At 41.3% G+C, this 121,896-nt stretch overlaps 1 protein-coding gene across 4 annotated transcripts; it reads right to left on the reverse strand.

The window, feature by feature from the left end:
• Positions 1-26,401: 26,401 nt before the first annotated feature.
• CDK15 (cyclin dependent kinase 15) lies at positions 26,402-120,556 on the reverse strand. Of its 4 annotated transcripts, none has more exons than XR_015143901.1 (14): positions 120,344-120,556; positions 119,480-119,629; positions 119,184-119,278; positions 110,476-110,555; positions 101,933-102,027; positions 100,737-100,799; positions 95,012-95,135; positions 93,134-93,254; positions 77,608-77,701; positions 66,243-66,306; positions 45,269-45,317; positions 41,252-41,391; positions 27,626-30,163; positions 26,402-27,246 (listed from the first exon to the last, which is right to left on the reverse strand). XR_015143901.1 is itself a non-coding variant. In XM_086345863.1 (14 exons), the coding sequence occupies exons 1-13, from the start codon at positions 120,464-120,466 to the stop codon at positions 30,054-30,056; spliced, it is 1,308 nt and encodes a 435-aa protein (XP_086201989.1). In that variant the 5' UTR covers positions 120,467-120,556; the 3' UTR covers positions 26,402-27,246; positions 30,022-30,053. The 4 variants fall into 4 exon arrangements, 3 of the variants coding, with proteins under 3 accessions (XP_086201989.1, XP_086201992.1, XP_086201993.1); XM_086345863.1 differs by having other exon boundaries at positions 30,022-30,163; XM_086345866.1 differs by lacking the exons at positions 26,402-27,246; positions 27,626-30,163; positions 41,252-41,391; ... (1 more) ...; positions 66,243-66,306; positions 77,608-77,701 and adding an exon at positions 91,342-91,568.
• Positions 120,557-121,896: the final 1,340 nt, after the last annotated feature.

The following is a 121,896-nucleotide window of genomic DNA, read 5'->3' on the forward strand; positions in this document are numbered from 1 at the left end:
CCCCACCCTCCCCAACCATCTGAAGGAGGGGAGCACTAATCTGTGGTTCTAAGAGATAGAAAAACACCAACTGCTAGCAAGATAATCCAATTTCTTTTTTCCCTCGCTCTGAAGGGGACTGCCCCAGCCCTCCTGCTCCAACTTCACGCTGAGTTTCAGTCTGGCTAGAACTCTTTACCCCTGCAGCAGAATTCATATCAAAGCCTCAGCCCCCCAGGGTTCATTAGGAGGCATTTATTTCTGCATATTCTTGGAGAGCAGGAGGCAGGATAACTTATTCGCAATGCAAATTGCTTGGCTGTAATTTCAACTCTCCCTCCCTTCTCACAGGGAGATTTTGCAGGTCATTAAAAATATATGATTGCTTCCAAAATATCAGGGAGAGCCGCTCTGCTGGGCTGGATCAGGTGCTGGTGCTGGAAGGCCCCTGAATGATGTGGCGTGGATGCCAGGCCCTCGCTCCTGTTCCAGCCTCTAGGCCCCAGATCACAGCTATGGTGGCCCAGGTGGGATGCAGACCCACTCTGTCTTCATTTCTGTCTTGCCTTTTTAACTGCTGTGGGGCGTCCCAGCTCTCAGTTTCCTTCTTTATAAAAAGAGGAATAAATAAGCACCTGGACCCAGAGCACATGGTTCGGAGTAGCTCTTTGGGCTAGGCCCTTCCCTACCCCATCGCTGTTAGGCTCAATGACCCCTTTGTTCATTCCATTGCCTTCCCCAATGTGGGCTCCTGGGACCCAGGAAAGGAACTGTTGCTTGGATCTTCCGGTCATGATGAGGGTTTCACTTGGTGTTTACAAAGTTGCTGTGGGAATTCAAAAGCCCCACAAGTTGAAGGCCTTTGCCTTCAACCTAATTGATCCCATAGACTCTGGTCAGTTACAGAGGAAGGGAGATCTAAGAGATATGAGCATTGCTCAAAGCCATTGTTTCTGTATAAAAGCAAGAGGTTTTAGCCAGGCAGGCAGAAAGCCACTCCTGCACGAGTCTGAGGCACTGACCTGCGATCTCCTGGTAGGATGGAGATCTCTTTAGTCCTAGTCCCCCTGAGTCTCATTTGCTCTAGCCTTGAACTGCAGGTCTAAGAGATGCCCTGCTTGGGACTTCCTGGTCCAGTAGGTAAAAATTTGCCTTGCAATGCAAGGGTCACTGGTTAAATCCTTGGTCTGGCAACTAAGATCCCAAATGCCTTAGAGCAACTGAGCCCGTGAGCCACAACTAGAGAGTCTGCGGGCCACGCATGAAGATCCCGCATGCCGCAACTAAGACTCGAGACAGCCAAACAAATAATAAATATTTTTAAATGTCCTGCTTGTGCATGTGTGCTAAGTCACTTCAGTTGTGTCCTGCTCTTTGTGATCCTATGGACCATAGCCTGCCAGTCTCCTCTGTCCATGGAATTATCCAGGCAAGAATACTGGAGTGGGTTGCCATGTCTTCCTCCAGGGGATCTTTCCAGCCCAGGGATCGAACCTGCTTCTCTTAATATCTCTGGTCTCTTATGTCTCCTGCATTAGCAGGCGGATTCTTTATCCCTAGTGCCACTTGGGAAACCCCACCCTGCTTAAATAATGATAAAGTTAGTTCATGGATCTGGACTCACAGAATGGAGGCTGACCCAAGGCCCAGCTCAAGCCAGGAGTTTCAACCCTAAATCAACCTGCACTTAACAGGAAACACCTTTCCATCAAGGCAAGCTATCACCAATCACAACCCCCAGTTTAGCTTCAGCTGGCTCACCTTACCCTGGAAAATCAGGCCTGAGCCTTATAAGGAAATGCCCCAACCTCCCAGCCAGTCATGCCCTATTTCCAAGTCGCTCCTTTGTTGCCTCTAATAGACTAAAGCCTCACTCTTGACCAAAATCCCTTGAGAAGAGCCCTGTATTCCTCCAAGGCATGGGTTGTTTTCCCTTGAATAAAGGACATCAAACTCATTACTAACTTGTTTTAGTTTTGTCATTTGACAATAATATGCACATAATCCTTGAGAAGCACAGCTATATAATTGTTGGAGGAAAGTCATGTATTTCGAAAGTTTTAAATTATCTTTTAAATTCAGATTTAAAAGATATCTGGGAAAAACAGTTTGGCAATTTCTCAAAATGTCAAACAGAGTTGATTTGACCCAGTATTTCCACTCCTACATCTATAACTTAAGGAAATGAAAACACAGGGCCCCCTGAAAACTTGCCCGTGAATGTTCATGGCGGCATTACTCATAATTGCCAAAAAAGGGAAAACAATCCAAATGTCCACCAAAGAATGAATGGATAAATAAAACATGAGTCTCTCTCCTCTCTAGACTCTCACATACACACCTGCCTGCATTCAGCATTTAATTTCAACCATTTGATGAAAAAATCAGTCTTCTCCACATAAAGGGTTTGGAGCCAGGTTCTCTCCAGGAGCCTGAGAGGAGAGGCCACCTTCCCTCCTCTAAAGTCCTCCCTCCTCCACATACATCTTCTGCTTTAGCATCTTCACCTTTTTGCATTTCTGGAAGCCTTCCATGCCTTTGTGCATCCTCATCATGGAATGCTTTCTCCTGCATTTCTGCCCATGGACCACCTACTGGTCTTCCAGAGCCTTTCCCTGGAACCACTTGGTTACTGCCTCCCCCTGGGTTGGGAAGCAGCACAGGCCCCATGGGACTGAGCTCTTCAGGTGCAGAGACTGTGGCTCACTCCCCTGAATCCTGGTGGGATACAGGACATATGATGGGTCTCTAGTGATGATGGGAAGAAAAGGGAAAGAAGAGGTAGAGGGACAGAAGGAGAAGGAAGATCATTTTTGTATTATATCTGTTTTTATATAATGATATTTAAAAGGAAAAGGAATTAGTTACAAAAGGTCTCTGATTTCTTCCATGTAATTTTTTGTTGGTATCTAATTTAATTCATTAATAAAGTGGAAAAGGAGAAAGATATATTTTACATCCTAATGAAGTGAACAGATTTGAGGATTTTAAAAACAGTTATCTTTTATAGATAATATTCATTTCTTCCCTATAAAAAATCATTTTTTCTCCCTTAGAATCACCTTGATCCTTACTGAATAAGGGCTGAATATGGAGCTTCTTTCTCTTTGTTCAAGTGGAAAGCGCACACACAATTGTTGCCTTTCAAATCAGAAGTGGCTTAACTTCTTTGTTTTGGTCCAAACCCATCCCCCTCAACACTCCCTGTGTACAAATGCATCAAATTTGTGGACTTCAAAGGGCGTTCCACGTGAGTGCTGGAGATATGGGGGTTCAGGAGGTGGGAATGGCCCTTTTTTATTAGTTAGCATTTACTAAGCCTTTATAATCATTAACTAGTTTGAGTTTTAGAGTAATTCTTTTTTAAATTTTATTGTAATTGATTTACTATGTTGTGTTAATTTCTGCTGTACAGCAGTGACTCACTTATACACATATATATCCTTTTTCATATTGATGGAATAATTCTTGCAGACATTGATGAGAACTGTCTGAACATAGCAGGGTGGAAACTGATCTGCTGACTGGTAGATGTGGTCCTGTCCCTATGCAGGTCCCTTTATGAGACACGTTTCAGAACTGGGGGCTGTATGGCTCAGAGGAAAAAAATGTTGAAATGATTTCTTGCCCTGACTCTGTCATTAACCAGCTGTGTGACCTTGGCTGCAGCCTCAGCTGTACTATGGCTGGCTTCAATCAGGGAAAGCAAATAGGTAGCACATGTGCCATGACTGGTGCCCTCCTGTCACCAGGGCAGACATCGTTAATCAATCCCAGCCTTTCTCCTGAGCCTGGACAGGCTTCATAATCCCATGTGCCTACAATTGAGCTGATTGTTGCAGCTTATTTACCATGCCTGGCCTAAATGATCTCTTGCCTGTCCCTTCCAAGGCTAAGGTTCAATGATGTTAAGTATTACAGCTATTCCTTTTGTTGTGGCAACCACCACCAACAGACTCTACAAAATTGTGCTATTCCATTCCAAGGATCACAAAGAATTTCCCTCCTGAAAATACTCCTGAGAAACAGGAAAATAAGCATTCCATCCTAACCGTCCCAGAGGTTGAGTCTGCATGAAGCCAAGGAGGGTGGCCTGGATACTCTAAAATAAGTTCCAAGCAGGGCTGAAAGCAAAGGCAGCCACAGCAAATACTTCTTCCTTCAGCATTGAAGGCTGGGAGCCAGTCCTTCTATCCAAAGGGAATTCCTATAGGAGTTAATGAGAATTTGGCATTAAAATGAATAGGTTGTTCTCATTCACTGCTGGTGGAAATGTAAAATGGTGCTACTGCTTTGGAAAACAGTCTGGCAGTTCCTCAAAATGTTAAAGACAGAGTTACCACGTGACCCAGCAATTCTACTCCTAGGTATATACCCAAGAAAAATAGACACATACATCCATATAAAAACTTGTACACGAATGTTCATAGTAGCACTGTTGATAATACTTAAAAAGTAGAAGCAATCAAAATGTCCATCAACTGATGAATACATAAATACAAAATGTGCTATATCCATAGATGGAATATTATTCAACTACAAAAAGGAATTAAGTATATACATGCAAGAACCTTGAAAACCTCATACGAAGTGAAAGAAGCTAGTCACAAAACACCACAAACTGTGTGATTTCATGTATATGAAATATCCAGGATAGATCTACAAAGAAAGATTAGTGGTTGCCTACGGTTGAGGGGGCTGGAGGGTTTGGGGGTGATGGTTAAGGGCTACAAGGTTTTGGGGTGATGAAAATGTTCTAAAATGGACTGTGGTGTTGGTTGCCCAACACTGTCAATGTGCCAAAAGCCATTGAATTGTATGCTTTAAAGGAGTGGATTGTATGATACGTGGATTATATCCAAAAAAGCTGTTAAAAAGCAAAGCTGTCATATTAAAAACTTTAAAAATAAAATTAGCAGTTTCCAGTTTTGAGGAAATCTTCATGTGACAAGTTAAAGGTTGTGTTTGTACGTTGATGTGTTTATGTGTCCTAACAGTGATAATAGAATGAAGTGAAGTGAAAGTCGCTCACTTGTGTCTGACTCTTTGCGACCCCATGGACTATATAGTCCATGGAATTCTCCTGGTCAGAATACTGGAGAGAACCCCTTTCCCTTCTCCAGGGGTTCTTTCCAACCCAGGGACTGAACCCAGGTCTCCCACATTGCAGGTGGATTCTTCACCAGCTGAGCCACAAGGGAAGCCCAAGAATACTGGAGTGGGTAGCCTATCCCTTCTCCAGGGGATCTTCCTGACCCAGGAATGGAATTGGGGTCATCTGCATTGCAGGAGGATTCTTTACCAATTGAGGCACCAGGGAAGCCCAATAATAGAATAGCGTCCTACAAAATGTCCTATGATCTTCCAGTAATTAACATGGCTAGATACTATTCTGATTTTTTAAGGCTTGACTAATGGGTCCCAATCCATACCCTATGCCTTTCATTTACTGACAAGAAACGAGAAATATATATATATTTAACCCCCAACATCATGCCTGTCTCCTCCTTATAAGACTTTAACCCCTCTCCTTGGCTTGTAAGATAAAGTCAGAACATATGCAGCTCTCAACAAGCTGCCCTTCTTCAACAAAGTAGGGTATCTCCTGCAGAGAAAGCAATGGCACTCCACTCCAATACTCTTGCCTGGAAAATCTCATGGACGGAGGAGCCTGGTGGGCTGCAGTCCATGGGGTCTTTAAGAGTCGGACACAACTGAGCAACTTCACTCTCACTTTTCACTTTCATGCATTGGAGAAGGAAATGGCAACCCACTCCAGTGTTCTTGCCTGGAAAATCTCAGGGATGGGGGAGCCTGGTGGGCTGCTGTCTATGGGGTCGCACAGAGTCGGACATGACTGAAGAGACTTAGAAGCAGCAGCAGCAGGGCATCTCCTGATGCCTTCTCTAACACCCTCTGTTCTCTTGTCATTCAGAATGGCGCACCCTTGCTCTGCAGTCCACCTGAGCAATTCTACACTTTCGTGCCTTCAGAGATGAGATTCCCCCTGTCCTTTACACCTTGCTCCATCCACCCTGTTGTTCTTTATCTGGTAAAATGCAACTCACTTCTTAGGAAACGAAGTCTTCTCTGGATCTCCAGACAACCGACTTGTGCCCATAACTCTGTACAGATCTCATCGCTGACACATGCTTTATGGACTTGTCTGCCTCCTCCCCATCAAGGGCAGGGGTGATGTTGTGGAGACTTATGAAATCCCAGGGCTTAGCAGCATGCCTGACACAGAGTGGGCCTTCAGAGCACGGGCAGACTGATAACACTTGATGGCCCTGAGCTCGTGACAGTGAAAGTGCATTATCTGAGTAGATAATGTGCTGGGGTTTTTCTTTTGGAATGGAGGAGAGGCAACCTAATTCAAGCATAAACAGAACCTTTGAGAGTTTGTTTTTGTTCCAGTGATCTCTGATAACTTTTTTCTGCAAAAATCCAGTTGTGTGAAATTATAGATACATTACCCACCCTGATAGCTCAATTGGTAAAGTATCCACCTGCAATGCAGGAGACCCCAGTTGATTCCTGGGTCAGGAAGATCCCCTGGAGAAGGGATAGGCTACCCACTCCAGTATTCTTGGGCTTCCCTTGTAGCTCAGCTGGTAAAGAATCTGCCTGCAATGTGGGAGACCTGGGTTTGATTTCTGGGTTGGGAAGATCTCCTGGAGAAGGGAAAGGCTACCCACTCCAGTATTCTGGCCTGGAGAATTCCATGGACTGTATAGTCCATGGGGTCCCAAAGAGTTGAACACCACTAAGTGATTGCCGGGAGAAATATCAATAACCTCAGATATGCAGATGACACTACCCTTATGGCAGAAAGTGAAGAGGAACTCAAAAGCCTCTTGATGAAAGTGAAAGTGGAGAGTGAAAAAGTTGGCTTAAAGCTCAACATTCAGAAAACTAAGATCATGGCATCCGGTCCCATCACGTCATGGGAAAAAGATGGGGAAACAGTGGAAACAGTGTCAGACTTTATTTTTCTGGGCTCCAAAATCACTGCAGATGGTGACTGCAGCCATGAAATTAAAAGGCAGTTACTCCTTGGAAGGAAAGTTATGACCACCCTAGATAGCATATTCAAAAGCAGAGACATTACTTTGCCAACAAAGGTCCATCTAGTCAAGGCTATGGTTTTTCCTGTGGTCATGTATGCATGTGAGAGTTGGACTGTGAAGAAGGCTGAGCGCCGAAGAATTGATGCTTTCAAACTGTGGTGTTGGAGAAGACTCTTGAGAGTCCCTTGGACTGCAAGGAGATCCAACCAGTCCATTCTGAAGGAGATCAGCCCTGGGATTTCTTTGGAAGGAATAATGCTAAAGCTGAAACTCCAGTACTTTGGCCACCTCATGTGAAGAATTGACTCATTGGAAAAGACTCTGATGCTGGGAGGGATTGGGGACAAGAGGAGAAGGGGATGACAGAGGATGAGATGGCTGGATGGCATCACTGACTCGATGGATGTGAGTCTGAGTGAACTCCAGGAGTTGGTGATGGACAAGGAGGCCTGGCGTGCTGCAATTCATGGGGTTGCAAAGAGTCGGACACAACTGAGCGACTGATCTGATCTGATCTGATCTGAAGCGACTTTCACTTTCACACACCTAGTTAAGGATGTCTCCTTCTTTTGACATGGTTTGTGGAAGGTGGAGAAGACAGTCCAGCTTCTCTGGGCCTAATTCTGACCAGTGAGGAGGAAGTGGTTGGAGAAGTAATGGAAACTTGAGAGAAAACCCCCGTAAGGACGTTGACTCACCACCACAGTGGGCAGTGTAAATGTTCTGCCACATCTGTGCTGTGTGGCACCCCTGGCAGCTAACCCCAGGGCATGTATACTTGTAAGTCTTGTGTGTACTGCTGTGCTAATTGCATACGTGTGAAATCACTCGAGGGTTTTATACACACACATGTATATGTATTATATATATATATATATATATATACACACACACAATATCTATATAGCCCTTGTGTGATTTTAAATTCATCTCCAGGCAACAACACTGGAATGGGTAGCCATTCCCTTCTCTAGGGGATATTCCCAACCCAGGGATTGAACATGGGTTTCCTGCATTGCAGGCAGATTTTTTTTTTTTTTTTTTTACCATCTAAGCCACCAGGGAAACCCAATAAATATTTATATTTATTAACATGTATATGGAGAAGGCAATGGCACCCCACTCCAGTACTCTTGCCTGAAAAGTCCCATGGACGGAGGAGCCTGGTAGGCTGCAGTTAATGGGGTCGCTAAGAGTCGGACACGACTGAGCGACTTCACTCTCACTTTTCACTTTCATGCATTGGAGAAGGAAATGGCAACCCACTCCAGTGTTCTTACCTGGAGAATCCCAGGGACAGGGGAGCCTGGTGGGCTGCCGTCTATGGGGTCGCAGAGTTGGACACGACTGAAGCAACTTAGCAGCAGCAGCAGCAACAGGTATATAATCATATAGTAATGTTCAGTTCAGTTCAGTTGCTCAGTCATGTCTGACTCTTTGTGACCCCATCAATCACAGCACGCCAGGCCTCCCTGTCCATCACCAACTCCCGGAGTTCACTCAGACTTACATTATTGTACACTTAAATTTTTTCCCCAGCAGTTTATAGGGGTATAGTTGCTTTACAGTGTTGTGTTAGTTTCTGTGGTACAACAAAGTGAATCAGTTACACAGATACATGTATCTACTTTTTTTTCAGTTTCTTTCCCCATATCGGTCATTTCAGAGCATTTTTATAGAGTTGCTTGTGCTATACAGTAGGTTTTATTAGTTATCTGTTTTGTATATAGGAGTGTGTACATGTCTATCCCAGTCTCCCAATTTATCCTCCCCATCTCCTCTCCTCTCTCCATAACCATAAGTTTGTTTTTTAATCTGTGACTCTATTTCTTCCCAGCAGTTTAAAGAGCCTTTCTCTGTGTTGCTACTCCCTTCCCACTCTGCTCTCCAATCTGGGGACAACTGATCTAACTAAGCACAATTCTAGGAAGCAGAGTTCCTTCTCCCAACTTGAGGATGAGAAGAATAAGTCTCAGTGAGTTGAAGGAATCGCCCAAGCCTCACAGCTGGGGAATGACAGACCCATTCCCCCAACCCCTCCTAGATAAAGTCTCCTGCTCACTCTGCTCACCCTGGCTGCAGGGAAGCGTGCTGGGACAGGGGCAAGAGGTGAGTGAGAAGAGCCTGAGAAATCGGAAGGGCATCTACAAGTTGTCCAGAGCCAGAAATGCCATGTAAATCGTTTAGGAACAAATAGGAAGTGATCCTCATCCCCCTTTTAAAATATTAGAACAGGCAAGAATAAGTTTTTTTCATGAAGCCTCTCCACTTCATACAATTCCAGGGTTTGAAACCTTATACACAGCCAGCAAGGTCTGATGGAAAAGCCGCCTTCTGTGGTGTATATACAGAATAAGTGATGGCCCCATAAAACATGGATTTCTTTAATCTGTTGAGGGAGCAGCCCGACAAGACACTGTGAGGGCACAGCTGTGTTTACTCCAGGGTCACCTAGTGTTATTTATAATAAATGCTTTCGCTTTTGCTCTCTGGTGACCACCTTCCCCTTCCCAGGATATGAAGTATGTTACTGCAGAACCAGACACTGTTAATGGGCCCACATGGCTATGAACACACCAGCCGGTCCAAACTTTATAGCATCCATCACGGGACACCGGGCTCCTTATTAAAGAGCGAGCTTTTACAGCATTTTCCAGAGCACCATATTTTCTAGACCCAACCCGCAGGGAGACCGCTACAGGGAGTGGTATTGCATTATAGGCCGTTAGATGGGGTCTGGGCCTCGGCAGTCAGGCAAGAAAATCATCGAATGGTATTTATGATGTGCGGTCCCGTGTTGACGTGGTGCTAAGGGCCATATGAGGAAAGGTAGACCGTCTCGAGGCTTTTCCCTTAGGAGCTTCCATTTGGAAAGTGAACACTGAAGCATACGTAAAAATTATGACCCAATTCACCATGTACAGTGTGGAGCAAAAATGTAATTAACTTTGATTTATTGCGTGTAGTACAAACTTCGATCTACTCAACCTTTCTGGGCCACCAGAAGTTCTTTTTTGTTTCAGTCATTTAATACCTTATAGATTGGTCTTGGGCCCCCTTTCCTATTTAGGAAGCAGAGTTTACCAATTATAATCTTATCTTTCTTTGATGGCCAAGGATCTTGCGGTGTCAGACTGATGTTTGTACATGTTCTTTTGCTCCCTGAACTCCGTGGTGGACTGGGGATTAAGGCGACTGGCTTTGATGTCAAAACCTGGCTCTGTTGCTTATGGCTCTGTTGCTTAACTCAAACAAGCTGGGTGGCCTGGGGCAAGCTGTGTCACCAGGCTGAGCTTCTGAGCCTTAGTGTTCTCATCTGTGAAATGGAACTGATAGTAGTTCCTTGGCTAGGATTAGAGATGATGAGTGTAGATCCTTAATCATAGTACCTGATGCCTTTGTTGTTCATTCACTAAGCTGTGTCCAATTCTTTCTGACCCCATGGACTCCAGCATGCCAGGCTCCCCTGTCCTTCACTGTCTCCCGGAGGTTGCTCAAATTCATGTTCATTGAGTCGGTGCTGCTATGTGACCATCTCATCCTCTGCTGCCCTCTTCTCTTTTTGCCTTCAATCTGCTACATAAGAAGCACCAAACAAATCAGACTTCTTATCTATTGTGTCAAGATAGGATGGAATGCAAATAGAGCTCAGATAGATCTCTCCTACCCTAGAAATATTGACTGCTGGTAGTGAATACTATAATGCTTGCCCAGATCCCCTCCTCAGGGATTGGCCACCTGTCCTTCGCAGCTGGGAACATCAGCTGCTGACCATTCACAGTTGTGTTCCTGGCTGGATACGGCCCATAGCCATCAGGCACTGTCTGGCCCAAGGTTATACTCCCTCCCAGGCTGGAGGACCTAGAGACAAAAATTCAGTCCCATTGCCTCAGTTTGGTACAATTTTGAAGGACTGCCCCAGCTCCTGAGTTGCCTGTTGGATCAGCTAAGGCCTCAGAAGCAGGTCAGTGTCTCCTTCTGCTGTGAGTTTACCCCTTACAGGTGTACTTGCTGAGCGCTCTCCCCAGGAAACCTGTGGCCCCCAACTTTTCCAGTTGAGAGCCTATCTCAATCTAAGATCTTGCTTGAAAGTACATTGTTGATTTAAATTTTTCTTGAGATTTGTATGTTTCTCTTAAAAGTGGTAAGCAGAAAAAAATATTAGTAAATTGTATTTTCTGGTTATTTAGGTCTCAGTTATCTGCATTTGTTTCCTATTGCTACTGTAACAAATCATATCACCATCAATTTAGTGGCTTAAGACAGCACACATTTATTATTTTAAATTCTATAGTCTGTAAGTCTGAAGTGGGTCTCACCAGGCTAAAATCAAGGTCTCAGCAGGACTCTGTTCCTTTTCAGAGGCTCTAGGGGAGAATCTATCTCCTTGATCTTTCCAGTTTCTAGAAGCTGCCCAGGTTCCTTGGCTCTTGGCCTTCTTCCTCCATTTTCAGGGCCAGCAGTAATGGATCTACTTAAATTTGACATCACTCTGACCTCCTCTTCTGCCTGTCTTACACTTTTAAGGACCTTGGGATAACATTTAGGCCTACCTGGTTAATCCAGGGTTATCTCCCTGTTTTAAAGTCAACTGATTAGCAACCTTAATTCCATCCGAAACTTTAATTCCTCTTTGTCATGTAATGTAACATATTCACAGGTTCCTGGATTAGGATGTGGACATCTTTAGAGGGTCATTATTCTGTCTACCACACCAATCAAAGTTTTATTGTTTAACTTGATAAGACAAATGGGAAGCAGAGCAAAGTGAGCCAAGATGGACTTACTTGGGCAATTACAATGTGTATACATTTTGTTGTCTGGGATGTTTCAAGGTTACGAACATCTGGGAAGCACAGTCTGGTGAGAGGGGGAGCTTTGGGAGGAAGTGGGCAGTAGCATAGGCAAAACTAAAAGTGACAAAAGCTTGAAGGTACCCAACTTATGCAATGCAAAAAACTAGAAGGTTGTGCTTTGAATATATTTGAAAGGAGAGTCTAATGTAAATGCTAAGCCCAGTTATGTCTTTGGGCTATGTTAGCTATCCTGACTTATCAAGAGTTGGAGGCTGAGAGAAGCTATGGAAGGATGGTACCCTTTGTCTGACATGAAACTGATTGTCACATGGGCCAGCCACATGAAGAAATCTTGTCTAAATTTAACCAGCACTGTTTGGGATCAGATGCAACACCAGATTTCTAGCAATTGGGAGGCACTTAAATTCAGGGTAGCTCCATCAGTGAGAGAATTGCTGACTTCCAATACTCTTATTTGTGTCTTTAGAGCCCAAGACTCTCTAGTTACTATTAGTAACTGCCATCTCTGGCTTATTGTTGTTCAGTCGCTTAGTCATGTCCTACTCTTTGTGACCCCATGGACGGCAGCATGCCAGGCTTCCCTGTCCTTCACCATCTCCTGGAGTTTGCTCAAACTCATATCCATTGAGTCGGTGATGCCATCCAACTATCTCATCCTCTGTCATCCCCTTCTCCTCCTGCCTTCAACCTTCAACCACCTTCAACAGCATCAGGGTCTTTTCTAATGAGTTGGCTCTTGGCATCAGGTGGCCAAAGTATTGGAGCTTCAGCTTCAGCATCAGTCCTTCCAATGAATATTCAGGCTTGATTTCCTTTAGGATTTACTGATTTGATCTTCTTGCAGTCCAAGGACTCTCAAGAGTCTTCTCCAGCACCACAGTTAAGAAACATGCATTCTTCGGCTCTCAGCTTTCTTTATGGTCCACCTCTCACATCCATACATGACTACTGGAAAAACCATAGCTTTGACTAGACAAACCTTGGTTGGCAAATTAATGTCTCTGCTTTTAAAATATGCTATCTAGGTTTGTCATAGCTTTTCTTCCAAGAAGCAAGCATCTTTTAATTTCATGGCTGCAGTCACCATCTGCAGTGATTTTGGAGCCCAAGAAAATAAAATCTGTCACTGTTTCCATTGTTTCCCCGTCTATTAGGGCTCAGCATTGCAGGACAGAGAGCGGGTTCAAGGTGTGTATGAGGATGGTGTCCCTTTCCTTAATGAACCCTTTTGTTCACATTTATAATCCACTAAATAAGAGCTTAAAAGTCCAGGCAAGATGAAGTTGAAAAAGGCTGGATGATCTGATCAGGTTCCTCTGCCTTAGCGGAGCTGAATGTCTGGGGCTTCCAGGCAAGTTACTTGTGAATATATATAAGGAAATCTAAGATATGTTTTAAATAAACATACCAGAGCATATGCATCCCACATGACTCTTTCCTTTAACACAGTCCCCTTGGAAGATGAATCACTTATTCCAAAGATACTGTTAAATACAATCTGGATCATTTCTTTTTAGACACTTAAGTGCATACTTTGGAGTATCTTGATGGAGGCAAATGCTTATCCTTTAAAGGTAGATTTGATTTTTACCAACAGTCAAAACTCATTTGTATCAAAGTCTGGGAAATCAGGTGACTAATCAAATGAAGTTATACCATTTTAGATTAAAGATGAGTCTGATATAATTGAATGAGACTAGTTTTCTCCTGAGGATTGTAGATGGCTCTGAGTAAGAACAATGGCCTCATTGAGGGGGTTATTTGACACTTTTCAAAGTGATTTCATTAAGACTTTGTGCACAGTTGAGAGTAGTAACTTCTAGAATTTGTCTTAAAGTTTATTACTTCAAAGAGACATTGCATCCTAGTGAGTAAAAGCACAGATTCTAAAGTCAATCCTGGAACCAAAGTTCAGCTCCATACTTTTTCAGCTGTATGACCTCAAGCAAGTCACTTATCCTCTCTGAGCTTCATTTTCTTCATCTGAATAGGAGGCTACCCTCAAGATACACACACCTTCCAGGGAGAGAGCAGTATCGCTGCTCCGAAAGCCTCTGGTGATAGCCTAAGTATGGAAAACAGCCTCACTGATAGTGGGAAATTCTCCTGAAAGTGGGCAAAGTGTTTCCATCAGATTGTGGCCAAATTCCAGTGGAGGCGGAGGAGGTGACAGACAGAACCACTTAGTGTTCCTTCTCGGCCCACAAGTTGACACTCTGATCGAGCACTTTTCCTAACACATGTTCCTGGAGAGCAGTTTGTTATCTGGGGTGGAGGGGGCTGCTGGCTGCCCACCCCCATTCCTGCCTGGAACTGCCCCCCACCTCCTCATGTAGTCCCTTCTCACACGGTGACATAAGAAAAACCCCGAGTGGCCAGAGGAAACGTAGCATCGGTTGCAGCTTATTGTCCCGCTGGTCTTCATTTGTTCATTCATTCATTCATCTTATGCAAGAGAGAAGTCAGCAAACAATCTTGCAGCTAAGAGGCCTATTATGGACTGAACTGTGTCTCCCCCAAATTCACATGTTGAAGTCCTATTCTCAATATGTCAGAAAGTAAGTGTATTCGGAGATAAGACCTTTGAAGAGGTAATTAAGGTAAAGTGAAGTCATGTAGGTAGGTCCTAATCCACCGTAACTGGTGTCCTTATAAGCAAAAGGAATTAGGACACAGATAAAAGGCTGAGGATACAGTGAGAAGATATCTTCTGGAAGCCAAGGAGTGGCCTCAGAAGAAACAAACCTTGCAGATGCCTTGATCTTGGGTTACTAGCCTCTAGAACTGTTGAGAAAATAAATTCCTATGTTTATGCTACCCAGCCTGTGATATTTTGTTAGGGCATCCTAAGCAAACGAATACAAGGCCTAAGCTTCATTTTCAGGCCTGAACATAAGGGTTGGGGAGGGTGTGGAGGCCTCCCAGAAGAGTCCTGCACAGAGATGCTTCCAGGAGATCTGGGTGCCAAGACCGAGTGGTGCTGGGTATTTGATACAAAGGGCCTCCTGGGTTTTCCATCTGCACATCTGTGACCAATGCCCTGGCTGTTCTGTCTGTACCTGCTGAGCAGCCTTCTTGACTTCCAAGCCAGTCCAAGGCGGCTCACCCAGGTAACTCCACACTAGACTGCCCTGAAAACTGAAAGTGGCTTTCAAGACCTCTTGGGAGTGACTCAGACCAGGACACTCTACTGAAGTGATTAGTTTTTTTTACAAAAAGAGGCTTATTTACATGATCCTATCTGCTAATTGCTTTTATCCATTCTTTGTTGTTGCTTGAATAAGAACCTGTTAAATGACCCAATGGAGAAGGCAATGGCACCCCACTCCAGTACTCGTGCCTGGAAAATCCCATGGACGGAGGAGCCTGGTGGGCTGCAGTCCATGGGGTCGCTAAGTTGGGCATGACTGAGTGACTTGACTTTCACTTTCACTTTCATGCATTGGAGAAGGAAATGGCAACCCACTCCCATGTTCTTGCCTGGAGAATCCCAGGGACAGAGGAGCCTGGTGGGCTGCCATCTATGGGGTCGCACAGAGTTGGACACGACTGAAGTGACTTAGCAGGAAATGACCCAAACTGGACTTCCTGCCTGCCTTTTGAAAGGTCAGAGTCACAAACTTAAATGCATATTGAGTAAATGTGTTTTATTTTCCAGGAAAGCAACTATATGATCTGGAACTGACCATACTCAGAGGTGCCACCCATGATTTTTCTTCTGAAATTCTTCTCCATCTGTCAGTTTCTCACCTCATGGAAAATCAGGTGCTGTCCTAGTCCTAGTGCTCACTCAACAAGTCACCGTGAGCCTCAACTGTTATGAATACAGACGTATTGCTACAGGGTCAGCACCAATTTGTAACCCAGGAAGTCTTTGTTAAATATTGAAATGAAAATGGCTTCCCTGTGGTGGTATTTCCATTTCCTCATCTGTAAATAAGGAGCTTTAAAGTGATTTCTAAGATACCTTCCCTCTGCCAAGATTGTGATTCTGTTCTATAAGATGGGCGAATGTGTGAGTCTTTCTCTGCCCTCACACAGCAAGCCATCATTCTAACCCAAATACCATTTATTGCATTCATTAGCTTAATAAATGCTGCTGAGTGAGGGACTGAATTAATTAATGAATGCCTACGGAGTTCCCAGCCCCAGGGAACACACAGATAAATAAGACAGTTTCTGCCTGTCAGGAGCTCATGCTCTGAAGGGGGAGACAGATGTGTAAACAGATGTGCTGCTCAGTTCGACTTTCTTTTCAGTTAGTTTTACTTATTATGATAATAAACGCTTTAATTTATTTCATGCCTTCTCTGCATCAAGCAGTCTGATGGATGTTGTACAATGAGTCCTCATACTCACTTTCAAAGTATTATTATTAAAGGTTAGAAAACAAAGGTCAAGAACCTGTGTCTGGTTAACTCCTCATCCACAGATGTGAGAAGAGCTATATGAGCTTTACTGATTCTGGAAAGAAGAGCCAAATGACACCATAACTCCATCTCAGTGAAAGGCAGCAAATGTGGTTGATTTTATTTTCAATTCATTCGCTTAATCAACGTTTATTGTGCATCTTTTCAGTGTCTAAAATTTTAAAACTAAGTAATCTTCTCTCCTGCTCCTGGTGCAGATGGTTTTAGCAAAGGAGAAAAAGAAATGTCAGCTAGTGATTACACCAAAATGGAACAGAGTGCTCTGGGATCCCAGAGGAGAGAGCAGCAACTAACTCTGGGCTGGAGTAGTCAGGGAAGTTGACCTTTGAGCTGAGTTTTGAAGGATAAATAGGAAGAATTCATTAGGCAGAAGAAAGAGGTGGGATGCTTCAAGCAGAGGAAACAGAAAGAACAAAGCCTAGTGATTTGAACAGAACATGGCATTTGGGGAACGATGAGCATGTTTGGTTGAGCATGGAGGGAGTGAATGAGCCATGAGGATGGAGGAGCCAGATGGATAGGTTGGAAGGGGTGGTGTTGAAGGGTCCCGTTCAGAATTTATCTTTTGACTGATGGAGTCTTTTCCCGGGGGGATGGTGACATCATCTGATTTGCTTCAGTGCAGAGCAGTGTTTATCAGTCCTGGCTGCACATCAGAATAGCATGGGGAGCTTTAAAAAAAAAATCCTGATGCCAAATGCTGCACATCAGTTCAATTAAGCAAGAATTCCCAGAAGTAGGATTCAGGTATTCGGTAGTTTTAAAAAGCTCTCCAGGCGATTCCAATGTGCAACCAAGGCTGAAAACTACTGGTGTGGAGAATTACTCCAAAGAAGAAAGAAGGCCAGTTAGGGGACTACTGGAGGCCTGGAGAACTGCTCCAGGGCAGTGGTTTTCCAACTTCAGTGCATCAGGATCACCTGGAAGCCTTGTGAATTTGCTAAGCCCCAGCCCCAAGCTTCAGGAGGTCTAGGGTGAGACCAGAGAACTTACATTTCTAGCCATTTCCCAGGTGGTGCCAATGCTGCTGGTGCAGGGACCTCACTTTGAGAACCACAGGTCTGTGGCCAGGCTGTGGGATGGAGAGGAGAAAAAGGACTGGGAGGTATTTTGGAGGCAGGGAGAGGGGGATCTGGCAACCATCTGATGGTAAGGCACTGATACTAACCAAAATGGGAGTGGAGAAAGCCTTTTTGTTCTGTTTATGATATGGGAGAGAAGATGATTGAACGTGTAGGACTAGACTTATTTGTTGGGAAGATCTAGGTGAAGGCAACTAGGCAGCAGCTGGGAATACTTCTCTAGCTATCTGGAAGAAGTGAGGCAAATTCTGGGACAAATCAGGACCTCAGATTTAACCTAATTCAAGATAGTTATGAACTGTTGACTCTGTATTGCTTGAGAGTATATACTGCTTCTACTGGAGCCACTTTTTTCTGGTTATGTTTAATTAATAAAAGACTGTGGTGATGTCTTTGGAACCACTCTATAAAAACAAAGATCCCACATTACGCAAAACCCATTAAACCTGGTAGTTAAATATGCCTAAGTCAAAAGTTAAAACCACCTCCCTCAATTTTTTTGCATTTATCTTCACACATGAATGTGAAAAGCAAAAACAAACAAACAAACAAACAAAATCCTTTATTTCTCTATTATATTGGTAATTTTATGTTTTCCTCTCATTTGCAAGCAGAATCCAGGACCCTTGGCTGAGCCTCAGTTCTTCAGTGGGTTGGATTTACTGGAGTGGGTTGCCATGCCCTTCTCCAGGGGATCTTCTTGACCCAGGAATCAAACACATGTCTCTTATGTCTCCTGCATTGACAGGCATGAGCTTTACCACTAGTACCACCTGGGAAGCCCAGCAATGGCTAAGGATGCTTTTCAACTCCAGTGTTCCTCCAGTTTTCCTTTGAGTCAGTGTCAATTTTACCAGAAGGATCTCCAGGAGCTGGTAACACTGGTAAAGTTTCTGGGGTTTTTTTTGCCCATATGACTTTAACTTTTTCAGAGTACATTTCTATCAAAAAATAGTAAGGCCCTATTGTCAGAGCTCTGTCCTTAAAGGTATTTCCAAACTTGTTTCTTATTCCTTACTTGACAAGTGCTGTCACAGAGCTCCATCACTCCTGGCCTAACAGCTACCAATAAACAGAAAATTATTTCCAACCAGCTAACATGCTGTTTACTTTCCAGAGAAATTGCACTTTCCAATCTGACAGTTGATCAAGGGGTATCCCGCTGCTGTCAGCAGGGAGAATGTTTAAACACAGAGATGGGAGTTTAAACATTTTCTCATTATCACAGAATAAGGGGGGAAAAAACACAAATAAATAAATAAGTAAAAATGGCAACCAGACTCTCTAACCCCCTGCTGGGAGCGTAATGAAGCTGCATCATGTGACCAAAAGGAGCGTACTTTTATCTCTGGCCCCAGTACCGTTACTCAAGTGACACCTGTCACATGACCCAACTTCCGTCTTTTATCTGCCTTCCCCAGCCACCCTTGTGGGGAATTGTCTTTTCCAGAGATGCGTGGCCGTGGTGGCCATTGTAGTGGGTTCTGTCAGTGCCATCAGCCTGGCCTTTTGCATTTCCTGCCTTGAATCCCCTAGATGTCTCCTCAAACCTTATTTAAATATGATAAATCACAAAAAACCTCCAAATCTAAAAGACAAAAAAAAAAAAAAAAAAATCTCAGGGAGGGCAAAACACATCAGTCCTGTTATTATATTTCATACAAGTTATCAGGACTTGGAATTTGGAGAGAAACAAATTGTAGAACACTAATCTTCATTTCTGAATGTTTATTAGAGCAGGGGGTTAACAAAACCCAAGTGCACTTTGTTTATGGGCTTCCCTGGTGGTTCAGATGGTAAAGAATCTGCCTGCAACGTGGGAGACCTGGGTTCGATCCCTGGGTTGGGAAGATCCCCTGGAGAAGGGAATGGCAACCCACTCCAATATTCTTGCCTGGAAAATTCCATAGAGGAACCTGGCGGGCTGCAGTCCATGGGGTCGCAAAGAGTTGGACATGACTGAGCAACTCACACACACACACTTCTTAGAATGCCTGCGGCTTTAACTAGCAAGGCTCCCACAGAGAACCACAGTCACAAACCAGCGCTGGGTGTTGTGGCTTTTCCTCCCCCAACTTCACTCTAAATCCCAATTTAACTCTTTTACTTGATTTCTTTTTAAACAATATTTATTTGTTATTTATGTGTTTGACTGCACTTGCTCTTCACTGTAGCATGTAGGGTCTTTTAGTTGCTGCATGTAGGACCTAGTTCCCTGATCAGGGATTGAACCCGGCCCTTCTGCATTAGAAGCTCAGAGTCTTAGCCACTGGACCTTCAGGGAAGAGGAATGAGAAACCTCTTTTACTTGGTTTCTTATTGTCCTTCTGGCCTCCTGCATCACCTTGCTAGCTAGAACCCTATGGTTTTGAAACTTTCCTTCAACCATTTCCCTGGTCCTTTTATCTTCCACTTTCTTATGACCATAATTGGAACCAACCTGACATCCATCACAACCACCATCCCTGAACAGCACCACCACCACAAGTTAGCTGATTTTCATAGTGTTTACTGTCTGCCAGGCACTGTTTAAAATACTTTAAATGTATCAACTCATTGGATCCTCCCGAGCAACGCTGTGACATAAACATTATTATTATCCCAATTTTACAAAGGAGGAAATGAGAGCACAGAGAAGTGTAGGAACTTGTCCAAAGTCACACAGCCAGATCCAAAAGCAGTCTGGCTCTTACTCCTGCTCCACATGGAGTAGTCTTCAGTCTTTTCTCAGTCTTCACCCATGCACTTTTCTTTTTTCCCTGTCATAGTGGATACATGTCTCTTATCCTCTTCCAGGCAAATGTAAGTTCTTAATCTCATTTCCTTCAATCTCTGATTCTTCACTGATTCATTCATTATATATTCCACAAATATTTATTAAACACAGATTATGTGTCATGCACAATTCTAGATGCTTGTGATACATCAGTGAACAAAACATTAAAATCCTTGCTCCTGCAGGACTCATTTTCTAGTACGGGGAGAAAGAACCCTTGAACAACCTGAGTTCGAACATGGGTCCACTTATATGCAGATTGGTTTTTTTTTTCAGTAGTCCATAGTATAGTGCTATAAGATCTGTGGTTTGTTGAATCTGTGGATATGGAGGAACCACCAACATAGAGGACTGACTATAGTTTTATTCAAATTTTTGACTGTGGGGGGGCGGTTGATGCCCCTAACCCCTGAGTTTTTCAAGGGTCACTTGTAAACAATAAATATAAAACATCAATATGCAATATATAAGGAAAAAACCCAGAGTCAATGGGCTAAAGAAGGGTGGGGTCACAATTAAACAAGTGGCAGAGGAGTTCATTCATGCAAAAGATATTTATCAAGGACCTACTATGTACAAGAGACTATTCAAGGTGATCAAAATACATCAGTGAATAAAACAAAGTCTCCTATCCTCATGAAGCTTACATTTTAGCAATGGTCAGAAAAACAATGAACACCATAAATAAGTAAACCATAAATTATAGAGTATGAAATCCTGTGATAACTTGCTTTAGAAAAACCGGACAGGGTCAGAGGGATTTGTGAGCAGACGGCTTGGGTGTTGAACAGGGTGGCCGGGGTAGGCTTCACTAATAGATGGCATTGGGGCAAAGGCTTGAAATTGGTAAGAGCACTGACTGCGTGGGTAATTGCGGGAAAGAGTTCCAGACAGAGGAGCCAGGCAGAAGCCTAAGGAGGGAGCACATCTGTGTATTTAGACTAGCTGCTGGTTCTCCCAACTTTTTTCTTTTTCCTTCACTTCATAAAGTGCAGAGATCTCTCCTGTGCTTAGAAAAAAGAAGGACCCTCTCAGTGCTTTCGTATTCTACCTAGTACTCCATCTTATTTATCTTTTCATGACAGTTTCTGAAAGATATGTCCTGCTGCTACTTTCTTATCACTCCTTCTTTAATCCATTGCATTTTTCTGCGACCACAATTCCATGGAAACTGCCCCCCAACCCTTTGAGGTAACCCTGACCAGTAGCCATAAAATCCATGGACTGCCTTGGATTACACCCTCCTGATATTTTCTCTGTAGGCCCCGCAGTCTACAGAGAAACTGTAGACTGAAACAGTCTTCTTGACTCTTGTCACTCAGAACGATTCTAGTTGCCTGCCCTGCCCCTCCAGTTTCTAGCCATTAATATCCTGTCTCTTTTGCAGATTCTTCCTTCTCCCACCCTTGTGTTTCTTCTCTTTGTGTATGTTCTTTGGGGTACTCATATCTTTGGGACTTCGGGGACGTGCATGTAGGTGACAACCACATGTAGCTACTCTTCATTTCCTTAGTCCCAGGTCAGCAGTTCCAATTATCTGATGCACACCTACAACTCAAGATGTCCAGAAATGAGCTCATAGCCTCTTCTGCTGAACTAATTGCTTGACTTAAGATGATATAACAAGTCATCCAGGCTCCCAGACTGGAAGCCTTGTGATCATTCTTCCTCTGCTGCCTGTACCACTAGACGCCACAGACAATTAGATGTTGTGGCAGTTCCTTTGGTTGACTGTCCAATAGCCATTCTCCCCTCCTCTCCAGCTAAAAGAAAACTGATTATTCAGGAACTTGCCTCTCAGGAAAGGTGATTCGCTGCTTCAGATGAGTAGCAAATCCTGACTATCTTAAAGCTGTCATCTAATTTCTGTTGCTAGCAGTTTAGGAGTGGATATGTGACAGTTTGATCAGTAAGATATGAAGAGGGTTCTGCTTTCTTTGAAAAAGCAGCAGACAGGAAGAGACACCCTCTCTTCAACTGGGCATTGTCAAACCTACATATGATCCCTGGGAACCGTGGCAGCATCTTGTAACCATGATAGGAACCAGCCTGAGAATTAAGGCAACAAAGGACATGAAGATGAATTAAAGAAAGATGGAAGGAAACTGGATTGTTGATAATGTCGTTGACCCATCAATTAATCAATCACTGAACCATATACTTTTGGACTTCTTATGTGAACCAATATTCTCATGGATTAAGCCATTGGATGGGGTTTTTCTATTCCTTACAGCCAAAACCATCTGTCCTTTCTTGTTTTCACCCTTACTCCCAATCGCCTGCCTGGACAACTTTTATTTGAAGACAAAGATTAATTGTCATCTCCTTTATGACAGGGAAGACTGAAATGTCATTAGATCTTGTATTGATTTCCAGCTAATGTCCCATTCGACTACAAGATCCTTGGGGGAACCTTAATTTTTATATTTCTACTGTCCAGATGTTTGTGGAATAAATCAATGAATAGATGGTTCAGTTTTATATTTTGGTTCAGTTTGGGGCTCCCACAAGATTTTCTTGTAATACCCAATGAAAATTCTTTCAAAAGAAACAATTGTTTACAAGGATGCTAATAAACTTGAATGAATTCATTATCTAGTATGTCAGATCATTTACCAGGTGCCCATGAACCTACTTAGGGATGGAGAGGAGTTAGAAGGAGAAAATGTGAATAGGTTTAGAGAAGAGAACTAAAATAAAACTACTCTTGGGAATTTATTTATGAAGGGCATTGAGAGTAACAAAAAGGTGTTAGTCAACATAACCTTCAGGAAAGTCTAAGCACTTTGGTTCTAAGAAATGTAACTTTTCAGAGTCATTTATTTTCTTCCAGAGGTAACCTCTATTGGATGTTCCCAGGTATCTTGTTATAAAAAAGGCAAAAATTTTTGAGAATAACTCCAAGGTGGTATTAAGCACAAGCTGGAATCAAGATTGCCGGGAGAAATATCAATAACCTCAGATATGCAGCTGACACCACCCTTATGGCAGAAAGTGAACAGGAACTAAAGAGCCTCTTGATGAAAGTGAAAGAGGAGAGTGAAAAAGTTGGCTTAAAGCTCAACATTCAGAAAACTAAGATCATGGCATCCAGTCCCATCTGTTCATGGCAAATAGATGGGGAAACAGTGGAAATGGTGTCAGACTTTATTTTTCTGGGCTCCAAAATCACTGCAGATGGTGATTGCAGCCATGAAAGTAAAAGACGGTGACTCCTTGGAAGGAACATTATGACCAACCTAGACAGCAGATTGAAAAGCAGGGACATTACTTTGTCAACAAAGCTCTGTCTAGTCAAGGCTATGGTTTTTTCAGTGGTCATGTATGGATGTGAGAGTTGGACTGTGAAGAAAGCTGAGCACCGAAGAATTGATGCTTTTGAACTATGGTGTTGGAGAAGACTCTTGAGAGTCCCTTGGACAGCAAGGAGATCCACCCAGTCCATCCTAAACGAAATCAGTCCTGAATATTCATTGGAAGGACTGATGCTGAAGCAGAAACTCTAATACTTTGGCCACCTGATGCGAAGAGCTGACTCATTTGAAAAGACCCTGATGCTGGGAAAGATTGAGGGCAGGAAGAGAAGGGGATGACAGAGGATGAGATGGTTGGATGGCATCACCGACTCAACGGACATGGGTTTGGGTGGACTTTGGGAGTTGGTGATGGACAGGGAGGCCTGGCGTGCTGTGGTTCATGGGGTCGCAAAGAGTCTGACACAACTGAGCAACTGAACTGAAAAATACCAAGAAAAGTTAGAAGACAACATTACCGACTCTCATGAAAATCCTACCACTCTATGTCCCACATCATGCAACGAAGACCCTATGTGCCACACTAAAACCTGAAGCAGCCAAATTAATATTTTTTTTAAAGTGTGATGAATAGAGTTAAATTAAACAATAATTTAGATGTGATCTGACTAATTCCCTTCTCTGGGACACCATCCTATTCCTTTATTTATATCACCTACAAAAGTGAAAGTGAAAGTGAAGTCGCTCAGTCGTGTCCAACTCTTTATGATCCCATGGACTGTAGCCTACCAGGATCCTCCGTCCATGGGATTTTCCAAGCAAGAGTACTGGAGTGGGTTGCCATTTCCTTCTCCAATCACCTACAAGCATTAGCATTATTTTTGTGGTCAGTCAAACCTACTATTGGGGCTTCCCAGGTGGCGCAGTTGTAAAGAATCCACTGCAATGCAGGAGACAGAGGAGACACGGGTTTGATTCCTGGGTTGGGAAGATCCTCAGGAGTAGGAGTGTCAACTCACTCCTGTATTCTTGCCTGGAAAATCCCATGGACAGAGGAGCCTGGTGGGTTACAGTCCATGCAGTCACAAAGAATCAGACACAACTGAGTTCACAAACACACAAACATACTATTAATTCATATTATACTTTAAATATAAATATCCACTAAGCCAATATCCACCATCCAATATCCACTAAGTCACAACTTTATTTAACTTGTTGACATTTTAAACCTAAAGTTTAAAAATTAAACCATGAAATTTGGTAGAAATGTATTGGCTTGCTGTTCATCAGGTTTTTTTATTTTATTAAAAAAATTTTTTTTAATACTTTTCAGAGCAACTTTAGGCTCGGAGGAATATTCAACAGAAGTTACAGATTTCCTGTATACACCCTGCCCCCACACATGCACAGCCTCCCCCATTATCAACATCCCCCACAGAATGCTACATATGTCACACTGTATGAACCTACACACTCATCATTGTCATCTAAAGTCCGTTTCAATTAGATTCAGTCTTGGTGATAGTCTATGGGTTTGGACAAATTTATAACGAATGACATGTATCCACCATTATGGTGTCATATGTAGTTACCCGGTCCTAAAAATCCTCTGTGCTCTGCCTATTCATCACTCCCTTCCTCCTAACCCCGGGCAACCACCAATCTTTTTCCTGTCTCTATAGTTTTGCCTTTTTCAGATTGTCATTTGTACTCATGTACGATGTAGCCTTTTCAGATTGGCTTCTTTCACTTAGTAATATTCATTTAAGCTTCTTCCATGTCTTTTCATGACTTGACAGCTCCATTTCTTTTTCCTGTTGAATAATACTCTATTTTTTGAATGTACCACAGTCTGTTTTATTCATATGTTGTGACTGAACGGCATATGGCCTTAAAGGCCATATAGAGGTCTTTGGTTTCTAGGCTACTACATTTCCTGAGTAGATGATCCTCAACCGGAACAACATCTTGGTTGTTTCGAAGGTTTGGTGATTAGGAATAAAGCTGCTATAAACATCTGTGTGCAGGTTTTTTGTGGACATAATTTTTCAACTGCTTTGGGTAAATAGCAAGGAGCATGATTGCTGGATCTTAGAGAGTGTTTCTTAGTTTTGTAAGAAACTGCTAAACAGCCTTTTAAAGTGGCCTCTACCATTTTGCATTCCCACCAATAATTAGAGTTCCTGTTGCTCCACACAGCATTGGTGCTGTCAGTGTTCTGGAATTTGATCATTCTAAACCCAGGACGAATGTGTAGTGTACACATCAGCTTTTGGCAATATCTCAGTCTTTTGAATCATGATCCAATGCTAAACATCAGCTGCTTCTTCGAGAGTTGTGTGTTCTACAGATTTGATAGATACATGATGACTGGAAGGATCATAGACCTTGGAGACAGCCAGGCCTAAGATCTGTACCTTAACTCTGGTGTGCTACTATGGAGGAGTTAGTTAACTTCTCTGAGCCTCAGTTTCCTTCTTCTGTAAAATGGAAGTAATAAATGAATGGCCACAGTACTTACTTTAATGAGTTGTATGAATAAATTGCATGCCCTCTCTGATTTTATTCAAGTGATTAATAAAAACATTTGACCAGAATAGAACTCAGGGCTGAACCTCATACCACACCACTGCCAGCCTTTCTCCAGCAAGGCCACTGTTCTTTGAGCACACACACCCCATCATCCAGCCCACACAGTTCCCTCTTTCAGGTATATCTGAACAGGCTTTGCCAAATGCCTCACTAAAATTGAATACTCAGTAAGGAAGATTTCTCTGGACTATCTGTATATAGTTTCATCTCAGACTTTGAGTACATAGGTACTATTTTTAAATTCTCTCTTAATTAGTTCCGCCTTGTTCTTCTAAAGGCCATATAGAAGTCTTTGGTTTCTAGGCTACTACATTTCCTGGGTAGATGATCCTCAGATGAAGTAATTTGAGTTTCCCAGCTTCTTTCAGAAGGACCCATTGTAGAAAATGAAACACGTGTTAGCTGAGACAGATCTCTCATTTTATTTGAGGCTTATGGGTGTGCACACATGCATGTGTGTCTGATGATGCAATAGGACTTGAATTACTACTTTGGAACTCTTGGCCTTTATTCGGTATCTCTGCCATCAAATCAGAGCTGAGATTCCTCATCACTTTTGCTATCATCACAGACAATAGAGTTCAGCAGAAGAGGACAGCCTGAAATTTAATTCTAACCAGCATCTCAATCCAAACTCCTACTGAAGTCTGGCTGGGATGGAGTGGTAATGTGTTTTGATAATCCAGTTAGCAAAGGAAGAGGCGCCCCCTAGGAAATCATAACAAAGAGTCTTCAGCAAGTACTTTTGTTGACAACTTTATCCAAGAAACCACCTTCCCTGGAGGCTTTTTTAAACTTTAGCCTAATCCTCTCCTTGGCCACAGAAGTCCTTTTGTTGGGGAAAATTGTAAGTGAACACAGGAGTGACAGGCCTCTGTTAAGCCTGAGCTCTGTCTCCAAAGTCTTTCAATTGTTGTCCCCATCTGTCCTGTGCTCCTTCTGGCCCAGGGATCTCTCTATCAAATAATGAAATGGATGAAATTATCCAGAAGTTCTCTTCTCAGATGATTTCTGTCTATGTCTCATTTTTGAGCCAATCCCTGTTAAATTCTAGGCAAATGACAATAGCGATAACTGTTCACTGCTTTTTCTTCAAGTATTATGCGCTGTTGCCTAGGACGTTGTATTTAAAATGTTCCACATCACAGGTGATGGCATAAAACCCTTGGTCCAGTGTGGAGTTAGATTTGTAGCTTCTTAGTAAGCTGAAGCAAATTAAAACTGAAGCAACAGTAAAATAGCCCTGGAAGTGAATGAAGAATAAAAAAATGAAAATCATGAGTAACATCTTACAGATTGAGTGGGGAAATTCTGTGCAATATTGTTGCAAAGTTATTGATGGAATTACATAGATATTGACAGAAAGCTTGATAACAGATATGAACAGAGGTAGCATCTTACCCTGGTAATAAGAACTAAGAAAGCTTTCCCTGAGAAAGCTTTAAAAATAATCAAAATTTATCTCCAAATGTACAAACTATAGTTACACCTCACCACACCCTAACTGTTCAAAACGCACAAAGCTTTGAAACTATTTGTAAAGTGCTTGGCACATGTTATGTTCCCAGCAGAGTTTAGTCCCATTTCTCTATTGTAGATGTTAGTGTACATTTTCTCCATACCTGAAACTGACATTTTGAGGATCTTTTCAGAGTCTTAATTTTCAGGCATTGCTGCTAGTTATAAGTCCTAATATCCCAATTTACATTTTGAATCTCCTGAAAAGTGAATATTTTAACATAAATTTAATTTAGTGGAAAAGATTTACAGGCCCCAAGTGTCCATGTGATAACCACTTTTAGTCCCTCACTCTGGCACTTCCAGATTTTGATCATCCCAAGCCATTTATTAAACAGTTTAATTGCTCCAGCCTTTCCTTATTGTGGTTCATCTCCTACGGGTTTATCTCCTTGCATTAGTACCAGAGGCCTAGGGACATCAGATTACTCCAATGCATACTCAGCCTGCCTTCTCCCTTCTTCAATTGCTAGCACAGGCATCACATTTGTCATGCTGCTTTTAATTGATTTTCTATTGTGACCAATTTACACCTACAGGTAACAATTCTTTGACTGTAGTTCAGAGAGGCGGGTAATCTCCCTACCTTCTGGTTGCTTAGTAAAACAGAATAACAACTCAATAGAAATAATTATTAATTCTTATGCAGTACTACCATCCAAGACCATTTCCATCAATGTCTTTGATAATTTTATCAAGGGCAAATCTTTCATGCTATAGAATGTAGCTAAAGTACATCCTACTTTCATAACTAGTGGGTTTAAAAATGGCATAATTACATAGTAAAATCTCTGCTCTAGAAATATTTTACTATCAAAATACCATATTATTATTGTATTGCCCATTGTAATTCCAGTTGTATATTGTCAAAATATAAACTTCAGAATTATACCTGAGGAAGAACTATAATTCTAAACTTCCCTGATCTCCCCAAATTTCTAAACACAATGATCTTAGAAAATCCGAAAGGCAGACATTCTTGATGTGTATATGTCTTTAACAGAGAAACTGGCAAAGAACTGAATCCTGCTATGTGAATGACGATGGGGCGAGGGTGCTGCAGGAAGCATGCCAGTCATTGCCATCTAGACCCCAAAAGTTCTGTCGGGAAGCATGACAAGCTGTAGTTGCCTGAGGTATGATCAAACCTTAGGCTTGTTTGTGGTCTGGGATATAGCCAGAGTCACCTACAGGGATGGCTGGCTCTGTGCATGGGTCTCACCTTGACTCCTCTGTCTGGATATAGCCAGAGTCACCTACAGGGATGGCTGGCTCTGTGCATGGGTCTCACCTTGACTCCTCTGTCTGGATTACTGTCCCCTCTACTCACTGTGGAAGTGCTCTTATGAGATCTACGAATGTCTGGACTGTGGTGGATTTAGGAGTTGTCCCTCCTGGCTTCCTGTGCCTGCCAGCAGAACTCTAGGGTATGGAAGCTTTGGGAAAAACCTCGACAGCACCCTTCTCCCTCAGGATTGCCTTGGAAGCCTGGGCTGCCCTAGGCTGATGGAGGAGACTCCTGAGAGCAGCTGAGTCTGTGACATTTGTGGATGGCTCCTGTCTCCCAGGACCATGAGGTCCTGGTGGTTCCCCGAGCGCACCCTGGAGAGGACACTCTGTAACCAGTGGTGCAAAAGCCTGTAGTGGTGATGACTGGGTTTTCACAATCCTCCAAAACCACCTCCTAGGTGGGGCTAGACTCTGAATCAGGTCTTCTCTGGCACTTGGGGGCAAGCCAGGTGGTAATTTGCACTGCTATGGTGACCAACCATCCTGGTTTATCCAGGACTGTGTCAATTTTAGCACTGAACATCCCACATCCTGGGGCACCCCTTGGTCTCGAGCAAATGGGGAAAGCTGGTCACCCTGACATCTGATTTTTGTCTTGTCAGCTGACAGTGAGAATTACATAGTTCAGGGAACTTAACATGCCAATGGCCCTGGAGGAGGAAATGGCAACCCACTCCAGTATTCTTGCCTGGAGACTCTCATGGACAGAGGAGCCTGGTGGGCTACAGTCCATAGGGTCGCAAAGAGTGGGATACGACTGAGTGACTTCACTTTCACTTTTCACTTTCACGCATTGGAGAAGGAAATGGCAACCCACTCCAGTGTTCTTGCCTGGAGAATCCCAGGGACAGAGGAGCCTGGTGGGCTGCCGTCTATGGGGTCACATAGAGTCGGACACGACTGAAGCGACTTAGCAGCAGCAGCAGCAGCAACATGCCAATGGAGTCCTGTATTCCGGTGCACCAACTCAAGGCCTTACAATGACATGTACGGGTCATCTTAGGAGTCTTGTCCCTCCCCTAGGAGGGGGAGCTGATGCACGCTGATGCCACCTCCTCTCACAGCCTGTGGAGCTTAGGCCTCTGTGCCCAGAGTGAGAATGAAGAGCCAGGCACAGGACAGAGATCTCTGAACCCAGGAACCAGGTCTTCACTGGAGAGTGAATAACTTTCAGTTCCATCCTAGGCCCCACACTGTTGGAACCACTTACCTGGAAGATCTTGGTAATCTCACCCTTTCTTTTTACCAGCATTTGCTAAACCCAGCTGGGTGGTGACCTTTCCCGTAGGAGGCCAAAAGGTCACACATTTCTGGCTTCAGCCTCACTCCTGAAACTGTAAACAATGATTCCTCTGTAGGGAACAAAAGAGAAAAGCACCAACGTATTATTTCCTGGGAATCTTTCACGGTGTGTTTTTTTATGTCTGTTGTAATATTTGTCACCCAAAGAGATGTCAAAATGTGAGCCGGATTTATCCACCAATAACTTATACTGACTCACGGATAACTCACTTTACTGAATAGCTGTTAAGGGCCTTCTGTTCGATTCAATTCATTTCAATGCATATTTACCAAATGAACACTTGGGTAAGGCACTAGGCTTGGTGTTGAAGGTGGTAAAACTAGGAGTGGAACTGGGAGGCACACACACACTAACAACAAGGGCCAAAATCAAGCCAAGGAGTCCCAGCGACAACAGGCAGTGAGCCTGGTGCTAGGTCAGATACATTTTGGAAAGTTTCAAATTTCTGTTACATTAGATTGCTTTGGCAATCTATTTAAGTAGACTCTAAACTGCAACTTTTGTAAATTAAAAAATGGGGAGGGGGGCAGAATATATGTATATTATATATTTGGTTAGCTCAGAATGCTGGCAGTTTGCATTTTTATAAATGAGTTAAATGGGTAATATTTGTTTGTTTGTTAAGTGGATATTATTCCTGGGTGCTTATTATGCTAAAGATATGGGCCAAGTTCCCTAAAAGTTAACATTTTAAGGGGCTCACCTGCAAAATGGGGATAATAAAACTTCTGGGCAGATTGCTATAAGTTTAAAGAACATAATACATGCCAAACATCTTTGGTTGTTCTGATACTATATATGTGTGTGTGTGTGTGTGTGTGTGTATGCTAAGTCACTTCAGTCATGTCCAACTCTTTGTGACCCTAAGTAATGCAGCCCACCAGGGTCCTCCATCCACGGGATTCTCCAAACATGAATACTGGAGTGGGTTGCCATGCCCTCCCCCAGGGAGTCTTCCTAACCCAGGGATTGAACCCATGTCTCCTGCGTCTTTCTGCATTGGCAGGTGGGTTCTTTACCACTAGGCCCACTTGGGAAGCCCATTTATGTATATAATTAATTAAGTTAAATTCCCTTATTATAGTTTTTATTGGGGTTTCCAGAGTAGTGAAATAAGATACACATGCTATGCCTTGCTGCTTGTGGCATCTTAGCTCCCTGACCAGGGATGAAACCTGGGCTCCTGCAGTGGAAGCATGGAGTCTTAATCACTGGGCCACCAAGTAAGTCCCACACCATGTATTCTTAATAACTAGTAGCCACTGTTATTAACTAGTTATTAACTAGTTAACTAGCCACTGTTATTAGCTAGTAGCATCAGCACAGATACCATCTGAGAAAAATATCCAGGGACAACAGCCACAGTGTCACGAAAGCACGTCGATAAAACCTGCTCAGGACATCTTTCTACCTGGGCATCACTTTTTCAAGGCTCACAAGCTGCACAAAGCAGTTGCTCTAAATACTGCACAATTTCACAAAAAGAGAAGCTCCAGCTTTGGTGCACCACAAGCATAAAATGCATCAATATTGTTTGCTCGAAGCTCCTCACACCAAAAGGGGAGAAATAAACTTGCAATGCCTGCTCTGCCTTGGCTGCCTGGGGTAAACCCTGACTCCTTGGGTTTGGAATTACATATTTGCCAGACTGGAAAGGGGAGGCATCAAGTCTTGTTGATATGCATAATGTATTTTCCCAGGCACATTATAATGTGCAATTTTGTATTCTACTTTCTTTTTCGCTCCTGTTGTAGCATAAACAGTTCAAATAAGCAGTGCATATTAAACTTTACAGATAACTCTCAAATAGGCTCAAGTCCAAACCATTTTGGGAGCTTCCCTCAGGGAGATACATCCTCTTGCCTTGGGGACAGTGACATGAAAAATGTCCCTCAAAAGCAACAGTTCCTCAGCGGCAATGAGGGAGATGGGGGAGAGAGAGCAGAAAAAGGGGGAGGAGAGGGAGAGAGAGGGAGAAAGAGGAAGAGAGAGACAGACAGGGAGGGAGAGAGAGGCAGAGAGAGAGAGAGGGAGGGAGAGAGAGAAAGAGAAAGAGAGGGAGGGAGGAGACGGGAAGGAGGATGGGGGTGGGGGGGACACGTGCAGCAGAACAGTGCTGGGAAAGCAACCAGTTAATCAAAGGGATTCCAATTTGGCCATGGACTGCCCGACTCTCCTTCCCAACTCATAGAAAAAGAAAAAGAAAACAAGAGGGAAGAAAAAAAGAAGGAAAAAAGCAGCCGAGTGGTTTTCCTGTAGCAATCTCACAAATGCAAAACCTTCCATTCGCTGACTGCTCATTAGCTTACTGAATCTGACAGCATAATTATCGAAGCTGCTTTGCACTTAGAATAAATAAATACAAAAGTGAGTGTTTAAAAATTTTTTGAGAAGGGAAATTCAGTCATCCAGACAGTACGACAAGTTTATTTAAAACTTTTAGATTCTTATGTATTTAGATCATTTCGGAATGAGATAATGCCATAGTTGTCTTTCAGTCTAATTGAGTTCTAAGCTCCTGGCTGTTGGCTGTCACCGCTTTCAAACTTTGCTTTAACTTTCCTTCCTTTAGAAATCTGATCCTGGTGTCTCCATTTACTCTTCCTGGGCTGATAACCTGGTGGAGTCTCAGTGCACTGGAGTGCAGAGAGTGACTTAATGGGATTGAGGGGCTAAATAACCTTTCACAGGAAACAAGATAATCAAATCTCTTCTACTAGCCTGTAATGGCTGAAAGAGAAAGCACAAGTAGAAAAGAAAGCTTGGAAATTAAACCATCATTTCTAAATGTCTTGTAATTTCCCTTGTCACGTGGTTTTTGCGCTGCTCTTACACATCATCAATCCATCAGCTGGAGTTGCTTAGTGCATTTAATTATTCAGAGTGCACACAGCCTCCGTGACTGCGCGGTAATTTTAGCTCATGTGTATGTATATAGGCTTCATATCTTCAAAGCCCAAAGGATCACACAGTACTTTAAATTGAAGTTGCTAACTAACACGGAGTGCACTTAAAACTCTGACTAGGGGCACAGCACATATGCATTTCCGATTAAAGCAGATGATCTTTCCTTTTAAAATTAATTAGTGCCTATTTATCTTTTCCTCTCCCTCCCTCCTCTCATTCTCCCAGGACCACATTTACATTGAACTCTTGAATTCAGTGAGTTAAAAGCTGTATAAAATAAACATTCTGTTAATCTGGGGTACAGGAAACTAATGTTAACCCATTGTGCAGACTGAGAAACTGAGATTTATGAAGGCCAATAATACATGTGATGCTGGAGGAGAAAAGAAGAAAACTTAGGTTCTTTAGCTCTCAGTTCAGAGCTTGAACTCCCTGTACCATTTGTCTTACCTCATTCCTTTAAACACTAAAGGCAATATACCATCCACATGAAAGAAAACTGAAAAAAGGAAAAAATTACCCACCATTCCCTTTAACTAGAAGAGCATTTTTATTTTTGTACTCTACATTCCAGTTTTGTTGATATGCATAATACATTTTCACTGGTGCGTTATAATATGCAATTTTGTATCCCACTTTCTTTTAGCATAAACATTTCCATACTACTCTACACTCCTGCGAATTACCATTTTAAATGGTTACATAGTACTGTATGCTGAGTCAATATAATAATATCTATCCAACCAGTTCTTCTGTTGAATATTTAGTTTCTTTATTTAAAAAAAAATTATAGACAACACTGCAATGAACATTTTTATGCATCTAAGGTTTTTTTTTTCCCCTGTTCAATTGTTTCTTTGGATGATTTCCAGGAACCTAAGTATAAGGTTGAATGTTATTTTTATGGCTCCTGGTAGGTATGGCAAAATGCTTTGCAAAGGTTGCCCCAACTAAAACCACCGCCTGCAGAGAATCATCGTACTACAACCTTCCCAGCACAGGGAGTCATTAAGTTGAAGGGAAAAATAACTACTTTAACAGTTATTTGTATTTATTTAATCACTAGTTCGACTGCCTATTTATCCCACGTGTTAGTGTGCTCTTTTCATTTCCTTTGTGTAATTTGCTGTTTTATATGTTTGCCCAATTTTCTGTTGGATTTGATTCCTGATATTTTTCTGACAAAACTGAATAAGTAATGCTGCTGCCAAGTCGCTTCAGTTGTGTCCGACTCTGTGTGACCCCATAGATGGCAGCCCACCAGGCTCCGCCGTCCCTGGGATTTTCCAGGCAAGAACACTGGAGTGGGTTGCCATTTCCTTCTCCAATGCATGAAAGTGAAAAGTGAAAGTGAAGTCGCTCAGTCGTGTCTGACTCTTAGCGACCCCATGGACTGCAGCGTACCAGGCTCCTCCATCCATGGGATTTTCCAGGCAAGAGTACTGGAGTGGGTTGCCATTTCCTTCTCCGAATAAGTAATAGTAAGGAAAAAATAATAACCACCACTGATTAAGAAATCTTAAAACCCAAGGGTGACTGTGTTATTCTCCACCACCACCCCACGCAAAAAAACCCCAACAAAACAAAACCCTAACAAAGACAAGATGACATTAAAGATTAAGGAAGAGATCAGGGGTTTGAGTCTTTATTAAAGATAAGATTGAGTCCTCTTAGTTGTGAGATATTAAATATGTTACCTGGGGGCATGTGACATCTTCCCTAGGATGAGGAGTGGAAGAGAGTGGCTTGGGAGGCTGACCTACAGTCAAATCTTGCCTCTCCCACTTACTAGCTGTGTAACTTTAAGTAATTGGACCCAATTTTTTAATATGTAATATTAGGAAAACAGCTCCATCCTTGCCAGTTACTATCTGAATGAGAATTTATGTAAAACACATAGACGTCCAAGAAATAGCAGACACTATTCTTCTTCTATGGGTGTTAGGGACTCATCCATATAATGAAGATATGGAACAGTGAGCCCCAAGATCCTTTTCTTGTCAAAAGGTCTCTGACTCCTTCCTGAAGCATTTATCTTTATTTGGAGATTCAGTTCATGATGCTAACAGATGTAACCAACTTAAGAGCTTGGTAGAGCTGAGGAACTTGGTTAAGTCAGATTTTTCCTACCAAGGCAACTCTACACAACACATAAGCCAAATCACAACCCAACAACTTGTATTCTAGTGTATTAAAATGGGCTGGGGACAACACTGAGCATGGAAGGTGGAGAAGTGTGTTATAGAGGATAACTTGCTTTTTAAGTACTGATTAGTGGAGGATTTAAAAAGTAGACAGAGTCAGTTCAGTTCAGTTGCTCAGTCATGTCTGACTCTTTGCAACCCCATGAATCGCAGCACACCAGGCCTCCCTGTCTGTCACCAACTCCTGGAGTTCACTCAAACTCATGTCCATCGAGTCGGTGATGCCATCCAGCCATCTCATCCTCTGTCGTCCCCTTCTCCTCCTGCCCCCAATCCCTCCCAGCATCAGAGTCTTTTCCAAAGGGTGTAGACAGAGTAGTCTGAGTTAAATTACAAACTCCTAGAAACAGAATAGGATTGAGAGACTTGGCTTGGAATCTCCCTTCCCCACCAAATCCAGCCTCTAAACCCTGACCTGTGGAATGACAAAATATTCTGGTTAAACTTTGACTAGACTAGACAATAAAAACAATAAACAGAGTAAGATTTGATATCATTAGCACACAAACAGTTAAACTAAGCTTTTCTAGTACATGTTAAAGAATGTTTAAATTGAATGTCATTGCAAGAAGGCATACAGTGACAAAGAGTAAAACTTAGGATGGAATATGAGTCAGGATTGCACTATTTTAACAAAGAAGACACCTGTGGATGACATTAGATGGCATTCAGAGGAGGATGACTTTCCTCTCCCTGGATATCCTTCCTCCCCATCATCTTTCAGGGCTTCCCTGATCCTCAGTTGGTAAAGAATCTGCCTGTAATACAGGGGATCCCAGTTTGATTCCTGGGTTGGGAAGATCCCCTGGAGAAAGGATAGGCTACCCACTCCAGTATTCTGGCCTAGAGAATTCCATGGACTGTATAGTCCACAAGGTCACAAAGAGTTGGACACAACTGAGTGACTTTCACTTTATCATCTTTCAAGACCTCACCAACCCATCCTGGGCCTCTACAGCTGGAGTTTAATCTTGCCTCCTTTGAACTCCCAGAGCACTTCACACTTGGTCTATGGCTGTTTATCTTCTTGTCTCATTTCCTTAAGGACTGTAAGCTCTTTGAGGACAGAGTCTAAGACTAATTCATTTTTGTGTCCTTCAATCTCCTATCTAATCTTCAAGTGCTTAGTCGCTCAGTCTTGTATGACTCTTTGCAACTGCATGGACTGTAACCTGCCAGGCTCCTCTGTCCATGGGATTTTTCAGACAAGAATACTAGAGTGGGTTGCCATTTCCTTCTCCAGGGGATCTTCTCGACTCAAGGATTGAACCCGAGTCTCTTACATGTCTTGTATTAGCAGGTGGATTCTTTACCACCGAGCCACCAGTGAAGCCCCTCATATCTAATAGACCCTCAGCAAATCTTCCGTGAATGAAATAATGAATGAATGAAAATGAAAATAATCTTCCATGAATGAAAATAATTCTCCCACTCTGTTAGAAATCTGAGCCTATGGTGGGTTCATAGTCTCGAGATAAGCAGAATAGTTGGAATAGGTTCAGAATAGAATAATGAAACAAAATAATTAAAAGGTAAAAGAAACAGAATCTATATTGGGGGTTTGTGTATGTGGAGAGAGAGGTCAAGGGAACCCAGCTTTATAATATGATATTGAGGAACCTTCAAATATATTAAGGAGATATTATTAAAAGAAGGCTGGAAGTTCTTTTATTGGAGCAAAACAAAAAATTTCTCAGATTTTAAGGGGGCAAAATGAATAAGGCCTGCTGATGAATTACCAGAGTATAGATAGTAGAGTGATGTGATGAAGTGTTAGTTTCTCAGTCGAGTCCGACTCTTTGAGACCCCATGGACTGTAGTCTGCCAGGCTCCTCTGTCCATGGAATTCTCGAGGCAAGAATACTGGAGTGGGTTGCCATTTCCTTCTCCAGGGTAGAGGTCAATGCCATGCCTACAGGTACCAAAGTATGTGATGACAAAAAGGACTCTGGTAAATTGTTTTTGCAAAATTACTTGTGAAACAATTGCAAACTTTTAAGTTTTAATTTTTTTTAAGATGCTGAAACCTGTTTTAAAGGAGAAGGGGGATTTAGTCCAGGAAGGAATGGGAGAGGCTCAAGCCTGGGATTTGGAAAGCAAAATGGGACCAACCCACAGAAAGAGACAGCCTTTGATGTTCTGACGATCAAGGACCATGGCTTAAGCACCAGACTCTTAAATCACGTGGCATTTACTGCCCGAGATAAAAAAAAAAAAAAAAAAAAACTTTTCTGGATCAGTGTCTGTGGTTCCAAATGGCTCCGTTCCAAAATTAGTTTTAACTTTCCAAGGGTAACATTTGGAAGCCTGGCAAGAACTGAGTGGAGCCAGTTTCTAGAAGGGGCAGCTTAATGATTTTCTACTCCCCTCACTTTCAAATCGTTAAGCAGCGTTCTTTTCCCAGAGCCCAAGTTCATGCTGAGGGCAAAGGGAATTAAACGAAGAAGCTGAACCTGCAGCTAAGATTAGAGAGTTGCCAAGGGCCTAATTTTAGGTCCTAGCTGCCCCAGCTGACGTCCTGCACTGCTGGCTCAGCTGTGAGGACCACAAGTGTGGCCATAAGCCGATGGCTGTGTGGGTACAACGTCTCCCCGGCCATCTGCAAAAGCAATTAGCTTGCTGTTGGGTGTGTTTTGAGAGAGACTACCAATAATTTCTCCTTCCACAAATGTTTCTTCAGGTGTTCAAGAGTCAATAAGGGAGGATGTCAGTGCTTGGCAGAAATTTCCACATGCTTGCCATTCTAGTAATCACGCTTTTCCACTTAAGATTGCTCTCCGAAGGAGAACTAAGCCTAGAATTCCTGGATTTTGTGACAAGTGACTCCTTCCCCTTCGATTTCTTCTGGCCATAAGCTTACTGCCACAGCCTCGGGACAGTGGTATCTGGGACCTCTCAGCTTCATGGAAACACACATGGATGGATAGGAACAGCCCTGGCGTTTGGGGGGTGGATTCGTGTGCCATGCTTTTGCTGGGATGTAGGCTGTCCTTCCACTCTTCTCACAGTTCCCAGACTCAGGCTTCATGCTTAAATCGTCAGAGGGCAGACAATAAGAGCTGGCATCTCCCAGATCAAAGGGGAAACAGAATATATTTTAAAGTGACAACTTTGTTATCCTGCAACCGGAATAAAGCCAGAATAATAAAATGATACAAATATAACCCACTAAGTGATTCCATACTGCCACCAGAGAGCAAAATTTCTTGCATAATTATGGCAGGGAAACTCTCTTTACAAAGCACTCACAAGAGTATATCTGACTTTTGCACAGTCCTTACGCCTGGAACAGCCTGCCCCTGGGATGGAGACTCTGGGTCCTTGAGGGTTGGGAACTGAGAGGACCCTTTGGTGCACCCTATCTGCAAAGGAGGCTCTTAATAAAGGCTCATTGCCATGAACAATGAAAACGTAGACTGGCACTGCCAGGCCAAGAGAGGGCACCCTTAGAAGACATGGTGACGTCATGTCACACGTGGTGGTGGCCACTGTTCTCAAGGTGCCCAAACTGGCTTCAGTGCTGCTCTCTCTTCCTCTGTTTTTCTTTCCAGTTTCTCTGGTAGTTAGTTGTGCTTTCCCCACCTTCTTGTCCACGTCCTATCTGTCAATCTGTATCTAAACCTGTTTCTGCACACTGCACCCCCACAAGCACGCGCGCGCGCACACACACACACACACACACGCACACACACACACACACACACACACACACAATCTGCCCCCCTTCCCCTGTCTCTTGGCGCTGGCCCTTTCATCTTCTCCCTTGGGGATTCGAGATGTCGCTGCAGGAAGTGCTTGTCGGCCGAGGCAGCAGCAGCAGAGCCCTGTGGCTTTGACAAACCTCATTTAATTGGGAGGAAGCCAGGAGAATTTGAAAGAACTGAAACATCCACGAAACTCCTTTTATCAGGCATAATTTAAACTCTGCATGGAAAAACCCCTATATGTATAAAGAAAAGTCAACTTCCCTCCTGCTGTGAGCACTCCTCATCTCCCCCCTTAGCGCAGGCAGGCTCCTGCAAGATTCCATCTTTTCATTTTTCTAAAAGTGTCAAAGTAGATTTGGGCTCTGTGGCTGGGTGAACAGAGAAGGAATACAGATGGGTCCCTCTCCTGTGCCCGTGTATGCACACACAGGCACACACACGTACAATGGAGCCCCTCTGTTGGTGGCTTTGCTTCAGATGACCAGGAAGAATCAAAACCCGAGTTTCTAACAAACACATCCCGTTTGCACAGTGATTGTTTCCTGCTAATTACTCTAAAGGAAAAGCTGGTACCCAGAAAACTCTGAAGGTCCTCATTAGTTCTCAGGACCTAGAATAATAAATCCTGGAGGAGGATTTATTTATATTTATTTATTTATATATGTCTCTCATGGGAGATATGTTGTTAAGTGGAGAGAAGGGGTGTGAATGTGTGTGTGCACACCCCCAGCGTGTATATTTGCATGAAGTGGGAGTTAGAAAAGTCCCAATCTCAAGAGGAGAAGGCTAAGAAGGGGGGATCTTGGGGCTCAGACTGGGAAGAGGGTATTGAGATGGGAGTGGGGGGTGGGGATAAAGCTTGGGAGGAGGTACCAAGAAGGGAGTAAGAATTGTTAAGTCGCCTGGAATGTCTCTTAGTCTACCCATTTGCCAAGCCGTGTCCCTTCCCTCCTTCCAAATTCCTCTCTGGAGTCACCTCCAGTCTCATCTGTCTTACCGGAGTTATTCTACAGCGGTTCCTCCGAGGACTGCCTTCAGTGCACACATATTCTCTGAACATCTGTAGCTGATTATGCACAGACTTTAGCTGTTTAGATATGATTTGTGCTAATATGTGTACGAGGGTGTCCTGTTTCCTCTTCCTCACCCTCTTTTCCTCCCACTTCATAGGCTCCTTGAGGTCAGGGACAAGCCTCCTTTTTCGCTCAAATGTTATAGCACTTAATATGTTCTCGACACTTAATGGCAACTTAATAAATACTGATGACCGATTTTTCTTACAGGGTTAAGTATGACATTAACCCTGGTTGTATGATTATGGTTATTTTTGGAGATTCTAAATGACTCACTTTAATAATAAAATACCTTGAGAAACCCCAAATTAAAAGCTTTGGACAGATGCAAAATCACATCCCAGATACTGTGGAGCTGTGCCTGCAAATCCTGGAGACATCAGTCAGACCCTGCATCTGAGCCTCTTGGACAGTAGTTCCTGACCACACCCCATCCCAGTTCCCTCCTCTCAGTCAGAGCCCCTACAACCTTCCTTAGCTTTCTTTTCTCTGGCTCAGGACTTCTAAAAACTGTTTTCACTTGATTGGTGGGTGTTTTGAAAGCAATCCCACCTAAGGAGGGTCCCAGGCAAACAGCCAGGGCCGTGGTTGCAGTACCCACAACCTCCGCACAGCCCTTCCTTGCCACATTCTGAGAAACATGAGGAGCGCTCCAGCCACATGACCCCTCAGCAGTTTTCAGATTTGGAGGATGACTTCAGGCCCAGGCAGCAAGGCTGATTTCAGAGTAACTTGTGCTTTCCGTGTGCATCCAGCCTGGGAGGATGCTCCCCGCTCCCCATGCCCCACCCGCACTTCCTTGGGCAGCATCAGATTTCCAATCAAGACAGGCCCAGCTCTCCTCTCCTGATGTATCCATGTCACCTATCATCTTACTCAACGGAAAGAGCAAAGGGGGTTGTTAGAAACTTTGGTTTGGCTTCTCCTGGCAGATGCTAGCGAAAGCAAACTCAAAGGCAACTTTCATCTCTTCTACTTTCTAGGTGTGTGTATAGGGGAAATGTTTGGATGGTTACAAGGAGGCCTGTGTCACCTCAACTCTCAACTTTTGAGTTTTAGAAAACCACAAACAAAACTTGGGCAAGACTTTGTCCCATCTTGCTTTTCCCAGCTCTAAGCATGTTTCTGGTTGCAAATTCTATGATTCTCCAGTGCTTCAAGAAAACAGACACCAAGTCTTATGTGCGTCCATGTATACCCCACCCCCCGCCACCACACACATACACACACACACTCCTTCACTCACCATCTGGAAGCTGGTGCAGCTGAGCCGGCAGGACACTGAAATAATTGTGAACCAGCGCTTCCTGGGCTGAGACACGGTCTCTCGGAAAGCCCTTCAGCATTTGGGAGGCCAGATCTTCCGCTTCGGGAGCCCTGCCTAGCCTGGAAAAGTGAGAAAGACACAGAATTTCTCCAGAGGCCTCATTTCTGAAAAGTCAAGGGGGAAAGAAGAATAGTAAAGAAAAGAAGGTGGCTAGAAAAATTTCAGATAGATAGAGTTTTCCTGGGACTAGTAAAGTTGATAGCAATGGAAAAATAACCCCCACACTGAAACTGTTACCTGTCCTGTGACTAAGATGAAGGCAAAACTTCAGCATTCCATCATTCAGGCCCCAGCCCACCCCGTCCACGATGGCTCTGGGTACCCTGTATACATAAAAGACCTGAAAATTGTAATTATAGAAACAGAAATATATAATTAAGGATTCTTTCTTTGAGGGATACAGCAGCCCCTTGCAAGCAGAAAAGCCCAGTTGGAAATAGGCTCCAACGGTGGTGAGCACAGAATTCTGGAATGGGAGGAAGGAGAGAAGAGATCCTGGAAGGTGAAACTTGAGTGGGAAAAAAGGCTTGTTTACAGCATTTTTGAAGCTCAGCTCCCAGGGCTTTCTCTAAGAAGCTCTATTGGTTTCCCCTGAGATAGAGCATAAGCAAGAAAGATAATTAAATACCCAAATTACAGTAAGGACAAGTCCTCAAGTTGACCTTATGCTGAATTATAAATTTGGAGTAGAGCAAATCCATTAGTTGAGCAACTACTATGTAGGTGGTTGGATCTGGGAGATACAGGAATGCTCTCTTCTGGCAGCTTAATCCAGTAGAGGAATCAGACACTAATTAAATGGTCATACAGATGCATAAACACAACTGTGAAGAAGGTCCAGATACTTGACTTAGGAGGGGGTCAGGGAAGACTCTCCTGAGGAAGCAGCATTTGGGCTGAGAACTGAGGATTTGGGGCAGGGGAGGGGCAAGTGTTGCAGACCCCCAGCGTGAGACGGAGAAAAGTGATTTTAAAGAAAGAAAGAAAGAAAGGCCAGCTGGTGGGCCTGGGATAAAGAGAAGACGGGCTTGCTATGAAGCCATGGAGAGTGGCAGGGGCTGACCCTGCAAGCCCGGTGGGTCTTCATGCTTCCTATTTACTTACAAAGTCTGAAAGTCTTTGCTAATCTAGTGCCAATCATTCAAGTACACCCATCTCTAGAGGCCACAGACAGGTTTACAAGTGGAAAGCACAAGACAGAAAACTGCTGATTCTGAGAGGCAGTTAGCTGCAGAACTAATGCCTGACTTTCAGAACTAAGTTGCATTGCCATGCAACTCCTCAAATAAACAAAAACAGATGGGCTTTCTTAATGCTGAATGTACACACCAACCTGAAGTCATCAACAGTTACCCTTTCCTCCCCAGGTACCATGATGCAGCGATGCTGGAAGCCCTGACCCTGACTTGGAATTTGCCTAATTTTTGCATAAGATTTGCATAAAAACTCAGGTATTTGATTCCCATGACATAAAGCTGTTTCTGCAACCAGAGAACTTTACTCTCAAACTCAAGAGTAATTGCTTCACAGACTTAAGGCAGAGAAGAAATTTTCAAACCCCCAGTCCTTGCAAAGTTCCAGGCCAGTTAGGAGAGAAGGGAACCAGAGGTGGAGGCTGGTTTAAGAGATTGTAACCCAAAGGGCTGGCGGATATTTTCTCCATCACGGGTGCCCTGCCCAGGCACAGGTTTTCAGGTCAATGAAATAGGAGTCTGGAGTGGGTAAGCGGGTACAAATCAGTAGGACTCAGTATCAGTCTCAAAGGAGAATCAGGGGAAATCTTCTGAAAAAATTTTTAGCCAGTCCATTTTCACTATAGGATGGTGGAGTTGGATATGTGCTTAAACCAGGACATCCGTCCTAATGTTAGTTCCCTTTCCATGACAAAACCCTTCTCAAAGCCAAGAGTTTTCTCATGTGATAATCTAGGCCAGTGCTGTCTAACAAAACTTCCGGTGATGATGAACTAAGTAGCTTCAGTCATGTCCAGCTCTTTGTGACTCCATGGACTGTAGCTTGCCAGGCTCCTCTGTCCATGGGATTCTCTAGGCAAGAATACTGGAGTGGGTTGCCATCCTTCTCCAGGGGATCTTCCTGACTCAGAGACCGAACCCACGTCTCTTGTGTCTCCTGCATTGGCAGTCAAGTTCTCCTATTGCCAGTGCCACCTGCTCCATGATGATGGAAATAGTCTATTTTTGCCCCATCTCATATGGTAACCACTACTCACATGTACCTAGTGAGCCCTTCAAATGTGGCTAGTGCAACTGAGCAACTCATTTTGTTTTTTTGAATTGAAGTACAACTGATTTACAATTGCACTTGTTTCAGGTGTATAGCATTGTGATTCAGTTTGGGGGGTTTTCTTTTGAAGATTTTACTCCATTCTAGTTTATTACAGGATATTGGATATGATTTCTCATGCTATACAATCTGTAGAGTAACTCAATTTTTTATCTAATTTTAAATAATTTAAATTGAAATAGTCACATGTGGTTAGTGGTTATGGTATGAGATAGCACATCTCTAGACATTACTCCTTACTTTGAGAATCTGAGCAAAGACAGTCTGAGCTAAGGCAGCTGGGCTAAGGCAGAGGTGTTGCGTATGTTCAGAAAAGCCAGAGGGATATTGGGCCAATCCAAGTCCCACTCAGCCTGGAAGGAAGGGCTGGTAGGGTAACTGCGGGGGGCTTGCAGCGATGTTCCTGCCATGTGACGGTTCCAAGAGCAGCAGCATAGAGTAGTAAGATGGTGTGCAGGTTTGGAGCTACCATTATTTTGGAAGCCAGTGGTGAAATGGAAGAAAGCCACAGGACAGCACTAAAGTCCAGATTTCCCTAGCTAGGGGTTGGGGAGCCTGACTATGCTAGCAAGAGAAAGTTTGCGCTTCTTGGATGAAATGATAAACAGCAGTTCCCTGGAACCTGTCTCCAAACAGGAGAGTTTCAGGTGATATAGCGTGTTTGAAAATAAGAGTGGAGCGCGGGGATACCCTGGGGAGAATCGTCCCTCCCAAAAAAAGATCCTTTGCTAGTCCACAGTTCTGTGTTCCGACCTATTTTACTCTTTGTGCTCTGATATTCACTCTCTATGAGGCTTTTTTAAAGCACATGAACAGTAACTATGAAAAAAAAAAATCAAACAAACTTTGGCTGGGTTAAACCCTACCACATTTTCAGGGAAGAACAGCGTTCAAACGTTCAGTTGGGATGTCTTTCCCTTCTCCCCACCTGCGAGAGTGTGTTTTTCTTTGACATTTGAGCTCCTTTCCCCTGTCTCTGATGTTTTCCTCACTGCCCTTTTTGCCTCCTCACTGAAGCAAAAAGAACAGAGCCTTGGCTAATTACTCTCAGATCAAATAATACTGGTTATTGTAATTGGTCATTGTCCGAAAACACTGAGTTCTTCTTAGCCCTGAGGTTGCCTGGCACAGCTTAGTTAGCTAACTATTCCGGGAATGTCTCTATTATCTGTTTTACTTTGCAAAAGAAACTAGGGATTTGTTGAAAGCTGGTAATAAAAGTCTGCCCTGGTCTGAGCTGAGACTGCGTAGAGAGGGCCTGGGAAAGCATGACCTCCATGAATCACGTTGTCCCCCTCTTCCAATAGCCACTCAATGATGTTATTTGGTTTCTCTGTGTCGAAGAATAATAAACCCACGAGGTTTTCTTACAGGCCAACACTCCCTCGTTCTCAGGGCCTCGGGCGTGGTTGAGGGGCACAAAACAATTTTAATGACCAAACTCACTGAAAGTAAAATGGTTCATAGAGAAAAACTAACAGACTCACAGGTGGCTGCCTCTTCAAGAGGCATCTTCATGGGGTTTGGGCCCCCAGATCAAGGTGCTCAGGGGCTGAGTGTTCAGTGGACTGAGGCTGAGTGAAATGTCCCTTCAGCCCTGCTGAAAGGTAAGCTTTCCAAGGTGGTTCTTACCTGTTGAAGACATTCTGAAGGCTCTGAGGCTTAGGCAGCGGGAACCATTCTGAAAAACATACATGGACATGTTAAAAGACAAAAACAATCCTAAAATCCTGTTGCCAAAAATACTATTAAAATTCTAAACGCTCCTCTTGGCTTTGGGTAAGACAGAATCCAGTCATCAGATGGGCAAACTAAATGACATTAAAGGCTTGTCTCCCTCTGAAATTTTATGATTCTGTGGATGGTCACTATTCTGGGTTGAATTGTGTCCTTCTCCCAAATTCATATGCCAAAGTCCTAGCCCCAAATACCTCAGAATTGGGCTTTATTTTGACATAGGATTGTTATAGATATAATTAATTAAGATGAGGTCATTAGAGTGGGCTTTAATTCAATATGACCGGGGTCCAAATAAAAAGGGAAGCTTTGGATACAGACATGGACATGTATGGAGGAAGACAAAGACAATATGAAGAGACAGAAGGAGACAGCTATTTACAAGCCAAGAAGAGAGGCCTGAACAAATCCTTTTGTCAGAGCCTCGAAGGAATCCTGACAACACCTCAGCTTCATATCTAGCCTCCAGAGTGTGAGACAATACATTTCCATGGCTTAAGCCACTCAGTTTGTGGCACTTCGTTATGGCATTCCTAGCAAACTAAACTAATACAGTCACAATACTCGACATCTGGTGTGTGAACACGTGTGAGTGCTGGGAGAACACACAGGTAATCGTGAGAAACTTCCCCACTCTTACCAAGCTTATAATTCATTTGAGAAAACAAAAGTGCTCCCCTCCAAGAAAATTCATGTGACAAGTGAGGCGGCAAAGTCTCAAAGACTCAAAAACGGTAAAAAGGAATGGGACTAATTTTATATGTCACGTACAGTATACTTCACGCACAGAAGTGAATCCTGGCTTGAATAATCCAACATGGATGATAATAAGATTTTTAATTTTCATTGGAGCACTCCTTACTACATTTACATGTGGACGCATGGTTTTCTTTTTTTTTTTTATATTGACACTGTTTAATCCAAAATGAAATCTGTAAAAGGAGATGATTTTGTATTCATTCAAGAAATACTATTAAATGCTTACTCTGTGTAAAGTGATAAAAGGGGCTGCAATGACACAAGCTGGGGCTGCTTCAATCCTATTTCTGACTCCAAATTGAGAAAAGAGTATTTCAACTCTCATCCACAATTATATCTTTGCTTTATACTTTCCTTGGGTCTGAAATGTAATCATTTTGGTTTTAAAAGTTTTCTTCTTCCAACTCTTATAGGATTGGGATACACCAAGACTGTTTATTCAAAAAAGAATCTAATGTAGCGGGCAAAAAATGGTTTTGATAATACCAACCTATTGGTGTCTGTAAGTGTACAGAAAAGAACCCAGGAAGACCACTCACCTGATTGTGATGATGGTTATGGGGGCTTACCCTATTCACTTCTACGCTTATTTTCTTACATTTATTTTCAAACAAAAATTACATATTACTGTGTAACTTCAAAAGGAAGTTCAATTAAAGATGGACTTTATGGTGTTAAGAGTTGGGGAGTGAAAGGCATGATCAAAGAACATGATTTAAGCTGAGTTTTCAAGATCAGATACAATCAAATGTGAGCCACTTGGGAGATTGAGCTTGACCTCTGTGCACTGCCATGTGTGAAACAGATCACTAGTGGGAAGCTGCAGTATAGCACAGGAACTCGGCTCAGTGCTCTGTGCTGACCTAGAGGGGTGGAGTGGGGGGCTGGGGCTAGGAGGGAGGTCCAAAATGGAGATCTATGCATACAAATAGCTGATTCAGTTCATTGTACAGTGGAGACTTAACACAACATTATAAAGCAAGGATACCTTCCCCACTCAAAGAAAAGTGAGCCACTGTGCTGTCATTTTACAGTCCCAGGTGGGCACTAAGGGAAGTCCTTGTCTAAACTGGTTATTTACTTTCTCTCGGGTGATTGTGCCCAAATTCAAATAACCAGTAAAGATCAGAATACCTGGCATTCATTCAGAACGTTCATTTCCAAACCACTTTCTGCTGCCTATTGATAGTTTTCCCTGGCCAAACAAAATTAAAATATGTCCTCACCAGTCATATCTCAATTTCCAATCAGTGTAGTGAAATCCAGTTCAAAGCTTTCCCATGTTGTATTTATCCCTTAGATGAGCCCTAGGTGCTGGGGGTTTGGGTATTTAGTTTTTTAATACAGTTGCTGGCTTTAGTATTCTTGTTGAGCATGGGTTTGAAACTGCTGCTTCAGGTTCATGGAGACCTTAAGCAAGACATTTTCACTATGGCCAGCCTGTTTCTGTACCTCAAGTTGGAAGTCATAGTCACCTCACAAGGACAAAGTGATTTGTTGAATTTATGGATATATTAAGATAATGAATGGAATGTGCTGGCCTCAGCATTAAACAAAATAAATCCTCTTGGCTTTTCCTTCTTTCTCTTCCTTTGAAAAGCGATGGGAAATGTAAACTGTATGTAGTTGGGACTCTGACTTGTGTTTTGAATCCACACTAATGCCACAAGATCAAACCAGTCAATTCTAAAGGAGATCGACCCTGAATATTTGTTGGAAGGACTGAGGCTAAAGCTGAAGTTCTAATAATTTGGCCACCTGAGGTGAAGAAGAGCCGACTCATTGGGAAAGACCCTGATGCTGGAAACGACTGAGGGCAGAAAGAGAGGGGGACGACAGAGGATGAGATGGTTGGATAGATCATCGACTCAATGGACATGATTTGAGCAAACTCCGGGAGATGGTGAAGGACAGGAAGCCTGGCCTGCTGCAGTCCATGAGGTTGCAAAGAGTTGGACACAACTTGGTGACTGAGCAACAACACGCCACTTAACCAGCTGTGTGACTTGAGGGTGTTGCTCACTGGGTCTCAGTTTTCCCATCTGCAGAAAGGAGACAATTAGAGCTCCTACTGCACGGGGTTATTGTGAGAATTAGAACAGTGAGTGTAGTATAAGTATTTCCTTACCCTTTGCTGCTTTTCTTTCTGCCTCTTTCTCTCATGTGGCATATCACATCTTTCTCTTTCCTCCCAGGTATCTCTGCCTTATTGTTCTCCTTGGAAACCCATAACTTGCTGTTTCAGTCTACTGAAATTCTAATGTGTTCCGAGCTTGAGTTCTTACAAGCCTGGCTTAATTTCTGAGTCTTTGGTGTGGGCCGGAGGTGTGTGCCTTAGCTTTGTGGTGTAGCAACATGAACACAGCCTGGGCTCACACATCTCCTTTCTGCCACTTCTGAGCTCTGGGGTTTGGGGGAAATTACTCCACCTCTACAGTTAAGTGACTCAGAAGTTTCTCATCTGTAAAGTTGGAACCCTTTTCCAGTTGCCTGGGAGGATAAGACAAGATTAAGCACTTGGCCTGTAGTAGGTGCTCAATCAACATCAGTCTTATTTCTTTTACTTTTTCTCCTTGGTTCTACCTTTCATTTTGAAGAGACACCTAGTCTCACACAGTGGTCCTCAAGCCAAGCAGCACACTAGCATCACCTGGGAGAGTTTTTAACCAAAAGGAAGCCTCAGCTTCACCCCACAGAGCCTGTGTCAATGAGCCTGGGGAGGCCCACATCGGTCCATTATTGTGTTATGATGATATTTAATGGGGTATTCCCAGGTGGCGCTAGTGATAAGAACCCACCTGCAATGTGGGAGACATAAGAGACACAGGTTCAATTCCTGGGTTGGAAAGATTCCTTGGAGGAGGGCATGGCAACCCATTCCAGTACTCTTGCCTGGAGAATCCCATGGACAGAGGAGCCTGGTGGTCTACAGTGCATGGGGTCACAAAATGTTGGACACAACTGAAGTGACTTAGCACACACAAATGCACAATGTTTAATGACCTCCAGATGTTTATAGAGTAGCACTAAATGAAGGAGAGGACACTGGTCTAGTAAGGAGGGCAGGGTGGACCACTCACCAGCAACTCCCACACACTTCTCTGAGGCCCATTTCCTTACGTGGGCTTGTGAAAATTCAACTAATCAATGGACATAAAAATTACCGAACATCATGTCTGATGCCTACTTCACATGTTTTTCAAGGATGTGAAAAAGGAAGCATTATGAGAGAAAAATCAGCCCCTAAAAAGTAGAGGATGACTTGTAGGAGTGGCCCCAGGAGGCCATGACACAACATTGAACTTAAAGTTCTGTGTCTTGTGTAGACTGGGCTTGACTCTCTCCCCACATCTCTTCTGTAGCTACGTGAGCCCATAAAGAGGGGCTGAGGCGTCCAGGGTCAGCCAGGTTGCTGTTATAAAGGCAAGCCCTGTGCCTGTCTGTGGCCAGCCCTCCACACTTATGCAGATAATTTGCTGCTGAGTGACCTTGCCTTGCCCCCATTGATTTTTCCCAGTAGTTAAACTGCAAGCGATCAATGAGAGAGTGATCCGCAAACAGTCATTTTCAGTTCAGTTCAGTCGCTCAGTCATGTCCGACTCTGCGACCCCATGAACCGCAGCATGCCAGGCCTCCCTGTCCATCACCAACTCCCGGAGTTTACCCAAGCTCATGTCCATTGAGTTGGTGATGTTATCAAACCATCTCATCCTCTGTCATCCCCTTCTTCTCCTGCCCTCAATCTTTTCCAGCATCAGGGTCTTTTCCAATGAGTCAGCTCTTCACATTAGGTGGCCAAATTATTGGAGTTTCAGCTTCAACATCAATCCTTCCAATGAACACCTGGACTGATTTCCTTTAGGATGGACTGGTTAGATCTCTTTGCAGTCCAAGGGACTCTCAAGAGTCTTCTCCAACACCACCGCTCAAAAGCATCAATTCTTTGGCACTCAGCTTTCTTTATAGTCCAACTCTCATATCCGTACATGACTACTGGAAAACAGTCATTTTATCCAATGCCATTTCAAGACAAGTCTGTTTCTCTGGTTTCAATAACCTCTCAAATCATAGATCTGTAGGTAGCTTATTATCCTTTTCCTTCCAAAGATGATGGTAAATCATTAGACCATATTCTTCTCCATCTCCCTGGTGACTCAGAGGTAAAGCCTCTACCTACAATGTGGGAGACCCAGGTTTGATCCCTGGGTCACGAAGATCCCCTGGAGAAGGAAATGGCAACCCACTCTAGTACTCTTGCTTGGAAAATTCCATGGGCTACAATCCATGGGGTCACAAAGAGTCGGACACGGCTGAATGACTTCACTTTCACTTTTCTTTCCTCCATCTCCTCCTTCTGCAGTTCTCTTTAAAGGAGTTCTCCTTTGAGTTCAATTGGAATTTGAGGCAGGAGGAGCAAAGTACATTGCAAGAGGCAAGTTTGAAAGTTGAATATTTTCTTTAAGAAGATAAACAAAATTGACAAACCACTAGCCAGACTCATCAAGAAAAAAAGGGAGAAAAATCAAATCAACAAAATTAGAAATTAAAAAGAAGAGGTTACAACAGACAATGCAGAAATACAAATGATCATAGGAGAATATTATGAGCAACCATATGCTAATAAAATAGACAACCTAGAGGAAATGGATAGATTCTTAGAAAAGTTCAACCTTCTAAGACTGAACCAGGAAGAAACAGAAATTATGAACAAGCCAATTACAAAGTCAAAACTGTGATCAAAAATCTCCCAAAAAACAAAAACCCAGGGCCAGATGGCTTCAGAATTCATAGGGGAATTCTATGAAACATTTTTCTGAAATTCTTCTAAGAAATTGCACAGGAAGAAACACTTCCAAACACATTCTACACCACAATCACCCAGATTCTGGCCACAATCACCCAGATACCAAAAGCAGGCAAAGACAACAAAAAAGTAAGTTATAGGCCAATATCACTGATAAACATAGATGCAAAAATCCTCAACAAAATTCTAGCAAACAGAATTCAACAACATGTTAAAAAGCTCATACACCATGATCAAGCTGGGTTTATTCCAGGGATGCAAGAATTCTTCAGTATATGCAAATCAATCAATGTGATACAGCATATTAACAAATTGAAAGATAAAACCATATGATCATCTCAATACATGCAGAAAAAGCCTTCAATAAAATTCAGCACCCAATTATGATTAAAACATTTCAAAAAATGGGCATAGATGGAACCTACCTCAACAGAGTAAAGGCCAGATATGATAAACCCACAGCAAACATTATTCTCAATGGTGAAAAACTAAAAGCATTCCCTCTAAGATCAGGGACAAGACAAGGGTGTCCACTCTCACCACTATTATTCAACATAGTTTTGGAAGTCCTAGCTATGACAATTAGAAGAAAAAGAAATAAAAGGAATCCAGATCGGAAAAGAAGTAAACTCTTACTGTTTGCAGATGACATGATACCATACATAGAAAACCCTGAAGAAACTATCATGAAATTACTAGAGCTAATCAGTGAAATCAGCAGTCATGGGATACAAGGTCAATACACAGAAATCACTTGCACACCTATATACTAACAATGAAAAATCAGAAAGAGAAATTAAGGAATCAATCCCATTCACCACTGCAACAACAACAAATATCTAGGAAAAAAATCTACCTAAGGAGAAAAAAGAACTACATACAAAAAATTATAAGACACTGGTGAAAGAAATCAAAGTTGACATAAACCGATGGAGAAATATTCCATGTTCCTGGGTAGGAAGAATCAATATTGTGAAAATGACTATACTACCAAATGCAATCTACAGAGTCAATGTGATTCCTATCAAATTACCAATGGCATTTTTCACAGAACTAGAACAAAAAATTTCACAATTCATATTGAAGCACAAAAGATTCCAAGTAGCCAAAGCAGTCTTGAGAAAGAAGAATGGAGCTGGAGGAATCAACCTTCCTGACTTCAGACTATACTACAAAGCTATAGTCATCAAGACAGTATGGTACTGGCATAAAAACAGAAATACAGACCAATGGAAGAAGACAGAGAACCCAGAGATAAACCCATGCACCTATGGGTACCTTATTTTTGACAAAGGAAGCAAGAATATACATTGGGGCAAAGATACACTTTTCAATAAGTGTGCTGGGAAAACTGGACAGCTACATGCAAAAGAATGAAATTAGAACACTTCTTAATGCCATACACAAAGATAAACTCAAAATGGATTAAAGACCTAAATGTAAGCCCAGAAACTATAAAACTCATAGAAAACATAAGCGGAACACTCAATGACATAAATCAAAGCAAGATCTTCTATGACCCACCTCCTAGACTAATGAAAATAAAACAAAAATAAATAAGTGGGACCTAATTAAACGTAAAAGCTTTTGCACAGCAAAGGAAACTATAGACAAGGTGAAAATACAACCCTTGGAATGGGAGAAAATAAGAGCAAAGGAAACAACTGACAAATAATTAATTTCCAAAATATACAAGCTCATATAATTCAATATCAGTAAAACAAACAATTCAATCAAAAAGTGGGAAAAACACCTAAACAGACTTTTCTCCAAAGAAGACATACAGATGGATAACAAATAAATGAAAAGATGCTTAACATCACTTATTATTAAAGAAATGAAAATCAAAACTATAATGAGATATCACTTCACCCCTGTCAGAATGGCCATCATCAAAAAGTCTACAAACAATAAATGCTAGAGACAGTGGAGAAAAGGGAACACTCTTGCATTGCTGGTGGGAATGTAAATTGATACAGCCACTATGGAAGACAGTGTGGAAATTCCTTGAAAAACTAGGAATAAAACTACCATATTACCCAGCCATCCCACTCCTAGGCATATACCCCGAGGAAACCAAAATTGAAAAAGACACATGTAACTCAATGTTCATTGCAGCACTATTTACAACAGCTAGAACATGGAAGCAACTTGGATGTCCATCAATAGACGAATGGATAAAGAAGCTGTGGTGCATATATATGCAATGGAATATTACTCAACCATAAAAATGAACGCAGTCAGTTGTAATGAGTCAGTTCTAATGAGGTGGACAAACCTAGAGCCTATTATACAGATTGAAGTAAGTCAGAAAGAGAAATATAAATATCGTATACTGATGTATATATATGGAATCTAAGAAGATGGTACTGATGAATTTATTAGCAGGGTAGCAATGGAGAAATAGACAAAGAGAACAGACCTATGGATGGGGGAGGGGGACGAGGGGAAGGGGACGAGGGAGAGAGTGAGATATAGGGAGAGAGTGAGATATAGGGAGAGAGTAACATGGAAACTTACAAACCATATGTAAAATAGATAGCCAATAGGAATTTGTTGTATGATTCAGGGAACTCAAACAGGGGCTCTGTGACAATCTAGAGGGGTGGGATGGGGAGAGAGATGGGAAGGAGGTTCCAGAGGGAGGGGACATGGGTGTACCTATGGCTGATTCTTATTGATGTTTGACAGAAAACAACAAAATTCTGTAAAGTAATTATCCTTCAATTAAAAAGTAAAGTGGCAAATAAATAAAAAAAAGCTGAACATTTTAATTTCCCAACTGAATGGAGTAAAAGTAAAATGAGGGCCCAACTGTTGCTACCACAGTAAAATAATGCATTTTTCATAAACCTTTAAGAAAGCTCATTTCACAAGTGATTCAAGTCAATAGAGGTTTGTTGGTTGGTTGATAAAATATCACCATGACCATTTGGAGCCTTAGCTCAAAGTGAAACATTTTCTAGTTACTATAGTCTTAGCACAATTACCCTACGCTTATCTTACAGCCCGGTCTACTGATCTACACCTCTGGAATTTCCCGAACCCAGTGCATTCTTAAGATACCATATATTTAGATAGTTGATAATGCTGTTAGCCTTATTTTGGTATCTCCAGCAGGAACTTTAAAGTGGCTTTGCAAAAAGTCTGTAGCTCTTCTGTTTCACCCTCAGCCTCAGCCCATATACACACACTCACACCCTCCCAACTGCTCGCCCTCCTTTCTCAGGTGGCTGGCTTAGAAATTGCCTTAGTCTTTTGCTCAAGATGTCTGAGTTTGGCTTTGCATTACCAGGCTCTCAATTCCTGTTTGAGAATCATTGGGATACCAAAAGTCAGTGCTCTCATGCAGGGCGCTACTTGGCACTTCAATTTGCATTGGAGGCTTACCACTATTCTAGAGAGAGAGAGTGAAAGTCTTTCAGTTGTGTCTGACTCTTTGCGACCCATGGACTGTCAGGGGTCATCTGACAGGTTCCTCTGTCCATGGAATTCTCCAGGCCAGAATACTGGAGTGGGTAGCCGTTTCCTTTTCCAGGGGATCGTCTCAACACAGGGATCAGACCCAGGTCTCTAGCATTGGGGGTGGATTCTTTACTGTCTGAGCCACCAGGGAAGCCCTACCCACCATTCTAACCATGCATCAAAACTTTTTGTGGATTCTCTAAGAAAGTATTCCATCCTCAGAAGCCTGTTCCTAAGGTAATGGTCTATATAGCAGAAGGGGAAGCTAGGCTTTGCTCCCGGTGCGTGGATGGAGAGGGTGGAGGTGACAGAAGGTGTCAGGAGTCTCTTCTCTCCTGGAGGCAGTGCTCTGTTTAATGTCTGTCCACCTTCAAAATCGATGTTTGAGCTATAGCTTGATCATGCCATTCAGTGTTTATGGTATTTAATGATTCATCATTTGGCAACATGTATCATTTCCCCTGTAGTCTCTACAAACGTTTACGGGCCCCCACATGCAGCTGTTGTGTTCAGTGCTGGAAATGCACAGACATGGTAGTTGGTGCTCCCCCCTAATTTATGATTTTCATGGGATCATGGTCTTTGCCAGCCCCTCTGGCTCTTCTTTCTCAGCTTTCAAAGAACCCATCCCCTCTACCAGATCCTTCAGTATTGGTTCCCATGAATTCCATTGTAGTCTTTCTCTACACACTCTCCCTTGGGCAACTAAATTCACACCTGGAGTTTTAAATACCACTTTAAGCCGATGACTTCCAATTTTGTATTTCTATATTAGACCTCTATAATCACAGGCTTCTATTTCTTTCTTTCTTTCTTTTTTTTTTTGCTATGCTGAGTGGCTTGTGGGAAACTTAGCTCCCCTATCAGGGATAGAACCCGGGCCCTAAGCAGTCAGAACATGGAGTCCTTAACACTGGGTCACCAGGGAGGTCCCCACAGGCTTGTCTTTCTATTATAATAGCTTTTTAGATATCCCCACTTGGTGGTCTCACAGATAGCTTAAACTCAAAATGTTCAAACCTTATACTCATTACGTTCTCCACAATCTGTTCCTTCCCCACTTTATTTCCTGTGCCAGTAAATGGCACTATCCTTCTCTCACCCACTGGATTTCAGTTTCTCTTTCACAGGTCAAATCCAGTCAGCTACAATCTCGCCTTGACTGTACCTCCCTCTTGATTTTTAGATTTGTCCCAACATTCCTCATCCATTGCCACTGCTTTGGTTGAGACTTCCTACTTATCTTCTAGAATCTAGAGCATTGCCATACTGACTACCACCAATTTAATTCTACATATAGCCTTCCAAGCAATTTTTTCTAAAATTTAAATCCTGCCGTATCTCTTCCCTATGAACAACCATCCAATGCCTTCTCTTTGCTTATTAGTCAAATCTAATCCTTAGGATGTTTACAAATAATTTTCCAGTCTGGTTGCTGTCTACCCTTCCAGGTTAATCTCCAGCAATTGTTGTTTTAGTCACTAAGTTGTGTCTGATTCTTGTGACCTCATGAACTGTAGCCCCGCCAGGCTCCTCTGTCCGTGGGATTTCCAAGGTAAGAATACCAGAGTGGGTTGCCATTTCCTTCTCCAGGGGATCTTCCAAACCCAGGGATCAAACCTGTCTCCTGAATTAGCAAGTGGATTATTTACCAATGAGCCACCTGGGAAGCTCCAATCTCTAGCAGTAGTTGCCAAAAAGCCAACATTCTAGCTTCCCTGAGCAATTCACCTACTTTTATATTAAGTAAACCTGCTTCCCTACTCCTCTGTTGAGTTCCTTTGTCTGGAATGTCCTTCCCCTCTTGCTCACATAGAGAAAGCCCATTTCATGATTCCTGAAACCCAGTGCATGTCTCTTTCTCCCAAACAGTCCCTAGATTCCCCAGACAACCAAGGCATTTTTTCCTAGTGTTCCTAGAGGTCCTCAGGGGACCCTGTTATAGTAATAGTTGCCACATTGTATTATTTATTTGTTTCTCCCTCTAGACTGTATGCCTTGAAGGCAGGTATCAATGTCTTATTTATTTCTGAATCCTAGTCCCAGCATCTAGCATTCAATAAATATTTGTTGAACAAATGAAAAATCGATGCTTGGGTAAAAAAATAAAAAGTGAGATAAATTTACTAAACCTTATTTTTAAAATGTAAAAGTAATTCAAGACAGCCCACTTGTGATTCCCACTGTATATCTTACAGAGATCCATAATGCCAGGCACTGGCTATGGGGCTGGGGAAGGAGCCTGTTTTGAACCAGATCCAAGATACTTATGACCTTAAGGCTTTTTTCTTGAACTGGGAAGAAACACAGCAGGATGTTGCTTGGAAAAAAATTCTTTTTAACCTGCTTTCTTTCATTTGCAATTTTTCATAGTCTTAATTACTCTGAGATCATCCAGTTCCCCCAATAAAAACTAATTATTGAAATAAAATAAATTAAAGATGAGAAAACTAAAAATAAATGTAGAGACTATTAATGAAGATCAAAGTGGGCCATGTATATAAACGAATTTCACTGCCTTATTTGGGGGACAGGTTAATAAAGATGTTAATTGTAACTCCCAGGAGCTTTTGCCATACTCCAGAAGCGTGACAGCGATGAGCCTAATGGTGATTCAGACTCTGTGAACATCGTGGATTCGTTAGCTGCAGTGAGGGGTGGAGGGGTTGCCTCCTGGGGTCCCAGGGCAAGGGTTCCACTCATATTACACTCCAGAAACCTATTGCCAAGCTCACAGATTCTAAAAGCAAATCTGGGTTAAAGGACATAATCATTTGAAAATGAACATGGAAAAATGTTATTGGCTAATGTCAGCCTAGGGCATTGCTTTATTACCAAATTATATTTGTCCTTGGAAGTTATATTTGCTTATGGAATCACCTATGAGCACCAACTTGGAGTCCAACAGATTGGATATTCTGGGTCACCCTGGCCAGGTAACCCTGGGCAAGTCACATACCTCCCCAAGCCTCAGCTCTCTCATCTGTAAAGTAGAAATGATAGCACTGCCCCATCTGATAGGGCCGTAGTGAAGCCAAGTAGAATTATGTATGTAAAGTGCCTTGTTGGTCAGTTGCTCAGTCATGTCCAGCTCTTTGTGATCTTATGGACTACAGCACACCAGGCTTCCCTGTCCTTCACCATTTCCCAGAGCTTGCTCAAACTCATGTCCATCGAGTCAGTGATGCCATCCAACCATCTCATCCTCTGTTGTCTCCTTCTCCTCCTGCCTTCAGTCTTTCCCAGCATCAGGGTCTTTTCCAAGGAGTTTGCTCTTCACATCATGTGGCCAAAGTATTGGAGCTTCAGCTTCAACATCAGTCCTTCCAATGAACATTTAGTGTTGATTTCTTTTAGGATGGACTGGTTGTATCTCCTTGTAGTCCAAGGGACTCACAAGAGTCTTCTCCAACATCACAGTTCAAAAGCATCAATTCTTTAATGCTCAACCTTTTTTATGGTCCAACTCTCACATCCATACATGACTACTGGAAAAACCATAGCTTTGACTAGACAGACCTTTGTTGGCAAAGTGATGTCTCTGCTTTTTAATATGCTGTCTAGATTTGTCATAGCTTTTCTTCCAAGGAGCAAGTGCCTTTTAATTTCATGGCTGCAGTCACCATCTGCAGTGATTTTGGAGCCCAAGAAAATAGAATCTGTCACTGTTTCCATTGTTTCCCCATCTATATGCCATTAAGTGATGGAACCAGATGCTGTGACTTTTGTTTTTTGAATGTTGAGTTTTCAGCCAGCTTTTTCACTCTCCTCTTTCACTTTCATCAAGAGGCTCTTTAGTTCCTCTTCACTTTCTGCCATGAGGGTGGTGTCATCTGCATATCTGAGGTTATTGATATTTCTCCTGGCAGTGTTGATTCCAGCTTATGCTCATTTTGCATGAGGTACTCTGTATATAAGTTAAATAAGCAGGGTGACAATATACAGCCTTGATGCACTCCTTTCCCAATTTGGAACCAGTCTGTTGTTCCATGTCCGGTTCTGATTGTTGCTTCTTGACCTGCATACAGGTTTCTCAGGAGGAATGAAAAGGCTAAGCCAAAGTAGAAACAATGCCCAGCTGTGGATGTGTCTTGTGGTGAAAGTAAAGTCCGATGCGGTAAAAGAACAATACTACATAGGAACCTGAAATGTTAGGTCCATGTACCATGGTAAATTGGAAGGGGTCAAACAGGAGATGGCAAGAGTGAACAGATGACCATTCTATCTACTACTATGGACAAGAATCCCGTAGAAGAAATGGAGTAGCCCTCATGGTCAACAAAAGAGTCCAAAATGCAATACTTGGGTGTAATCTCAAAAATGACAGAATGATCTTGGGTCTTTTCCAAGGCAAATCATTCAATATTACAGTAAAATGCCTAACTCATACTAACTTATACTGTCTGCTGGGGTCCATTCTGGTCAGAGAAGCACAGTTTTACACCTGAGTAAAGAGAAGCTTTCTCTCAGGTCCACACAGAGGCATTTCCTAGGTTGGGAAATGGGTCAGTCCACTGCCAAACCTTGTTCTCCTTCTGCTAACCATGTTAGCAGATAAGCAACAGTTATTTTACCCAGCAAAAGGTGAATAGTAACTTACATGTACTTCCTTGATAAAGCAGGCAGAACAAGGATTATTAGTTCAGAGGATGCAGTTGGAACTGGAACCCAGGTTTCCTCACTTCTGGTTATTGATTTCATTTAATAGATATCTATTTATTCTTATGTGACAGTTACAGGGGCAAGTGTAAGATACTAGAAACACTGGAAGTGGTCAGGTTTGCATTGCAGAAACCTTTAGTGCTCTTTCCACTGTATCAAGATTTAGGTGAAACCAACAATGACAACATGATTGCCGTCTGTGATGTAGCGGTCCTTACTGGACACCCACCAAGATAATAAGGGTCTCCAGGGGAAGAGCCCTGTGGCCACAGCATGGGCTGGCCTCTCACAGTGGTTCAGGATGAGGAGAAAAGAGCCTTCACCAGAAGGGACAGCTTTAACAGGTGCTCAGACTGACTCAGGTAGGTGTTGGAAAATTGCCGGTCAACTCTTACAGTGTGTGAATTCAGGCAGTGTTTAAGCCCAAGCAAGCAAAAATCAAATCAGTTCTGGCCTAGGAGGTGTGCCTGACATCTAGAAGGAAGTCCAGAACTCTAAGGGAGCTAAACAGAAAGAGGGGGCTTCTTAGGTGGCACTAGTGGTAAAGAACCCACTTCCCAATGCAGGAGACGTAAGAGATGTGGGTTCGATCCCTGGGTTGGGAAGATCCCCTGGAGGAGGAAATGGCAACCCACTCCGGTATTCTTGCCTGGAGAATCCCATGGACAAAAGAGCCTGGCCGGCTACAGTCCATGTGGTCACAGGGTTGGACACAACTGAGCAACTGAACACACATACAAACAGAAAGAAACAGGCATAGCATCATCTCTCACACACCTGTCATTGGGTCTAAACCCTGGCGCGTCACTGAGCAGCTGAATGAACTTCCACACTGTGTAAAAAAAAAAAAGGATGGGAACTACCTTTTAGTGGGCACTGCCTAAAAGTTAGGCATTGTGGATGTTAACTAAACTTACGGTGGTAATCATTTTGCAATATATACACATATCAAATCATTATGTTGGCTGCAAAATGAGACAGGGACATAACATAGTTAGTAGAAGGAGAACAAGGTTTGGCTTTGGATGGACCCATTTCCCAGCCTAGGAAATACTTCTGGGTGGACCTGGGAGAAAGCTGCTCTTTCCTCAGGTGTAAAACTGTGCTATTCTGACCAGCATGGACCCCAGCAGACAGTATGCTGTGCTATGCTGTGCTTAGCCTCTCTGTCTCTTTGCGACCTCATGGACTGTAGCCCACCAGGCTCCTTTGTTCATGGGGATTCTCCAGGCAAGAATACTGGAGCGGGTTGCCATGCTTTCCTCCAGGGAATCTTCGCAACCCAGGAGGAACATATTTTAAATCATAGGATCTTTCTCACTTTTACAGATTGCTGCTGCTAAGTCACTTCAGTTGTGTCCGACTCTGTGTGACCCCATAGACGGCAGCCCACCAGGCTCCTCCGTCCCTGGGATTCTCCAGGCAAGAACACTGGAGTGGGCTGCCATTTCCTTCTCCAATGCATGAAAATAAAAAGTGAAAGTGAAGTCACTCAGTCGTGTCCGACCCTCAGCGACCCCATGGATTGCAGCCTACCAGGCTCTTCCGTCCATGGGATTTTCCAGGCAGGAGTACTGGAGTGGGGTGCCATTGCCTTCTCCTTTTACACATTAGGGAACTGGAAAAGAATAAATTCCTCAAGCACCCCCAGAGGATGCCAGATGGAGCGTGGACCTGCCACTCCTGGAACTGATGCTGATAATTAAAATCTCTCTTATCAGTATCCTTCCCCTTAGTTCAGCCCACTGAGCAACTCCCTTGTCTAACAGTTCACTGAATCGAGTGGATGCGATGCACACAGCTTAGGCTGTGTTCATAGCAAACACACAAAGACCTACTGAGCCTAAAGCATGGTAGCTTTTGGTCACCGCAACACAGACAAAGACCATTTTAAACTTTTAATCATCCTCTGTCCTGTAGCGGTGTCACATGAAGTGAAGTGCTCACGCTGGATTTCAGGTCAAAAGAAAACATTCCCAGGGTGGGGCTAGATGGCTGTTTTCATGTTGTCTGATGCCAGTATTCCGTCCATGTTATTTCTTGCTTCCACCTGGTGGTCAAAAACTGAAAAAGCAGACGTACTGAAAATAACTAGGTGTCAGCAGGATCCATTTGCCTATCGTTTATAGGACATCTGAATCTGGGTCCCTGCAGGGCTTTTAGAACCGTTTTCCTGCCTTTTGATTTCTACCAAGTTCTTCCAGTGGAAAGTCTTTCCATGTGCGGCGTTCTTTCCTGGGGCTGAAAGAACCAGGATAATCCAGGATGCTTCCCTGCAGCTGAGCTCATGTCACAAATCAGGCATGATTTTCAGCAGATATTTCTTTAAAAGTTTGAAGGCCTCTGTGGATTCTATTCCCTTCTCAACAGGAACAGGCATCAAAGAGACAGGAATAAAATGCTTTGCACGCACATCAGGAACTAATTGCCAATTTGGCAAATGCATTGACTAATGTCATGCACTGTTATTTCTAAATCCTCTCCTGTCCTTGACCCCCAGTATCTAGATGTAAACTTGGAACCATTAGTGGAGAAGGATAAAGTCTTCTGGTGCCTCAAATGGAATTGAGAGGGATTTAAACTAGGCGCTTTTGAGCGTGGTGAAATGAACCCAGCAGTACATTAATGCTAGGATTTGAGCTCACACAGCGTGAGCGCTTTCAAAAACCGTGTTTAAGGAAGCAAACAGAGCCACGACAGACCCTTTCAGGGGAGCAAAAGGAGTTGGATGAAACAATCAATGACACATTAAAAAACCACAACTGGGCTGCAATCATGTGGGCAGGAAAAAAAAAGTTTTTCTTTATCACAGGATCTTTGCATCTAATGAGATGGTGACTGGACAAGGTCCAGAGGAGTAAGGCCTCCGTTTACTTTACCTAAGAAATGTCTAAATATTTAGTTGATTCTCTTAAAAGCCTTATGTGAGCCTCTAGCAAACTGGTCTTTAAGGTATGATCTTATTGGCTCTATACTGCCATTGGCAGAGCTTTTTAAAGGGAATTTGGAAAAGTCAGAAGATATTACCACTGAAAGTACAAATGTTAACTTTTCTTTTTCTCTCAAAATTAACTCTTTTTAATGTCCTCCAAATATTTAATTTAGGACCAATACCTTGCCAGTCAATACTTTCTCTTAATTATTCCTGAAAGGTTCATCTGTTCCTCGCTGTTGTTATTTTAGTTGCTAAGTCATGTCCACACTTTTGCAACTCCATGGACTATAGCCCACCAGGCTCCTCTGTCCATGGGATTCTTCAGGCAAGAATATAGGAGTGGGTTGCCATTTCCTTCTCCAGGGGTCTTCCTGACCCAGGGATCTCTACCCCTTTCGTACATTTTATTTTTACCGGGTCCAGTTGGGCCCAATGTGCTTGAGGCTAAAAACAGGAGGGGTATTTTCTTGGGAGCCGGAGGGGAAGCTAAGAGGCCTGAGAAAGCTCTGTAAGAATGTCTATAGGGGTCCACCCTTTAAATTCACACTACTGTTGCATTGGCAGACTTCAGTCAAGCCCAATATCCAGTTTGCGTTAAGCTTCTGGGATCCTCTGTGTCAAAAACCCAGTGCATCCCAGACATGGCATCAATTGGGGCTTTAACCTTTTTTAGACTTTCTCCAGCATGCCTTCTTTATCATTGCTTCCTGTGGACTCTTACTAAGGGTCACTGAACTTCTCCCCTCCCCCCCTGCAGGAGGCCGGCACAGACCCCTGTTCCCGCCAGTTTGATTAATGTGTCTTGGCTGATTGTGTGCAAGATGGCAGGCCTTTAGCAAGTGTGACCAGTTTATTGTTCAGCCAATCACAGGCGCCTCAGTTAGCATGTGAAAAGGGGGTGTGTTGCTGGGGACGGTGAGTGTTCTGGCGGCTGAGTCAAAGGAGGAGCGTTTTGGGGGGTCACGGAGCAACACCCACTTCTTTGAGGGGATGTTACTATGCTCTACTAAACCTGTAAACCTCTTACTCAAAGCACTTTTTTCTTCCTCCCTCTTTTTTCAAGGAGATCTTTTTTTCCCATGGTGCAAGCAAGGCAAGACACTGGCTACTCTGCAGATGGAGTTCACGTTCCAGGGTTTTTAATATTTCACTTTTATATTTCTGTTAGAGAATGATCCTGCTGAGAGTCTGGGAATCCGTGCTCGTCAGAACCCCTTCACTGACACTTGGATATATTGCTCTGAAAGCTATCCCAGGAGAAAAGATTAAACAAAAAAAGCCTACTTTTCAAAGCCTACTTCTCAATCTGCCCACATCAAAATAAGACAACTGGCCCTTTGAAGTGGAAGACACGGAGTTCTCAGCCAGCTTGCTTAAAATGGGGGGTGGGGTGGGGGAGAGAAGGAAGGAAAGAAAGGCTAGGGTATAAAATTATATACCTCTCTTTCCTCGGCCAGATTTAATCTGGCAAGGGAGTCTGAATTGATGGTGAGAAAACTGACAACCTGCTTATCAGCACCCCAAGAAAAGAGGTAACTGGTCAGAGAAACCTGTCCAGCTGGGTCAGTACAAGGTGTTTTTTAAAAAACCTGTATAAACAGAAACTGTGTTGTTCATACATAGTCCGGACAAGGTCTGGAAAGGGCAGAGTGGATACAAATGGACACTGGATGGCTCTCTAGGCTCTGAGCTCTCCAGCTCCCTCAGAGTGATCGTACTGCTGAATTCAAAGCTTGGGGGCCTATGGAATGAAAAGGAAAGGAATGGAAATCTCATCAAGAACAGTGTTAACAGTTCTCTGTGATGTTTATCTGGCTCCCATCCCCTCTTCTGGTCCCTTAATCACTGGAGCTCAAGTGCCTGCAAGTAGCAGCAATGGCTTGGGGATGGAGGTAGGAGGGGTATGTCTTGAAGGGACTTCTTAATTCACATAAGGGGATGTTCTTGGAACACATAAGGGTGGTTGTTTTAAAACATACTCCTTATGATTGAGCTATCAATAGTACTGACTGCACGCTCAGGATATGCTGGACTTCTAAGATTTATAAGCTCAGGTTTACACATCTTGGCTATGACTAAGGTTACAATTTGCTTCCCTCCATAAGCCTAGCCGGGCCCATGGTCTATACACTGTCCAAGCCCATGGAAGTGGGGTTTGCAAATGAACACCCTCTCATAAGCTGAGCTGGTGAAAGACTGTGGTTGAGTGACTACAAACCCAACCTCTTAGAGATCCAAGAATGTGCCAAATTCATCTATGCAGGCCCAGCATATAACACAATGCCTGGCAGATAGTAGGTGCTCAAAACTTTTTGACTTATTTGAATTAAATTGAATCCTTACTAGAAAAACAATGCAAAGTATGAACCCTATTGATGTTGGGCCTGGAGAATTTTCTTCATAAATAAAAAATTGCATATTACTTTGAAATGACAGCAAAATGAAAAATGCAACATATTTCTCGCTGGTTTATTGGAACCCAGTTATCTTATCTAGTACAGAATCTGGCAGGAAAGCATGTTGGACAAGTTCCTTTCATTATTGTTCTCACCAAGGATCACTGTTTATTGCTGGAATCAACCTGAAACCCAAATAGTTCAAGTTTGAGGGAATAGCATATGCTCACCGTGGCAGCTTTGTGTTGAGATCATTCCAATTATTTTCTACAACCCATCTGTGACCCTAAACTTCTGCCTGCACCTACTTTAGGAAGCTGAGGGGTCCCATTTTCACCTGGAGAGCAGAGTAGGTAGGGAGGGGTGCAGGCAGGGTGGAAAAAGATGAGACCCAGTTCTCCTAGAAACTGAAGCACCTGGAGATAGGCTTTATTGTCAACTGGACCATCATCTCTATGAGAAGCCTGGTCTTTTTTCTCTCTGTCTCAGACCAAATGGAAAAGGCATTATTCCAAGCCCTGAGGTGAGAGAGTGACATTTTTCTCAAGTGCTAATTAGAAATGGCAAACTATTTGTAATTATCCAAACCCCATCTAACAATGCATATAGATCATTCACAAAGCAACTGAAATGATTTTAGAGTTGGTCTTTAGCTGCTGTAGGTGTTCCATAATCTTAGTCAGTTCAAGATGACTGAACCCTATATACAGCTGTTTGAGTAAAAGTATTAGATGCTGGAGGAATAAAAGAAAATTAGCCTTCTATGTCTTTTGTTTTCCACTTTAATTGCCTTTTAAATTTTCTTACAATTTCTTACTCTCATAAAAACCCCCTCATACCAAAGTTAGTAATACAACAATTTGGGGAAATTCCATTTTTAGTTTTGGGACAATGGAAGGATATAAAGACTGGAAAATCAAACTTGGGCCACATTCTCCCTAATTGTGTACATATCTGAAAGTGAAAGTGAAAGTCATTCAGTCATGTCTGACTTTTTGCAACCCCATGGACTATACAGTTCATGGAATTCTCCAGGCCAGAATACTGGAGTGGGTAGTCTTTACCTTCTCCAGGGGATCTTCCCAACCCAGGGATCAAACCCAGGTCTCCCACACTATACATATCTACCTCCCCTTTAATCCTGCCTGCGAGAGTCCAGCTCTGGTATGGCCATGATGTGGTCCTTCATCCTATAGCTCATTGCTTGCCTTCTCTCTTTTGTTTCAATGTCCTTGAAGTGACAACTAGGTAATCTGACTTCTCTGGCATGTCCTTGGGACCATTTCTCAAAAACATCCCCCTTGGAATACTTGCAACACTTCCAAATCCACCCCCAGGAGCCAGTCTTGGAGGGCCAAATATGGGACAGAAAATGACAAAGTGTTAGGTCTAGAGACAATGGATGAACTCTTGTATAATCTAGAAACATCTTACCTGGCCTGTCCTAGGCCCAGGGAGCCTCTGCTTCCCCTATAGCTTTCTTTTTATACTTTATGAAGTACAATAATCTAGCAAATAGACTCAATGATAGTCATTGGGCTCAAAAATGAGACCTTCTTTTGAGTTTTCCATTTAAACCATTGGGTGTTTGGAAATGGATGTGGAGTCCACAGTAATAGTCATTCCCAATTTTTATTCCACTTGTTACTTGTGTTTTACAGAGTTGGAAAACTGATCTAACCTCAACTACTATTTCAATGTTTTCCTCATAAAAAGATTAGTCAGGGAATATAAGAGTCTAAATATCTGTCTACACTGTTAACAATTAAAGGAAAATACCTTGTCTGTGTGGCCAGTGCTCTTACACTGATAACTCACAGATCTTTTGGAAGCTCAAATCAGTATTACCTGGGTTGTAGTTAGGTAGCTTGGAAACTCCAGGCCAGGTATCCTCTGTAGGGACTCCCAGCACCTATATAAAGACAAAGATGCGGGGAGAGATGAAGTGGATGGAGCAGGTGTGGAGACATGGAGGACACATCGGGGAGGAACAGGAAAAAACTGGATGTATATCACATTGTGCCAGCTGATGTGTACAAGAAAGAAATTTTAGTGTTTCCAACATTTGTAGTTTCCCAGGCAAAATTGCAGTATATTTCCATTGTCCTGTGTGTCAACTTGTTAACTTGACTGGACTAAAGGATGCCCAAGACAGTCGATAAAACATTATTTCTGAGTGTGATTGTGAGGGTGTTTCTGGAAGAGATTAGTATTTGAATCAGTAGACGGAATAAAGAGAACTGCCCTCACCAATTTGGGTGGCATCATCTAATCGGTAGAGGGCCTGAATAGAACAAAAGAGTGGAGGAAGCACAAATTTTTTGTCTCTCTTTTTGAGCTGGGACATCCATCTTCTCTTGCCTTTGGAGCTCCTAGTTCTCTGGTCTTCAGATTCTGGGACTTATACCAGTGGCCCCCTTAAACTGACTTATACCACCAGCTTTCCTGGTTTTCCAGCTTGCAGAGGACATATCTCAGCCTCCATGAAATCACATGAGCCAATTCCCATAATAAATCACTATATATATATATATATATATAAATATGTATATAAATATAAAATATCATGGGAATTGGCTCTTGTGTATACACACACACACACACACACACACACACACACCCCTCCATATCTCCCATTAGTTCTGTTTCTGTGGAGAACCCTGACTAATACAGATCATATAACCTTACTTAAAGTCATATTCTCATCCCTAAATATCTACAGGCATACCTCAGAGATATTTTGGGTTTAATTCCAGACCACAGCAATAAAGCTAATACTGTAATAATGTGAATCACACAAATTTTTTGGTTTCCCAGTATATATAAAAGTTATGTTTACACTATACTATGGTCTATTAAGTGTGTAACAGAACAATGTGCATACCTTAATTTAAAAACCAATGTACATACCTTAATTTTAAAAATGCTTCCTTGCTAAAAAATTGCTATCCATCATCTGACAAGACAGCGTTGCTGCAAACCTTCAATTTGTTTTAAAAAAGCAATGTCTGCAAAGTGCAATAAAGTAGAGCGCAATAAAACGAAGTTTGCCTACTGTATGTAGTGCATGATCACCATACATTGGGATGCTATCTTTGGAGTTGGAAATACAGAAAGACGTGAGTGGCAAAGTGTCCCTTTCCCTTACATCAGATAACTCTCTGTATATATATATATATCTCAACAGGAGACATTTGACAGTTTAAATTATGCCTCAGCATGGGCATTCAGCTGTTCACCAATGTGCTCAAATTAAAAAGGATTCAGATTACTGACCTTTAGGCAGTGGAATGTTGGCTAAAAATGATCCGAAACCTAACTCTAGTCTTTTCTACTGAATTCATCTTATCTGCTTCTTTTCTCTGTGGCCCAGCAGTTTGGAATATAGTGTTTGGTTTTTAACTGGTGGATCATAATAGTAACAACATTGCTTGAAAAAGAGCTCACTTATGCTTTGGATTACTAAACTGAAGCTTTACTTTTTAATTACTAAGAAAAGAAAAATCTTTTAGAATTTAAGTCAAAATACTTCAGATTTTAAATGACTCTGTTACTCTGAGTTCCCTTGTAGACAAAACCGTACCATTCTTTTAAGATAATCATAAATGCTCAATGTCAGTTGGGAGCTAGAATAATATTGTTTTTGTGAAATACTAATGAAACATTAGTAGCTTTCATACACCACTACAATATAGCTCTTCTGGGAAGCATACCTCAATACAAGCATCTCTCATAGAAGAAGCCTAGTGAATCCATTTGTAAAATGCTGGAGACAGATGCTGGCCCAATTGTTATGGCAGGAAATCAACTGCCCAACAATGACTAATTTCCTACTCCAGGTGATCTTACCAATGAACCTGTGTCTCTTGTGTCTCTTGCACTGGCAGGTAGATTCTTTATCATTGCACCATCTGGGAAGCCTCGACTGATGAAAATTGATGAGGAATCTGGAAGCCTCTTAATAACCACCAGTTAGCTGAGTAGGACTCTGGCTGACAAGTATACTTTGTGGTGCCTGTTAAGCTTGTCCTCAAACAAAAGATACCAAAGTGCCATTTTCCCTCATATAATAATAATAATAATAATAATAATAATAATAATAAATCAAGCCACCCAGTAGAAGCTTCTTTCTTTGATCCATTCCCTAAACAAATTGAAAAGCTACTGAGAGGATTGTGAGCTTTTCCTATCAGCCACCCCGAGCCAGAGGGAACACTGAGAATCCTGGAATCCATTTTGAAAAACCAACTGGACTAATTCTTCTTTTGTGGGAGAGGGCCAAAGGATGGGGAGTTAATTCTTCTTTGCTAAACTGCCATCTTATGTATTTGCACAGATGTGTGTGTAAACAAGTGGGCAGAATGATTCACAAATACCCCTACATCTCTGTTGCCTAGCAAGAAAATGACAAGAAAGCAAAGATAATGAAGAGAAAGCAATAAAGGAAATAAAAATGACCACATCCATATTTTCTCTAAGGCAAAAGTTACCAGAATTGTTGGCTACTTTGTATTATTGTGTAATTAAAGCCAACAATGGATACCAACAATTTTAGAAGATTGTGCTAAAAGCTTTAAGCTTTGAGATTTTAAAAGTTTAAACAAAAATTCAATATCCTTTATTTGGAAATTTGATGCTCAGTTTTTATTTGAAAATTATTGAGTTCATTTTCACTTGAGAAAATTACTAAATCTCCACTTCACTGACTGGGAAACTGAAAACCAAAAATAGTTGATTTACTCTCTCCCTGAAGGCTCTTAAAAGGCAGTTAGTGAGTGCTATGTTTGAAACCACAGTGGGCTGCAGAGGCTGTTTTCTGCCTTTGTTGAAATGGAAACTGAAGGCATTTTGATTAATGGCTTTAAAGTCTGCATAGTTTATTTTATTTGGATTTTAGAGCTACATCCGGTATTATTTGCTAAAAATATTTATTGAAAGAATTAGATTTCTAAAAAATTGATCAAAAATTAATAACAGCCATTCAGGTGTAAACACACACACACATACACACCTAGGGGTATTTCAGAAAGATGATAAGTAAAGATTCAGGACTTCTCAAGAATGAGATCTCAGAATACATGTAAAGAAAAGTTGTGATTAGAGGTTGGGAGATACCCACTAGTCCCTACATCAAATATCACAGAGCCTGAAGCAGCTTTCCTTTTTTGTCTATGTACACCATTTTTAGTAAAACACACTTCAGGAGCCATTTGTAGTGTTCGAATTTCCAAACTACTTGGGATGTAACAGTATAATAGACAACACACTGATGAATATGGTTCTTCCTTGTTCTCAGAGCATGAAACTATAGATGTGGTAACAAAACTGGGGTCTCTACCTGCTTGGACAGAAGAAGGGGGGAAATGAGACATAATGAATCTGACCTCCTGGTGCCCAGTAAGGAGAGCTAAGCAATATGGAACTATCTCCTCATCAGTACAGTCTGAAGCTCAACAATGAGCTGCTGCTGTTGCTGAAAGTGAAGTCAATCAGTCGTGTCTGACTCTTCGTGACCCCCATGGGATTTTCCAGGCAAGAGTACTGGAGTGCAACAATGAGCTAGGCAAGTCTATAAGCTTGAGAAATAACTTCAGAAGTGGAGGAGGGGGAGACTTAATAAACAGAGAAGAACGTTATGATTAAAAATGATAGGTGCTACAATAGTCTCATAACACTTTGTTCAAAGAGGTCACAAGTTCAGGAGTCAGAAAACCAAATACACTAGAAGACACTAAAGACCCAAGAAGTTAGGTTGTGAGGCTTGCTTTACCTCCTAACCTAAAGTTAGAGCTGAGTTCTGAACTCGCGACTCTAACATCATGCCAGTGTTATTTCTAATGTGTTTACTTGTTTTAAATGTGTAATGAGTTGTCATAAATGTCAAAATAAAGTCCTTCTGATTTATTGCAGTGTGATAAGCATAATGTTAGACATGAACATGGCTTCCTGGGTAAGACCTGTTGGACCCATTTGTTAAGATGTGCTTGCTTTGGTTGCATCACTCATGTTTGGGTATTTTATGTCCAGATACAAGTCCAAACTTCTCACTTACCGAGTTATTAATACCTAAAACATCCTTCACATGGTCAGGGACAGTCACCAAGACCAGTCCTGGAAACCTGAGCCAATAACTAGAAAACCATCAGATTCTGGGAAGTGTCGTAACTCATTCTTTGTGTTCTATGATTTCTAAAGGCTGCACTAAATGCAAAGAACTATAAAATGATTGCTTTAAGAACACAATCATTTAAAAATAGGAAGTAATGTTTTAAAAAACCAATTTATATACAACTTTTCAAATATCCTAATGGCATACCTTATCTCACTATTATAATTGTTGTTAACTATCTAGTTATACATACATCTTTTGCATCTATACATAGTTCATGTTTGTTTTGCATGTATTTACTTATATACCACCCATCACCCCACCTAGACTGAACAACAGTTGAAAGCACAGATTATGCGTTTTTCCTATTCTTTCCATTTTTCCAATGTTTTGTAACATCTTATAAGATAATGAGTACCCAATGATATTGCTTCCTGATTAAATGAATAGGAAAAACTTTTCAAGTGTGTAAAAGATCACTTTTACAGGGTCAGACGGAGAAGGCAATGGCACCCCACTCCAGTACTCTTGCCTGGAAAATCCCATGGATGGAGGAGCCTAGTGGGCTGCAGTCCATGGGGTCGCGAAGAGTCGGACACAACTGAGCAACTTCACTCTCACTTTTCACTTTCATGCATTGGAGAAGGAAATGGCAACCTACTCCAGTGTTCTTGCCTGGAGAATCCCAGGGACGGGGGAGCCTGGTGGGCTGTCGTCTATGGGGTCACACAGAGTAGGACACGACTGAAGCGACTTAGCAGCAGCAGCTGCACAGGGTCAGATCTAGGCAGGGTTAATTCTGCTTCCTCTAATGTGGACAAGAAACTAACAGAGAGAATAGAACAATTAGGTTAAATATTAGGAAATGCCTGTCAACAGTTGGGTTGGTCTTTGAAACATCACTATGATGTTTGTGAAATTATGAAAATAATTTCTGAGAGAGAAAGAGAAAGACAGCAAACATTTGTTGAGCACGTAGGGCACGTGGTGCTTGTTACTCACGTGCTCTTTTAAAATTCTCAAAGCAAGGTTATAAAATCATTATCACCAGCCCCATGTAACAGAAGAGGAAACTGAAGCTCAGAGGGACTATATAACTTGCACACATTCATTTAGCTGAAAAATGGCTAGAATTCAAATGTGCAACTTAAAAGCTGTTATTTACATTAGGCTACCTCCAGTATGAAAAGGCAAAATGATAGGATACTGAAAAAGGAACTCCCCAGGTCGGTAGGTGCCCAATATGCTACTGGAGATCAGTGGAGAAATAACTCCAAAAAGAATGAAGGGATGGAGCCAAAGCAAAAACAACACCCAATTGTGGATGTGACTGGTGATAGAAGCAAGGTCCGGTGCTGTAAAGAGCAATATTACATAGGAACCTGGAATGTCAGGTCCATGAATCAAGGTAAATTGAAAGTAGTCAAACAGGAGATGGCAAGAGTGAATGTTGACATTCTAGGAATCAGCAAACTAAAATGGACTGGAATGGGTGAATTTAACTCAGATGACCATTATATCTACTACTGTGGGCAGGAATCCCTTAGAAGAAATGGAGTAGCCATCATGGTCAACAAAATAGTCTGAAATGGAGTACTTGGATGCAATCTCAAAAACGACAGAATGATCTCTGTTCATTTCCAAGACAAATCATTCAATATGACAGTAATCCAAGTCTATGCTCCAACCAGTAACAGTGAAGAAGCTGATGTTGAATGATTCTATGAAGACCTATAAGACCTTTTAGAACTAACACCCAAAACGATGTCCTTTTCATTATAGGTGACTGGAATGCAAAGGTAGGAAGTCAAGAAACACCTGGGGTAATAGGCAAATTTGGCCTTGGAATACGGAATGCAGCAGGGCAAAGGCTAATAGAGTTTTGCCAAGAGAACACACTGGTCATAGAAGACACCCTCTTCCAACAACACAAGAGAAGACTCTACATATGGACATCACCAGATGGTCAACACCAAAATCAGATTGATTATATTCTTTGCAGCCAAAGATGGAGAAGCTCTATACAGTCAGCAAAAATAAGACCGGGAACTGACTGTGGATCAGATACTTATTGCCAAATTCAGACTTAAATTGAAGAAAGTAGGGAAAACCACTAGACCATTCAGGTATGCCCTAAATCAAATTCCTTATGATTATTCAGTGGAAGTGAGAAATAGATCTAAGGGACTAGATCTGATAGAGACAGTGCCTGATGAACCATGGATGGAGGTTCATGACATTGTACAGGAGACAGGGATCAAGACCATCCCCATGGAAAAGAAATGCAAAAAAGCAAAATGGCTGTCTGGGGAGGCCTTACAAATAGCTGTGAAAAGAAGACAAGAGAAAAGCAAAGGAGAAAAGGAAAGATATAAACATCTGAATGCAGAATTTCAAAGAATAGCAAGGAGAGATAAGACAGCTTTCCTCAGCAATCAATGCAAAGAAATAGAGGAAAACAACAGAATGGGAAAGACTAGAGATCTCTTCAAGAAAATTAGAGATACCAAGGGAACATTTCATGCAGAGATGGGCTTGATAAAGGACAGAAATGGTATGGACCTAACAGAAGCAGAAGATATTAAGAAGAAGTGGCAAGAATACACAGAACTGTACAAAAAAGATCTTCACGACCAAGATAATCATGATGGTGTGATCACTCACCTAGAGCCAGACATCCTGGAATGTGAAGTCAAGTGGGCCTTAGAAAGCATCACTACGAACAAAGCTAGTGGAGGTGATGGAATTCCAGTTGAGCTATTTCAAATCCTGGAAGATGATGCTGTGAAAGTGCTGCACTCAATATGCCAGCAAATTTGGAAAACTCAGCAGTGGCCCCAAGACTGGAAAAGGTCAGTTTTCATTCCAATCCGAAAGAAAGGCAATTCCAAAGAATGCTCAATCTACCACACAATTGCACTCATCTCACACGCTAGTAAAGTAATGCTCAAAATTCTCCAAGCCAGGCTTCAGCAAGACATGAACTGTGAACTTCCAGATGTTCAAGCTGGTTTTAGAAAAGGCAGAGGAATCAGAGATCAAATTGCCAACATCCAATGGATCATGGAAAAAGCAAGAGAGTTTCAGAAAAATATCTATTTCTGCTTTATTGACTGTGCCAAGCCTTTGACTGTGAGGATCATGACAAACTGTGGAAAATTCTGAAAGAGATGGGAATACCAGACCACCTGACCTGCCTCTTGAGAAACCTTTATGCAGGTCAGGAAGCAACACTTAGAACTGGACATGGAACAACAGACTGGTTCCAAACAGGAAAAGGAGTACGTCAAGGCTGTACATTGTCACCCTGTTTATTTAACTTATATGCAGAGTACATCATGAGAAACACTGGACTGGAAGAAACACAAGCTGGAATCAAGATTGCCGGGAGAAATATCAATAACCTCAGATATGCAGATGACACCACCTTTATGGCAGAAAGTGAAGAGGAACTCAAAAGCCTCTTGATGAAAGTGAAAGAGGAGACTGAAAAAGTTGGCTTAAAGCTCAACATTCAGAAAACAAAGATCATGGCATCCGGTCCCACCACTTGATGGGAAATAGATGGGGAAACAGTGGAAACAGTGTCAGACTTTATTTTTCTGGGCTTCAAAATCACTACAGATGGTGACTGCAGCCATGAAATTAAAAGACGCTTACTCCTTGGAAGGAAAGTTATGACCAACCTAGATAGCATATTCAAAAACAGAGACGTTACTTTGCCAACAAAGGTTCGTCTAGTCAAGGCTATGCTTTTTCCTGTGGTCATTATGGATGTGAGAGTTGGACTATGAAGAAGGCTGAGCACCGAAGAATTGATGCTTTTGAACTGTGGTGTTGGAGAAGACTCTTGAGAGTCCCTTGGACTGCAAGGAGATCCAACCAGTCCATTCTGAAGGAGATCAGCCCTGGGATTTCTTTGGAAGGAATGATGCTAAAGCTGAAACTCCAGTACTTTGGCCACCTCATGCGAAGAGTTGACTCATTGGAAAAGACTCTGATGCTAGGAGGGATTAGGGACAAGAGGAGAAGGGGACGACAGAGGATGAGATGGCCGGACGGCATCACCGACTCGGGGCACATGAGTTTGGGTGAACTCCAGGAATTGGTGATGGACAGGGAGGCCTGGTATGCTGCGATTCATGGGTTGCAAAGGGTCGGACATGACTGAGCAACTGAACTGAACTGAACTGAACCTCCAGCTTAGATGATGTTATGGAATCCAGTAATAATTTTTGAAGGTAGCATTCATCAGTAGCGTTTATCAGTCTTGCAGGGAAAAATTTTTTTAACTTCTTTTTTTTCTTTATTTTATTTTTTAACTTTACAATATTGTATTGGTCTTGCCATATATCAACATGAATCCACCACAGGTATACACGTGTTCCCCATCCTGAACCCTCCTCCCTCTTCCCTTCCCGTACCATCCCTCTGGGTCATCCCAGTGCACCAAGCATCCAGTATTGTGCATCGATCCTGGACTGGCGACTCGTTTCATATATGATATTATACATGTTTCAGTGCCATTCTCCCAAATCATCCCACCATCTCCCTCTCCCACAGAGTCCAAAAAACTGTTCTATACATCAGTGCCTCTTTTGCTGTCTCGTATACAGGGTTATTGTTACCATCTTTCTAAATTCCATATATATGCATTAGTATACTGTATTGGTGTTTTTCTTTCTGGCTTACTTCACTCTGTATAATAGGCTCCAGTTTCATCCACCTCATTAGAACTGATTCAAATGTATTCTTTTTAATGGCTGAGTAATACTCCATTGTGTATATGTACCACAACTTTCTTATCCATTCATCTGCTGATGGACATCTAGGTTGCTTCCATGACCTGGCTATTATAAACAGTGCTTGCGGGGAAATTTTGAGGAAGAAAAATCTTTTGGCTTGAAATTTTTTTTAGTGTGTGAGTGTTTCCCAATTTGTCCTGTGTTCCTCCATTATATCCTCCGTGTTTCCAAAAGAAAGCTTAATGGCAGTGATTAATCTCTATAAAACATCTGAATTTCACAAAGGACATTCTATTTTAGTGTTCACAACACACTGTGTTTTCTGGGTCATGAATCTGTGGCACTAGACTGGTTTGCACAGAATATCTTCAAAAATGTGAGTCATTGTCCCTCCAGACACTAGCAACTAACTCTTCCCTTTTCCTAAAAGTTTCCTGAGGATTATCTTCACCTTCATGTTGTAAAATTCAACTTAAAAAAATGATATAAGTGTTTTTTACATGGGCTTTTACAAATATTTATTTATTTATTTTTATTTGGCTGTGCCAGGTCTCAGTTGCAGCACAACGGATCTTTTGTTGTGGCATGTGATATCTAATTCCCTGAACAGGGATCAAACCTGGGCTCCCTGTGTTGGAAGTACAGGGTCTTAGCCACTGGACCACCAGGGAAATCCCCAGCTTTTTAAAATTTTTAATAAATGAAGGACTCCGCAGTGGAAACATAATTCAAAAATGAAATTTTATATTATTCCTGCAAGGCAAAATGTTTGATGACATTAAGTCAAAATCACAAAGAGTTTGAGAAAAGATAAGTTTCCTCACCTGCACACAAAAATCCCACTTTGCATTATTTCCCCAGATACCTGATTGGGAGGCTGTTAGCAAGAATGCTCTAGATGCTTGCTTGAAACAAGCAAACTTAAAGGAATCCGAATCCAGGATACAAGGAATACCCTACCCACCCCAGTTTAAAGTACTTGATACATGCTACAATATGGATGGATCTTGAAAACATTATGCTAAGTGAAATAAGCCAGACACAAAGGACAAACACTGTATGATTCCACTTATATGAAAATCTAGAATGGGCAATTTCATGCAGACAGAATGTAGATGAGAGGTTACCAGTGGCTAGGGGCAGGAAAATGGGGGGCTGGTTGAATGGATACAGAGCTGCTGTTGGGGATGATGAAAAGTTTTGGAAATGGATGGTGGTGATGGTTGCACAGCAAGGTGAATGTATTTAATGTTATGAACTGTACTCTTAAAAATGGTTAGAATGGTAAATTTTATGCTATATATATATTTAACCACAATTTAAAAATCATCAGAAAAAGAGAGCCATATATAAATGACTATCACTATTGCTGTTTAGTCGCTAAGTCATGTCCAAGTCTTTTGTGACCCCATGGATGGTAGCCTGCCAGGATCTTCTATCCTTGGGATTTCCCAGACAAGAATACTAGAGTGGATTGCCGTTTTCTTCTCCAGGGGATCTTTCTGACCCAGGGATCAAACTGTCATCTCCTGCATTGGCAAGCAAATTCTTTACCACTGAACCACCAGGGAAATCCAAAAATATAAGCTACAAGGGACATAAAAATGAAGTACATAATGTGCAACTGCGTGCATGTGCGTGCTAAGTTGCTTCAGTTGTGTCTGACTCTTTGCAACCCTATCTATGGACTATAGCCAGGCTCCTCTGTCTATGGGATTCTCCAGGCAAGAATACACTCTGGAGTGGGTTGCCATGTCAGCCGTAAGGGGATCTTCCCAACCCAGGGATCGAATCCGAGTCTCCTGCATTGCAGGCAGATTCTTTACCACTGAGCCACCAGGGAAGCCCCAATAGTGCAAATGAGGGAGGGATAAAAAATGAATAAAGAAGTGGAAACACACATACATAAGCATCCTGTCACCTTAGAAATCTAGTTTTGGAGCATAAGTAGTATATTTCTCTCACACTAACATGGGAAGCTAACATTTTGTTTTATCAGGGCTCTGTGAAAATGTAGTGTTTTATCTTCAGTTGACAAAGATCCATGGCCAAATATGTGGTAGAATTAGACCTGGGGGTTGCAGGGAAGGTTAGTAATGGCAGAAATTGCCCTGGGACGTTAAGATAATAGTCATCAGGAGCAGGAGGACTCAAGGGCATCCATGGGACAAAAGGGGGGGGTGTTCCTAACCACTCATTCCCTAGGTGCTTAAGCCCCTGGCAAACACCACAGTTTCCGCAACCTCAAAATATGGCTTAATCTCTCAAAGCAGGTGGACTGCTTCATCTGTTTCTAACGCAAATTTGGTTCAAAGTTTTATATGCATATATTTTTTCTTCCTAAGAGGAATTCTCTTACCTCCCAGATCTTCTCCAGCTGTTCAAGGATGTTGGAAACCCCAGGAAACAAGGGTTGACCTTGGAACATTTCAATAAAGATGCAGCCTGCACCCCTAACAAAGGAAATAAGAGTCAACCCAATACTTTCAAGGAAACCATACATGCAAAACCGAACTACTAGCATTTCATCCCTTAAGAAATATTTTAAGGATGATTAAATACGGGCCATGCACTATGAAAAGTCTTGGCAAAAAAAGTCCCTATGTTAAACAAAGATAAGAACAGCTTGCAGCTTTTTGTTAAAATGGAACGCATTGGGCATTTAGGATCACAGTATAGATGGCAAACATTTTAGTTCATTCAAGCTCATTAACTATCTATTTTATGAGAGAGGAAGAAAATACTGAGTCTCCAAACTGAATACCCTCTTTCACTGAATCTAAGGTGCTATCATTATAAGAAGCATCATTATTGTATGTACTTTTAAGAAACCAAAAAAAAAAAAAAACCCCACAAGTTAAACTATGACATGATCAGAATGTTTCTTTTATACTCATTGAAAGGGCTGTTACAAATTTAATCAGACAGATTATTTCATCAACTATCATACTTGTACAATGAAAAATATTAAATGAAAGAAATTGATTCAGGTACTCATCAAACTTTCTCACATTCAGCATTTGACAAAGACTGTTTAATGTCTGTGTTTATATCCATGATATCGTCTTTTGATGGTATTGTCCAGGAGTTTGATGATACAGCATTTCTTAAAATAATCCTTATTTCTTAAAATAAAAGAACTAAGAGTTATTGGTGCTGGGCTCCTAGGCTGACCTTGCAATTACAAGTTACACTTTTGATTCCAGCTTAAAAAATATTGCTAAATATGTCTGATTCACTTATTCTCCACAACCATTTGGTTTCCTAAGAGTTAAAAAATAAAGAAAGAAAGAAAGCTCTCCTGTCTTCAAAGTCACTGACTCCCATTCAGCAAGTTTTGATGCTGACATGTTTGATGTCCACACACATACAAGGGTAACTATAGTCACAACTGCAGCATGGTTGATGGCTATTCTAAGATGTTACTGACTGAAATGCATCCTGATTTAAACAGAGAATGCACATTTTAAAGGACTTCCCAGGTGGTACTAGTGGTAAAGAACCCATCTGCCAATGAAGGAGACACAGGAGTCGTGGGTTTGATCCCTGGGTTGGCAAGATCTCCTGGAGAGGGCATGCCAACCCACTCCAGTACTCTTGCCTAGAGAATCTCATGGACAGATGAGCCTGGCGGGCTACAGTCCATAGAGTTGCAAAGAGTCAGACATGACTGAAGTGACTTAGCACTCAGGCGCATGCATCTTAAAATAAATTGTCTTTCCTGCTTAGTCAAACGGGAGGGTAATTCCTAAGGAACAGTAAGAAGTAAGATTTTGCTGGTAACACACATTTTTACTCTCACAAAACTTTTTTGAGAATGCTTCAAGGGGCTTCCCTTGTGGCTCAGCTGGTAAACAATCTGCCTGCAATGCAGAACCCAATGAGACCTGGGTTCGATCCCTGGGTTGGGAAGATCCCCTGGAGAAGGGAAAGGCTACCCACTACAGTATTCTGGTCTGGAGAATTCCATGGTATAGTCCATGGGGTCACAAAGATTGGACATGACTGAGCAACTTTCACTTACTTCAAATAACTGATTACAGAGATTATTCCCATGGTCTAATACTTTCTGATTTTTGACTCCAAATCTCTTTCACCATAACACATAATTTTGCAAACTTCCTTAATCATCTTGATGTTTTGCTGTAGCATGATAAAGAAGAAAATTTAAGTAAAACATTTTAGTATAGATCGTCATATTCAGTTCAGTTCAGTTCAGTAGCTCAGTCATGTCCGACTCTTTGTGACCCCATGGACTGCAGCATGCCAGGCTTCCCTGGCCATCACCAACTCCCGGAGCTTACTCAAACTCATGTTCATTGAATCGGTGATGCCATCTAACCATCTCATCCTCTGTCGTCCCCTTCTCCTCCTGTCTTCAATTTTTCCCAGCATCAGGATCTTTTCTAGTGAGTCAGATCTTCGCATCAGGTGGCCAAAGTATTGGAGTTTCAGCTTCAGCATCAGTCCATCCAATGAATATTCAGAACTGATTATCATCATATTATTAAAGGTTTATTATGAAATTAATTTTAAATGGTTTTTAATATTATTCAAATTAATATAATAAAGAATCTGCCTTCAACTCAAGACACCCAGGTTCGATCTCTGGCTCAGGAAGATTCCTTAAAGAAGGGAATAGTTACCCACTCCAATATTCTTGCCTGGAGAAGTCTATGCACAGAGAACCCTATATAGTCCATGGGGTCTCAAAGAATTGGACACAACTGAGTGACTAATACTTTTTCATGATACATTTCCACTTTTCCATCTGACTATAGACACATGCTATTTAATTTATTTTGTGTAGCAGAAATAAGATTTCTTGATAAACAAGCTTAAGAATAATTTTTATGTTATGTCTAGTTTGGGGAGAGAATATATATATTTTTAAAAGTATGCACATTTAAACATATCTTACCATTTCAAGAGACAATTTTCATGACTTAATATTCGGTTTGCATGTAAAATAGTCAATTAACTTATTCTCAGAATTTTGTGTACACATAAATAAGAGGTATCAGACTGAGTTTTGTAGGTTTTTATCCTTTCCCTCAAACAACAGGTTGTCTTTATCCCCAGTTGCTAAAAAAACTAATTGGATAAAATGTCCACTGTATGTGTTTTACTGATTTCTCATGTACAAGAGACATCCTGATGTGTGATACAAGCATTTTGGGAGTTCCCTGGTGGTCCAGTGGCTAAGACTCCACCTTTCTGCTGTCAGGGCCCGGGTTCAATCCCTGGTAAAGGACTAAGATCCTGCAAGCTGTTCTACATGGCCAAAAAAAGGAAAACAGAATTTTGATGAGATGAATGTCTCTTAAAAATCTGGTGAATAGTATCTTGAGGTGAATTTTTAGAATTCAGTTCAGTTCAGTTCAGTCACTCAGTCGTGTCCGACTCTTTGCAACCCCATGAACCACAGCAAGCCAGGCCTCCCTGTCCATCACCAACTCTCGGAGTTTACCCAAACTCATGTCCATTGAGTCAGTGATGCCATCTAACCATCTCAAGCTCTGTTGTCCCCTTTTCCTCCTGCCTTCAATCTTTCCCAACATCAGGGTCTTTTCAAATGAGTCAGCTCTTTGCATCAGGTGGCCAAAGTACTGGAGCTTCAGCTACAACATCAGTCCTTCCAAAGAACACCCAGGACTGATCTCCTTTAAGATGGACTGGTTGGATCTCCTTGCAGTCCAAGGGACTCTCAAGAGTCTTCTCCAACACCACAGTTCAAAAGCATCAATTCTTTGGCACTCAGCTTTCTTCACAGTCCAACTCTCACATCCATACATGACCACTGGAAAAACCATAGCCTTGACTAGACGGACCTTTGTCGGCAAAGTAATGTCTCTGCTTTTGAATATGCTATCTAGGTTGGTCATAACTTTCCTTCCAAGGAGTAAGCGTCTTTTAATTTAATGGCTGCAATCACCATCTGCAGTGATTTTGGAGCCCAGAAAAATAAAGTCTGACACTGTTTCCACTGTTTGCCCATCTATTTCCCATGAAGTGATGGGACCGGATGCCATGATCTTAGTTTTCTGAATGTTGAGCTTTAAGCCAACTTTTTCACTTTCATCAAGAGGCTCTTTAGTTCTTCTTCACTTTCTGCCATAAGAGTGGTGTCATCTGCATATCTGAGGTTATTGATATTTCTCCTGGCAAACTTGATTCCAGCTTGTGCTTCTTCCAGCCCAGCGTTGCTCAAGATGTACTCTGCATATAAGTTAAATAAGCAGGGTGACAATGTACAGCCTTGACGAACTCCTTTTTCTATTTGGAACCAGTCTGTTGTTTCATGTCCAGTTCTAACTGTTGCTTCCTGACCTACAAGAGGCAGGTCATGTGGTCTGGTATTCCCATCTCTTTCAGAATTTTCCACAGTTTGTTGTGATCCACAAAGTCAAAGGCTATGGCATAGTCAATAAAGCAGAAATAGATGTTTTTCTGGAACTCTCTTGCTTTCTTGATGATCCAACAGATGTTGGCAATTTGATCTCTGGTTCCTCTGCCTTTTCTAAATCCAGCTTGAATATCTGGAAGTTCACGGTTTACATATTGCTGAAGCCTAGCTTGGAGAATTTTGAGCATTACTTTACTAGCATGTGAGACGAGTGCAATTGTGCGGTAGTTTGAGCATTCTTTGGCATTGCCTTTCTTTCGGATTGGAATGAAAACTGACCTTTTCCAGTCCTGTGGCCACTGCTGAGTTTTCCCAATTTGCTGGCATATTGAGTGCAGCACTTTCACAGCATCATCTTTTAGGATTTGAAATAGCTCAACTGGAATTCCATCACCTCCACTAGCTTTGTTCATAGTGATGCTTCCTAAGGCCCACTTGACTTCACATTCCAGGATGTCTGGCTCTAGGTGAGTGACCACACCATCGTGATTATCTGGGTGGTGAAGATCTTTTTTTGTATAGTTCTTCTGTGTATTCTTGCCACCTCTTCTTAATATCTTCTGCTTCTGTTAGGTCCATACCATTTCTGTCCTTTATCAAGCCCATCTCTGCATGAAATGTTCCCTTGGTATCTCTAATTTCCTTGAAGAGATCTCTAGTCTTTCCTATTCTGTTGTTTTCCTCTATTTCTTTATTATCATTTTAAGACTCCTTACTGGCTTGCTTTTAAATATTCATATTCTTTTTACTTTTTGTCTTTAAAGCAACAGATATAAAAGGTGTAAATTAAACAATACATGGAGAATAATGAAAGTAATAGCAAACTGTCAAATGGTTTAAAAACATCCTGGTTGCTAGCAATGTCAACTGTGAGACAAGCCAGCTGAAAAACTGAGATGGTGAATACCATCAAATGGTCTCCACCCACTTCCCCTCATGCTTTCTCTGCGTTCTTGAAAGGTCTCAAGCCATTTCAATTTGAAGTGAAAAAGAAAAACACACACAAATATATATTTATGTATCTGTGGGTATAAAACACAAGTGATTATTTATTAACTGACACAAAATTGAAATGAAAATGTACTGGCTTTTGAAGATTTGAACCAACTCTCCATCCAGTATCACAACAGCTCCAGAAACCCCAGGAGCTCACAAATTACCAGAAGGCTTGAGGATGTTCTAAACAAGGTTCAAACCATAGTCATTGCTAGTTTACTGAGCCTTCCCTCCCCTCAAAAGGCTTTCATGGCTAAGAAAGAGCTTGTTGCCTTTTTATGTCCTTTTATAATGGTGGCTGAGAGGAACCAAAAAGGAAGTCCTTTTCATTACACAATTTCTTAGTGTCCTTTATCTTCTACACCACTAGGACAGTGGGCACAACTATGTAAAATATACTGGAGAAAGCTGGACTTTAAGGCTTCTGTGTAAGTACTACAAAATAACACGAGATGTTTGCATAAAAGAATAAAATGCTAATATTGGTTGAAATTCCATTTATATCTGCATTTGTGCGGTTGGTGCCATATAGACATTTTCTTGAGTCTTTCTTTTTAAGTTTCACTTAGGGACAGATTAAACCTTCCTCACCTACCAATCTAGAGTCTAAGGTTTTTTATAAGGGCTTCCCTGGGGGCTCAATTGGTAAAGAATCTGCCTACAATGAGGAGACCCAGGTTTGATCCCTGGGTGGGGAAGATCCCTTGGAGAAGGGAATGGCTACCCACTCCGGTATTCTTGCCTGGAGAATTCCGTGGACAGAGGAGCCTGGCAGACTAATAAAATATATGTGTGTGTGTGTGTGAGTGTGTGTGTGTGTGTGTGTGTGTGCATGTGCAATGCACTTATGCACTTAGAATACTTACAAGACAAACAAAATTCCTAAATCAATTGTATTTCAGAAGCTGGACTATTTGTATCATAAATATCAGTGCACTGGAAAGAAAATAAGTCTGTGCACCTTAAGTTTGAAGAAGGAAAGATTTTTTTCAGGTAAGTACTGTTTTTTAAAAAATGTACAACTCACTTTCTTATTTTTTCCATTTATTCCTCAGAACTGTTTTTTTTTTTTTGTTTTGTGAACAAGTTGTGTGACTTTCATTGTTTTTATTTGTTTCTTAAGCAAGTTGTGTGGCTATCATCTATTTTGTCCACCCCAGACTAGTCTTAAAGCAAACATTTTAAGTATTCTGAACATTCATGTCCAGATAGGGAGCCAGCTCCTATTTCTTTTTATTCCTCTGTTTTGTTCTTAAATCTTCATTCCTGTGGCTCTTATTACCCTACATATCTTTAGGCTTCTCAGAGGATTTCTGCTCTGTGGAGATACCCTTGGGGCAGCCCATGTAGATGAAGGGAAACTTCACACGCAGGGGAAAAAAGAGCTGGTGACATCAAACAGTGAATCCTTCCAGAAGGGAGAGATGCACTGGGTCATTTTATTGCTCCAACTGTGGTTCTTCAGTCACGTTAGAAGAAACAGCTAACATGTTTTCTGCTTTTTCTGGCTTTTTTCCTGGTCTTTTCTCTATTCTGAGCATGAGCAAATTCTTCCCATAAGAGAGAAAAAGATTCCTCAAATTCTTCAGGCAATCTCTGGAGAAATAAACCATCTCAGGAGTTTTAGGTTTGGGGAGATGCAAGGAGTCTATAAGAACATTGTTGGGAGAAGTGAGTCAATATTCACTTTTCACTATTGAAGTTAATTCAGAGCAGCCTGATATATGGCAGTGACATGATATTTCTATTTGCTTTTCCCTGGGCCACTCTTTATATTTGGAAGTTTGCAGCAGGAGATTTGACCATAAAGAATCCCTCAGGCACTGATAACTTTCTGTAGTTCTAAATCCAGCATCTGCCTGCAGTTAGTTTTGAATAGAGGAGTTGACTATCAAAGGAAATTCTTGTTTAAAACCCAGTTTACCATAATATGAATGAACCTTGAAAATAGTATGCTAAGTGAAAAAAGCCAGACATGGAGGGACAAATACTGTATGATTGCATTTATATGAGGTACTAGAGTGGTCAAATTCACAGGGAGAGGAAGTACGATAGTGGTTGTCAGGGACTGAGAGGAGGGAGCAAAAAGAAGTGATTGTTTAATGGGTACAAAGAGTCATACTGGGATGATGAAAAGTTCTGGAGATGTGGATGGTGGAGGTGGTGGGACTTGATGCCGCTGAACTGTACATTTGAAAATAGTTAAAATGGTAATTTTTGTTATATATATTTTAACACAATACAAAAATTAAAAACAAAAAGTGTAATCATCCTAAAGCATTGAGGTGTTTTTTTTTTTTTTTTTCCACTGAAGTTGCTAATGAAATCTTTTTAGGTCTGAAAAAGTATCAGAAAGAGAGGAAAAGATGATGGGAGATTAGAGGATGTTGGTTGTAAGTGCTGGGAATAACCAATGTGTCTTACTGGTGTATTTTCCATATTTTAAGTGTTTGCTTTGGGCCATGGACTCTGTTGCTCCCAGGGTTTATCGTGAATGAGAGGCTCTTGTTATAATTAGTTTCATTAGGACAAAGGCTCTAATGCTCAACCACTGTCACCTGCTTCCTTACAAAAGCGTTCAGTTTGTACCCTATGGGGTTGCATGGCCTTTTCTTCCATTGTGAATTGGAAATCTTTTCCTTGCTCATTTTCCTCACCCTGAAAAGAAAAAAAATAGAAGAGGATTCCCAATGTTGCTGCTGCTGCTGCTGCTAAGTCGCTTCAGTCGTGTCCGACTCTGTGCGACCCCATAGACGGCAGCCCACCAGGCTCCCCTGTCCCTGGGATTCTCTAGGCAAGAACACTGGAGAGGGTTGCCATTTCTTTTCTCCAATGCATGAAAGTGAAAAGTGAAAGTGAAGTTGCTCAGTCGTGTCCGACTCTTAGTGACCCCATGGACTGCAGCCTACCAGGCTCCTCCGTCCATGGGATTTTCCAGGCAAGAGTACTGGAGTGGGGTGCCATTGCCTTCTCCTCCCAATGTAAACACGTAATGTCTAACAGTTATGTAGAGTAAACCATTATAGTAAATACTGAAAGATAATGATTATTCTATTTCTACATTACTTTTCGAGTTTTACTGGACAAACAACAATCATCAAATTAATAACAGTAATGACAATAATTTTAACTTATGACTGAGTTTTTATTCTGTGAGCATCGCATCGTTATTCATGATTAAATTAATGAAACACTTATCAGTGGAATAACATACACTTTGGTATATTCAGTAAAAACTAAGGGATACATAGTTTAAGAGGGGTTTAAAGAATGGGTAGATGAAGAAATTACCCAAAAGTAGCACAGAGAGTTAAAGGGACTGAAAATATGATAGAGAGGATAAGAGCCAAGGATGATAGAAAGATAATCTTTCATTGGAGCTCCAGAAAGAGAGACTGGAATAGAGGCAACACTAAAAAGAAAATGGCTGATGGAAAACATGAATTCATAATTAGAAGAAGCACAATATACACCAAGCAGGGTAAGTAAAAAGAAGTCCACATTGGACACATTATAGTGAAAACTGCATAATAATGAAGGCAAAAAAAATTCTTTATCATATCCAGAGAAAATGGGAGATCACCTGTAAAAGAGAAAGACAATAAGGCCAAAAGCAAACTTCCCTACGATTAGGCTAAAAGCAATCTTCACAGGAGCAGCACTGGAAGACAAAATGGGGAAAGATCCTCCAAGTTCTGAGAGAAAATAATGTCAATCTAGAATTACACCCCCAGCAATGGGATACCTTTAACAATGAGAGTTTATCTTAAGAAACAAAAGCGGAGTTTGACACCAACAGGCCAACACTAAAGAAAGTTTTAAAGGGTTTGTATCAAAAGAGGAAAATTATTCCAAAGTCATATTTGAAGTGCATGAGGGAATGATGAACAGTTTTAAATTTATTTTCACTTGATGAAAATAGCTTCAAAGTAAATAAAGGAAAAATGAATAGAAATATGACAAATCAAAAACTTCAATATATCTTCCCCTGATAGCTTAAACAGACAAAAATTATATAAAGAAATTGTGAATAACACAAGTAACAACCTTGAAATTTTGAACATATGTAAAGTCCTGTACCCAACAATTTGGGAATACACATCCTTCTCAAACACATAGTAAATAACTGAAAATATTGACTATGTACCGGGCCAGTGCTTCTAACAAAGCCAGTGCTACTTCATTCTCTTTGGTGAAACACCAGGTTTTTTTCAACTTTTTTTTTTTTGCTAACCTTTAATTTTGAAATAATTTCAAAATTAAAGTTACAAAAACAGTAGAAAGAATTGTCTTATATACTTCAAACAGATTCCCAATTGCCAACACTTTGCCTTTTTGGTTTTATCATTTTTTCTATCATCCATCTATCTATTATCTAATTTTTTTCTGAAGCAATAGAGAATAAGTGGCAGATACCATGGTTCTTCACCCTTACATACTTCCACATGTATCTTCTAAGAACAAAAGCATTCTTTTACACAACAACAATGCAATTATCAAAATCAGGAAAGTTAATACTGATCTCAATACCGCTATCTAATCTACAGTCCATGTTTAAGTTCCACTGATTGTCCCAGGAGGGTTCTTTAGCTCCTTCTCCCCCAGTATCCAATCTAGGACCATGCATTATGTTTAGTAGACATGCTTCTTTAGTCTCTTTAATCTGGAACATTTCCCTAATTTTTTTTTTTTTTGGTCTATTCAAACATTGACTCTATATAGGAACAGAAAATACCACCCCCAAAATATGCCATTCGGGTATAAGGATTAGTATGAGCTGAAGGCAATTGAGAAAAAGCAGACACAGGATGAGATTTTGCTTCTCTTGGGCTGTCTGAAAGTGTGAAAGTGTTAGGTACTCAGTCCTGTCTGACTCTTTGCGACACAATGGACTGTAGTCTACCAGGCTCCTCTGTCCATGGAACTCTTCAGGCAAGAATACTGCAATGGTTTGCTTTTCCCTTTCCCAGGGGATATTCCAAGCCCAGGGATCAAACCTGGGTCTCTGGCATTGCAGGCAGATTCTTAACCATCTGAGCCACAAGGGAAGCCCATAAGGAGGACATAAAATCCCCTTGTGAAGATGACCCCTTTCCCAGCCCCGGAGGGGAGAAAAACCTTATCACCAGATGCAGAGATGGCACCAAGAAGAATGTATGTAAACAGTTGTTGATAAGTTACCCTTATCCACCACTAGGGTTCCCCATACACATATTTACCTTCTCACAGTTATCACCCTAAAGATTTCAGAAGCCCTTTTCCTTTGTCTTGTTACTTCTCTTTACAGAGGAGTATATCATCTTTTGTCAGAATGGTATAAAAGCCTCCAAGTCTAGCTGTTTCTTTGGGGATTTTCTCTCCTTTTTATGAAGCCACTTACCCCATGTCACATAAAACTTTTAACATAAAATAAAACATGTATGCTTTTCTTCTGTTCATCTATCTTTTGTCAGCTTATTTCACAGACCCATCCACTGAACCTCAGAGAATAGAAGAAATTTTTTTCTTCCTCTACAGCTCTTTGAAGGAGTATAGTCTAGGGGCTTCCTTGGTAATTCAGTGATAAAGAATCCATCTGCCAATGTAGGAGACACAGGTTTGATTCCTGGTCTGGGAAGCTCCTACATGCTGTGGAGCAACTCAGCCTGTGTGCCACACATAGTGAGCCTGTGCTCTAGAGCCCGAGAGTTGCAACTGCTGAGCCATGTACCCTAGAGCGCGTGCTCGACAACAAGAGAAGCCACCGCAACGAGAAGCCTGCCACACGACACAACCAAAGCCCTCCACACATCACAGCTAGAGAGCAGCCCCTGCTCCCCGCAACTGAGAAAGCCCAGGAGCAGCAATGAAGACCCAGTGCAACCAAATAAATAAATAAAAGTATTAAAAAGTAAAATGAAGAGTACCGTATAGTTACGTCATAGAATGTTCCTCAAAATGAGTTTATCTGATGCTGCTTCATGATTTGACTCCGGTTATGCTCTTTTTTCAGGAAAACCACATTCGTGATACTGTCTCCTCTGATTCATGTTAGGAGGCAAATGATGTCAGTATGCTCAGTTGCTCAGTCATGTCCAACTCTTTGTGACCCTATGGACTGTAGTCAGTCCCATTATTAATGATACTGACTCTAATCACTTGGTTAAGGTGGTGTTTGCCAAGTTCCTCTGATACAAAGTTGTTATTTTTTCTTTTGTTATAAATAATTTGTATAGAGGTACTTTGAGACTATGTAAATAAATATTTTATTTCTCATGAAAACTTCCCCACTAATTTAGGATTGATGATTCTCATTTGAACCGATTACTACTATATATATTACAAAATAGTGATATTTTGAATTCTATCATTTCTTCCCCAGTTATTAGTTGGCATTATATTGTAAGAAGGAGCTTCCCTTCCTATGTATCTATGGGTCCATCCATCCATCCATCCACCCATCTATCCATCCATCTGTTGTTGCTCAGTTGCTAAGCCGGGTCCAACTCTTTGCGACCTCATGGACTGCAGTATGACAGGCCTCCCTGTTCCTCACCATCTCCTGGAATTTGCCCAAGTTCATGTCCATTGAATCGGTGATGCCATCCAATCTATCCATCTATTATCTGTCTATCTTCCATATAGACATATATTCTTATGTTATTCAGTGTTAAAATACATTGTCCGCACTATTTATTAGGATGCTCAGAAGGTATTGGCTTTGGCCAGTGGGAGTCTCTTCAAGCTGCTTTCCACATCCTTTTGACATATTCCCATCATTTTTTGATCACTTTATTAGAAAATATTCTGGCCTAACAAGATGTTCCTAGCTCATCTTAAACTTTTCCTGCCCCAGTCTCAGTACTGGCTACTTCTCCAAAAAGGCATAGTTATTTTCAGTAGGGAATGGTATTAAGAAATAATATCTTAGTAGGAGACCCACACTTATGTAAAACACAATAATAATTTTTAAAAAATGTACCTAGCAGAATCAAATGCAAATCCTCTCTGACAGACTACACTTTATTCAAGCCCTCAAAAAAAAAAAAAATCCCACAAATAAAATTCCAAGGAGAATTAGCATATCATTGTCAAAATCAACTAAATACGCATGGAAAAAAGATACCATATGCAAGAACCAAAAGAAACAATAAACAACAGAAATCAACTTACATGAAAAGAACATTTACTTTAGATATGTAAGAGCTTATAATACCTTTACTAAAAGGTATTATAGATGAACTAAACAGACGGAGAACTATACTGTTTTAAAATTGGAAGACAGTATTATAAAGGTGTTAACTATCCTCAAAATGTTCTATAATTTCAATGTAATTCTAAAGAAAATCCCACTAGGGTTTTTACATTCAGTAAAATTTATATGGAGAACCAAAGGGGAAAAATAGCCAAGATACTCCTGAGGAAGAAGATGAAGTAGGTGGTGAGACTCGTCCTAGCAGAAATCAAGTATTATTAGAAAGCTACAGAAATTAATACAGTGGGACACTGGTACAGGGACAGATAAACTGACCCCAGTCAGAGTAAAGAGCCCAGAAACAGACCTATGCATCTTTAGAAACCTGATATATGAGATATATGGCAAGGCAGATCACTGAAGAAATTGAGGTGAGACAATTGGTTAGTACAGAGAAAGTCAATTTCCCATATACTAAAGATTTGAAGTGAAAGGAAAAATTCTACAGCTTTTAAAAGAATGTATTAGATAATATCACTTTGGTCTCAGGGAGAGAAGGATTTTTAAAATAAGGAACAAAAAGACTAACCATAAAGGAAAAGACTGCTAAGGTCAGTAATATTAAAACAAAGCACTCTTGCTTAAAAAGACAACATTAAGATGAAAATGTAAGCCAGGAACTGGGGAGACTTCTTGCAACACACATAACTGATAAAAGATTAGTATTCAGAGTATAAGAACTCCTATAAATCAATAAAGAAAGAAAGGGAGAGACTGTCAGAGACATAGAGACCAAAAGAAAATAAATGAAAGACACACAGAGGTATTTCAGAGGAGAAAACCCACGAATAATCCATGAAAAGACTTCCAACCTCATTAGTAATTAGGGAAATGCACATTTGATCACAGCATGCTACCATTCTTCCCACAAGATTAGCAAAAATTAAGAAATCTGATTTTATAAAGCTAGTACAGATGTGGATAAGGGACTATGATATACTGCTGATGCATAAATTATTACAACCACTTGGAAAACAATTGGACACTGTTTCATGAAGTTGAACATTCATATACCCCATGACACAGCAAATCTACTTTGAAGTACTCTTAGAGAAATCCTTAAATATAAGTACCAAGTATATTCAAAATAGCAAAACCAAAAACATCAAGTTAGATAACTGAAATGTTCATCAACAGAAAATAAAGTGTAACTTAGATCAACGTGGATAAATCCTATAAATACACAGAGTTTAAAAAAAGCAAATCACAGAAAACTAAAAGCAATATAGTACAATTTTTATAAAAACTCAAAAGTAGGTAAAATAATATTTTTAAAATACATAAAAATGTAAAAGTATTATTTAAAAAAAGGTGAGGGATGGACAACAAGAATAAAAATTCAGGGTAGAGCCCCTCCGGTGGAGGGGCAGGCTCTGGTGGATGGAAAAAAGACACAAGCGAATGTGGAAATATATTTTTTGGCCGTGCCATGCAGCATGTGGGATCCTAGCTCCCCGAGCAGAGGTCGAACCCATACCTCCTGCACTGGAAGAGCAAAGTCCTAACCACCGACCACCAGGGAAGTCCAATGTGGCAATACTGACCATGCTCTGGTTGTTTTGTTGGGTAGTGGGTTCATGGAGTTCGCTTCATTATGCTTTCAATCTACATCCGGTTTCTCAATCTTGACGCTATTGACATTTGGGGCTGGATACATCTTTGTTGCGGGAGGCTGCCCTGTGCACTGTAAGATATTTAGTAGCATCCCCGGCCTTTACCCACTAGATGCCAGGAGCACCCCGCCCCTACCCAAGTGTGACAATAAATGTCTCAGACATTGCCAAGGTCTCTGGGAAGTAAAATTGATCCTGGTGAAGAATCACTGATGTATATGTTTATGTATTTTGAATGTTTTAAATGCTCAGTAATAAAGCAATGTTTAAAAGTGGTGAGCAGAAGTTTCACTGTCTGTGAAGCACAACTAGGAAGTGATCATTAAAAACTGAGAAAACCAGAGCCCGCTGAAAGCCTTTGAAGTGACAGCAGGGAGCAGTGAGTACTGACAGTTTCAGGGGGGTTTTGACTAGCAGGTGATATTCTGAGACATGGTACCGGGTATCGGGAAATCAACGACTCCCGATACACTGCAGGAAATTTTCTTCAACTTTTCTCAAGACTTTGGGAAATTCAAAAGCTTAGTTTCGCCTCTTAGTGTTTTTAAACAGGGCCTTCAGTGTATATAAGACCGTCTAAAGAATTGAAAGAAGTCCGTATACTCTGTTACCTTTGAGGTGCTGGCTGTGACTGTAAATTCACCACACAAATGACTGGGATATTTCCAGGAATCAGAAGCAGACAACATAACAGTGCAGGTCTGGGATGTTGAGTGACTGATATCCCACACTCACCACTGCACCTCTTCAATCCCAGAGCCTCCCAACAATGTGTTTCTACTTGACAGCATCTGTCTGATTTCTTATATTCACACCACAGTCCCCCTTAACCTTCATGGGAAGAGTATATTGCCCTTATTTTAAAAACAAAGAAACATAAACACAGAGAGGGTACATGGTTTTTTGAAGATAACATAATCCAGAAGAAATGATTAGAAATAGAACTGACATGAAAATCAGGTCTACAGAATCTTGGTATTTATGTTTTTTTTCCATCAGGCTCTGAACTGTGTTTGGCCATGTGTAGACAAGCAGGTGTGTGTGTGTGTGTGTGTGTGTGTGTGTGTGTGTGTGTGTGTGAGATCTGTGGTTTGGGAGCATATGTATGTTTCCCTGGAGACAAAGGAAAAGACAAAGGATTAAGAGAAGAGCTAGAAGAAGGAGCATTGACAAAAAAGGATAGAATCCAGAAGATGCCTTGGGCAAGACCTCTATGAGCCTCAACTTATTTAACTGTTAAAACTTATTGTAAAAATCAAATGAGATATGTATTGAAAGTACCTTATATTTCTGTATACAAATGTGATTGTCATCATTAGAATGTTTGTGTGTGCATACTCAGTCATTCAGTCATGTCTGACTCTTTGCAACTCCATGGACTGTAGCCTGGCAGGCTCCTCTGTCCATGGGATTCTCCAGGCAAGAATACTGGAGTGGGTTGCCATTTCCTTCTCCAGAGGATCTTCTCAGCCCAGGGATTGAACTTGGGTCTCCTACATCTCCTGCATTGGCAGACGGATTCTTTACCACTGAGCCACCTGGGAAGCCATTAGAATGACTATCTAAAATGTAACACGGTTAATAAAGCAATCTTCATGGCTAGGATGACTCACATTTTCTTGGCACTTGCTCTTACCATATGTCCAATTCAGAAGAATACTCAGTGGCTCCCAGCAAGGCATCAGGAGGGCGGTACCAGAGAGTCACAACTTCTGAAGAATATGTCTGGCTGGGAATGGACTTGGCTCGAGCAAGACCTGAGCGAAGGGGGAAAGCACAGAACTTGTTGTCCTGAGACTTCCCGGAGAGGCACAGTGATACAGTCTGCCAAGGAGAGTGCAACTGGCAGAGTAAACAATATTTTTAAAATGATACACAAATTTCAGTGCTTTTAATAGAACTACTCAACTATCTTGATTCTTGTGTACCTCTTCATCGCATTAATTTCTCTAAATTTAGCCTACTTTGCAGCTAGATGTGGCCTTCCTGGCAGCTAAGTGTTGCAAGGCAACTAAATTTTTGCCTATTTGATACGAATAAAAGTGACGTGTGAACTTCCTGGAGGGGTTAAATGTTGGTCCCTTTTCTCCTTCCTCCAGGCTGTGGTGAGGAGGAGGCGGCTGCCATCTTGAAATATGCCAGCGGGCAACACCTAGGGGGTTGCCCTAGGGGGCTTCCACAGAGCTCTGACTGCCTAGGTCAGCTGTTACACGAGAGAAAATTAAGCTCCAAGCATATTTACACCTCTGTAATTGGAGGTTTCTATAACAGCAAGGGAAGATCAATTCATGACTAATGTGACCACCCTCCATTTCTGCAGTTCAGGAATCCCCAGTTTAGTAGATAAAGGGTAGGGACTGTTAATCCACATTAGCTAGTTTGGCAGGAACTTAGATGAGTCATTCTCAAGCGCTCCTCTGCAAAACAGTACATTTGTCAGTTAGCTATTTATCTCACAGAATCACATGATCTATAGCCGTATGAAATCTCAATAGATGAGTTTACTTTTGTAGGGAATTTGATAAACGAATGTCTGTTACATGCTTACTGCAGTTATAGCAGTGTCATTTGACCTCTGCCAAACAGAGAAGAGGGTCTTCTCAGCTTGTATGGAACCAGTTTTTCAACAAAAATTTACTGAGCACCTGTGATGGTGTCAGGCACTAGGGATATAATGATAAACAAAAATGGATCCAGGCTGCCCTCATAACACTTGTAGTCTAGTGGAGGAGACAAAACCATCATATAAGTATGTATGTATGTGTATATGTATAATTATAAATGGTGATAACTGCTAGAGTGGAAAGATACAGTGACACTCAGGGTAAGTCTGCATCACTCTGATGGGAATGAAAGCCTCAGGTACCTGGTGGCTCAGTGGTAAAGAATCTGCATGCAATGCAGAAGACTCCCATTTCTGTATTCTCCCACTTCTGTATTCAACCCACTCCCGTATTCTTGCCTGGAGAATTCCATGGACAGAGAAGCTTGGCAGGGTACAGTCCGTAGGGTCAAAAAAGTTGGACAGGACTAAGCGACTGAACACACACACATAAACACACCATACAGTCCCACCTGTATAAATACATAGGTGTTCTGGAACCTCCATTCCAGCAAGAGTCCAGCCTAGAGTCTAGGGGTGACCTTTTTATCTGGCCATCCTGGGATAACTTTGATCTAGTCTGATGGAATTTGTACATCCACCCAGATTTAGGGAAACCTAAGAAGTACCGTTCACTCTACAAAAGTCTCTGCATCAAAAACAGCAGTGAGGTAATAGGGGTGCCCACATTTTAGGATCTGATTACACTGAGGCTTGATGGGACCCTGAGAAGCGATCAGTCTCTCTCAGTGTCTTGCCTCACTCTTACTGTATGGTTGTTTGATATCCTCAAAAAATGTCAAGTTCCCTGGTCCCCACTTTTCAAAGTCCAGGCCTAATTGATGCTTTAAACACTTGCTCACAAAAGCATCATTGTTCATAGCCCAGAAAGAGACTCAGGGGGTGACTTACCAAAATCAGCCAGTTTGAGCTCTCCCAGGTGACTGATGAGTAAGTTCTGAGGTTTCAGGTCCCTGTGAAGAACGTGTTGGTGGTGGATGTATGCCAGGCCCCGCAAAAGTTGAAACATGAAAAGCTGGAAGGAATGAACACCTTATCTAAGCAGATTTGAGCCATTATGTGTTGATTTCTCCTCTAAATCAAAACCAGTCATCTGAAAGAATATAGTAAAAGTGTCTCTTAAGAGACCAAAAAAAAAAAAAAGAAGATTTTACATTCACATAGGAAGAAAAAAGACAAGGAAAGTCAAATAAGTAGACCATGTCCTAAACAAAAGGATTCTGGTTTTTCCTGACATCTCATTTCTTTGATACTGAAGGAATTACCCTTCCTTAAAAATCTAAAGTGAAACTTTGAAGTTTCCTTTGGAACACTAGTTATTGATTTAGATGTGAAAGATTTAATTTTTTTCCCACCAATGAACTTGGCATACAAGATCAAAGTTGACCTGGAAATGATATTCTAAGGTTTACAACTGCTTAAGTTTTCCAGGCTCTCTGATATAAAACCCTTTTAAAAACAGAACACAGGGAGTCCAGACTGGGAAGTATATCCTTAGATGGTGTTAGGAAATACAGGAACCATTATCTTTTTAAACATATTTTTAAAGTCTTAAGTTCAAAGTGAAAACAAGGGAAATATACAGTATAGATTCAGAGGGAAAAGACACCAAAATAAATCAGACCAAGAAAAAAATCAAAAGAGAATAAGGAATAAATAGTAGAGAGAATTAAAAAAAAAAGGTGGGGGGAAGCAAAAGGAAAAATACATCCTGGATCCAAATTTTAAAACATTGCTGGTGATTACAAGGCACAGAAACCAAAGACATTAGTAGATTCCCACCAATATAGAAGCCTAAGGGGAAAAAAAGAAAGCTTAGTATTCTAAGTGTCTTTTGCTATTTTCCAGTGCAACTGGCAACTGAGAATGCAAACACCAACGTTAGAGTTTACAAAGACTTATGCCAACTGAGAACATGTTCTGGCAGTTTTGAAAAGAAAGAGCCAGCCCCAGCATTTCTGGGACATGGATCTAATAGAAGACACAAAGTTGTGCAGATAAATTCACTTTTTCCATCACATCTTGGAAACTAGGAACTTCAGAGATGCTTTTATAGAACCTGTAATGACCTAACAAAGACTTGGACACATTGGAATCAGATTGATATGCACCATGGTCTGAGCAAAGCAGGATCCTGGAGAGTTTGCCTCCCATGGCACAGTTGTGGCCATGTGAGCTCCATGCAGGTCCCATACCAAGGTCCCCAAACCATTTAAGAATGTGTTTACATGTTGGTATAGGACTTTTATGCCTTGACAGTTGAGTGATGGTAAAAATGAATAACAAGTGAATAAAAAGTGAATGGTAAAAATGAATAACAGTGTGTATGTTTGAAGTACCAGAAAGAGAAAGAACTGTGATGAGAAAGACTCATAGAAGCAGCAAACATCTGAAGTAGGAGCCTCAAGAAAATTTTAACATTCTTAAATGGCTTGGGGACCTTGATATGGGACCTGTATGGAGCCCACACAGCCACAGCTGTGCCGTGGGAGGCAAACTCCCCAGGATCCTGCTTTTCTCAGACCAGACCCTGGTGTTCATCAACTTGATTCCAGTGTATCCACCCTCATGTAAAAACCCTTGTCCTTGGATTTCCATGCCATCTTTCTCTACCCCTCTACCCCTCTTCTCACTGTCATCCACACAACTCCTACCACTCTCCATCATTCACTCAAGACTTGGACACCTGGATCACAGCTGTTGTTCCCTTGACATCAGTGCTCACGTGAATATGTCCAGCCAACCTCCATGCTCCAACGATCTGCTTCTCCAACCCACTTTAGCCCTTGGCTCCCATGGTCACACACTGGGTCCCACCATCATATAGAACTGTTTGTCCTCTGAAAGGTGAAATTCCTTCCCCTACAAAATGGTTTCTGCTGCGATCACTTTATTCATAATGTTTTCACGGTGCTCACCAATGTCTTTTTAAAATATTCATTTTTTTGGCTGTGCCAGGTCATAGTTGTGGCATGCAGGATCTTCGATCATTGCTGTGATGTTTGAAATTTAGTTGCAGCACGTGCAATCTAGTTCCCTGAAAGGGATCAAACCTGGGCCCCAGCATTGAGAGCTTGGAATCTTAGCCACTGGACCACTAGGGAAGTCCCACCGATGTCCTTTGCTACGAAAATCCAATGGATCCTTCACTTTACAGGATCTGGCTTTGTTGCTTCTATCTTCCTTCCTGATGCTCTTACCCCCACTTGGTACCAAAATCTCTTAATTTTTCTCCTACTTCTCTGACTGTACTTTCCATAGGCTCCACTTTCTCTACTGATATCTAATATGGTGATATTCCTTAGGGCTCCATCATTGACCTTCTCTTATCACCATACATGCTTCCCTTACCCATCTTATCCACTAACATTGCTTCAATTAACGACTGTATTCTGATAATTTGAAAGGCTTTAGCTTCACTTCAGATCTCTTTCTGGAACTGTTCGACCCATATAGTCTGAAGTTCACCTGGACATCCCATAACACCTCAAACCCAGTATGCCAGAACTTAACTCTCTGTGTTCCTCCAGAATCTATTTTCCTATTTCTCTATTTCAGTGAATGGCACCATCATCCACATAATTAATTAAAGCTAGAAAAAACACTGTTGATTCTTCCATCTCCCAACAATTCTGGTGAAGTAATCAATTGCCCATATGTCCACTTTCTTCCACCACCAATTCACATCTACACCACTGCTGTCCTCGTGTCCTGGCCGAACCCTTCTCTGTTATTGTTTTCCACAGTCCTTTCCATTCGTACCTTCACTGTCCTAATTTAGGCCTTTATCACTTCTTACCTATAACATTGCCATTCAAAGTTTAGTCCTCAACCAGCAGCATCTGCGTCACCTTAGAGTATGTTAGAAACACAAACCTCGAGCTTTGAATCAGACTTACTGAATCAGATCCCCAGGTCATTAGTGTGCTCACTGAAGCTTGAGAAGCACTGGGCTAGCCCACATTGACAAACTCCTAACTGAAATCCTTGATTCCAGTCACCTCTCTTTAATCTCTCCCACAGACCACAATTACAGAAATTTCCTTCTGATCATGCTATTCTTTTTCAATCAAGCCCTTTTAATGACTCTCCTGTCTAAGAAATAAAGTCCACATCTTAGAAAGTAAGGCTCTCAGCCACCTACCCAATCTACTCCCCCAGACTCATGTACTCCATGTCACTAAGACAGTATCTGTTTCAGGCCAACAGGACCAGAGATTCAGGATGGCAGTAGTGGAAAAGAACCTCAACCAAGAATCTCTTTGAGCAATGGCAAAAGCTGGTTCTATAACTTCAGGAAAAATATTTCTTTTCAAACTTGAATTCTAATTCTGCAAAATAAGGAAGTTACACCAACCCAGTGTTTTAAGTTTTTTTTTTCTTACTGCATTGCACAATAAGAAATAGATATGCTTCCAGTTTCCACATTCATGCATAGATATAAGCACAGTTTCTAATGGAAAAGAATCTGCACAAAATAAAACTTGTTCTTACTAAGTGTTGCATACTATAATATTTTCTATTCCTTTCTCTGGAGGGTTTCCCAGGTGGCACTAGTGGTAAAGAGCCTGCCTGCCAACGAAGGAGAAGTAAGAGATGCAGGTTTGATCTGTGGGTCAGGAAGATCCCCTTGAGGAGGGCATGACAACCCAAGCCAGTATTCTTGCCTGGAGAATCCCATCGGCAGAGGAGCCTGGCAGCTACAGTCCATTGGGTCACAAAGAGTCAGACATTACTGAATTGATTTAGCACACAGATACACATTCTCTTCTTACCCATTCCATTTCATTTTTTAAAAAAAATGCTGGTTGCTGATTACCAATTGATTTCATAACCCACTAATGGACTAGCACCTGGAGAGTGAAAAACACAATAGCCCCTTTGACCCCAACAGTCAGTGTGGCGCTGGGATCTTCTTCCTTCAACACACCCTCTACTTCCCTGCTCTGAACCTTCGCTGAAAACATTCCTTCCTCCTCTAACATCTTCCCCTATTCCAGCCTCTGAAAAGCATTGCAGCTTGTAAGTTCTGGCTTATCAAAACCTCTTAAAATGAGAAGATATCTTTTCCTTGCACATCTACAACATTAGGTCTTATTTCTTACTTGATATTATTCACAAATGTCCTGGAATAGTGGTGGTGTGTATGTCTTACCTCCTGTTTTAGGCTCTACATCCTTTGAGGATAGGAATCATGTCTTCTGCATCTTTCTATCCTGCTAAACACTTAGCATAGTGCTTGCTACAAGAGTCCCTCAAGTCTGAAAATGTTCTATCTTTCACACAGTTACTCTTTCTCCAACTGTTCTATTTAATCAAACTTCTGGTTCCTTGACTCTTCTGCTCTCTCCCTAGCTATCAGTCTTCACTTCTTTCCCTCAGATTGGACTCAGCGTAGAAGCCCCTGACCATCCCTTTAGCCTCTCTCTTGATAGTCTCCAAATATGTGGCCCAACTGTCTTTTCCTCTCACATGTCTGGCACAGACCCAATGTCTCAATCAGTCCAACTTTCTACTTTCTCTGCTCCTCTATTTGCTGCCATTAAAAAAATAAAAAAGAAATCCCATCATCATGCATATAATTTAATGGATTCCATCCTCATCAGAGTCCTTAACACACTACTAGACATTCCTTCTTGGTCCCCTTAGTTAGTTTTCTATTTCAGTTTCCTCTAAGTATTTTTAAATGTTTTCATTCTCTTCAAAACCCTGTCTTCAAACCTTCCTTTCCCCTTGCCTCCATGACTGGAGTCCCCTTACTATGAGTCCTCATAGTATTCCTAATTAACTTGGCCATAGCCCTCATCACCTTGCTTCTCACTACCTATCTAAGTCCATATATCTTGCTGGGCATCAGCTCATTGAAAATAAGAAACACAACTTTTTCATTATTGAAACCTTAGGATTTAATATGGTACTGAGTACTCAAATATATCTTGAATGAATGAATAAATGAACACATAAATATTAGTTAAATGAATGGGTACATCATATACAAATCTCATATGGTTATGTTAAGGGCCAATCAATTAATGCCAATAAAACCTTAGAGAATGAAAAATATGGTATACAAATGGTTTCTAAAATTTATAACAAATGTGGAATTATAGCTAGTTAAGAGTTTAATATTATTTCTATTCCAATAACTGGAAAAATGGAAGTTGGTCCTGCATGTAATACGATTTTATAGAACAGGCAAACAGATAACTGATAAAGAACCAGTCAAGGTAGTCTGCTAGTCCTAGTTGGGAACTTTAAGTGCAACATGAACTTTATCACAGAGCACAGTAGTCTGCTATGAAGAAAGTATTTAATTTATGATAGCTTAACTTCACTTCTTTCCTTTTAAGGCGATTCTTTTTAATTGGATTATACTTCTAAAGACACATTTGCTTGATGGTGATGACTGACAGGGTTAGCTTGCCCAGAAAGCAGCTGGACTTTGCTCCATATCTTGAGGGCAGATTTTTTTTTTTTTTTAACTTTTCTCTAGAATATCAGTGGTGTCCATCTTCTTACCTAGTATCATGGGCTTTCAGTTTGTGATGGCAGTCTGTTTCTGAATTCTCCTGCCGTGGGCAAGCCAGAGGGGAGTCCCAGCCCTCAAAGTACTTACCCTGACATTATGAGGATGAAGCCCTCCTGGGTGCTGAGACATATACTGAGCCAGGTCTGTGTGCTACACAAAATAGTGGAGAGAGTGATGTTAGTAGTGCTTGGTCAGTGTCGCAAAGCAGACCACAGGCTTGACTCTCAGAGGCATTACAAAGTTTAGAATTTTTGAGAATAATGTGCAAAAGGTACACAACCAGGTTTTCTGAGACACCACTGTTAAAGTCAAACACAGTGTGTCTTTCTAATTAGCTGCTCTTAGAAGGAACCCTGTTTCTTGACACAAGAGAGGCTCATTTTACTTATTTTTTTATTATTTTTTTTAATTATGAAAGTATGATAACACATTTATAGGAGACTTGGAAAATACAGAACAAGATTACATATAGTTCCTCTATATATTATAATTTTTTAAAGTAGATAAATGAAGATTTTTAGTTGGAGTTTCAATATCATACTCAAAAATTAATAGAATGAATATACTGAGAAGCAGTAGGATATAGTAGACCTGATAAGCACTGTCAACCAATTCAACGTAATTAAGATTTACACAATTTTCACACACCAGTAGGATACAAATTCTATTCAAATCTCCATAGACTGTAAACTGGAGACACTGGAACATATCCAGGAATGTAAAACAAGGTGTAAAAATTTCATGGTCTAAAGGTATTGAAATCATACAAGAGAGGTTCATTTTAAATGACTGCCACTGAACACAATGATGTGGGGATATTTGTACTCTCCAAGTGTCCTGAAAAGCAAGTTGTGTACACATACCTTATGCTTTCTTTCTGTTATATTTGAATGGTTTTTATCTTTCAAAAATACAAAATGATTTATTCTTTAGTAAACTCATATGGAGTTTTTTAAAACCCTGTGGTTTATGTCATTATTGTCAATGAAAAAAATTTTGGTCTCTCCTCACATAGTGATTAAAACTAGATTAAAAAATAAGTGCAAAAGTTTTATTTAGGAGGCAAACTTGAAATGTTTATTCTTGTTCATGAGAGGGAAAAAGGCAACAAAAATAGTGAGTAAAAAAGCATAAGAACAATAGAGAAATTTCCAATAATGAAAATTTCCATGACACTTTTCACATGGTTATCAAAGTTTTGTCATGCCATAAAATATTAACATATTCATCATACAAGCACCAGGCTTTTCCCTTACACTTTGTAAAATGCTGGGACAACTCACCACATATTCAAATACGAATGTCAGTGTCTCTTTGGTGTGTATTATGTCATGCAGCAGCACAATGTTGGCATGTTTCAAACCCTTCAGGAGTGAAGCTAGAAAAATTAAACAAAAATTTAATTAAATCTTTGATCATGAAAATACTGCTTTAAAAATATCAAGCACCATTTGTTTTTTAAACATTTCAAATCAAGCATTCTGATTTTTCAAGCCTGGAAAAAACTTGTTGTGAAATAATATTTAAAACTATTTTTAAAACTGCATTATTTAGTAAATGGTCAGTCAATGATTGCATTTACGTAACTTATTTTTCTTACAGGCCAGAGAAGTTGCAAAAAAAAAAAAAGATTCCATTTTCCCAGTCAACTCAGAGCACTTTGAATATGCCTTTCTCTGGAAAGCTTATCAACTCTGCTTCAGGCTACAGGAGAGGAAGCCTGGAGAGATAGAGGCCATTGGAGGACCAGGAAAGGGGTGTTCTGCCTTCTAGAGCAAGACTGCAAGATGTGACCATACTCTAAAGTTCAAAGTCCCACAGGAGGTCAGCAGGGCCTGTGGACGTGCTCGATGGAGGGCAGGAGCATGGAATGAAGGATTGCTGAAGCATAATACAGAGAGTGGAGGGGATTTCCATTTCACAATGGGAGAATTGAAAACCTGTGGAAAGGAGGAAATTCAAAGTTAAAAAGAGGAGAGAGCCAAACTTGGGGAGCCCGTATGAGTGGGAAGGGCTGAGGACTGGCTCTTGTATCTTCAATAACAGGTTATTATTAGGTCACTAAAGTCCCCTTTGGGTTTCTCTGGTAGCTCAGCTGGTAAAGAATTTGCATGCAATGCCGGAGGTTCTGGTTTGATTCCTGGGTTGGGAAGATCTCCTAGAGAAAGGATAGGCTATGCACTCCAGTATTTTTGGGCTTCCCTGGTGGCAGAAGAGTGCTGGCTGCAATGGGCCTCACAGAAGCATGGCCGAGAGGAGCTACCCCATGTCTGAGGTCAGGGGCGGCAGCCGAGAGGAGCAACCTCACGTCCAAGAAGCGGTGGCTGCGCGGGCGCAGGAGGGCTGAGAGGAGCTACTCCACGTTCAAGGTCAGGAGGGGCGGCGGTGAGGAGATACCCCTTATCCAAGGTAAGAGAAACCCAGGTAAGACAGTAGGTGTTGCTAGAGGGCATCAGAGGGCAGACACACTGAAACCATAATCACAGAAAACTAGTCAATCTAATCACACAGACCACAGCCTTGTCTAACTCAATGAAACTAAGCCATGCCCGTGGGGCCACCCAGGATGGGCAGGTCATGGTGGAGAGGGCTGAGAGAATGTGGTCCACTGGAGAAGGGAATGGCAAACCACTTCAGTATTCTTGCCTTGAGAACCCCATGAACAGTATGAAAAGGCAAAATGATAGGATACTGAAAAAGGAACTCCCCAGGTCAGTAGGTGCCCAATATGCTACTGGAGATCAGTGGAGAAATAACTCCAGAAAGAATGAAGGGATGGAGCCAAAGCATAAACAATCCCCAGTTGTGGATGTGACTGGTGATAGAAGCAAGATCCGATGCTGTAAAGAGCAATATTGCATAGGAACCTGGAATGTTAGGTCCATGAATCAATGCAAATTGGAAGTGGTCGAACAGGAGATGGCAAGAGTGAATGTTGACATTCTAGGAATCAGCGAAATAAAATGGACTGGAATGGGTGAATTAAACTCAAATGACCATTATATCTACCACTGTGGACAGGAATCCCTTAGAAGAAATGGAGTAGCCATCATGGTCAACAAAAGAGTTTAAAATGCAGTACTTGGATGCAATCTCAAAAACAACAGAATGATCTCTGTTCGTTTCCAAGGCGAATCATTCAATATCACATTAATCCAAGTCTATGCCCCAACCAGTAACGCTGAAGAAGCTGAAGTTGAACGGTTCTATGAAGACCTACAAGACCTTTTAGAACTAACACCCCAAAAAGATGTCCTTTTCATTATAGGGGACTGGAATGCAAAAGTAGGAAGTCAATAGGCAAATTTGGCCTTGGAATACGGAATGAAGCAGGGCAAAGGCTAATAGAGTTTTGCCAAGAGAACACACTGGTCATAGCAGACACCCTCTTCCAACAACACAAGAGAAGACTCTACACATGGACATAACCAGATGGTCAACACTGAAATCAGATTGATCACATTCTTTGCAGCCAAAGATGGAGAAGCTCTATACAGTTAGCAAAAACAAGACTGGGAGCTGACTGTGGCTCGGATCATGAACTCCTTATTGCCAAATTCAGACTTAAATTGAAGAAAGTAGGGAAAACCACTAGACCATTCAGGTATGACCTAAATCAAATTCCTTATGGTTATACAGTGGGAGTGAGAAATAGATCTAAGGGACTAGATCTGATAGAGAGAGTGCCTGATGAACCATGGACATTCATGTTTATGACATTGTATAAGAGACAGGGATCAAGACCATCCCCATGGAAAAGAAATGCAAAAGAGCAAAATGGCTGTCTGGGGAGGCCTTACAAATAACTATGAAAGGAAGAGAAGCAGAAAGCAAAGGAGAAAAGGAAAGATATAAGCATCTGAATGCAGAGTTCCAAAGAATAGCAAGAAGAGATAAGAAAGCCTACCTCAGCGATCAATGCAAAGAAATAGAGGAAAACAACAGAATGGGAAAGACTAGAGATCTCTTCAAGAAAATTAGAGATACCAAGGGAACATTTCATGCAGAGATGGGCTCAATAAATGACAGAAATGGTATGGACCTAACAGAAGCAGAAGATATTAAGAAGAGGTGGCAAGAATACACAGAAGAACTGTACAAAAAAGATATTCATGACTCAGATAACCACAATGGTATGATCACTCACCTAGAGCCAGACATCCTGGAATGTGAAATCAAGTGGGCCTTAGAAAGCATCACTACGAACAAAGCTAGTGGAGGTGATGGAATTCCAATTGAGCTATTTCAAATCCTGGAAGATGATGCTGTGAAAGTGCTGCACTCAATATGCCAGCAAATTTGGAAAACTCAGCAGTGGCCACAGGACTGGAAAAGGTCAGTTTTCATTCCAATCCAAAAAAAAGGCAATGCCAAAGAATGCTCAAACTACCACACAATTGCACTCATCTCACATGCTAGTAAAGTAATGCTCAAAATTCTCCAAGCCAGGATTCAGCAAGATGTGAACCGTAAACTTCAAGATATTCAAGCTGGTTTTAGAAAAGGCAGAGGAACCAGAGATCAAACTTCCAACATCTGCTGGATCTGGAAAAAGCAAGAGAGTTCCAGAAAAACATCTATTTCTGCTTTATTGACTATGCCAAAGCCTTTGACTGTGTGGATCACAATAAACTGTGGAAAATTCTGAAAGAGATGGGAATACCAGACCACCTGACCTGCCTCTTGAGAAATGTGTATGCAGGTCAGGAAGCAACAGTTAGAACTGGACATGGAACAACAGACTGGTTCCAAATAGGAAAAGGAGTTCGTCAAGACTGTATATTGTCACCCTGCTTATTTAACTTACATGTAGAGTACATCATGAGAAATGCTGGGCTGGAAGAAGCACAAGCTGGAATCAAGATTGCTGGGAGAAATATCAATAACCTCAGATATGCAGATGACACCACCCTTATGGCAGAAAGTGAAGAGGAACTAAAAAGCTTCTTGATGAAGGTGAAAGAGGAGAGTGAAAATGTTGGCTTAAAGTTCAACATTCAGAAAATGAAGATCATGGCATCTGATCCCATCACTTCATGGGAAATAGATGGGGAAACAGTGGAAACAGTGTCAGACTTTATCTTTTTGGGCTCCAAAATCACTGCAGATGTTGATTGCAGCCATGAAATTAAAAGATGCTTACTCCTTGGAAGGAAAGTTATGACCAACCTAGGTGGCATATTCAAAAGCAGAGACACTACTTTGCCAACAAAGGTCCATCTAGTCAAGGCTATGGTTTTTCCAGTAGTCATGTATGGATGTGAGAGTTGGACTGTGAAGAAAGCTGAGCACCGAAGAATTGATGTTTTGAACTGTGGTGTTGGAGAAGACTCTTGAGAGTCCCTTGGACTGCAAGGAGATCCAACCAGTCCATCCTAAAGGAGATCAGTCCTGGGTGTTCTTTGGAAGGAATGATGCTAAAGCTGAAACTCCAGTACTTTGGCCACCTCATGTGAAGAGTTGACTCATTGGAAAAGATTCTGATGCTGGGAGGGATTGGGGGCAGGAGGAGAAGGGGACGACAGAGGATGAGATGGCTGGATGGCATCACCAACTCGATGGACTTGAGTTTGAGTGAACTCTGGGAGTTGGTGATGGACAGGGAGGCCGGGCGAGCTGCAATTCATGGGGTCTCAAAGAGTCAGACACGACTGAGTGACTGAACTAACTGAACTGGTGGCTCAGATGGTAAAAAAAATCTGCCTGCAATTAGGGAGACCTGGGTTTGATCCCTGGGTTGGAAAGATCCCCTGGCGGAGGGCATGTCAACCCACTCCAGTATTCTTGCCTGGAGAATCCCCATGGACTATAGCCTTCCAGGCTCCTCTGTCCATGGGGTTGGAAAGAATTAGTCATGACTAAGCAACTAAGCATCACTGACTCAATGGACATGAGTTTGAGCAAGCTTCGGGAGATGGTGAAGGACAGGGAGGCCTGGCATGCTGTAGTCCGTGGGGTCACAAAGAGTCGGACACGACTGAGTGAGCAAAAACAAGACTTCACTGTATCACCTTGTAGAGGTGCCTTTGTCTGTTTTTGGCTTTTTTTTATATATGGACTGAAAATAATTACTCCGTAATGTTTTCTACTAGAGAATGATATTAAAAGATTCTCAGCTGAAACCATTTTCTAACTTAAAGATTTGGAATTATAGTGCTATAGAGCATATGAAAGAATCAGAATTGATAAATATACAATATTGTATATTTTCTTTAAAATGTTTCTCTTGCATTTACTTAATGTTTATACAACATGCTTCATAAAATAGATTTCTATTTTGATTTTTTAGTTTTACTTTTGCAAAAGGAAAAAATCCTTGAGTTAAGGATTTCTAACTTTACTGTAATAAAGTAGAAAGGCTTTAGAATAGAATAGAATGGATTTGAATATGTAATGCCTCTGATTACTAGCTCTGTGACCTCTGACCAGTTATCTAACCTCTCTTAAGTTCAAACTCCTTCATCACTACGACAAAAAACACACTTTACCAACTAGAGTTGACGTAAAGGTTCAAAAAAGAGATTGAAGTTGGGGGAAGATTATATTATGTGCCCAGTCCTCAAAAAAGATTATTTCTATGAATGCTTCCTAATGAATCCCGCTAAGGGGCTGAAAGTCCTGGAAGTGCTTTTTAAACAGTTTCTATTTTTATAGACAGATATTTAAAATAATGTACATTATTAAGACATTGATACATAGGTTAATAAAACTAGGGAACATGTTCTTATATAAAAACATCATATTAGCCTATTCCAATGAAAGTGCTATCTCCTAGTTGCAAAAACAAATGTTTAAAATATAGAGCCCATTGGGAAAGATTCTGTAAGTTTCAATGAAGGTGGTTAATCTTTTTAACTAGCAAAGGAATAAGGATGGGCAATATGCCTATTGTGTCCACTGTTGTGTATATAGCAGTCGGCAAAATACCTAGCCATAGTAGGTGGCCAGGTGTTTGTGTATGAAGTCAAAATCCATACACTCTCCCATATGGATTTTGACTCAGATTTTGCTTGACTCACAGCTCTGTACAGGAATCATAATAACATCTACCTCCAAAGGACTGGAAGAGGTTAACACATGAAAAATATTTGGCACATGTATTAAGGTATATTGCCCTTAGTACTGTGCATACTTTTGCTAATTTCATTATATTACATGTTACAATCAAATAATATTCCAAATGACCAGATTAATAAATTGCCACATGCTTTCTACCTATACATATAGAGACTGCACATGGAGTAAAATCCTACTCAATGAATCTTTGGCTGATACACCATTAGAGCAGCCAAACTGTTCAGGAAAAGTAATTCCTACTTCAAGGCTTTTTAGAGAAGTCTGCATTGCTCATTTAGTTTTTCTGCACGTGGCTTTCGGTTGCCTTTTTAGCTAGTGACCCTGGATTTTAACTAACAAACTCCAGCTGTTCTTCTTTTGCCTTCCAGCCCTTCTCATTTAACCTCCTGTCTCCCTGGCCTCACATCCTTAAAGTTCTTACAGGAAAAATGGGACAGTGCCAAAGTTTTCAAATGAGGCCTTCTGTCTTCTTGAAGAGAGAGGGCTCCTCTATCAAGGGCTCCCAGCATTTACATTGGTGAAAAAAGAAACATGCGTTGTTGGAAACTGGATGCCTAACAACCTCCAGTGTGTCAAAAAAAATCCTTTTGTGGTTTTTCATATTAAACAAGCAAAGCATTCAGTAAGGTAAGTCCATAAAACAAACCAAGAAAGTCCACAGTTGAATACTAAATGTAATTGCAAACACCTGTGATGGAGAGGCACTTTCTCAGTAAATAAGAAATAAAAGAAACATTTAGCATACAGAACAATGCAGATCCAGCATTTCTGAACCATGCTGAGAACCATCTGTTAGCAAAACTGGCAAAGTTTTCGCTGTTTAAAGTCAAATGTCAACCTGAAAAAAAACTTGGCTGCGGAGAAAATCTGAGCAAGGCAGGCCTGTAGCAACAGGCAAGCGCACCTCGCAAAGGAAACGCTGTGAGAAGAGGGCGAACCTGGGCCTAGAGACCCAGGCCTGATGCTGGCCGCCTGAGGATGCCTACTATGCTCAGAAATGCTCCTTAGCCTGTCCACACATCTCTTTCTAAATCTGATCATCCTTTCATGGGGACCACTAATATGTCCATCAGTAAATACAGAGTCCATTATATTAAACACTTAAAAACACGCTTTCCTCCAGAATGCACCTGATCCTACCAGGTTGAAGCCCCGGCTAATCAGACAGCCATTTGGTCCTTCTACTGAAATTCAGAATGACATATTTCCCAGGGGCTCTGGAAGTCTTTTGAAAATGGCATCAAATTCAGTTATAAACTCATTTTCTGAATTGCTTTTCCCAAGCCTGTTTGCATGACCCATCCTCCAAGCTCAGTTCAAAATCTATTGACTCAATTAGCCATACTGAGACTGATCGGTTCTCATCTCAGTTTACAAGGTCCTTTTTACCTTCATCATAACACTGCTTACAACCTGAACCATCTGCTCTGTTACAACTGAAAAGATATATAGCAAAGATCAGATCTTTCTTCTCATCTTTCACAACACCCTGCAGTATGCTTTGTGTACAGTATGTGCTTCATTAAAAAAGGGAAGATGAAGTTGTTAAAAGGGGACGAGCAAGACCAGAGAGGAGCCATTTCTCTGGGTTTTTGATGAAAAAGATACTAATTCTATTATCATTTTATTTCAAATGGCTCATGTAAGAAGGCTAATAAGTTGCATTTTAATGATTTATTTTCACTGTACTGGCTTCTTGATTTTTAAATTATAAATTTTTAGTTATCTTGATAGCAAACGAGACATCACTAAAAGAAAGGAGCAAAAAGGTTATGATATTTGCCAACATGTTGAACTCTGAAGATGAACCCTGTGATTAGTGTTTTATATGCATATTGTCACTTAACCCTCATAATAACTCAAAGAAATAGGTATTGGAGATCAAACCAGTCAATCAACCCTGAATATTCATTGGAAGGATTGATGCTGAAGCTGAAGCTCCAATACTTTGGCCAGCTGATGGAAAGAGTCAACTCATTGGAAAAGACCCTGATGCTGGGAAAGATTGAGGGCAGGAGGAGAAGGGGACAACAGAGGATGAGATGGTTGGATGCCATCACTGAGTCAATGGAGAGAAGTTTGAGCAAACTCCGGGAGATGGTGAAGGACAGGGAAGCCTGGCGTGCTGCAGTCCCCGGGATCACAAAGAGTCAGACACGACTGAGAGACTGAACAACAAATCGTCTTTCTGCAATAGACGTCTTAAACAGGAAAAGTAATCTACCCATGGTCACAGCACTAGTAATCTGTAGACCTCTAAGATTCAAGCCCAAGTCCTACCGACACCAGACTTCTCATCTACTTGCTCTACCACCTGAGGTTCAGAGAAAATATAGGCATAACACTAAAAATACATGTTTTTCCAGAGAGTTTTTCAAATACTATCTAAAGAACTTATTTTCAGGTAAGCTGCTTACTGAGGATTTGTAAGTACATTAATTTTCTCCTTTGTATGGATATTTCTAGGGTTTTATAGATATGGCCTTAGCACGCAGCATGGGACCAAGCTCACAGACAATATTTAGTAAATACTCACTGAGTTCATAGTTTGGGTCAATTAATATAATAGTTTTGAATTCTAATTTCTTCAAGAGTAAGTAATAAAATGATTTGGAAAACTGGTGTGAAGAATAAAATTGCAATTACAACATTACTTCTATAAAAGCTAGATGCTGAATGGATAGATTCAATGTGTTTTTATCGAATCAAAAACTTAAAACATCTCTTGGGTCCACTCTACTGTTCTTACCTTCCCGGATGGCTGTAAATGGGACTCCTTCCTCTGCATTCATACTGATGACTTTTAAAGCCACTAGTTGTCCATTTATCCTGGAAGAGTCGGGGGAAAGGGCATACATTTGTCGACATGCCTCATAGTAGCAATTTATACTAGAGATGGCTTAACAAAAGTAACTTTGCTTCAAATTTTATTCCAGCATATAAAATGTACAATTTTCTCAAAATAAAAAGTTTTAAAAGTCACATGTATATATCAAACCATTGCTTTCTCTTTACCAAAGTGATATATATTCATTACAGAAAAGATGGAGAATTCAGGAAAGCACAGAAGACAAACCCAACAAAGCCATCCTCATATTCCGATGTATATTGTTCCTTTTATTTACCACTGAGCCATCCTTATTTTTCATCTGAACTATTGTAATGAACTCCTACAGAGTTTCTGCTTGCATGTTTGTACCCTCACTATCTTCTCCCAACGGTAGTCCAGGGAATCTTTTTAAAGTGAAAGTCAAAACAAGTCACTTTTGTGCTCAAAACCCAACATTGTCTCCACATCTCATCCTGAATAAAAGTCAAATTCTTACAATCGGATCCTGCTGCTGTTGCTGCTGAGTCACTTCAGTCGTGTCTGACTCTCTGTGACCCCAGAGATGGCAGCCCACCAGGCTCCCCTGTCCCTGGGATTCTCCAGGCAAGAACACCGGAGTGGGTTGCCATTTCCTTCTCCAATGCATGAAAGTGAAAAGTCAAAGTGAAGTCGCTCAGTCGTGTCTGACCCTCAGCGACCCCATGGACTGCAGCCTACCAGGCTCCTCCGTCCATGGGATTCTCCAGGCAAGAGTACTGGAGTGGGGTGCCAACCTGCCCAGTCCCACCATTCTCTCTCTCTCCATCGCCTCCTACTCTCCAGTTATTCATTGTTCTGTTTACTGATGTGAGCTAAATGCCAGAAAACAGAGACGATTTTAATGCAAGTGTAACTACACTGTTTTTTTTTTAATACAGTAGGTTTTATATCATATTATTAGTTTTTTCTCCATTTGACTTCTAATAATTCTTGTATTATGTGATATTTAATAATAACATTTATCAGATAAATATGTTACAATGTGTTTTGCCAGATCCAAATATTTTAATATTGTCTCTAACTTTTGACTGTTATAAAAATACCCTGACAATCATATTTGTTTGTATTTGCACATAAGTCTTTTCACATAGCCTCTGTTATTTTTTCAGGGTTGAGATAGAATTGCTAAATCAGAGTATGTTGCACACAAGTTTTTATTGTTTTGCACACATGTTCCCAAATTGTGTCACAGAGTGGTCGCACCACTAACTGGTCATGAGGCTGGCCATTCTAGCACCCACTGACTGACACCAGACAGATTCCTTGCTTTTCATTGTTATTGCTTCAATATTTCATTTTTTAGAACAGTTTTAGATTTACAGAAAAGTTGAGAAGATAGTACAAAAGGTTCCCATATACCTCACATCCATTTTCTTCTGTTGTTATCGTACTTATATTAGTATCATACATTTGTTGAATTAATGAGGCAATATTGATACATAATTATTAACTAAAGTCCATAGTTTATTAGGAATTCTTTAGGGTTTTTTGCAGTAAAATTGTATTGCTTCTTGTGGGTTGCACTGTAAATTGGTAAAATTTGGGAGAGTATAACTAACTCAGTTGGTAAAGAATCTACCTGCAATACAGGAGACCCTGGGTCGGGAAGATCCACTGGAGAAGGGATAGGCTACCCACTCCAGTATTATTGGGCTTCCTTTGGGGCTCAGCTGGTTAAAAATCCGCCTGCAATACGAGACACCCGAGTTTGATCCCTGGGTTGGTTGGGAAGGTCCCCTGGAGAATGGAAAGGCTGCCCACTCCAGTATTCTGGCCTGGAGAATTCCATGGACTGTATAGTCCATGGGGTCACAAAGAGTCAGACATGACTGAATGACTTCCACTTTGCAACATGATCATGGGATTCCCTCATAGCTCAGTATTGCAACGTATGCCTGCAATACAGGAGACCTGGATTCAATTCCTGGGTGGAAAGGATCTCCTGGAGAAAGAAATAGCAACCCACTCCAGTATTCTTGCCTGAAGAATCCTATGGACAGAGGAGCCTGGCAGGCTACAGTCCATGGGCTTGCAAGAGTCAAACACAACTTAACAACTAAACCACCACCATAACATGATCATACATATGAAAAGCCTTGAGATTATCATACTCGGGATTTTTCCCAATAATGTTAATTAACAAAGATTTTAATAATTCCAAGTAACGAAAGACATTGTTTGTTGTGTTAGTTACAATAGAAAAAAAAAGAAATAACTGAAACGCTCAACATTAGAGAAACAGCTAAAAAATGTGTGGTACATCAGTATAGTAGAATATTTTGCATTCATAACAAAAGTTAAGTCCAGAGGCATACAGAAAGAAACATGAGGCGTCCCTGGTGGCTCAGTGGTAGAGAGTCTGCCTGCCAATACAGGGGGAGATACAGGTTTGATTCCTGGGTCTGGGAAGATCCCACGTGCCACAGAGCAGCTAAGCCCATGCACCACAACTATTGAGCCTGTGCTCTAGCACCTAGGAACCACAACTACTGAGCCCACACCTTGCAACTACTGAAACCCGCATGCCCTAGAGCTCGTGCTCTGCAACAGGAGAGGCCACTGCAGCTAGAGAATAGCCCTTGCTCACCGCAGCTTGAGAAAAGCCCACGCAGCAACAAAGACTCAGTATGGTCTTTTAAAAAATTAAATTAATTAAATTTTAAAAAGTCATAAAGTTTATGATAATATGAAAAATAGAGTACATAACAGCAAGCACACCATATTTGTAACTAAACAATCTATGTGCAAGTGAAAGACAGAATGCACGTGTGCATATTACTATGCCAAAGTGATGGAATGATTACACAGTAGATGATTTTTAAGTTTAAAAAATTCATCTGCTGTTGCATATTTCCTTTTAAAATAACATTACAACTTTCCAATTTCATTTCAAAATGCTTTCTCACAGAAACTATTCTTTCTAGATATGTATAAATGTATGAAAATCAATTTACCTCTTAGTCATTTCAAAAATTGACATATATAGCATTGTATACTCATATACAATGTATATACATATAACCCTGTAAATTTAAGGTATGCAACAGGTTGACTTGATACATTTCGGTACTGAAATATGATTTACCAGGATTTCTTTAGTTTTTACCTGATGTCCTTTTTCTATTCTATGATATCATCTAGGACAAACATTGCATTTAGTTGTTATGTCTCTTTAGGCACCTCTTGGCTGTGACACTTTCCCAGACTTTCCTTGTTTTTGATGACACTGACAATTTAGAGGAGTACTGGTCAAGTATTTTGTAGCATACCTCTTTATTGGAATTTTTCTGATGTTTTTCTTATGATTAGACCATGGTCATGGGTTTTGGTTTTGTCACATTGTGTTGGGGTACATGCTGTCATCATAATACATGACTTTTGATGTGGCCTTAATCACTTGGCTCAGGTAATATCTATCAGGTTTCTTCACTGTAAATTCATTCTCGCCCTAATCCCTTTCCATACTGTATTTTGGGGGAATGTCACTCTCAGTAGCCCACACTTAAAGAGTAGAAAGTTATGCTCTGCCAGCTTGAAGGTAGAATAGTGACTTAAATTGTCTGGAAATGGCCTCTTCTCTCCCATTTATTAATCAACCAAACTACTTATTCATAGCACTTTGGACTCACAGGTACTCATTTTATACTTTGGCTTACAACCCAATACTATTTTATTTTGTTGCTCAATTTCCACATTTGTTCCTTGGGAGCCTTTCCTTGGCTTCTGGGTCCCTTTGACATACTTCCACAAATGTGGGGCTTGTTTATCAGGTGCATGCCTTTATCTTCAGTTTTGGTCTTTTTAAAAGATGAAAAGGATGATTCCATTTTAATTTCTATTCCTTCAACTACTTGTGGAACTGAATTTTTATAAGCTTATTGGCCTTTTATGTCTTTTTGTAGTTTCCCTATTTGTCCATTTTGGGGGGAGGTATTTTGCATATACCTCTTACCAATTTCTTTTGTTTGCCTTATCATTTCTTTGAAATTTTAAACTTTCAATTTCTTATGACATTCAGTATTTTCCAAAATGCTTTACTCAGAGAATAGGTCTGTGAAATATTCCCCACCCCCTATGCTAAAAGTTTTCTGGTCAAATATGAAAGCGAAAATGAAGTCACTCAGTCATGTCCGACTCTTTGCAACCCCATGAACTGTAGCCCTCCAGGCTCCTCCATCCAGGGGATTCTCCAGGCAAGAATATTGGAGTGGGTTTCCACTTCCTCCTCCAGGGGATCTTCCTGACCCAGGGATTGAACTCAGGTCTCCTGCATTGCAGGCAGACTCTTTACCATTTGAACCACCAGGGAAGTCAAATATGTTTAGAAAATGCTTTTACTTTAAAATTTTTCTTAATCTTTTTTAGACAGTCATGCTATACATCAACATTTTAAAGATGCTGAGAGCACCTATGATGAAGGATCACATTATATTTTGATCTAGGGTTACCTGTGTCAATTTGACCATGGTAACTGTTTCAGTGAACCTCTATTGAAGTAGCTCAGAATTGAGGGGTCCTCAGGCAATGGCAACCCACTCCAGTACTCTTGCCTAGAAAATCCCACGGATGGAGAAGCCTGGTAGGCTGCAGTCCATGGGGTCGCTACAAGTTGGACACGACTGAGCGACTTCACTTTCACTTTTCACTTTCACACATGGGAGAAGGCAATGGCAACCCACTCCAGTGTTCTTGCCTGGAGAATCCCAGGGATGGCAGAGCCTGGTGGGCTGCCGTCTATGGAGTCGCACAGAGTCGGACACAACCAAAGCAACTTAGCAGCAGCAGCAGCAGCAGCAGAATGTACTTGGATAGATGGGCCACCATGAACATGTCCAATCTTCCCTAATAGGTTCTGACTTCAGTGTTATGTACAGACAGACCTTTCCAGTCCAAAAGTTATATAGACTTCCCTTGTTTATTCTTCTAGTTCTTGTATGTTTTCTTTTTCAACTCCTTTCAGTTCAGTTCAGTTCAGTCGCTCAGTCATGTCCGACTCTTTGTGACCCCATGGACTGCAGCATGCCAGGCTTTCCTGTCCATCACCAACTCCTGTAGCTAGCTCAAACTCTTGTCCATCAAGTTGGTGATGCCATCCAACCATCTCATCCTCTGTCGTCCCCTTCTCCTGCCTTCAATCTTTCCCAGCATCAGGGTCTTTTTCAGTGGGTCAGTTCTTCATATCAGGTGGCCAAAGCATTGGAGTTTCAGCTTCAGCATCAGTCCTTCCAGTGAATATTCGGGACTGACTTCCTTTAGGATGGACTGGTTGGATCTCCTTGCAGTCCAAGGGGCTCTCAAGGATCTTCTCCAAAACCACAGTTTAAAAGCATCAGTTCTTTGGCACTCAGCTTTCTTTATAGTTCAACTCTCACATCCCTACATGACTACTGGAAAAACCATAGCTTTGACTAGACAGGCCTTTGTTGGCAAAGTAATGTCTCTGCTTTTTAATATGCTGTCTAGGTTGGTCATAGCTTTTCTTCCAAGGAGCAAGTGTCTTTTAAATTTCATGGCTGCAGTCACCATCTGCAGTGATTTTGGAGTCCAAAAAAATAAAATCTGTCACTGTTTCCACTGTTTCTCCATCTACTTGCCATGAAGTGATGGGACCAGATGCCATGATCTTAATTTTCTACACGTTGAGTTTTAAGCCAAGTTTTTCACTCTCCTCTTTCATTTTCATCAAGTGGCTCTTTAGTTCCTCTTCGCTTTCTGCCATAAGGGTGGTGTCATCTGCATATCTGAGGTTATTGATACTTCTCCCGACAATCATGAGAACCCCATGAACAGTGATTGTATATTAGATCTTACTAATATTTGGATTTGTGACTCTTTGGGGCTTTACAAATCATATTTATTTGATCTGTCTTTTCTTGTACTCATGCTACACTATTTTAATTATTGTAGCGTTTGAACATATTTAGAATGCATTAAAATTCTAAATTATAGAATCATTAACATCTTTGTATTACTAGATTTTTTAATCTAAATGTCCTTACAGAGTCCCTGGAATGATCTACAAGATCCTACACAATGGCCCTACTGTATCTGCAACTCCTCCTACCTTCAAGTCCTTCCACCCACTGCCTCCAATGCCAGGCATGCTCCTGCCTCAGGGGTTTGCTGCTTGCTGTTCCCTTTGCCTGAGGTCCTCTTCCACTACACACCCACGCAGTTCATGCCTCACCTTTGTCAGAATCTCTGTTCAAGTGTTCCCTTCTCAGTAAGCCTGCATCTCATCACTCTGTTTAAAATAGTAATTCACCACCCCATGCCGGCACTCCCGATTCCTCTTCCCTGTTTTATTCTTCCCCAACATTTTCATTCTTTGACAAACTTGGTCAAAGAGTTTGTTTATTGCCTCTCTCATCATCACTAGAACATACACTCCGTACTTATCACTTTTTTTCTTCAATGAATCCTTATTGGCTAAAATAGTGCCTGGCACATAGTAAGTAGGGCTTCCCTGGTAGCTCAGTGGTAAAGAATCCACCCCACCAATGCAGGAGATGCTGGTTTGATCTGTGGGTCAGGAAGATTCTCTGGAGAAGGAAATGGCAACCCACTTCAGTATTCTTGCCTGGGTAATCCCATGGACAGAGGAGCCTGACAGGCTACGGTCTATGAGGTTGCAAAAGAAATGGACACAACTTACTAATTTAGTTGTAAGTTGGTTGAGTTGGTAAGTTGTGACTAACCAACAGCAGTAACATAGTAAGTGCTTAATAAATACGAGTAGAATGAATGCTACTTTCTGGCTTTTGCAAATCTTTTATATCCTTTAGTAAATCTTATATATAAATCCTGCCCATTTTTTAATGCTAATGACTTTTTATTGTTGCTACTTTAAGAATAATTTCCCCTACAATATTTTTCATTAAATGCTTATTGCTAATACATAAGGCAATTGTTAACAAGTATATTTTGATTTTATAACTGATGACCTAGTTGTTCTATCTCACTATTTCAAGTTTCTTAGATGATTCTCTTGGGGTTTTTTTAAGTAGACAATTCTATAATCCATAAAAATTATATTCAGTCTTTTTTCCTTGTTGCCTGAGCTAGAATGCTTCTGATGATCTTTAACAATAGAAAATAATGGGCAGTCTTGCCCTACTCTAACTTAATGGTGATGTCACTAGTATTGAGCAAAGAAAAAATATAGAAGTTGTTGATCTGAAATTACTCTACATCATGATGGGTAATTATCATTCTATTCCTATTTTGTTCAGAGTTTAAAAACTAGTAATTGATGTTGAATTTATAAAATGCTTTCTTGACATCTATCTTTATGGTATGTTTTAACTTGTTTTAAATTATGAATGTAACACTTTTATGGTAAGAAATACAGTGAAAAGTTTGAGTGATCTTCCTCCGTTCCAGTTTCAACCACTAAAAGTAGCTACTTTCAATAGTCCCTTTTAGATTTTTCCAGATTCCTCTAAGCACATACAAATTTATACATGAACAGTGCTTTTTTTTCCTAAATGAGATCATATATTGTTCTGTAACTTGCTTTTCTTCATACATGTCTATCTTATACTCTAGATGTTTGCATACTATTTCACTATATAGTAATAATTTAGCCAGTCCTCCATTAATGGATATTGGTAACCAGGCTTTCACTCTTTCTATTATAAGTCTTGCTGCAATTAATATACTGTTATATACATCTCTGTGAACTTGGACAGAGTATATATTTCTAGTGTATTTTTTCATTCTGTTACTAGGATGAATATTTTGAAGGAAATTTTTTATATTCTTAGTTCCTAAGATAGTTTATGGAAGTGAGTTAAATCCTGTTTCTACATAAAATATTTAAAATGGTATCTCTTCCAAACTCGCCTTTAACAAGTAAAAACAATACCACAAGTATTAAGATACATAATAAATACTTAGTTTTGTAGTATTTATATTAAATTGTTAAAAATTAACATTAAACCACTTTGAGCCATTATTTTTCTCCACTGGAGTAATGTAAATTAAGGAAATCAGACCTTCTTGACTATCCCACCTTGAAAAAGCAGTGAAATTCATGACTCTCTCAAATATGTTTAACATAGTTTTTATTAACCAAAATGGGTATTCGCTTTCTGGATTAACAGTCTTTTTTATTCTCCAGCCATTTTTGTGTAATTTGCAAGTGTAGAAAACCCAGGATAAATCAATCTTTGCGTACTAGGTCTTACTTTGTAGAAACCAACTTCAGTATCTTCTAAGAAGGCAAAGTAAAAGAAGGAAGGAGCAAACTCAAGGGTGCTACTGAAACCCTTGTCGTGTTTCAGGAAGGATATGACACCTTATCCACTGTACTCCCCACCAAGTGATGGACAGTAATTGAGAAAGTTTAATTTGAATTGACTCAAAAGGAGGAAAAGCTGATAAACATCTTAGTGGGCTGATTTTAATTGGGGCACGGGAAGTCTGTCTGCTTTCAAGGCTGCTTCAGTCATTATGTCATTCCATATTGACAGTGGGGTCTTGCATAGGTCCTGAATTTCTACCATGTGTCAGCTGGCTTCATAATGTCAAATCCTGGGGGTGAAATCCTCATCTCTAAAGTCTCTCCCAGCTAATGAGTCACTTACCTGCTAATCCCTTTGTAAACTGTAGCATAAGAACCTTCACCCAGCTTCTCCAAGTTCAAGTAAGATGAAGCTGCCCCAAAAGGGAGGCTCTTCCTCTGCATAAGGGGAATGAGGAGTGAGGAGGGGGGAAAGAAAAGAGCATTTTTTTAGTGTTGACTTTTCCCCCCACAGAAATTAGACAACGTTGCAGAATGTGCTTGGGAAGGTCTGCTCAGTAATTGTCTTGGAAAAAGGGCCAGCCTTCCTAGATAAGTACACATTAAATTCCTCTTGATCAACATCAGCTGCTCACTCACCCACTGAAAACCTTGCCTCAGATCCTCTTCCTGAAAAGAATCGCTGTTACTCCGTGGCCTTTTACTCTTGAACTTCCGGGCATGCACAGCCTGAAGTCCCCTGGGGTGAAATGAAGTCATGGAACATGATGCTTCTTTTAGGTCTGTTAGCTAGAGAAAAAGGAAAGTGCAGGAATAAAATTTATGCAAAGTCAAGACAACGGCTAGCATAAACCGCTTTTTCTTTATTTGCCTGATGTTAACTCTTCAAATGTTTTCTAAGCTTCCCACACTTTCAAAATGTACCTTTCTTGAACATCAGTTCCTTTAAAAAAACAAAAAACCCATAATGATATCAACTGCTAAAACACAACATTCTTTCTTTACCTAAAAAATCTGTCTTTAGACACTTAGGTTAACCTAAATTTCTCTGATGGATGGGTTCCAATTTTTCTGTTAAACCTAGACTTTTCTTTTTCTTGTCCCTTTAATTTACCTCTTTAGGGGAATAACTTTCCTGTACAGCATTGCTGATAGCCATGAGCTAATTAACTGAAAATTTTAATCCATAGGATACCAAATACCGCAGCTTGTTTTTTGAGGTTCAGCTCGCTAATTTAGTACTTCAGAGATTTCAAGAGAATAACTTTCTTGACTGCAAGGCAAGTGAATTTCGTGCAGCCCAAAGCATAGGGTTATTTTTCCCTTTCGGCTTAAAAGAAAATCCCCGAATTTGATAACAACAGCCACACATTCTTTGTGACTTTAATAGAATTTTCTTTTTATTGCCTTAGTCCTAATGCAGGAAAAGCAGACCCTGCTACAGAAAGGGAGCCTCTGAACTCTGTTTATCAGTAGAGGGAGATGCTCCTGGGATATGAATACCTCGATCGCAGCCTCCGTCATCACAGGCGCACTCCTCTGACAGCTGTGTGCGTTGCCTCCCTCCCAACAGCGATGGCAGCTGCATCCAGGCTGCAGAGCCTTTGCACACAGCTCTTGACCCATAATCTTCTAGGTTCAAGGAGAACACCGGCACTTGAACCTCTCTCCCTCTGCTTCTCCTCTCCTTGTTCACTCCCTTTTTTGCCAGAGGTCAGCAGTGCGGGAGCTTTCATATGACTCACATGAGGGCTCTGCCTGGAGCAGCCTCATGACTTCAGCAGTTTTTCTTGATCAGTGCAAGAGAGTATATACCTCAGAAAGGCAGCCGCCTGCCTTCATATGTGCACAATGGACACCAAGACAGCTAATGTTGGATAGAATAAACTTTGACACAACTCAAGTTCTTCCAGCCACAAGTTAGTGCCACTGGTATACACCTTTTTAATGAATTTGCATTGCTTATACATATTACTGAAGATATTTATTAGATTTTCCTGGACATGTTGAGGAATATTTTCTCCCTGCCTTTTATGTGAAGGTATTTTGTTTTTAAGACTACAGAATAAATTTGCAACCTAACCAATTTTTAGTAGTCAAAGAAACCACAGAACCCTAGGACTGAAAGAGAGCTGAAGATATCTAGTCCATCTCTTTGCCTTCGAGTAACAGTGTAACTAATAGTCCCAGAGGGGTACCCATTCATTCACTGATTCAAAAACTATCTAGTGAGCACTTGTGTTGTTCTTAACAATGTTACCCAGTAGTGGAGAGACAGGAGTTTGCACGAAATATTTTCTCTCCCTCTCTCCTTCCCTCTCCCGACCTCCTTCTGTCCACATAAAAGTAACTAACATTTACGAGTTCCAGAAAAACATCTATTTCTGCTTTATTGACTATGCCAAAGCCTTTGACTATGTGGATCACAATATACTGTGGAAAATTCTGAACGAGATGGGAATACCAGACCACCTGACCTGCCTCTTGAGAAATGTGTATGCAGGTCAGGAAGCAACAGTTAGAATTGGACATGGAACAACAGACTGGTTCCAAACAGGAAAAGGAGTACATCAAGGCTGTACATTGTCACCCTGCTTATTTAACTTATATGCAGAGTACATCATGAGAAACACTGGACTGGAAGAAGCACAAGCTGGAATCAAGATTGCTGGGAGAAATATCGATAACCTCAGATATGCAGATGACACCACCCTTATGGCAGAAAGTGAAGAGGAACTAAAAAGCCTCTTGATGAAAGTGAAAGAGGAGAGTGAAAAGTTGGCTTAAAGCTCAACATTCAGAAAACGAAGATCATGGCATCTGGTCCCACCACTTCATGGGAAATAGATGGGGAAACAGTGGAAACAGTGTCAGGCTTTATTTTTTTGGGCTCCAAAATCATTGCAGATGGTGATTGCAGCCATGAAATTAAAAGACGCTTACTTGGAAGGAAAGTTATGACCAACCTAGACAGCATATTCAAAAGCAGTGACATTACTTTGCTAACGAAGGTTCATCTAGTCAAGGCTATGGTTTTTCCAGTAGTCATGTATGGA

The sequence above is a fragment of the Bos grunniens genome, chromosome 2 (assembly GCF_055505025.1).
Source record: "Bos grunniens cultivar Pamir isolate PY7600 chromosome 2, Bosgru_T2T1.0, whole genome shotgun sequence".
NCBI classification, from domain to species: domain Eukaryota; kingdom Metazoa; phylum Chordata; class Mammalia; order Artiodactyla; family Bovidae; genus Bos; species Bos grunniens.

Bases quoted from the DNA above. Each gene is read 5' to 3' on its own strand.
- CDK15 (XM_086345863.1), bottom strand. From the start codon at position 120,466: ATGGGTCAAGAGCTGTGTGCAAAGGCTCTGCAGCCTGGATGCAGCTGC. The intron at 77,702-93,133 runs GTAAGAGCAAGT...TTCCTTTGTTAG, and splicing joins TCTTCTGAATTGGACATATG to GGGTGCAGGCTGCATCTTTA. The intron at 45,318-66,242 runs GTAATACTGATT...TATGTTTTTCAG, and splicing joins GCTACCTAACTACAACCCAG to AATGGTTCCCGCTGCCTAAG.